The 144,179-nt window shown below is 31.2% G+C and overlaps 1 pseudogene; it reads right to left on the bottom strand.

The window, feature by feature from the left end:
- Positions 1 to 50,867: 50,867 nt before the first annotated feature.
- Positions 50,868 to 107,309, bottom strand: LOC124365493 (annotated as a pseudogene).
- Between the last annotated feature and the right edge of the window lie 36,870 nt (positions 107,310 to 144,179).

Genomic DNA, 144,179 nt, shown 5'->3' with positions numbered 1-144,179 from the left:
TAATACAGTACAATAAACTATACTGTATTGTTTTGATTTGTGACAAAGGACTGCATTCCATTATTAGAACCATTTTAGTACAAAATACAAATGCAATAAAATAGCACCTTATGTATAATAATTAACGAGTTTAATGCAAGGCTAAATATTTACTTATCGATTAGTTAAACATGCAGTAAAGAGTTTTAAATAATTGTTTTAACTTAAAAAAAAAACTAAATATAAATTATAATAACATCACTTTATGTTATTAAAAAAATATTGCTAAATGGAAATGGATATGCGCATTCTTGTTCTTTCGTGAAATTTTGAAAACTATTCAGTAAAAAATAATTTTATTAAAGTGAATATATAACTGTAAGACCCCTCTTTACAAATTGGCAGGAAAACGTTAACTATATATAAATGGTATAACATATTAAGTAACCTTACAAGAAATTCAAGTATAAATAACTTGGTGAGATATAATTGTACAATAGAAATAACACATAACATAAACTGACATATAATAAACGATAAAATTAGCAGCAGCAACAAATATATAATTCATTTCTTATCTTTTGATGTAAGGATGACATTCTTGATCTGTAAGTGAGAGATTCCAGTTCAAGTACGGTTGGAGTGACAAGTACTTGTATACATACTGTATAACTTATATGGTTTAACGTACTTTAAGGAAAACTGTAATAACTCATTTTCCTTACGATGATCACGTAATAATAAAACTAAGTTAATATAAAGCAAATATTTTCAATTTTCACAATATAATTTTATCCCTAAATTATAATTAATTTTAATCATTTACGAATTAGAAGTAACAGAGTTCTCCCACTCACACGATTGGTTTGGGCCGAGTTTATACAGGATCGCAATTCAATTACCGAGAGTGTCCACTGATTGAATCTTGAAAAGGATCATCCAGATGTGTGTATGTGGTTTTTAACCTCACCATTTTATCTTCACAATAAAGTTAATTTTATTTCCATGCAATAATGGGATTAAATAACGTTTGGTAGAAAAAATTAATGTTAAAACTGGTGCATTTGGACAAATAATGTAAAAAAAGGAATAAATGTATGGATATTCAACGTAAATAAGAAGTGAAAGTAACGTAATGAAAACCAAATATACATTATATTGAATGTAAAGTTACTACTTTATTTAATAATCTAAACAAATACAATGGTAACTAAACCATATTCTCTAATATTATACCAATTTTGTAAATGCATGCTTATATATTCAAGTAATAATGATAATAAGTAATTATGTATTATATAAATAAGTAAATATTAAGTAATATTTTGCAGATATATTTTAAATTCCATGTCAAGTTTAATTTATTTGTACCACTTACCTCATTGCAGGAATTACAAATCAATTGGTAATCACATCCTATAAATATTTATTTAAATTTATAAACGAATATGTAGGTTGCTACATTTTAAATAATACCTCACTTTTTGATTAAAAGGCTGATTGTACAATATATTTCTATCAATACTTATTATAATATTTATTTTTAGTAAAGGCAATGTTTGAGAGTGGCTACGGGGAGATAGATTTCTACCTGTGTCAGTTCCTGACGGGGCACGGTTACTTTAGGAAGTACCTCTACAGGATGGGAAAAGTCAGGTCGCCTCGGTGTGCTTACTTCCCTTAGGAAGATAATGATGTTCATCACACCTTCTTCGCTTGCGGGCGCTTCACCGAGGCCAGGCAAGCGCTCGCCACCACATTTGGCGATGTTTCGGCAGAGACCATTGTGGAGATGATGCTGCAGAGTGAGGACGCCTGGAATGCAGTCACCACTCATGGACATGCGATCCTTCATCAGAAGCGTGAAGACGGATGCCTGGCTGACCCCTAGCTTCCGAAACAAGTAGCTTTGTCCTGGTTGGGACATAAGACACACGGACCAGGCAAGATGTCATCCGAGAGGGTACCGGCCTGGGCCCTCCGTGGCCCGTAGGGGGTTTAGTGGGTAGTCCGCAAGGGAGTCCCACAATCCGTGCGCAAATGCATTCCCCATACGTTAAAAAAAAAAAAAAATTGAGAGTATAACAAAATCTGTCTACAGTCTACAGTATATTTACTTTTTCCAGTGACGTGAAGTAGGCTATCGGTTTAAATAACTTAGATTTCTTAATTTTGACATATGCAGTAGAGTTCTCGTAACGCTCTCAGCCCTCAAACGATTTGATATGGTATCAGATTTTTATTGAATGTATTATTCCAGCTTGACTACATAATTTTATTTACACATTTATTAAAATGTATAACACTTTTTGTATTAAAATATTTATTCAGTATTATAGACAATAATTTGTATATTAAAAAATGAGAGCGAAATCTTAAATATTTAAATTACCTTAAGATTTTATTTTGTACGTGGTTATTTAAAATTATAAAATTAATAATTTATATTCACATTGCAAGTGAAATTAAGTTGGATGATACATGTCCTTCACTTAATATTTCAAAGAGACACTTAAAATGAAAAAAGCTTCAAAGAGATGACGAGATATTAATGGTAAAATATTTTGTTGAAAGCAATGCTAAGTGGGACGGTTTAGCTTGTAAATAATTGCCGCTAACATACTTAAACAAACATAAGTACAAAAGCTGTATCTCAGAGAGGCTGTAGGAAGTTTACGAGGAGTAAGGCTCCACATTATACAAGACAAATGGTTCCCAACTCTTCTATATTAGCTTCACAGTTTGCTTCTGTAAGTACTCATTACTTTGTTTTAACATTTCAAAGCTATGGACTATGACTATTACATCTAAATATAGTAACTATCACTCCATAAGTAAGTTAGAAAACTTCGCACTGAATTTATTTATATGTTTATAAATAGTTCTTAATTAATTATTAAATGAGGGTTTAGTGCCATTAGAATGAATTTATAAAATACTTAGATTCCTAAAAATTTGGTATCACTACGTGTGTAATAACACGTAAATCACTCATTAATTCATTGTTTATTACGGACTGTCGATTTTATGCGTGTCAAGATTATAAAATTATAATATGACGCAAACACATATATTTTAAAGTCGTCAATCCTTTTCAAATTTAACCCCACCAAATTTAGCATAACTGACGACCTATTTCCTTTCTTAAGAGAAATTCCTATATCGATTTTAAGTAACACAAGGTTGCGAACTTGGCTCTCTTTTCCCAAATTATTTCAGCTATTGACTATTTCTCTATTTATAATTTTATCCTACATTTCAGCTACACATTTGGATGGTTTCCATGTGTACTAATAAAATTTATTTTATTTGTTTTTATGTATGCCACCACCCTTTATTGCTTAGTTCTTATAATATCTCCAAACAAACCTAAAGGGTACATTTACAGTGGAAGACAATTCATCTAAGAATCCATTAATACTCCCATAGTGAATTCTAAGTAGAAAGTTTTATTTACCGCATTAATGTTCTTCAGGGATACAGTTTTAATACCCTTTCCCACTCCATTTATCATCTGCTGTAAGCTAATTCAATGTAAAAAGTGGCCATTCCAATGCAATAAATAATATTATTAACAACAGAAGAATTAAAAATAATAATAGCATTATCATTATGTTGATAACAAGATGAGTTACAAATATAAATCATACAGAATAAGGAAATTGTTTTCAACATTCAGTTTCTGTTTTGGAGAAATAACTTTGCTTGATGAGAGCCAAGAGTTGAGGTTTCACCGAGGTAACCCATTGTCATTGTCAAAGCTGGATTACGACTGAATCGCTTTCCTCATTCCATTGTTAAAGAAATAATTATCTTCTTAATATATAATATAATTTATTCATTCATTGCCAATGGTAAAATGTTAAAAGTATGACATTTTTTATTTAAGTAATACAATTTAGAGTTTATAGGTTATTTTTCAAAATTATTTTAATAGTGCAAATATTCCTCGTGAACAAGAACTTTTCATATTATAACAAACAAGTGGATACAGTGAATAAAAATATGTCACCAACAGATTGAAGTAGCCTCGGAGTTAGCCTACTGTGAGTTGATGGGTATCCTGTCATGGCAGCCTTGCAACCTTCCGTTTCATTCCTTTATTCAGCTCTGGACATGCTTTGCTTTCTTATCTTTATCGTGTCAACTCCTTTAACATGGTGTAATCTTTTTTCTTGTTATTTATTAGTCTTTATGATAACTCATATGAATCGTACTAGTCCAATATTAGATAATAGACATACAATAAAAGCTTGTATAATATAACAACGTCTATTATACCAGTATTCAATAGTTTTATATCTCTCTTACGGTATTACCACACAATCTATGTATAAAGGACGGATCTAATTTTCATCACACAAACATTATATTAGTTAATTTTATCAAAACATAGAAGAATTATTGTAGAAGTTCCTTATAACAGAAGTTATTAATTTTCTTTTACTACAATGTTTAATATCAAGAAACGTTTATTACATATATTTATCTATATTAATATGCGGATCTACAAGTAAACTGTAGCACAAAAAGCGAATTGCAGGAGGAGGAGGGGTTTTTAAGCAATGATCGAATGAGGTGAAGGGGCAGTCAATTAATGATTTTGCTAGGGTATTGGCATGATATCTAGTTTCCGAGAGCCGGTGATAGCTGTGATATACGAGGGAGTGATATGATCTTTGTTTGTAAATGTTAATTTAGTCACAACTAAAAAAATATTATTGATGTGTGGCAAATCAGTGACATCAGTAATTCAAAATTCGTATAGTGCTTAACTTTGAGGAAATTTCTATTTAATTTAAATGAAAAGTTATAATCAAAGCATTTTTTTCCTATTATCGGTGCCATTTACTCAGCAATAATTTTAAAAACACCGTTAATCTGCTCAGAAATAATTTTTAATTTCTGTTCCTAAATTCAAGCCAGAGTAGACTCATAGAAGGTAGATTAAGGGTTAATATTCAGACACGTAAATTTCAAAATAAAAAATTTCAAAGGTATCAAATAAAATCTCAAACTCATTAAATATTCCAGTTATCAAATACCTTATACATGCTATAGAGTGGAATAAATTGAGTGTAATTCTGTTTGAAGTATTCACTTTTAAAATATAGGGACACTTTATATAGTTATAAATTTATTTGTTAAACGTATAGTATTGATTATATTGGAAATGCTTTATAGGAGTTTTCAGAAGAATGATACATTTCGAGCACTAAAAGGTACTAGAAAATTATAAATACCTTAAAATTTTAAATTTTTGGAGTCATCGTTAAACAAGGTATCAAGTTTAAAACTTAAATTTAATGCAAAAAACTAAATTTTAAAAGTCTTAAAACAGTGAGGTTTATAATAAAAAAACTTATTAATACATTTGATTATATACAATAAACACTATTATATATATATATATATATATATATATATATATATATATATATATATATATATATATACTGTATACCATATATTATTATATACAAATTTAATAAATAATTTATGTGTTTCATAAATGATTTGAGTGTGTAAAATGACTATTAAAACAAAAACTATTTAAATTATTCCGTATTGAATGTGGATATGGGGTAGTTAAATAAAATTACTAGACTGTTTATTCTTACATAAACATTCAAAAAAATGCAAATTTATTTATAAAGTAACTCTATGTGAAACTCAAATATTTCGTACTCAAGTCAATATATATTTTATTTAAGGTCTCAATAACTTAATTAGTAATAACAAGCTATATTTGCACTATTAAGAAGTATTGATAGACCCAATTATAAAGCTGTAACGTAATAAACTTGGAGTATACAGTATTGGTCGGTTGCCTGAGTTTACTGCTACCTCAACTGTATGCCTTACTGCTACAGGTTATCCCTGTGGTATTATACAGCTGAAACTGAGTATTTATGTTCAGTTTGGGAACTTTGTCTTACAATATTAAGTCAATAATTTAAGCTTCTATTATCATAATATACCGTAATATAGTTTCCGTCGAAGAAATGTCATAAAAAGTGCTTTGTTACTCAACCATTACGAAAAAGCTTTCTTTATGCTTAAACCTGACCACTAATATTTGCTACTATGTGTTCTACATTTTAAATGTTTTCATACATCTAGTATTAAATACAGGGTTTACATAAAGTCCTGCACAGGTATAATATTTTCTGAACAATAACAGATAAATCAACAAGATTTGGTAAATCAACACTACACCTAAAAATCTGCTTTTTGAAGGAACTATCAGTTTTCTGTAATATCATGGGGACGTCCCGAAAGGAGTCACAAGGAAATTTTAAATACGAGCATAGGTCAATATGCACATCATTTTAAAGGGCTTATCTAGCAGAGTTTAATGCCGCAAACCGCACTCAAAAAGATTGATCCAGTACAAAATGGCGGCTGTTCAAATGTTGTATTTAAAAAAGATGTTTACTTACTAAATGTTTTCAGAGTAAATGTTCGAATTGTTCACCTCCGGTTATTTGACAGTTGGAAAGACGCACATAAAAACTATTAACAGAATTTTGCAGGTCAACTTGAGGAATCGCCTGACATTCTTGAAGTATTCTTTCTTTCAGTTCATTTAAATTTTGAGGCTTTGTTTTTATAGACGTTGTCCCTAAGGTAACCCCAAACAAAATAGTCTAATGGAGACAGATCTGGTGAACGCGCTGGCCATTCTACAGTCCCCCGCCTTCCGATCCACCGTTGCCAAAAAACAGTGTTTAAATAGGCTCTTACGTCGATGCCGTAGTGTGGGGGTGCTCCTTCTTTTTGAAACCAGATATTCTGGAAATGTTCTCCAAACATGTTTCGAAGTGCTGGTGTAATTTCATTTTCCAGCAAACGTTGGTATGATATTGCATTTAAATTTCCTTCAATAAAGAAAGGACCTACCTACTGGGTACCTATCACACCAAGCCAGACATTCACCTTTAGTGGATACTGCTTATGTGCCTCCCGCATCCAGTGAGGATTTTCGCTACTCCAGTAAGGCAATTGTGCCTGTTTACGCTTCCAGTCAGCATAAATGAACACTCGTCTGAAAACACAATGTTGTTTACATCAATTTCGTTGCGATCTATTTTGGCCATCATAGTTTCACAAAATTCTATACGTCGATCGAAATCATCTTCGTTGAGTTCGTGCACCAAATGAACTTTATAAGGCTTAAAATTAGACCCTTTCAGAATTTTTTTAACAGACGTAACAGAGATGTCATGAGTTTGTGCTGCTGAGCGTAGGGACTCTTGCGGGTTCTCAATAAATGACTGCAATACATCTAAAGAGTTGTCTTCGGTTGTCGCAGTAGCGGGCCTTCCTGACCTATGACGATCGGAAACACTTCCTGTTTCCATAAAGCGTTGAACAGTTCTCCCTACAGTTGTTCTGGAAATTGGCTGCCTATCGTGAAAGTAGTCATTAAATAAATGGCATGCTTCCTCGTCTGTTGTTTCCCCAACCAACCATCATAAGAAGTGTTATACGTTCACGTTCGTCAAGCGACATAGTGTAGTTAAAGAACTACAAGCAATACGACAAACTCTTTTGTACTAAAGCGCACTGATAGAAAGGTTGGACAGCACTACTAAAACAAGAAAACTAGAATAGCCTACTATGAATAGACTGGCTAATAGGAAAGTCCAAACTGCGGCCCAAAGATAAGAGCTTTCTAATTATTGTTACTGTTGTCAGGTTTTCCCCGTTATCAATATATTAGGACCAAATTTGTAACCCTTGAGGATAACTAACGTCATAGTTCACTTCTGTACAACTTACAAGCATAAAGTAGTATTTAGGTTATTGCTACTAATAAAATGTAACCAAGTAAAAGCTTTTAACAGCCGCCATTTTGTACTGGATCAATCTTTTTGAGTGCGGTTTGCGGCATTAAACTCTGCTAGATAAGCCCTTTAAAATGATATGCATTTTGACCTATGCTCCTATTTAAGATTTCCTTGTGACTCCTTGCGGGACGTCGCCATTATATTACAGAAAACTGATAGTTCCTTCAAAAAGTAGATTTTTAGGTTTAGTGTTGATGTACCAAATCTTGTTGATTTATCTGTTACCGTTCAGAAAATATTATACCTGTGCAGGACTTTATGTACCCCCTGTATAATCTGTATATAACGTTTTAATTTTTAGGTTTCTATTCCTAAAAGAACTATCAGCAATGATATTGTCAACGAGAATCTGTAGGAAAATTATAGAAGCAGTAATGGAATTGAACTTTCAATCAAATAGTTTTAGTTTACTTTTTACTGTAACTATTGTTTATTAAAATTCATTGTTTTCTAAATTTCTATTTGTCAGTATTTTTATGTTACTTTCATTATTTTAGAAGTATGATGTGACCTTTTTAAATTTAGTGATTTTAATATCCTTACGGATCATATCACGATAGGTCCACACAGCATTAAGTCCATCCCATGACTGGCCAACACATGGAGTGGATTTATATGGTTTCAATTTACGTTATGATTTTGTACTATTCTAGGCTTTTCTCATTGTCATGGGCTACGTATTTTCCAAAGGAGGCTTGGTTCGATAATGTTTGACTGTAAGGATTTTGATAATATTATATTAGTGGATTTGATAGTCTTACTATATGATTGCTGGATATTTCTCGCCATTTATGTTTGCATCTCTTTTTGCGTTTATTTAAAATACTGATAGCAAAAAAACGTGAAATGTGATTTATGTGGTTAAAATACGCAGGTCTGTCTTTTGCATCTAAATCTTAAGATTTATTTAAATTTATCTATAGCAGTTAGGTATTAAAGGACTATGCGACCTCAAAAGAAAATCTTGTCTTTAAAACTTCTAAAAATTTAAATTTTTGACCACTTCAACTCACTTATGCCCTAAATTTTCACCTTCAAAAACCTCTTTTCTTGTAACCCCGTAAAAACTGTATATATAAAGAGAACATTTTAAAATTATAGTCCAAAGTATTACTTCACGGCCAACGTCATAGTATAGCGGGTGAAACGATCTCAAGGTTAAAGTATAATTTAAATATAAATTATGATAAAAAAATGACAATTCAACTGTATCGTTTCATACTTTTACTTTATATCTTGTAATAATATAGTGAAGTGTTGCTATGGAAACTCAGCTGAATACTTGATACTGTCCAATTACGATGGCTATAGAGAAATTCGGTAGATACTAACTTGTAAGACAGAATAAAAGTTCTCCCGGAAATACATATCAGAGTTGACGGGCTGCCTCCAGGAACGGAGGCCGAAAGAGGGTAAATGTTTGTCGTTGAACTCACTTGTACGCTCTCAGAGAAAATCTGTTTCTTCCTACAAATTCAGGTCATTTACAAAAATGTGACTGTCATTAATGTTAGTTTATTATTCAATAACTAGCAGAAATCAAAAGTAATAACAGCTGAATAAACTACTCCATAGCAATTCCTGTCTAATACTGCTGTAGACTGCGCACCTCCTCAATTCCGAGTTTAGTATTGCCTCATACAAGTTTCTAATGATAAGGATGGTTTAAATGAACTTAAAGTATAATTAAGAAAAGCAAGGTTTTTTTACTAAAAATATAAACAAACAAATATTATTTATTTTATTTTCAATAACGGTTCCTTCCATTATATTATGGTAACTGTATTTGCCAAATAAATGTATTCTGTTGAGGCAAACCAATGACGTATATTTGAATAAAGTTAATAAAGATACTTTATTTATCTACATTACTAAAACTAAAACTAATTTTATACTTGAATGACATGTAAATCATATGACACTAAAAGTATTGTATTCCAGACTCGGTATCAAAGCCATATATAAAACATATACTTTACCTCTTTGCGATTATTATGAATATTGCAATCTTTTGTATATACTCAAGCACTGTTAACAAGAGAGTTGATAAGAAAGGAATATAATAATAATAATAGCAGTTATCCGCGGCTTCGTACGCAATTTCATAGGTTTTGCATATGTATGAGCACTTATAGTTCAAATGATTTATATTTCTGACACTAATGTTGAGTTTTTATTCTTCCAAGAAAATAAGTTAGAAACTTTATATTTACGGTCAATACATTTACTAAACTACAGTTTACTTCAATTATAGTATTTTTTGTTCCATTGCTGTTTTTGCATCTTTTCTGTTCAGGACAATTTATATACAGACACAGCTCAGAGAACCCTAACTTTGTCAAAAAAACAACTAATTTAGGGTATAAGATAAAGGCAACTAACCATAACAGTCTGTAAATGTAAAGTAAAAGTTAGACTACATGGTCTCTTATATCTGCTCTGCTACCAGTTTCATTGCTACCAGTTTCGCGCTTCTTTTGCACGCAAGTTAGTAGGCGTTGCACGTGTATAACGACAAGAATTATAAATCTTGAGTTTGCTATTTGCCACAATCAATAAAATAAATAAAAAAGTTCATATTTAGGGCCATTCTAATTTACTTTGATAGATAGTAACATTGTCTTTAAGACCTAATACATAATTTTAATAACAGTGTACAGCTAAAAGTACATTAACAATGACACTACATGTTTGTTTCTTTATAAACCGAAAGGTATTGGTATCATTTTAGAACATTTAGACCTGGAATTAGTATACTTGTTCAAAAGCAATGTCCAATGAACTTTAATCTAGTCATCTGTTCATTCCGAACAGATTTTTGTGTAAAATTCTGACCATCTAATGTTTTGAGGCATTCTTTAAGATAAATGAGTACTTACTTACCTAAACGCTGAAATCTAATGTGTTGTTAAAATATATATACCAACTGTAAATATAAAAAATTTTAAGTAATAAATAATGTTTAAACAGTAAAGTTTATTAAATTAGAAGTAGTATTTTAATTAATATTTCACATCTTTAGAGACCATTTTGGGATTTTTTCGCTACTTTACAGACCAGTGGAACAGAGCCTGAAAAGATTTTATAAATGAGAATAGGCCTATACTCATCCCAAGGACCTTTGGAATGTCAAATTTCAGCGCAGCCAATTGAATAGTTCATGCGCTAAACGAACAATTAAAGCCATTTTCGTACTTATAATATTATTAGGATAAGTTCCATTGAAATAATAGGTATTAAATTATAAAGTTTCCCAATAACTTTCACTTTTTTCGTTTTTGTAAAGTACAATTATTCTTTGCACCTTTAATGAAGAAGAAATGTTATTAATTTAATTTAAACCGTTTAATTTATCACTAAATCAGGTAATAGAATATTGTGTCATAAAGGACTGTTCTTGCCCTACGAGAGAGTAATGAAATAAGAGGTGGTGACGGGGTGGCGACACCCTCTGGGGAACAAATAACGCTCCTCCTACACATGCTTAACCTAGATATATTTAGTTATAGTCACTAACTAATCTATCTAAATATGTTTAGCAATTATTTGAATCGTATATTTGAGAATTTATCTAAATATAGTTTGTGAATTTAAATTTTCCTTTTTTCACCACACACATTTGATCTACTAACGAAATAGTGAGGATGTCAGATTACAAAGTCCAGCCAGTACTGGTAGATTAATTATTAGTTTTTTTTTTTATATTTTGTAAATAAGCAAGCCTATTTTAATAACCCTTATGGTAGTATTTACCTAACTTTTCTGCATTACTTCGTCAAACTAGACTCCTAGAACCTAAACCCACTCCCCTCCTCCATGTTCAAACTGTTTTCATGGTATCCACCCCTTTAGATTTACATATCTCTGTAAAATAAAGGATATTATAAAAGTGATTCAGATTTTTATAAATTTTATTATTAAATAAAAAGTTTACAATTCAAGATGAAAATGTATTGAAAGGCCACATGAGTATAAATTGGTTTAGTAAACTGGTGTATTGGAGAAATAAAGAAATTATCGTAATATTTATCCACAAAAACACAGTACACTATTTAATTATTATTATTAATAAAGATCCATTACTTTAAATCTTAACAATATCTGTTAGATAACAGCATTTAATAAAAGTAATTTTCTTACGTTATTCCTACGTCATCTAATAATATAATAAAAATAAGCTTAAAATATATTTCCAACTAATACAAGATGAGATAGGTCTGAGGTTCCTGCAGAAAAGGAAATTGTAACGGCCTGGGACTGATTGTTTCCTGAAAGCTGTAAATTTTAGCTGTTAATAACTGTGTCGGGATTCATTTCGTTTGACATAATAAAGTTATCATTCCTTTGGTGATTGCCTTTGATAAATATCACAAACAATGCTACAATTATTTAAAATCTATCACAAATTACAGATCACCAATAGTAAGAATAATTGGTAAAAGTTATAACGTATAAATGAAAAACATATGACATATAATGAAATGCACAAAATTTCTTCATATATTTATTTAATAGATCATTTGAATGCAAATCTCAAAAAAGCAAAGATATATATATATATATATATATATATATATATATATATATATATATATATATATATACGAGTACATTAAAAAAATTTCAAGTATTTTAAGTCATTTAAAGAAATATTTTTACAAAACGTATAAAACGATTATTGTTTAAAATCTTGTAGGATGAGGTAAAAAGCGTACAACTATTAAACTGTTGTTCACGCGAGAGGTTACAAACTTACTGTAGATTTTATTTTAAATGAATCTCTAAATAAGGATATTCTAAAGTATGGATCGTACATGTAATGCTTATTTTAAACTAAATATACCAACATATCGCAAAGTATATTGTAATAAACACTGGCTTAACATATTTGCTGAATAAGTAATCACATGTTATATTGCCGGGTTATTGCATTCGTTTGCTAAAACAGCTTTGAGTTATTACCAGGAATATACTCATTTACCACAATACGTTGCTCGTATTAGATGTGGCCTACGCAGCATGTTTCCAATTTGGTGTCGCAGTACATTTTATATCGAAATATAAAAAACAAACAAAAAGGAAGGATGTTGTTAATTTTTTACTATAATAAACTATTAGATAAAATATTGTAATAAAATGATAATTTTTTTTACATTGGCTTAAAATTTGGCGTAATTCTTGTGTACAGTTCCATCACATTATAATAAAATGCTAACCGATATAGTTGAACAGTTTACGTACTGAAAGTAATGTATGTTTATTATTATGTCATATTTAACACAGGATGCTTCAAGATATTTTAATTTAATTGGATTTAGTAAAATGTTAAAAAAGTTTTGATTTCATATATTTGAAAATGACATTTTTTACAAATTACTATGAGACCTTTATGTAATACTTATATGTTCCAAAATACATTGTCTATAAAACAAAAAGCTATAAGCAGTTTGGGTTAAATCTATGTTAAAATGATATTTAATTGAAATTATGAACAAACGTTTATGCAATAACTAATTTGAAAATTGATTTTATAAATTTTTGGGAAGATTTTATGATAATAAAATGCCTAGTTCATATAAATATCATACTGTAATTAACAATTTAGGTATCTAAAGAAATATACAAAAGTTAAAGATCTAGATAATATCTAGAGATAAAGATTAATCATGTTAACAATTTCCATTGCTAGTCTCCTAAAATTAGGTAAAATCAAACTAAATAATATTATCTTTACATTTTATGTCAATTTATTTTAAAATTTACTATCAATATATAATTGGAAATAAAAAACAATCATTTCGTACTAGAGTTTAGGTAAAACATTAGTAATCGTAAATTTGTGGATGTCATATTCTATGCTTACATATTACTATCGATTATGGATGGTTTAAAAGGATAAGATTACGGGAATTTTCTGCCATCATCTAAAAAAATGAAATATAACGTTTCGAAAAAATAATTTGTAATTTTCTTTAGCTGTCAAATCCTAATACCATATTCAAAAGAATGGAAGGATTACGGAAGTTTGCTACCATTCAGTTTCCTAAAAGATATATAACGTTTAGAGTACTAGAATTATTGGACTTTTCTTCAACTGTGAAATACTAAGACAGGATATATTACATGACTTTACCTTTGAATAAACAGGTAGATATCAGTGCTTAAATGGTCTTTTTACCGTTCTAACACATACCAAGGACATATATCTATTATTCAGCTATAATTCTCTTTTAAATTCAATGAAAAAGAAATATTTCTAACAGTAAACACAAGAAGCGCAGAAACAGTTATTAAAAAAAAAATATTAAACTACGTACATTTAAACTAAGCAAGACAATTTAAGTTGCTGATATATGCGTACATTGACAAGACTGGGGTTATGAAATATTTATAGTTAACTTTATATAAATGTCGGTAATCATGTTGTTTAATGAAGTAACTTCCTATATCCAATCATTGCTCTGCGTAAAATACGTGGGGGTTCACAGCACCTAATCTAATAGCACCTAATCTCACAGCACCTAAAATTTAACCGTCTAATAGCACCGATTCTCATAGCACCTAATATTATAGTACCTAATCTCACAGCACCTAAGGAAATGCCCGAGAGTCGCACGGCACCTAAAGATCGTGCTGGAGTTTTATAGCACCTAATATCACACCACCTAAAAGGGAGTGGTGGGGATCGCCGGAGGGTAGGCCCGCCACCACTGTCCGTGGCCAGTGGGCGACCGTCGCGTGATTAGGGGAGAGCTCTGAGTTGGGTTATTGACACGTGCTGTGCGGGTTACATTAACGCGCTCGCCGGAAGAATTGAAGGCGGTGGACGTTTCGTTTAGGAATTTATATTATGACATATTATGTTATTTTTACCGGATCCCGGCGACCTCTCTCACACACACTAAACATCTCACTTAAAACGTCTACCACATTAAAATATACCCCTTTATTACATCTGAAAAAGTTTGACGGCTTAGGTAGTATTAATCTATATATTATAGCGAAAGTGAGATATTTTAGATATGTTTATTGATTGTGATAATCAAAAATATGAAGAAAAACACAGTTTTCTTTTAAATTTAAGCTTTCTCCAATTTAACTCCTCCTAATTCAAAAATAATTACAGTTAAAAATATAATGTATCAATTGGTTGTATGTCTCTTAAAGAACGACATACTGATAATGTCAGAGTTCTAAGTTAATAATTAAAGGCGTAACAAGTTTTTTGGGAAACTCTTAGACTTGTATTTATTTATAAATCACGCAATGCTTAATTACTAATAGTCTTTACTTATGAGTGAGGGTGCAGAACAAGCGAGGTACACAGTAACTGTGCCGGAAACCTTACTACATTATGGCTTAATGAAACACACATACCAACTTGCCCCGTGTGCCAAAATCACAAGATAAAATATCGACAGTTTTATTTTCACACAAACCACAACAGGAAAATGTTTTTAAAATTAGGCTTGTATGATTCTGGTAAATATATTAATTTAAGGAAAGGCAATTAAATTATCCATTTACCCAAAACAAACATTTAATTAAACTTATATTTGTAAATTCACTAACAGATAATTTGAGGGAAATTAATATTCCTCAAAGCGAAGCGGCCAAATACCTTCCATAATCCTATCACCATCGTCTTTGTTATCGGTGTTATATTTTCACTGTTTACCTCATGTTCACTGACACAGTCTTCCGACGAATTTCTGTCCCTCAGTCAAAAATATTAGTAGTCTCTCTACAGCCTCCCCCAGCAATCATTCATTGGTTCAAGCGTTATCAATAACTATTTTTTGTATTCTCTACAACTTTCATCCAACAATTCAGGCGTAGTCTTTTCCAAAGCTTCTTTACCAAATTTTGTGATAGAATTAATAGTGAACGACTTATTATTTTTGCGATATGTAAATTAATTTAAGCCCATATTAGTTCAATCGCGTGGAGCTTGACTGTCACTAGAAGTTCAACTTTGTCATGTCTAAACTAAAGTGACTCCTTTCTAGTAAACCATCCTGTAATTCTGCCTTATATCTTTTTGCTCATAGGTGCTTTTAAATATTTATTTTGAATCATACAGTGTATTATACATAGCAATAACTACATCTTTCATTAATATAATCCACCCATAGGAGTAGAAATGGACTTGGAATTCTTAGAAGACCTTCTCTATGTCCTATGTACATAAAATGTGGCACACACAAACCTCATAACTTTCACAGAAAATCAATAGCGTCTTTATGAAGATTAACTACCATAGCGACTGAAATATAAAATTGCAAACCCTAGAAAAAGTATATTATTATTTTTAATCTTCCCGCTATTCCGAAAAAAGTTTAAATTTCACACACACACACACACACACACACACACACACACACACACACACACACACACACACACACACACACACACACACACACACACTCACACTCAGTTCACGTCATATAAATTGATTATACAACGTATGTTAAAGAAGATAACCTAGATTACTCGTTGTCGTGGAAGTAGTACCCGCTATAAAAAACTACGTTTTGCTTTGTAAACGTCCCTTCCTTACTTCCTTGTAAACTTCCTTTGTAAACTCGGGGAGCCCATTGTCTTGATAATGTTTTTTAGTCTGCCTAGATCAGGTTATTTAATGCAACATCTTTATTTTTCTTTCTCGGATCGTAATGGGCTTATTTTAAATATTCAAAAGAATACTTTGTCTGAAACATCTAAAACCTTGCTAAATCCAAAAGTACAAGTGACACATTTTATTTTAATTTTTCCAGAATCCTCTATTGATGATCTGACAAACCCATTTGTTTTCACATGATTGGAATGTCGTACTTAGTAAATGGAAGAGTATTCTCTACCCAAAAACTCGTTCATGCATATTTCTCCATTTCAGTTCATAAATAAACATTTTACTCTTCAGTGAAAAAATAACGTTCCACAGTTAGTGAGATTAAAGGTCGAAGTCAAAATTATTGGTATAGTGGGGAATTGGACCAAATGAAAGTGATTTTTGTTTTTGGAGAAATCGACAAAAACTTTCTACTAGTGACAGGCTTCGTGTTAAACTATTTAAATCTCTAGAAATGTTATAAAAAGTCCGTAGAAGATGCGAACTCACAATGTCGCAAAAATAAAAAATAGGAGTAATCAATATAAGGCCTGGGGAGAGGGTTTTAACGCCAATATAAGGCGTTTTCGGTGCAGATAAACGAAAACACAAACATTTAGCATCTCAATCGACATTATCAATAAATATCACTCCAGGTAACTTAAACCATTTGTTTTATCAATTCGGTTAACACCAAATAAAGGGTAGTATCAAAAAGCCTCATGTTAATAGAATGAACTTAATAAGAAATTACCAATATTTTGAAAGAAAAACATTTATCTTTGTAGAAGTCCTCAATTGATGAGGTCATTATAGCTGTCAAAAGAGTTAAAACTCAGAAAGCAAAGACATTTATAACAAATCTAATAATATATTTTAACGAATTTACCATACGTTTTTGAACCCATTAACTATATGTATATCTGCCCGATTCTTAAGAAAGGGTCTAGGAGTTTCCCTGAGAGCTATTGCCCAGTATAAATTTTACCTGTCCTGTAATAATAGAAACTGTTTTACATGATGAACCTTTTGCGTATCTGGAAAATAACATCAATCTAAATTTATTACAATAGAAGAGGTAAATACACCATTTATGCAGTTTATTCACTAATTAAGGAGGTCCTAAACACTTTTGGAGATTAAAGCCTTTGCTCAGGTAACATATTTTGACTTGAGCAGGGCCTTAAAACTTAACTATTACGGTATTAATGGGAATCCGGCTTTAAAGAGTTCTTTAAAGACTATTTATCTAACTGCAGGCGAAAAAGTTTGTTTCTATTAATGGAAATCGGTCCAACAATTTGGTGATCGGGATTGTTGTACCTAAGGGTCAGTCCTGGCCCTATTATGTTTTTATTATATATAAATTAATTTTCATACCGTTGTTAGGTTAAAATCTCTTTTATATGCTAACGACACAAGTCTTTAGAATATCCATACAAACTTTGACAAACTACAAGTTCTTGTCATTGAATCAGTTTAGAAAGCCTTAGTGTGGTTTAGATCAAATGGATCTTTACTAAATGAAGTCAAAACTCAAAACATTTTGTTTTACTTTACGACAAACCCCTACAATTGACACACCAAATTATTTCTTTTCTTGTGCTAAATTTCTAGGAATATTTTGGGAGAGTAATTTTTTTACTTAGACGTATTATAAATTGTGTTACTGAAAAATATTTTTAAATCTGCATTACTATGCCTATTTTTAATCAATAACAAGGTATGGCCTAATATTATTGGGTAATAGCCCTAAAATTAATAAAATCATTATCCTGAAAAACAAAGCTATCACAATAATAACAAAATCACAACCACTAGAACACTGTGAACCACTTTTTGTTAAGCTTTGGTGGAAAACACTTTTATAAATTTATATATTTTTGACTCAGTATTGTATATTACAAAAAACATGTCATCATTAATTTTGACTAGCAACTTGCATAATTATAATAGCAGAAATAAATATAATATTGTTATTGAGCATTGCATATTAAACAAAAAACAAAATAGGCATGTTATAATTACTCAGAAGACAAATTGCAATATTTGTTGTATTTTTCACGAGGCACTCCTGCTGGGTGCCTCGTAACTGTGCAGTGTGCCTGATTCAAAGGTCTACACATGTGGTCTTTCCTTGTGCCTTGTGCCAGTGCACTGAGTGCTGAGACACACTGCATGGTTGCCAGGTTAATCTCCAATGCCCGTTATGTAGGCAAGTGAGCCAGGCAATAATTAGAGTTTATTTCTGATAATTATAATTTTTATATACAATAAAAAACCGAGATTGAAAGCCTATTTTTGTTCTATATTATAAAATTTTATTTCTTTCCCATGTAATACATCCTGTATAAATAGATTACAATGAAATGGATATGTTATATTAATAGTATCATATGGAACATTTTAAGAGGTATTGAGATTATGAGAGGACTGAGAGTAGTCGATCTCACTCAGTATATACCAGCAACAAAAGTGTTAATATACGTTTTGATGTTGTCGTCTTGCACTGTATGTCATGTTATATGGGTCTTCTGAAAGCCTTACTGTATACTTGTTCTCAGTTTTTTTCAAGTAATGTTCTAATAGTCCTCATCCTCTTTTAAGATTCACGACTTGTTTAACATGGTCTCATACATTCATTTTTAATCTATGAATGTTCAGCTTTGACAAATGTAATTTAAACATTAAATTTAAATTTGTTATGCAATCATTACTAAGAGAGATATTCGCGCCAATATACCAAAATTCAGAGATAGCAGGCTGATTAATAATTTTTATAAAGACTCATAACAAGTTGTTATTTTCTTTGAACAGCCAAAACAAGACACGCTCTTATAAGTGCGTTACTGGCGCAATCTGTAATAAGATATATATCCCACTAATATTATAAATGCGAAAGTTTGAATGTTTGGATATTTGGATGTTTGGATGTTTGTATGTTTAGATGTTAAGATGTTTTTGTTCTCGAATCACGCTGAAACTGCTATACGGATTGTGCTGAAATTTTTAACCGGTATAGCTTTTGGTCTGAATTAACACTTAGAGTAGCTGTTAACACTTTCAGCTGGAGTTTATCAAAGAGGCAGAAAACATGTGTTTACATTTAGATTTGAGTAAATATTGAATTATTGTAAAGTGCTTAATCAGTAGTGTAATGTAGATTGCAAATACGAAGTTATTTAATTTTAAATTTAGATTGCGCCAATGATCAATAATCCATCTAATACAATAGAAATGATATTTATACGCTGTTATAACAACTACCTTATTGTATAAAGCTGTGAATGTTTGCACATAACGTAATCTAATCTGGTTAGTTCCTTTAACATTGTGTATGGCCTTTTTACTGTAGTTATTGAAAAAAGCAAATGGAGATAATATTGCCCTAAATACTTGAAGCATATACCCCTAATACATATTTAGCGATCGGTAAAAGTATCAAAATCACTTAATCATCAAAATTTAACCTAAGTTAGATTCCGAAACCAACATATGAGACCATTGTTTTGGGTTAGCGCAACAGCATAAATCAATTGTGGAACTATAAATAGATTAGACCGGGGGTGAATTTAAACGACCAGAACAGACCCATATTGACCTCAGCAATTTTTGAGTTCTACGATACACTTTCGTCATTAGGATAAAAAGGCTAACTCTTATTGTTACTGAAGCCATCGAAGAACGTCAATAAATTAAAATGGAATGTGGGAGGGAAATAGTAATCTTATAAAAAACTGTTTCACTTTACGACTTCAGGATCCCAAATCTCTGTTCTTTAAACTTAAATCTAAATTGGATCAGGAGATTGGAATAGCTTTGAGTGACTATCGATTATCTCTAGACTGTTTTATTATGTTATAGAAAAAGAATACATAGATATATTGTCCAGTTTTTTCAACTGAAAATTGCGTGCGAAGCCGCGGGTAACTGCTAAGTATATATATATATATATATAATATATATATTTAATATATATATATAATATTTTTTCAATAAACATTGAATCACAAAAAGTACTTGCTCCGCCGGGACTCGAACCCGGATCTCTCACTTGCCGGGTGAATGTGCTAACCATTACATAAATTATATATATTTATTTATTGAAGTTAAGTATATATATATATATATAATTTGCTGTCTACGTATCTACTGATCAAGCACCGTTCTGAAATTTAAATTGTATTAAAATGTTTCTGCTGCCTGTTTTACGAACATGAACTGAGTGTCAACAACTTTTAAATACTCAGTTAAAATTCGATTATGAAACAATATTAGAATAGTTTTCAAATTGTAAAATATTCCAGGCAACTATTTTGATCCACCTGTTCTTATAAAATGTCTTAACATTTCAACGGATTACTAAAAAATTTGTCGAAATAAGAATATGTTGTGATTCATTTTTATGTGTAATATGTAGGTCTTATTTGTAATCGTACTATGGATATTATTTCATATAAGCCCATAAGCCAGATTGAAAGAATTTAGACATCTTCACCTTTTTAAAATGTATACTCATGCCATTGATAGACAACAATATGCACTTTTTAATAGAATATTAAAATAATATTCTTAAATCAATTTTTTTCAAGTTCAAGTTAAAGTTCAATCTTCTTTATTATCTAAAAATACATAATATAAATAAAATTTACCACCCAGTGCACCTCAAGCCGCGCGTGCGGGAGTTCAGTTGAATCATAATTACAATTATCTTAGTGTTTCATTGTCCAATTCATATTTTCCATAACATTGTCTTCACTTAAACTAAATTTCGTAAACTAGCCAAAAGCAGTGTAAATCTAATAAATGGTATACCACGGGATTATTATAATATTACTTAGAATTAAAGCAGCATCAACAATATGTACAAAAAATGTAATTATAAGCATTACAAATTTATAAGCAATAATAAATAGAAAAAAACATTGTATGGGCTCCTTAAATTCACCCATTTGTTTCTTAAAAGTAATATCATATTTTTCAAATTGAGCCTTAACGGTATCCTCCATTTTGACAAAACTTCTTGCAATTTGGCCAAAATGTCCTTAGTAATTGTTTATTTTTGTTATTTACTCTTACCTGAGCAGCAGTTCTTACACTTCCATGATTCACGACGTACTTGTCCCATGCGATTCCATGTGCTTTCTAAATATCAGCACACACGAAGTTTAGATTTGTTTTTACATTGAGAACAAACAGCATGTTCACTCACATGAGGTAGAGGATCGTCGCAATCGGCACAATCACTCATCTTGATAACACGGAGAACACCATTGAGTTAAATATTAAAAACTAATATAATCCACTTTTTGTACAGTTTGATTTTTTTACTATAAAAAAACTCAGGTTAGTTTCGTTATTTTATGGAAATGAATGATAGAAATTGCAGTTTGACTTATAAGTTTATATAGTATATTATAAAATAAATATATTTTTAATGCAATGTAAAGAACAGCCTATTTATTACGCTTTATGAAGAATCGAAAGGCTTTATTGAAATGGTTTGTTGTACCGATAACTCTTATTATAAAGACCCTAGTGACTTCAAACTTGGTACATATGCTCTTATTGGTCTATATAAGAACTCTATTGATTTTAAGATAAAGAAGAATCGTCTGTGCTAACCACATCGTTCGGGTTGTTTTAAGTAATCTCGTATTTGGTTCACAAAAACATCGTATATGTACAGTACTTGTATTCATTATAACACTTATCTAGCAGTTTTGGCATGAAATAGCTAGATTTTTCGGCTGAAAGTATAAAACTCGTGAGTCAAATTTCACTGTTATAGAAACATTGGGAGGTTAAAAAGCTAAACTATAGTTCTTCTAATGGTTGAAATTCCCTATGGATGTTACATTTTAATCCAAATAAATTTGCTTTTTATGTAAGTCATGATACTTACGTGTATAAAATATTTACTTTGTCTGACGTAGGGAAATTGCAGAATAAGTGATGAATAATTTAAGGCTTTGCCTATTTTTATATAGATTTGAATGCAAATTAATTACCGGTTTTCAGCGCACGGAATATACGATTTGAACACGTTTAATTCCAATGACGATAAAAACTTATATAAAAAATGTAAAAACACAATGAAATTAGATGAACAAATAATTTACATTATTGGATTATGTGCAAGATTTGCGGTTTGGCCTAAACATTCATTCAAATTCAAGGTAAATAATTTTTGGTGCCATTATTAGTTGTAATCAACAACCGCCGCACGCTATGGGCACGGACCCTTCTCTTGTGCGAGGAGACAATTGTCTATCTCGTGTCGCCTCGCCTTGTGCTGTCGACTGCTCGCCCTGCTGTAGAGGACAGTAATGGCGGGTCGTCGGGAGCGTGGTGAGGACGCAAGGTTGGATTCTCCTCCATCCCATCTGTCCCCCACCAAGGCCCCTTTGGAACAAAGCGAGAGGTGCTGTGACACTGAAACTTGAAACAGTCTCACGGCACCTAAACGAACCGTGGATCGTTGCACAGTACCTAACCTTATAGCGCCTAATATCACAGCACCTAAATGACGACTTTTTTCTGTAGGTGGTATGAGATTAGGTGCTAAAAGATTAGGTGCTATGAAGCCGCACCGTAAAATAGACATGCTGGGGTAAACTGATCAAGATGCAGTCCTCTGATATCTATTTTGAAATGGGTCACAATACATAAAAATACATATTGTTTCTGAGACCCAGTATACCTAGAAGAGCTACAGAAATCAGTGTAAACTGTGATTGATATGTAGAAATCTATCGTTTGGTTATTCTTGAGATAATGTTTTAAAAAGCAGGTCGAACGGTATTTCAGGTATGACGTCTGAAAATATCACTAACAAAAGAGGTTTTATTTTATTATTTCTGCAGACAATCTTTGTTCAAATCTGTTCCTATTAACCTTATACAATGTGTGGTGGTGTTGTTAGCTGGGCGTCAATAAAGCCTATCATTTAGAGATTTGGTAAACCTTGTCTTCTGTCAGTCCGCAGAATATCTCAAAAACGAACTGAGTTGCACACTTCAGATTCTGCTAAAATCCGTGACGCTACAAGTAGTCTGGTGTACTGTAAAATGTCCACTTTGAGTGTACGCGGATCATTAAACAATTAAATTAAATTAAATTAGAGAAAAACCTTTAGAACTGTATTATCATGGAAGACAATAATTTGCTATTAACTATTTACTTAGCAATATACAGTGAGTGCGTTAACGAATCGGAACTAAAGACGGTCGGGATGATGTATATATAGTAATTAGACAAATGATATGTAAAGGGTTGATAAAAATAAGATTTCGTTAATTTTATTGTTTTGACTAACGAAAACTACAATGTTCGAAAACATTAGGGTTTCGACGAAAAACAGTAGCGAAAACACTTTATAAAAGTACGATTTTTTTAATATAAAATCAAATACTATAAACTTATTTACATTACTTCAGTAGTTAGTAAAAGTTTTGTCCATTCGACTTTGATTTTAACATCAAATAAATGTTATTTTTAAAATTTTATTAAGAAGGAAATAACATACAGGACTTCTATCTCTATTATCATATTTCAAAGACTTATATATTATAAATGGAAATTAATACTTGGAATAAACAATTTTAATCACCTGTTAACACATTCTATGTTATTTACTCACTAGTACTTTCTATAAATCACCGTTATTCTGTGTAACAGTAAGTATTCATTCTATTCAATTTCAATAGATTCCACATTTTTTTAATTGTTATGAAGAAATTTTTATATACTAAAAATCTATTGCTTAAATTTAGTTTCAAATGTCTCACCAAGAGAAAATTTTTTTTATTATTAAGAAATTATTGGTGACCAATAAATTCTACTCGACGCCATATCGGATGTACAGCGCAATAAACTATACGGGCCAGTCGCCCTCTGCCGATATTGCCCGTTTTACGGACAACAACCAAGTTATTCCGCACGGTATTATAAGGCTCCAGTTGAATATTCATGATTGTGGAACACGGTATTACAACAGTTATTCACAGTAAGTCTTGTATTATCAAGTACAATACATGATGTTCCTAGTCCAGTTATATTTTAAATGACTTTGATTACCGAATTACAAAGTCGCGTAACAGGTAACTTACTGATCATAATAAGTTATTTACTCACTAATAATCTTTAAAAATAACCTTTATTTTGTTTGATGGTAAATATTCATTTATAATTCAGAGATTTGCTTATTTTATTTTACTTATATTATTCACTTAGTTATGGAACTATACTAGTTATGTTACGTATTGAGTAGTACAATCTTAGAGCGTTACCAACAACTCCGCTGTAATTTTAGTAACCATGCCACTACTTATAAAATGTAGAGAACTATAGATATTTACTTGTTTAATGGAAATTTTTCCTCACAAAATATAGGACATAGTTGCCTTACGGTTTCTAGACACGGGCGCCCTAAGATTGTAATTGTTTTTAACCGTCTAACATATTTGTGAACTATCTGAGCTCGAATTATTATTGAAATGTTTGGAATACAACTAAAATAATTATATAAATGTATAAATTCAATAATGCATTTCATTTCATAACAGTTTGTTTTTATTTATATTTAAACCATAGATGTGTCAGATATAATCGACTATAACTATAAAACAACCACTTTAAATCTTTAAATTTATATTATAATACAAGTGAAGTATTTTGCATATTAATTCAGAATAAGACTTTACATCACAGATACATCGTTAATAAATAGCACAATTCCTAAAAACAAGTGGTGATCACGGAAAGATATTCCAATTTCCTGATCCATTCAATACATTTGGACTTTAAGTTTGTCTGTCTGCATAATATCTCGAGAAGAAAATCTATAGACTTAAAATTGTAATATAGGCAAAATCGAGTAATGGTGGTGCATGTCGCTCCATGGATTTAGCTGACCGTTACTAAACAGTTCTACATCGGTATTTTGGGTGAAAATAATGGCAACTAGAAAAATCTTTGAATGAATAACTTGAAAACTAACCGAGTACAATCATTTGGAATAACATGATTAAGTGACATAGTAACATATGTAGTGTAACTATACAGTAGACAGAGCTTCATATTTATATAACAGAGCTATCCTGTTAGGCGACACTTAGCTAGGCGAATTTCCAATTTGTTATAGTAAGAAACCGTAACTAAGTAGTCTTTAAATGAATCACCACCACAATACTAGAGAAATCTATCTTTATTATACTTTACGTTAGTTGTCATTTTAATAACGAAATTAATTATTATTTTCTCTACTTATGCACAATGAAAAAAATATAACCTAAACAATGAATGAGAACAGTCCTTGAATCATTTACAAAGGTAAAAGTACTATTGAACTGTTGAAGGTAGGATGATTTGGGCGTATTGTCTGTATGCAAACTTCCCTCAGCTGTGCCGTAAATACCATATAAACTATATGAATAATCAAGCAGTTATGTATTTTTAACAATTGTAGGCCTCAACTATACAAGTATGACGCCACGGGTTATAATACATGCACTAATAAAAATAAACATCCCTTTTTATTGCAGGGTCTATATCTTACGCGTTATCAGACTTAATTCCTGGAATCTGGAGTCATGATAGTCTGAAGAGAATCAAAGCCGGTGATGAAGAAGCTCAAAATGAACATTTAAATCGTATCGACATCCGAGACACCAATAAATAGGTGAAGTAACAGTGTAGTTGAGTGATCGTAATTAAGTGCAGTACGATCTGTAATCACGGTGCAGCAATCGAGGTGACATAACGTGAGAAAAAGATCTGAAGAATCGTTTAAGCTGAAGACACCCGGTAAACACATGTTACACCATATTCATACTATGGTAATGCTAAAATGATTACAAATGATGACAAAACAATTGTTTTAAACTATTGTATTGGCGTATTATATTTATAATTCATAATGTAAGGATGAATCAAGATTTTATTTCATATTGAACTGAAGAGAATAATTTCAGGAACAAGCAAATTGAGAAGTTTTGAATTGTACAATCTTCTATTTAGCCTTACTACCATTTTTTATATTTACGGTTGTGCAAGTATGTTTCCATCTTATATACTTGTGTATGTTTAGACTTTTTAACTACTTTAATTCATACTGTTTATAAGGCATGGCCGATATGATACAATATTATGTAAAAAAGAACGGTTCTCCCACTACAATAGAACGTTGACATAAGAGGTGGTGATGGGGGTGGCAACACCTCGGGCCAATTGAGACGTTCCATATTTCAGATATTTCTCCTCAAAATGCTTTTTTCTTGTGTCACATATTGCCTAAGAATAATTTAGGTCAAATATATTCATTAAAAGGTGGTCGTTATCTTTTACATTATCTAACAAGTTAATTAGGGTAACCGATTTAACTGTCGTGATAAAAAAATCACCTTTGTTTTGGTATTTGGTATTGCATACTTAATATATATCGCGTCATATTAAGTTAAATGTTGATATAAGATCTTAAAACTTATATATTATCATTTTACTAAATCAAATAGATAATCTCCCATGAATAATTCCACTGATATTGACTGATAAAAAAAAATTCTAATATCAAAACAAGCAAAATATGTCAGCGATGAGAGGAAAAACTAACACATCTTCTTCTTCTTATGGGTGGACTATTATTATGCACTTAAGGATCTTTATCACACACTGAAAGTATGCTATTACGCCATCCAGTTTATATTTTACAGTTTCGTTCATTTTATAAACCACCAAAACCAACCAATCTGGTCCTCCTGAGGGGAAAGGAACCTCTCTTGTACAGTCTACTAAAGGTTACATAAAGCTCCTTTGAAAGTCCTGGAAAGTCTTTGAAGATGTTTCTCCATATACACATAACCCAAATAAAACCAATTAAATGAGAAGACACCGATCTACGTAAGGAGAAAGGAATAAACACTCTCATTCTTGATCCTTCCATGGGAAGAAACGACCTCATGACAATCTCAGACAATTTTGAACTTGAAAATACAAGAGATTACCGACATCAATGCTGCCTCGCTTTAAAATGCTAATCGTCTTAATCCTACACCACAGACGAATATTGTCATAGATATCCAGACAACACATTTCATATTGACTGTTACTTCTGTCTGAAAAATGTACGATAAGAGCCCATAGGGACCACCAGCACCCTGCATGGTCATACACTCCCATCCATAAACCATAGATTTATGGCCATCCTTAAACCGTATGGTTGCTGAGGTTTCTTTCCCTCCGACTAACCCTTTCAAGTAGATATCACCCCATGAAGAGTTTGCCGAAGGAAAGTCTTGGAGCCATTTGAATAGATATGCAAATCGTCCCTCTGAACCAGGATGCTAATTTTGTAATACCCTCTGTTAGAAACAAAAGCTGGCCAAAGCCTCATCTGCTGAAGACAATAAGCTATCCCCTGGGCCATATCCCGAATGACAATGTCTAAGAGGCAAGGTTGATACGGAAATTTAGAGATGCGTCCAGTGCACTTAGAAAGACCTCAGTGATAGCGAGGCAAGCCACTCCATGGGTATTACCCAGACCAGTTATCGCCATCCTGGTTTCCTTTTTGGCCACCAGACTGTAGTCCTGATGGTTAGTGCAGGTCTATCGATGGACACATATAGAGAGTACAGAAGCCATGGCTTAATCCTCCAAGAAACGCCTATCACACATCTGGATCCCATGAAGGACCATTTTCCTCTCATGACCACTCTTACAGATGAGATCACAGTTCTGATTTTAAATCGATGAAAGGGCCAATCAGGAAAGTTAACCCTATCCACTCAAATAATTGTAGTTTTAAATCTTTTATATTGTGATTAATCTTGAATTTTTATTGTTCTGGATTCTCCCTTAAACTCTAGATGTTGTACTAAAGTAAGCTTTGCCCCATAACTAAAGAATAACTATTAGGTACTGTTATTGTATTATGCTTCATTTATAGATAATTAATTGGGCTTGATATATTATCAACGTTCCATTTCTCTTCTTACACAGTTATGAGTTATTCCATCTATCTAGATTGAATACAGCACGTTTACCCTACAGCTATTTTGGTAACGGGTTGACATATTTCAAAATAAAAGCATGATGGAAATATATATAAAAATTTTCAAACTTTTCTATAGTATACTAATTTCTCTCTATTTACAACTACATTTCTTAAGATCTTCTAACTTCTAACTCTAAATGGTTATTCTAGAAACATATTTGTTTATTACTGATTTTAAATAGAGCGTATTTTTAACATCAACTTCAGTATGTAAATATTACCATACCTATTGTTATCCCAGATCAGGGTGTAACTATTTCAACTGTGTTTTTATTCAAGGTTTAACAAAATAACCTGCCAACACCTTAAGAGACGATGACTAGAATGTACGTTTTCAAATTAACTAGCCAAAGTCTCATACGTATGTGAGATATTTTTCTACAGTGCCAGGAATTTTCCAGTTGATGGCAGATCACACCGATGTAAGTTTCAATATCAAATTGATCTACATGAAAGAAAAACAAGAAATTTCGTGTAATATACATTATTTTTAACGCTGTATTAAATGAATGTTAACACAGTCAAGTGTTATTCTACTGAGCAGTATTGAATTTGTCATTATTAATAATGTGCCTATTTAATATTAGAATAATTAGGATTTGTAACAATTAGGGAGGTGATTTTCCTAAAAATTATGTCTTATCTACTAGGTTTAGGATATAAAATTTTACTGTGTGTGTGAAGTTATCTAAACAAAGGAGAATTATGTTTTTTGCGTAAACTTAAGATATTGAGAGTATTAAATCACCTTGATAATTCCTTTAGTTGCAGTTGTAAGATAGGTAGTTTATTTCTAAAAGTTAAACTATTATCATTAGTTTCGAATGTTTAATGTACAACGCTGAAAAGTTCTCATTTATTAAGTTTCTAGTCGTTGGCATGTGAATAAAGGCATTCGAAAAATCTATCATATTATAAATAAAGTAACTAAAAGTTCCCTGAGGGGTATTAGAAAAATAAGGTTCCCATGATTTTTAAAATAGACAGATCTATATTTCTACTTAGTGTTATACATCAATTTAAAACTTAAAAGTTAATCTATTTTTCCACATAATCACCGTTTCTGTCCAAACACTTTTGTAGACGATGCTCCAACTTTTCTACCCCCATTTTGTAGAATTCTGCCGCCAATCCTTTGAGGAATCGAGTAACCTCTTCCTTGACTTCATCATCGGTACTGAAGCGTTGGCAACCCAAGTGTTCCTTTAATTTTGGGAATAATTGATAATCACTTGGGGCTAGGTCTGGGCTGTAGGGGGATGGGGCACAATAGTCCAGCCAGTTCTTGAGTTTGACGTGAGACATGAGGTTGAGCGTTGTCATGGAGAAGCCTCACACCACTGGACAATCTTCCTCTCCGGCGGTTCTGGATCGCGCTGGAAATCTCAGAAATAAGTAAAGCAAGTTCGTGAATGGTGATTCTCCGATTTTCAAGCAATATTGTCTCAACTTTTTCAACAACTCTATCTGAAACTGAAGGCCGTCCACTTCGGTTTTCATCGTGAATTTCCATGTGGCCTTCACTGAATTATCTACACCATTTCCGAACGAGTTGAACAGATATGCAGTTTTACCCATAAAATTCGATTAACTGACGATGAATTTCAATAGGTGAAATCTGTTTTGCATTTAAAAAACGTATCACAGCACGAATTTCGTATCTGGCGGTAACAACGATAGGAAACTCCATCTTCGAAGGCAGCTAGGCCGACACTGTTGGACATAGAGAGGCGCGAGTGGTATGGATAGAGAGAGGGACATCTGATGAGTAAGACAGTGTTGCCAGATTTCTCCCAACATATCGCATTCTGTCTCGGCGGCATAGGGAACCTTATTTTTCTAATACCCCGTATAATTGCAAACGTATTTAAATTTCAACAATTACTTGCTTTTTAAATAGGTACACTATTGTACTTTTTGAATTTCAATGATTATTGAAATAAATATGTATTAATTTTTCGCACTAAACCTTAAAATAAGCAGCACTTTTATTTGTTGGTGTAAAACGAGTATTGATGGTTTTTCATTGATAGCAATTTATTGTAAACCAATAAATCTCGACTTTGTCAATTGAAGTCATTTGTAGCGCTTTTTTAACCTCAGAAAAATTAACAAAAAGTTTGTTCACGAGGAACAGTTCTCTCTCAGTGTAATGGTCTTGGAAGCGCTCCAGTACCATTTTTAACTCTCGTGGCGTTTAGAGAAGTCGATTTAGGACCAGGCGGATTTCTTTATTGTTTTGTTGTAAAACACAGAAACATTAATGCAACCGATAATAAATAAAATGAATCAGTTGAATGTTTGAAGTGTAACAGTGAAATTAACGGTTGGTTAATGTTATACACTCTTTTATAGGTATATAATAGACTTTTCTTTACATAAATTTAATTATTTTGTAAATAATACAGTATTAAAAAACTTTAGAGTTGATCTGAAATAAGCTATTTTAGAGTTCTTAATTTATATTATTTCTAGGAAATTGTCAAAGAAAATATTAGAAATGTTTTACAATACTACTCTCACTATCTTTACCAATAGCGCAGTGTAACATGTATCCTAAATCAAGCAACGTCCGTGGAGCGTGGCTGTTGCTTCGATGGTTGACCTGTCCTTGCAAGCAGCCTGCCTGTCAGGTGATTGGTAATGGTTTGGAAGTCACAGCTACACAAGTTAAAGAGATTGAATGAATGAATAAATGAATGAATAATTGAATGAATGTTGAATTCTTCCAATGGTGAAATAAGACATCCTTTAGTCTCAAGATTTTTTCCCTATAATAGCCAAAAAATTATTCTATGCCCTCGTGCGTTATTACACAATATCCTGGTGACTAATGTAGCCTACTATTCGCCATATACGAGTACATAGTTTATAATGAATTTTTTTGTGAAAAATGAGTTTCCCTACATGCCAACCGTGGTGGAATTTGCCAATATCCACGTATTGTTCTCTGCAAACAAAAGATAGAAAAATCCACGTACATAGGTACCCTATCCTATAGTAGTATCCTTATCCTATTATTAGTAATTTTGGTCACTCAGTATTTTTATTGGTTTTAACAACTTTCTCCACAACATTGCTAATTATCAGAATTCTTTAGTAATATCCATAAGTTATTCAGCTTCAGATAACTTCTTTCAATAAAAAATTTTTATAAAATTAATCTACACACTGCTCAATATAAAATTCTAATCCTAAAAGTTTCAACTCGAATCTACGCACAGGCCATTAAGGCCCATGTAGGCTCTTTTCCCATATTATTTTTAATTATACAGATATTATGTAGCAAATTAAATGCTGGTTTCACTAGGTATATATATATATATATATATATATATATATATATATATATATATAACAATTTTTATTTCTCTCTCTATTTTAATATATGGATTTATTTCTTTTTAATGTAAGACTTTTTAATATTATTTAGCGTTAAATTATTTAATTTTAATTCTTTTGAACTGTATTACTTGAATATTTTTGTATATTTTATTAACATTAGATATCCAAATGCTACATTTTTGTTCTTCTATTTTTCAATATAAAATATTTCATTTACTGTTTTTCATTATTTGGTGGAAATAAATGTAATTTGATTTGATTTGTAAGTTACCTGTCAGATAATGTAGGTGGAAAGATTGTAACAATGTAATTTATTGTCAAGTCTGTGGTAAGAGTTATCAAACAATAACATTATTCAAAATAGCGGCCTCACATAAAAAAATGTTATGTCAGATTTTGCACTGCATAAGCGAAACATCACACTTTTAACAACTCAAATTTATTGAAATTACTACAAATACATATATTATTTGAAATCTTCTAAGGTTTCATAATCGATCCCATACAAGGTTTTGAGAAATATATGATAACATGGAGTTAATTACAATTATAATTGGTCGAACTCAAGCATGTATCTAGAAACAACCTCTACGCTTATTACAAGTAAAATTTTGTGCGGTTTCAAGATTATGGAGATTTGAAATCTTTTTAAATATTATATTACATTAAGAAATACATTACATATATACTTAATTACGCTCTAGAACAAATAATCCATGTTGGATTTTATATTTCTACATAACATATTAAATTCATCTAGTAGCCATTATTAAGGTCGAAACTCCTTATGTAAAAAAGTAGTATTTGACACAGAACAAATAATTAACTAATTAATTAACAGCTAAACTATTAATTCGTGATATAATGCGAAAGTAACATAAAAAAGTGAGGAAAGACACCCAAAAACCTTGAAAATAAAACAAATTTAGTGAAATTCCAACAAGCAACATATTTATTTGTTACTTCTTTAAAACCTATAAACGAACATTTACTTTATGGCAGTTATGAATATTACTCAGTATCTAAAGAAAATTAGCGATCATCTTATACATTTATCAGTAATATATCATAAATGTACAAGTGTTAAAGAAATAGCACAAGTACATATTCTCAGTCTTTTACATCTGCAAGTAAATCCGAGCTCAAGGCACGAACATCATCACACCTTTATGCTCTTAACAAAGAAGTGTAGCTATGACATATCTTTATCTTAGTTTATGTAAAACAGCTTTGTAATCGTATACAAAACAAAACTGTTTTCTCATACCCCTGGTTATTACATTGCGGGAAAACTGTAACATTAATAATTTTTGAGGATATCAAAATTGTTTCAAACAATTCAGTTTAAAAAAATGTGAGAGTTTTTGGAATGTAGCAGTGTAAGACCTTATGGGGAAAAAGCTATTAAGTAAATAAACAAATTATAGCAACTAGTCACGTCGTATATCCATTTAAAAACCATAAGCGATTTGTGTAATCAGCGAAAAAGTTTGAGTTAGTTCAAGTTTCAATCGCCTTTTCCATTTTCATGTATTTGCTATATGTACTTTCAAAAAATGGTGAAAATATTTAATTATAGCTTTCAGATTAATATCTACATATAAATCCTTTCTGTACATATCTTTCTAGATAACACATTTACAGTTTTTCATTGACTAGGGTTTCACAGCCAATAAAGAGTTATAAGGTGTTTAATGAAAGTCAATAAAACCAAATTTGTCACCGTCTTATAATATCGACTTTCCACTCTATTATTTTGTCTTTATTCGGTATGATTATTCATGCCACATATTAATATTAAAAGAATAACACTCTGTTTATTGCTTAGAGCTTAAACATATGGGATCACATGTACCATCATCTAACACAATTATGCCTATATATATATATCTGTATATATATATCTGTATATATATATGTAAAGCTCCATTAAAAATTTTAAGTCTATAGGTCAGCCCGTTTTCAAGATATCGTTCAGATAAGAGCCGGTTTGTTTAGTTGCAATACAACATTAATGTAAGCACCAAAACACTGCACCGTACTGTAACAACACTGTGAATGCTACTGACCAACGCGATGGGCGAACTGTAATACAATTGAACGCTGTGGCGACGTGACGTCCCTATGGAAGGGTTGAGTAATACATCAAATGGACAGGACGAACAATAATGGTCCCTTGATGCTGATTTGCTTTGGTGCTTTTAGTAGCAAACATTCGAACACACAACATTCACCGCTCTTCTAATTAATTGCGCAAAGCCAGTTCTTGTTTTATTTAACTCAGTCATTCGATATTTCACTAGATTTTTATCCTTTAGTTTCTGTCAATAGGCTTTAACATAGATATATATTTAGTTTGAAATCATTTCTGCTAAGTCTATTAGTTTATTTGAATAAATCAAGTAACGTGGATTTTGATTGTGTGATCAATATGCTACAATATGCCATGTATGCTACATTTGTTTTTCTCGTTCCAGAAACTCCGAACTTTTGATTTTAATGTCCTATTGTGAAATGTACATTTAGTTTATTTCAAAAAAGTGATATAATCTTTTTTCTTAACCAATACTCTGTAAAATGTGCTTAGCTTATAAACATAGTTCTCCACCCTCTGACGTCTGAGTAATATTTTTTAAATATTTTTTGACCGAATCACGCCATAGTGAAACGTCTAAAACGTTCAATATTTTGATATGAGCTCAAATTACCTATTTGATCAGTATTCAGCAAGAAAGAACAAAAGGCTCACTTGAGCTGTTTAAAGCGCAATCCGACGGCGAGGCCCATTAGTACCACTGATGGGATAAAGCCTACAATACTAACGAAATCTATGGACTTGATTTAGTTATTACACTTAGTGGGATCCTAATAAAGCACTATTTTTTTCTAATGGCACTGAGGTAAAGCAGGAATTATCAAAGGGCTATTCAAGTATGAGCCTTGATTTTCTAAATGTTGCCAGTAAGTAGATGAAAAATTACAAAAAGAACTTCGGCAAGGTTTGTATAGCATTACTTAAATGCTAAATATTCCAAATATAACAGGTCAGTATACATTGATGAATATTTATTTATTCCCTCGTAGAATTGTGCTTGCTGGATAAAGAAGTAGCGAACAACAATATATTACTCCTTACGTGCAAATAAATGCCATCAACCCAAAGTTATTTCAGGTTGTTATATCTAGATAAGCGGACAGGTTCAGTTCTCAAAACCTAGTGCTTTATTATTGTAGTATGTACTTTAGTTTATGACTGAATATTGAAAATAAATATTATGAAAAACGAAAGAAGAATTAGGAATTAAGTGTATCAGGCATTTATAATAATAGGGTTTTGGTTATTTGCCATATTTCTGTGTTCAAAAACATCAAACACAACGTTACAATAATTTAAATCACCCCTCTTTCTCATGTGGGTAAAATACTAATAGAAAGGCTAAAAATACACCTAAAACGAAAAACCAATAAACTGGCTTTTCTGTGATAAGAAGGCGCGTCATCTGAAACAAAGAGAACAGGAAGGCAATGGTTAGGAAGAGGGTGGGTAAAGGAAAGTTGCCGCCGGCCTTATGTTTTGATCTGAGAAGTAACATGATTTCGATATTTTCCAAGTCTCCCACCCTAGTGCGTTTGTGGTTTGTACAGTCTGTATAACCTGTCTCCTGAACCTACGTCTACCGAGGACTGGCTAGGGCCATTAACAGAAAGTTTTCCTAATTAGTCACCTTTTAGATCTCTTAATAATTTAAGTATTTTCTTTACCAGAATCATAATTTCCAAAATGTTAGATAATATTTTAATATTACATAAACAATAAGATCATTGGTACTAAACGAGGTGCAAATTTGGTAAATAAAATATGCAATATCGAGGTAATAAGAAATGTAGAGGTAGCTGTTTAAAGCCTGTTACAATAAAGTTGGTTTTCTTTACAATATGTAAATGAAATTACATTTTACGATTATAATACATAAATAATATTCCAATATGGTTTATTAGTGACATGGTTTTCATGTACCGAGAGTCGCAAGGAACTCTGTTTTGCGTAATACCTGTGCCGCCATTTGGGACATTTGGTTACCGCAGCGGAATTCTGAATCAGGGAGACTGAAATTACTATAAAATGTTTCCAAGAAATGAGTAATCATCATTGAATCTTGAAATTTGATTTGACATATTAGGAATTAACCACATTGGTGTCCAAGTATCAGTCGTTACATTGAAACGTAATGATTCGGATGGTAATGATTTCGATTATGAACCTGCTATATTACTTAACCTACGCTTACATTAAATTTGATAGCTTGTATAAAACGTGGTATTTTATGGGAAGGGGCTAAATGAAATATAAATAAATAATTTTATATATATATAATATATATATATATATATATATATTTATTTATTTATAATATTAGATATATATGTTTTTGTTATAACGTTTCTTTATTGGGTCATATTTTAATGCCTACACTTGATGCCTATTATAATAGTGATAAGGTATTTTCTTTATTAATATAAAAACGGATTCAGTGATTTTTTATATAATGACGTATTTAGACTGAAAAAATTACAAGTGATTTAATAAGCTTACTTAAGTTAAATCTAATAAACATCGAATCAGAGTGTAAATGTACTTCACTATAAAAACCGTGTCTTACAGACAGGTAATAGTTTGATAAGATTGTGAATTGGTTTATGTATTCGGTTTTTATATTTTTAGTAACATTGGCTATAAAAAGTTTTAACATTTATAAAATACAACAATAACTTTTGTCAACTTGTGTTATTCGTTGTTCTCCAACATAAAACAATGTTTTTCAGCCGTGTCGGTGCTCATCATCTAATTGAGTTTCCAACAAATTTTACTTGCAAAACAATAGCTGGCTAGGAATTTGGAAATCTGATAACACATTAACAAGCTATTCAAAAATGCAATTTTATGCTTGATAGTATACACTTTTGTACTCCTACGTTAGGTAGATTACTGTATGAAAGGTGATATAAATATAAATTCATTAATGCGTTTTTACTGCGTAAATGAACGTTATGATACTTCCAACGTTGAAATAATCTGCTGCTCTAAACCAATGTGAAGTTCCCAGTTAGGAATAATTGATACGCGAGAGGGCGACCAACATTACTAACTGTTGTTAAACAAGGATAAACAGCCACAAATAAAAGGTATTATAAATAAAGAAAGTGTTGAAATGACGTGCTGCTCTAAACCAATGTAAAGTTCCCAGTTAGGAATACGTAATTGATACGCGAGAGGGCGACCAACATTACTAACTGTTGTCAAACAAGGATAAACAGCCACAAATAACAGGTATTATAAATAAAGAAAGTGTTGAAATACTGTGTTGTCACATCGCAATCCGCTCTAGGAAGCCGCAGGGTTATAAACTATATGTCACTACACCGTGTTATCTGCTTACACGTCACTGGCTGCCCGAAATATGAGTTGTGTCAGTTGTTTCAAAATGTTACAGTTGTCTTTTACAACATCGTGTACACTGTCGCTTTCACTTTACCATTGTGAACATTGGTGGTAAATCAAATTTAATTTTAAATGTATTTTTTCTATTTTCTTACAAGTTAGTAAGTACCCAGTTGGCTACTTGACAGCGAATAAAAAGCGAATGCTGCGGGATTAGATTCCGTTTGATACACTCAAGAGAATAGTATAAAAAAGAATAGCCCGCAACAGACTAATTGAAATACAGCGCTATTGACTTAACTACACTTAAACACATGAACCAATACTTAAAACTTTTATTTTTGTGAGGCCATCGAGAGTTTATGCAACAACTTAAACATCCCAAAAACGACAAATACGGGAAACTCAGAAAGTATTCTGACATAAGAATGCAAATATAAAAACACATATATTGAGAAATGTGCTTCCACCCACTTTTGTGTGGATGAAATTGTGATTGCCAAATATGGCCGCCATAAAATAACATATCCATGGTAAACCAAAAGTTATTGTCATTGGTAACAAGGAGCGGGTATCTACTATCATTCGAGCATTATCAAGATGCCAAATCTACTCGTAGACCATTACGCTAACAAGAAGACCTCAGATTAGGTGAAGCTGTTTTGTTATAAATGGAGTGTTGCTTACTAAAGGATTTGGGGCCATATAATTTGTACTGTGACTAGTTATTTTCCAATCTGTCTCTATTGAAGTTTTGTCAAAACGGATAACAGAAAGAACAGGAACCATAAGATAAAACAGGTGTGACGAATACCCTCTCTGAAACTGCGAAAGCTATGAGGAAAGAGAAACGTGGTTCGTTGTCAATGAAGACAACGGGTAATATAGTCGTAAGGAGGTACGACAATGCTATTGTAACCTTATTTTCCAACTACCACAGTGTTTCCGCCCTAACAAAACTCGACAGAGTTAGTACTGTGGAAGGTAAAGGCACAACAATTCAATTTGAATGTTCAGCCATGATTTGTAAATATAACACGTATATTTGTGGTGTAAAATGTTTTGACGAGAATGCTCAGTCACTAAGTGGGAAGAAATTATGCTTTCCCTTGTTTTAATTTGAACTTTTATTTAGCCTGGAAAAATACTTAAAAGCTTTTCAAAAAAATGACCGGGAAAAATTCTGCGTATTGTGAATCTAGGAGAGCGGTTTTACAGACGTACTGTTGGCTGTATAGGGCGCAACTAAGGAGACAGAAAATAAAATAATAAACTTCAATTTTGTGTGTGTGTGTGTGTGTGTGTAGTACTAGAATTATAACCGTTGTTACTTTTCCTATTTTTATGAATAAACAAAGTCTTATTTTATAAGTAGTTGTATTGTTATTCTTGAATACAAGCTAAAACATAAGTTACAAGGTGATAGGAAGCATATATTTCGCTAACACGATCGTAACTAACTCTCTCTCTGTATTTTATAGGTGACAGTCATGAAAAAATAATAAACAATATTTTATTTATTTTATAGAACTTTTTTGTGCTCAAATGGTACCAAACATAATTTTTATTATAAACAATACAAAATTAATGTTCAGAGAAATGGGAAATGAGTTAACTGAAGTTAAAAAGTTTATTACCTTTTATTTTGAAAGTATTAAAGATAATATCACATTTAAAAAAATTATTTGGCCTTGTTACCATAAACATTGGAATCAAATATGGTGGAATTTATTAGATTACTTTTAGGATATAAATAAAAATATACGGATAGGCAAATTTTAAAATAAGGCTATAGTTTACTGGCAATGTTTGTATAATAAATACCTTAAACTGAAATATCGTTTTCTCAGAAATTACTGAATATTAAAAGATTATATAAGTGTATTTTCATCATTAAGACCAAGGTAGCATAAGTATTAGCTAACTATTAACACTTAGACATAAATTGATCTGTTCAATTTTGAATACCTACACAAAAAAGATATTTTTGCCAACAGTTGAACAATGATAATCATTTATAAATTACATGTGATCAACTTGATTCAATCCGAGTTTATGATGGTCAACAAATTCCATCTGAACTTGTATGTAAAGTTCTTTAAGTCGTTTAAATATAAGCTCATATTATTTACCATAATCTGTATATTTTTATTTTTAACTTGCAGCTTGAAATTTTATTTCTCAGTAAGAGAAGTAGTGAATACTTCCTTTTAATTTACTCCTTAATAAAATAATATTTAGTAAATTTCTTTAAATAAACTATAGATAGATTTTATTGTTAAGTATATCACCAAAATACGGGAATATCACCTGTATTAGTACTTAGTGAATTGATAACTCTTTATTGGAATGTGTGTATACAAGTACCGATTAATAACACCTCATCTTCAAGAATTCATAGCTTTCTTGGAAAAGAGTACCGTAAACTAACTGGAAGCGTACTGAGGTTGTGGAGAAGAATCGCGCGCTGGTTTAAGGAAAGTGGAAACAAATAAATAATCTAAATTACATACATGCCCGGAATTCCCTTTTAGGCTACAGATTACGGCACGTCTAATAATCCTTAAACCTTAGAGTGAGCAGACCGCAACTGAAAAGAAATGAATAACGAAGATGAAATTTACTGGTAGGACCCAGAAAAAATATCATTTGAGTCCAGACCAATATCTTGTATTAAAATAAATTTGAGGTTAAGAGATATTGTTTCCGTAATATAAATAATTTGGATGAATCAGATTTTAAAATTCAAATTAAGTTATGGACCAATGAGAGACAGGCACTTTTCCCTAATATGAAATAATCATAAATCTGAAAAGAGAACAATTTCTCTTTGTTTCATAAGAATTAAAACAATATGAACTCTGTGAAAAACAACACTAGGTAATCTGAATTAATTTTCAGAATAGTTTCCCCTTCATATAAAACCACCCTTCTGTGGACTATACTTACAACACCAAACCTTTTTTGTGATATACTTCTTATTTTAAAGTTTCACATGGAAATATGAACTAATATTGCAATTTACAAATATTCATGGATGCCATGCTCTTCCTCTGTGCTGCCTTATACCTCTTAAAACGAAAGTACCAAAGTCCAACATTAACTTTCGCAAACTTTCAACTGGCTAAAGGACAGAAATGATAACTGGATCCTAAGTATAAATCGATATTTGTGACTTCTTTCAATTTATACGTTGTCAATTATTATTCATAAATTTGTCCGTATAAATTAGTTATAAACTGTAACAAACTACTCTTGTTTGGCAATATCTGACTAATTTATCCAATGGACATGCCCTATCAAGTGGGTTGACAATTGGTAAATAAAAACTGATTCGCTAAATAAATTAAAAACAAAATACATTGCTTTTAGTATAGGGAGTTTCAAAAATACTGTGACGTTACAGCACGATCTGCGCCCAGAGGCTCCAGGGTTATGAACTGTATGTTACTGGAGCGTTTTATCTCCTTACACGTCACTGGCTGTCTAAACAATGAGTTGTATCATTCGCTTGACACTGCTATCGTTGTCTTGTAAACAACTGTCACGTGATAAATTCATTTATCTTTTCTTTTCATACAATTTCATTCACAAACGGTTAGTTAAACTTGATATTTGCAACGTTTAAATATTAAATAAGACGTCTCATTTCGGTTCAAACTTTGTTGCCTCTTTATCCAAATCTTTATCAATCGATAAGTGCTAGTGGTATATTTAATAAGGCTCCATAGTCTAGATATTCCTGCGCCTTCTAATACTCTCCCATTCCGTTTATATGTGCACTGGCCGCAGGTAATAAGGGTTAGTCTTAAAATGTTGTTACATTATATTAAAATTGGTATAGCATACTGGTAAAGGGTGTAAATTCAGTACTGAATTTGTCGAACATTGATTACAATATACTATATTATTATAGGTACACCAAATTTACATTTTAATTTAACACCAAGAAAATGTAATTTATAATTTTGTTAATAGTATACTTTAATTTAAGTTAGAGTGACTGCAACATGTGGGTGGCAAATGTCAAACATACCCAATATAAAAATTAGTTGCAGTTAATAAATAGATATAAAACAACACATAGTCAACAACAACAAAGTTTAACCAAAAAATAAATGAACAATACAGGCTATAAAGATATTAATAATAATATCCTATGAATTTAATGTCATTAGAAAACAAGAATCATAATTGTAAAGAATAACCAAATATAAACTATTATACTGTACCAAAATGATTTTGTTTGTATTATTATAAACCTAATTGGGATTGGTATTTTGGGGAATAAGCCTAATTTAGATACCTATGCCTAAATAATATACATGCCAATTTGTTTATATATCTGTCCTCTAGGTGCGACTGAGTAACGAAAATTCTAACAAATTCAGAAACTTTCGAATTTACAATATATAGGACTTCAGAATCCAATCTCGAGGTATACGATGTTTATAAATATGATAATTGAATACCGTACGTACAGTAGTTCAGTCAATTGATTGGACATAAATAATAATTTACTGTCAACAGTGTTACTGATTTAATCGTATAGGTTTTATAAGGTTAATCTTTATATTTGAAGATACATATAGCCTAAATACATAATCACATTAATAAATTATTAGCATTATTTAATTATAGTACACATTTTAAAAACAGTATAACATATTAATATGCTAATTATTAGTATAATTGAGTTGGAAATAGTAGAAAATAAGTTTGAAGTATATTAGTACCTCATTGTATTTATACCGACGACGAGTACACATATAGATATAAATAAAGGGGCAAAAATTTCATTTATACTATTTTCAACATAGTATTAATATTAAAGTCTACAATAACATAATGGCTTCGATATCACAGGGCATTTTTTACGCACATTAAAAAATATGTAAAATCGGGTTTAAAACATAATTTTGAAACAGATTAATAATAGCTGAAAATATATTATATTTATTATATATTTTTTTGCCTGTTTAATGAATATTGCAATTTAGAGACTGTTATAACTAGAACGAGAATGTAGTACATTCAGTTTTAGTATTATTGAGTGAGATATTTTATTGAACTAAAATCACAAGTTTTCACTACTCTTTTAATATGTAAAAGACTGCAGTCTGAAATTTCAGAAAGAGCTTAAAATTAAGCAGTGACCTTTGTTAGGTAACGGACCATACAGAGTTCTACAATTTTGTGTTAAAATAATCGATTAAAACATTTAATTCTGGGGCGTGGTTAATTCATATACAGTATTCTTTAACTGCAACTATTACATCCGTCACGTGTATTTTCTAGAAAATCTGTATTTCTAGAAAAACTCTAAAACCTATATTTCCTTACAATAAAGTTTACTGTTTATGTAAAGCAGTGACATAAAGCATATTTTTGGCGCTCGTTTAATTGATTTCTAAATTGTTCACCATGTTGTAGCATAGTGATAAAGGGGTTGGATAGTGTACTTGGTCCAGTAAACTGTGTATGATGGTTACTACAGACGACCGCATCCTATCACATGCCTCGAGAGCTTGTTGTGGTTTGCTGGTCTGGTGATATTGGGAATACCATAATTATTACTACTTGTTACATATGTTACGCAACGTTCCAAGTGTAGGGATATGGTTATAAGTAATTCTCCGCTCAAAGAACGATAATATCCTATACTACGAGTTGGCTAAACAATTGTCTTCGCTCGCTGTCCTTTCTGAAAATAGACAAACATAGTAGCTCGTGGCCAATTACTTTAATAGATATGTGTAACTAAATATTGCAAGAGTGATGGCCTATTTATATTCAAATACCTTTCCTCTAGCCTATCTGCCGTATACGTCATTTCCCTTGCAAAACTTCTACTTAAAACAAAACAAACAATAACTATGTTTTTTTATTTAAAAGAACTATGTATCAATGTACTCTTGCTTAAGTAGCCTACGTATGGCAATTAAAGTCACCCCACTTCATAGAATACTCCGGAAAAAAATCTGCTGGCTATGCACAAAGCTGGACTTCCTTACACAAAGAAAAAACTATTGTCTTTCCGCATATTTTAGACTATCGCCTGTTAAGATGTTTATGGGAATTGAGTTACAAATGCCTTTATATGTATACGAAAAGACCAGAGTAAACTTTCGTTGAAACTCTCCAGAAGAAGAGGATATCATCGGAGCATTCTTTGACAAATTAAGAGCCAATTGTAGTGAATCAACCTTGAACTATAATCCAGGAGAACTATAATAAATGTTTAATACTTTCATGTCCTTACTTTCGATCGTAGGATAACGAAAGTTGTTTTATTTTAAATATATGTTTAACAAGCAAAATATAAATTTTAATTTTATCTTTTAAAGGTTATTATTTATATATTTAACAAATTTTAAACTGTCTTACGATTGTACTCAGCTCTGCTTACAAATCTGATTACAATTCGGTCATTCCCATTATGGCATGCCTTTTTCGCTAACTCTGAGCAAATCCCATAGAATAACAAGCACCCAGCAAAATTTGAAGTCTGTAAGTTAGTTCAACTTATTGACATCGTGTGTATAACACATGCAAGCTCTCAACATGATATTAACTAAGAATATGTCCACCCTCTCAAGCATAAGGAACCACCCTGATCAGCAAATAATGACAAAAACTCTTGTAATATTCAACCCGTAAACAATTATTTTCTATCCGTGAAAAAACGATATGCGTAATGTAGGTTTTAAACTATTGTCTCAAATTATAATTTACAGTACAACGCATTAAATAAAGGCAAAGTAGCCTAATGAATAATAGTTTTTAAGAAGCTACTAGAGCGCCGAGTGACACAAACCATTGAAAATACTAGTTTAAATATTTAGGGAATATGATAAACATATGGGATCATCCGTGACTTGTCATCTCTAGCTGTAGCCTGTGATAACAGCTTCAAAATCTTCACAAAAATTTATATGATTAATGGATTCCTCATTGCTGCTAATTCTACCACTTTGTTCTACAAAAATATTTTGTGTTACATATTTCTGTATGTATATTTGACAATATTTAAATTATACTATATAAAGTGACCTTAATCTTACAAATAAAAATGAATTTCTAAATCTGTTGCTAAGTGCTTATTTTGATATCAGCTGGACCGATTCAGAGTTTTTTTTTATATTTCCGAGTACAACCTGTAGAGAAATATAGAATATGTTTCACTCAACATTTTATAATTACCACACAACTGTTGACACTTTTGAACTGAAGTTCTTCAAAGAGGCTGAAACATTTACATTTGCATTTTACAACAGTGCTTAATCAGTAGTGTACTATAGACAGCAATTACAGAGTTAATATCTAAAATTTATTCCAGGTTATAAGCTAATGCATTAGAAAGCTATTTAAATACAGTTATAAAATTTTCCTTAATAGACAAACAAAATCATATTCGAATTTATAAGAAAATCTCGAATAAACTATACATGTAAATTAAAAACGTTAGGATAAGATGAGAATGTCGTATATATTTTTTACCCAAAAATTACCTATTTTACACTACTAAGTTACAATTATTAATGCCAAACTCATGTTTAGTTCTCTCTCCATTGGATTATATCTGAGGAACGTATGCCAACAGAGGAAAATACTACTCGGTTAAATCAAATGAAACCCCTTATTATTTCGAAATCATATGAAATAATATACCCTGTCTGGTTTCATTAAAATTCAGCTGATAGAAGTCTCACTATTAGAAACTTAGAGCCCTGTATTTCGTAAAATCGATAGAAAATTGATCAAGTAGTAAATCAATTGACAGCAAGTTAGTTTGTTGGAATTCGAAATTTTACGATATGAAAAAGGTTAAAAATATAAAACTATACATTTTTTCACACCCTGTGTATTTTCCAGATGTATACACTTATATAATATATGTAATGTAAGTGACATGTTATGAAAGTATGACTATTGATTCATTTTGACTATGTACTGCCCTTAATAATAGTATTTACATGGAAACTAATGATAAAAATATTAAAACGTGTGGTTGTATTCTATCTAACCCTGGTCTTGTTTTGTAAGGTTATTGATGTGGAATTATATTTATTCTGTTTATAATTCCGTTAAAACCACATAGACCTTTGTAAGGATAATGGTATAACACAGATTTGGGCTGTTTTTTCTGGATCGGCTTATGAGAAACGATGTCCGTCCCTCAATCAATGTGTGAAAAAGTATTTAATTTATTACAAGAAATTCCTCCTGTCCTGTGTCAGACTGAATAAAATAGGAACAGTTTGTAGGAAAAGGCTTTCCTACAAATAGGAGTAAAAAGGACCGTGACCAATTGAAGTTCCTATGTGTTGACGAGGCTTATAATTTGATCTTGAGTAACCGTTTTCCTTTTGAATGCAGGGATTGACTACCATCTTGGAAGATTTTAAGAGCTTTGGGCCTAAGAATTTTGTCCAAGTTATGAATCGGTTATTAAAACACTTCTAAGTAGTTTCTATGTCGAAAATTAAGTAACAAATGTGAAGAGTTAGAAAGAACTAAAGGCATTCATTGATTTTGCAAATTGTGTATATAATCAAGTATTTTTTAATCTGAAAGGGTGGGAGTTTAGTTATTCGAGCTTTTAAATAAAGTAAATACGAATTTCCTAGTCATGGCTTGACATGGGATCCTAGAAACGATACCTACAAAATATTTTTGAACAGTACGGCCAAATTCAACACAACCTCAGTAACTAGACGGGTTTGGACAGGTTTTACAGCACCTGTGTCTTTGTATCCTAAACTCTTACCAGAAAAAACCTGGATAACAAGGAGTGTGGGATGAAGTAAGCAAACACTTAAAGAAAAATGTGTATTGTGGTTTAAGTCAATCAATCTTTTGGAAGTTGTGGTTTCTCAACGGGTTATGACTTGGCAATCTTTTGTTTTGACACTGCACACTTTCTGTGATGTAAGTCGGATAGCCAGCGCGTCTAATGTATTTCTTCTTATTGAAACAGAAAGCAAAAAATTTTGTTTAATACTACAATAATTTTAAATACTTCAATCAAGAGTTTCGCCTATGAAAAAGGCTACTATTCCGCGTCTGGAACTGTTATAAACATTGGATGGTACATATTTTGTACCTTAAAGAAATTCAAGGAATTTAACAGATATTTTGTAGAATGATTCTACTACTGCTTTAACTTGAATAAACAAAAAGATAAACGGAGAGGCCAAGAAACTTATATCGTCCAAATTCTCTCTGAAGAAATGTGTCTTATATAGTCCAAAAGTTGTGAAAAACTGCCCCTTATATTCTCATATGAATCCAACCCTGAAATTTATTTCTATATATATTGACAGAGAAAGTTTTTGATTCTAATGCATGGCACTCTGTTCTTTATGCCACTTCTCAAGGTAAATTTCCTTTATCCATTTCAGCTGAGGAGTTTGAATAAATTATGTGCTAAATAACCCTTAAAACCTAAGGCTATGATGTTTTGTAACATTTATCGATTGAAATGTTTTAAATCCTATTATCCTTCAAGTATTTATGTATCCAATACAAACATTTACCAAAGAATGAATGACCGTTGGAATGAACATTTTAAAGAAACTTTACAATTGTGATGAAAAAGTAATCGAACTTAAATAAATAATTAAAATTACTTGGACAATTTTAGGTCTGATTCGTTGAAGAGCAATATGTAACATACAACAAGACTGTTTCAATAAATAGTTATAAATAAAACTAGTAGGTCAATATGAAGACAAAACTTACAATGTTGGTTTCGAAATCGTATAATAGGCAAGAGATCTCCATATTGGTCTCAACCTGAATTACTTTTGGCTCGGTTTGAGTCAGTTTAGAGCTCATCAAGTAAAACTCTTTTTTGCACTTCAAATGAAGACATTTGTAATTTTCTAATTGTATATACTTACGTTTAATAAGACACCAAATGATGATCTCTGTATTCCATAGTAATACGTAATAGAAATACAAAAATGTATGAATTAAGATAATGAAAAATTTTGCTTAGGTATTCTTAAGATAACATTAAGATATCAGACATCTGGTACTTGCAGAAAAAATACGTTTTGTGAATCAATATTTAAAACCTAGCTGAAATTCGTTTTAGAATAAAAATGTATTAAAAACATTTCTCTTATATAGAGTAATAATTGTCCATCCCAATATTTCCATTACTGTCCTCAAAGTACTCAACAATACGCCCGCAAATCCTAAATAATTACTCCCTGTGACTTGGATAATCTTCTACCTATGCTTTAACCTCCATACTGTGCGAAAGTAACCAGTCAACTTTAACTGGCATTTTCATATTAACTATCAGGCATTCATATATTATAGGCATGTAATTTTTAAATGGCTTAATACGTTTAAAGCCTGAAAATAAGTGATGATCTGTAGAAGATTTTATTATCTCCTGATGTACTTCAGAGTAATGAACTTTAAGTTTAAGTTACAACATTTTGGGGAATATTAACTGAAGATGATAGTTTTTTATAAATATTAATGACATATACATGTTTCTCTGCATCAACAATTTTAGAAACACATAGGCTAGTGTTGATGAATACTAAGTCCGCCATGATAACTGTAGTGAAAGCTCTTATGAAGTAATATGACGAAGCTCTATAATAATTTGTTGTCAAAAGTACACATTTTCATTATGTGTATTATTCAAGTGTCAGAATATTCCAGTACGTTGTTACTTATTTAAAAAGATAAACAACATTTCATTACATCTTATTTGGGGTTTAGTGTGTGAAGACACATTTCTTGTTCGAATCAGATATAATTAATACGCCATGGAAGTGTTTTCCTGGTTCTTATGGTTAAAATATGTGTAAATATTTCGTCTGCGAAGCCTAATTCAGTTAAAGATCGTCGAATTACAGTCCTCGTAATCTTACAGTTCTCTTAATCTTCTTCCGGTATAAATTATTACCGGTTTCCTAGTAGCGATTTCATTATTAACCGTCACAGAAACTTCATACAAGCGCTGGTTCGAAAAGCCTACTTGAGATAAAACCCGTTTACTTTCAACGCTTGCAATCTTCTTCCGGTTAGTTATTCCCGGTTTCTTAGTAGTGATTGCATTGTTGCTCCTGAAACAACATGCATGTGTTGGTTTGAAAAGTTTACTTCAGTCAAAAAGCGTACATCCATCAATTTTAATCCATCGGTGTAAGTTATTTTCGGTGCCCAAGGATTGTGACACTGATGTCCAATCGAGAAAATATTTATAAAGGTCCTTGTAGGTCTCAAAAATCTTATTTAGTCAAAAGGGACTACCTCTTGCCATTTTAGTTCATATACTTCAGGTTCCAGGTATTTCCAGTGCCGCAATATCTGTTGAATTATTGGTCCGATTAATAAAATATATAATACGTTGGTCTGAAAACTAGTACTGATCTGCATATAAAAAAGAATTGTCAAAAAGTCACTATTTTCGTTCATTGCAATTTAAAGATGTTAATACAAATGTAATTATGTATATCATTATTTTATTATAATTTTTCCCATTATGGTTGCTATTTACCACAATCATATTTTACACCAAACTGAACTATAAATTTATCATGCAATAAAATTAAGATTTCCGTTAATAAGGCAATGACAGGCTTGTGTTGATTTATATGTAAATACATTTTATTGACATTGTTTTATTAATAATGAACTCGTAGAGTTATACGATTTTACATTTCCACCGTACGAAAATACTTCTTAAAATATTTATTTACAAGTACTAAGGATCTGTTTAATTTTATTAGACATATTGTACAGAAAAGCTAAGCTTTAGAGAAGCTTCTCCCGCCAGTTTCAATTGACAAAATCTAACTTGTGTCTGTCTCTAAGTATGCCAAGTATCGAACGAGTGGATCTAGAATAAAAAAATAATCACTCTATTCTTGGAAAATGTGAATTAGCATGTATTATTAAAAGCTGTTATTTTTATATTAAGTCATTCCTATTTAACCATTATATATTGCGGTTGAAGGACCAGCCATGCTGGATTGGTGAATCACACACAGGAGCAAACACAAATCAAGTAGTACTGTTTTTTCACAATATGGTATTACACGTTATTGAGCATATTTTTCTTATAGTACGGTTAACACTCTATAAACATTAATCACTTAATTAAATATTCCAAATAAGGGTTTAATTAGGGAATTACGCTAGTTGAACAATAATGTGTAAATACAGCTTGTAATTATTGCAGTGTGGGTGGGTAATAAACCTGCGTGTGTGTGAGTTTGAAGCTACTTGGCTCCATATTTACTTCCTAACTGGTATTGGTATACCACACTAATTTTACAGATGATTTAAATTAGGAATCAAAAACATTTCTTTTAAAATTAATTATTATTATAATCCATCAAGTATATTACCTTAAGGAAATAAAGCGGTGCAAATATGTTAAAAAACAATAAAGGCAATGGCATTCCAAAAATATCTCAATCTCTAAAATATTAACGGTCACAGCTCTCTGTTCCATCTTGAATACTTACAAGAATATTTTTGGTATAAAACTGGTTTAAGAATCATTCCAAGATTCGGGCATCTCAACATATGACATTAAACATAATATTATTTATTATTTAATCAGTACTGCAGGCGTAGTAAAATTTTTGTACTACTCCCCCTCTTCCATGTAGTGACAGTTTTAATATAGTATGTAACTTTAATTTACTCTAGGGACAATATCACATAAAATGACAGTGTCTAATGACTTCAGTGACGAAGCTCTCTCGGTCGGTAATTCATCAGTTCGCGTTAATTGCCACAATAATTGGTTGGGAACTGGGAGAGTTATACACTCCTGTCACTTACTATATGTGGACTTTAAATGTATATTTCTAGCTGAATATAATCCGTTTGTATTTGATTGCATGAAATAATACTACTAATACAATTTAATTATTATTATTACTAAACAATAATTATATGAAAGTTTTAATAAGACATATTTTAAAGAATTGGTTTTCATCAGACACTTTATTAAATTGAAATAAAATCTGTTATTATATTTTATCCCAATATGCTATTTTTAAATTAATATGCCTTAAAACATATTTTTTGCTGAAGGTACATAGCAGCTCATGTATTTGTGAATGTGTACTTATAAAAGAACATTTTGTTTATATATACAATCTTTTACCAGGAATTCTTTTAATGCCTTATTTAATATTTAATATAAATAAAAATTACATTAAATTTAGTGTTTTAATATGTACGATGTAAAATAATGTGCTGGTCTTTTATAATTAAACATTATTACATTGCAGTATTGCTGTTGATGTACATTACACGTGTTAGAACTTTAAATTTGTAAAGATTTTAAAGGTTATATTTGTTTAAATGACATTTTATATATTGGTGAGTGTGAGGTGATTAAAAGTGACTTAGCGTTGGAAATTCGCAAATGAACCTAACTTGATGGCCGTTAAGAACTTAAAGGTTCCCTTATCGGTCTATTGACATCGTCCGATAGACATGTAGATTAACTTTCAATGACATATACGAGGGAAGAAATGTGTTTGGCCTTTATAAAGGCCGTTTGTAGTAGCCACCGGCAGCGGGGCAGGCAGTGCACGCTTGTGTGACTTAGGCTCGTTCTCCGCGGATGCGGCGCGCCAGCTGGATGTCCTTGGGCATGATGGTGACTCGCTTGGCGTGGATGGCGCACAATTTGGTGTCTTCGAAGAGTCCGACCAGGTAAGCCTCGCTGGCCTCCTGCAGTGCCATGACGGCGGAGCTCTGGAAACGCAGGTCGGTCTTAAAAGTCCTGGGCGATCTCGCGGACGAGACGCTGGAACGGCAGCTTGCGGATCAGCAGTTCGGTGCTCTTCTGGTAACGCCTGATCTCACGCAGGGCGACGGTGCCGGGCCTGTAACGGTGAGGCTTCTTGACGCCTCCTGTGGCCGGCGCGCGCTTATGGGCAGCCTTGAAAGCTAACTCATTAAACTGTATATATTAGAGTAGATTGATAAAAGGTTAAACATCCAGATTGATTAAGTGCAATTGTGGAAAGTGCTTACACCTAACTTTTATAACTTGTTTAAAGTCTTTGTAATTGGCATCCTTGCAATTAGGGTACATGGGTTAATATATCACTATATTATACGTGATATATGTAAAATATCAAATTCATGCACACGGTTTTTACATGTTTATTTATTTTTCTATTTTCTGGTTACCATCGATCGATCACGATGTTGCTTATATAGAAATTAGTCTTCATGAATAATTTCAATCGTACGTTTCGGTTCCTTCACGATAACACCCGATAGACAGATAGATACACACACGCACAGTCAGTTAGGCACAATTATGAACGAAATAAAATGTGTCAGCCCCTTTAGTAATAAGCTTTGCTATGGCTCAGACATATTTGTGAACATTGTTCAAATTATACCTTTATATTTTTCCAATTACGCCATTATAATATGAGGAACACTGTAAGAACACTTGAGAAGAAATTGCTTTAAAGTGAAGAAGACCCGGGTAAAAGGAAAAGTTGGATGAAGCACTAACTCAAATAAAGTTTTACACAAAGACGAGGTAAGTTTCATAGCAATAAGAAACAAACATTCTTTCACTTTATTGTTTGGCATGTTTTTATATGTGACAAAAGATTTTAGAAATTTACAGGTAAACTGGAAACTTGTGTCCTTGTAATATGTGATAAATTTCATCCTTTTTAATTAAAATTATTAATGATTGAATATCATGATCATAGATCTGTGGTTTCTATTTATTTACAACATTTAATTTATAGTGTTTTCGTAATGAGAGATAAAACTCCTTCGAAGTTTTGTAATTCTCACATCTTCGTTTAGCTCTCGAAACATACATCTTCTAATTAAAACGGTATCTGTATTATATATCATATCCATTTTAAAATCTAACATAAAGATAACTCAACGTTATTCTGAACGTGAGCAAATTGCAAAGTATATGGTTTTTAATTGATATGGAACTGCACAGAATGGAACTAAAATGTATTATTGCTAATTTTATTCAATTTTAGGTTTTAGTTGTAATTTTTTTAATGCAAACCGTTTTAGCTGAGATTTCAACCAACTTTATTGTAAATGGTAACGGCCGAGAATGGATTAGTCTACCAAATTTGTTTTCTTTTATAAAAATAATGAAATTTCATACAGTCAGACAGACAGATATGGGGGCTTCGGTGTTTTTGCCTTCAAAGTCAAGACGATGCACTCTTGGTTTACTAACAAATCTCAAACTATATCAAGAACTTATATTTACTAAATTTTTCAGGTATGCTTCTTACTTCTTCTCTTTTCATATTATACCACTCCTGACAAGGTTCCCGTGTGTGATGTTTTGTAAATTAAAATACTTTTAACTACAGTAAGTCTCCTTACTAAACGCTCATGTAAATAATAAATATCGAATTTATGGAAAATTTAAAAACAAAAAGTACATAAGACTGAAATAATTAGAAGGATAAATAAATCTACAAAATATTATAAATTTATTAATAAACACTTCATAAACAGACCCCAAGAGTGAAATCATGAATTTTGACGTGTTAGCAATATCTAAAATGTGTTGAGTACGAACAATCTGGTTTTTTATGAAAATAATTATACAGATAATTCGATCCAGTAACACCATATATTCGTAGTTTTTTATATTTTAAATCTAAAATATTTCCTCTACTAAGCTACCTACATAATATGTGCCTATACTGAAATGAATAAAAACTATTTATTATATAAAGAAATCGGTTTAGTAGTATATTCAAGGGTAGCTCATCGTATATATAGCCCTCAATAAACTAATAATCAATTTAGTAAAAAAAAATAATTTTAAACATTTTAAACTTACATAGAGATTGCATTTAGTAAAAATGTTAAACTTTGTTCAAAATAATATTAACCAAAACCGTCATAACTGGCGTAGATAAAATTCAAAAGGCAAGTAGCCTACTTTCATATAGATAACTAAACACGTGATTGTGGTTCATTAATTTAACCTTAAGTCAGAAATGTTTCTTTTGAATTAGCCAATTTTTTTCTGAAATACAAATCAAGTAAAATCACCGTCGTTTAGGTAAACATCCCAGATATGGTTCTGAGCCACGTGTCTGTATATTACAGGCCTCGGATCGCGAGAGGGTCGTGGAAATGGGAACGTACTGTCAAATCTAACAGGAGAGATTTTATGTAGGTTTCCTCGCATACATCATTTTAAATTTTCAGTCATAAATAAAATGCTCGGTAATAGTTTATTTATTGTTTGTCATAGAGTTTTATATGAGTGAGAAAACTATCTTCTCTAATAAATTAAGCTTTTTACAAGATGTTTTCAAATTAAATTTTAAATATGAGTTTTACGGAAAAAATATCATTTTAAAATTGATTTTATGTTAACCCTATTATTTATTTTTAAATTAGGGTTTAATTTTGATATAGATTGCACTGACTTTAGATCTAAGGATTAGTTAGTTATATTTACAAAATTCAGTTACAAAATATATTCTGTTTAATTAAATTTTATGGCAGTAAACTGAAATTCCAACTATGGCGTATTTAATAACTTTCGTAATTAATAAAAAAATTACGATAAATTAAATTGATTTTATGAAAAAGACCATGATTATATTTTAAGAGTACACAAAATATAATACAAAATACACATCGTTTTTTTGTTTTTGGTTCACTATTCAGTGTTACTTTTTTATGTAGTAGAACAACCCGCAGTTACAAATTTAATACGTATCGTTAGTTCGATAGTGGTGCCCGATGGTTAGTCAAAACAAAAATTTAAATAAAATTAGCAATAAATTGATGTCTGATAATCTGCTTTTTACTTACTCAGATTGCTGTCAGACATGTTCTTAGTAATAAATTAAGATTCCTCCTTTTTTACACGAAACTTTAGGGAAATTGTTTAACTGTTTATACTTAATTATAGAAGTCGACCGACAAGAAGCACCCGGAGTATTTACTTGTGATCTCTTGAATGGTGATTTGTTTTGTATCTTTCATATTTACCGTGTTTTTTATACAAGTAAGTTAGGTTTTATAAGAATCACTTTAGTTATAATAATTGGTAAAAAGTGGTCAATGAATAATTAAGTCACTATTGTTTATGTTTAATAGGCCACACCGTTAAGCATTATTCAGCGTTAAGTTAACGCCAATCTTCATGATGCTATATTATTAAGATAAATTTATGAGTCACTAAAAACACTTTCTAAACTGTACATGGTGAAAAAGTTTTAGGAGTAAGCACACGATAAATATTGTTTTTAGGAAAGGAATCAGATCCTTTTTAATTTTCGGGATAAGAATATATCATATTTCTTAAGATGTAGTATTCTGATTAGTTCAGATGATATTTTTAAGCGTGTGTTAAGAATATCAAATTCTATTAAGCATTTATTTATTAACCTAGAAACAAATAAAACAAATACATTAAAGATCAAGTATTCATATTTGAAAGTAGCTACGTAATACCTGCTCGTGTATTTGCAGAGTACTTTAGCTTTGCAGGGAAAGATAAATTTCAAAAATATAAAATAGTTAAACAGCAATATATTTCAAACAACACATGAGAGACCACGCCAACTGCAGTAAGTTACATTTTTCGCAATGTCGTAATGTTATGTTAATGTCAGTATTAGCAGCTTGGAAGATCGTTTTATCTCTTCTCAGATATTCTAGTTCACAAACATTATATATAACGGTCCAAACGCATTAATGGCTTTCACTGTTTAGTTGTCTTATTCTAATTCCTACCATCATATGAAAGCATATTACACAATTACATATCAATAATATTTACGGTCATAACTTAAAAATTTTTTACTTATTTAAGTAGTAATATTTTTAAAAAAAAAAATTTGAATTATGTAAATGTATACGGAGTATCGTACAATGCCTGTAGTGCAAAGTTTAGGCTAAACTTCATTATAAACTACCGCAGCAAATTTGACGTGTTATTTTCTTCTGACGGTAATCAATTACAATCTTACACAAATTTAATCGTACTATGCATCTTTTGAAACCTATAGAACGAACCCAACCAACTCCAAAAGTCATCTCCCGCATTAGATAAGACATATTGAATTACAATTGCACCCCAAATTTTGACATGTGTGATTAGTGATGTGCCGCTCCTGGACGCCCATAAGTTTGCCCAGATTTAAGAGATATATCGATTTTTGCTGTTCCCAGTGTGGGTTTAACTGGAGTATACAAACCAGCTAGAAGTGATCCCTCTTGGGAAGAAAGAATCCTTGCTTGAAAATGACTGTGTAGCATAATGATACTGTGTTTATTTTAGTAGACCAGGAACATTAAGTAGACGTGTGTAATTTATAACGTCATGTCACATAAGAATCAGATGTCTAAACATTTCCCTCTACTGGCCTAATCACGTTTGAACAGAAATATATTAGGTAATACCGATTAGGGAATTGTTATAAGATTAAAAATATTGTTTTTTGGATATGTGAGAACTTTAACCCAAAACCCTAATTTAAGACACATCCAGAAAACCGTGCTTTTTATTCACATAAAGATCACCTCATGAATGTTTGCTGATATTTCTATTAAATAGAAGGTTGGGGCTTTGGGACACCTGATATATGGACTTTAATCAATCATGTGAGAAACTAATTTACTATTTACATAATTGTATACTTTGGTATGAATAAATAAAAATGAAACGCTAAATGTACTTTTAAGCAATAGTTTGAAAAAGGAAATTTACATGCCTCACAAAGCTATTTTTTCTCGTAAGTAGAGGTTCAAAAAACAACAAGACTTCTATTTTGCAAAATCATATACAATTACATTGAAATTAACTTATTAAGGTTTCCTCCTTATATCGTGAGTAGAATACATCAGGTGCAGTGGTAGCGGTCTCATGCAATTCTGTATACATCGTGTCATCTGTTCATTATATTCTGTTTACTATACTGATCTCCAGACCTTTTTAGTAAGTTATAGATAGAATTACGTTGTAAGCTTGTTGCTAAAATGTTATAGAAGATAAATCTTGTTGGTCATTCAATTTGAGGTTAGGTACTCAAGTAAAATAGAAATACAAACCAGGCCAAATAAGTATTATTAAACTATTGGAACAAATTGTAAGCCACATCTAAGATATTTTTCACAAAAAGAGTTTTGAACTTACCATAATGTTTTGCTCAAAGTGTCCAATTGAGTTATCCAGAAACATATGGCTGCGTTTTATTTTAGATAATAAAATTAAATTCTAAGTCTATAAAAGTATGGGTATATTTTTAATACATTGTCATTGAAGATCAAGGGATGAGCTCACTAATACAACGACATGAAATCAGGTCTATGTTAACACAATCTTAGATATAAGTTTAAAATTAAATGATAATTTTACAGGTATTTTCAAATAAAATGTATTTTATATGCATAAATTTGTGTAAAAAAGAATACATAACTATCAAAACAATTATGAGAATTTTGTTTTTAAACTGTCACTTGTCTTGTAAAACGATGAATATTACAAGAAAACACAGAGGACCACACTTTGAAACCGAAACTGTCAAAATTAAATTCCTGCTTGTAGTCGCAGTCGTTGTCCCTTTGTGAGTGAGACACTGTCAGAAATTGAGCGGCAAAACCACTTCGTTTTCTCTTGGTTCTGCTTTTGTTCTTGTTTTCGTTATTACCATGTAGAACAGGAGATACAACATTTACTTTATTTTGATTTTAGATTGGTACCTTAATTTTTCTTTCATTTTTTTCGTTATTTGTTAACCACAGTGTATAACACAGTCTATTATTCTTATTATTACAAGGTAGGAGTACGTCTCATCACATATTGCTTAAAGGATTTTACTGAGGCTCCATGCAAAATTTCAAGTTTGTAGATCAGTCCGTCGTTCTACTGGTATCGTCATGGACAGAGAGAGACAGATAGACCGAAATAAATTAAAATTGCCAGTCCCTCGATTCATAGACTAAGGATAATATTCTAATATAAAGCATACATACTTATTAATACGATGAATACAACACAAATTAAAAATATTACATTAAGAGATAATTTCCAAATTATAATACATCAGAAATAAATGTAATTAATATTAAGGATCCCTGGTTATGAGTATTAGAAAAGTGAGACAAATTTGCTCCAAATGTTATGAATAATTTATATTATCGTGTAATAATATGTGCACAGGTACTCTGTACCAGGTAGGGTAATGTTTAATGAACAGTCCAAGATATTTTAAATCGGTGAGTTTTCGTTCTTGCCTTAGACTCCTTTATAGGAGTTATCTACAGTTCATAGATCTGATCAGTTTCAACAGATTCTCACATGGGAACATGATCTAAAGATAATACCTATATTTCTTCTGTTATATTTCAACTTACTAACCTTTATTTAAAAGTAAATATGCACTGCGATAATAGGAAAAGTGTTTTCTGCTGTATATTTCAGTAATTTCTTTAATTGCTGAATGGCACCGATAAAATAAAATGAGCCTATTTTTAAAAATTATTAGAAGTAGTTGGTAATGTTCACATTGATTCGAATTATACTCGCATGTATAAAGTTTATACATGACTAGCAGTTAACAATGGTTTTTCATGTGAATATCTATTAAATAATAGAAACGTCACAGATTATCCTTTGTCATGACATAATAAACACTCCGTAAAATGAGTGATTATCACTGGAAGATTATAATCTTCTGATTAATTTAAAAGTAATTGAACCCCACGCTTAAAGATGGGCCTGAAGTTAGAGTTTTTATGAGTAAAAATTAAAATCAAATATTTGTTGACAAGATTTCATAACATTTTATTAAATAATCATAGTTCCAATAGTGTAACATTTTAAGTATTTTAGGACTGTGTGAAGAAATAACCAGTCTGTAGTAATCTTAACTCACTCTTTACTAAGTTTACATCTATTTTGAATTGTTGATCTTCATGAAATGCTTCATTCTCATTCGTATTGCTTAGTTAGTTCATGAGGCACGTAGTAGTTTTAACGTAATAATTCTAGGAATTCGCTATTTGGAAAAAATAATTCTTACAAATTATTCAGTTTTTCCATTGAATTTATTAAACATCCGCTCGGTAAATTTCTGCTTTCTTTTATATCGAGAAGTTGGAAACATGGTGATAAGTGAGAGAGGGCACTCCTTTCGTTTATAATTATATATTTAGTAGTTAACTGGCAAATTAAAAACTGTAATATGCAAGTGATACTGAATAATAGATTAGTTATATGATACCATGGAGAGTACGTTAAATGGAGATAATAGCTAGAATAGTGTATTTTATAGCAATACATTTTTTTGTGAATATTTAGTAACGTGTAATTAATGTTTGACACCTGAGTTACAATTTAGTTCAATTTATACAACACAGCAACATGTAAAATAATATGTAAATAAAAACATTTAAGCAAATGAGTACAGAATAGTTGTGCAAATAATACCTACTCAAAAACTCAAGTTGATTTAATAATGGAAAACAACGTTAAACTTAAGAAGTTTGTCCTTATTAATTTGACATAATATTTGTAACTGCAAGCTGGACTTTCATTAATATGAACAAAATATGGGAAGTCAATCTTTAATGTAAATGAAAACCTCCCAGTATCATTTGTATTTCTGTAGAGGAAAGTAACCGTGTTGAAGCCATCTTAGCAAGATACCACCTGAATTAATAATTACCTGTTTCTGTATGTGTGGCCTAGGACAACCGCATGCATTACAAGTAAGTAACACCACCACATTACGTACATTTACATAGGGTTTATCAATTAATCAACAACATACCTCTGTCCATGCAAGGGTTTTCTTGTATACATTGCTTTTGTTTGGATTGTTTTGTATCTAAGCTGACATTTGAAGTTAACTTGATTTAATTTTTAAAATGTTTTGGGAGAACATAACTCGTTAGGACCCACTATTACAACCCTAGGCTATGTAAACTAGTGGTCTGATCTGCTCAATGTTCTGCGTATGTATGTATGGCTTAGTCAAATCTAAAGTTTTATAAATATCTAATCATGTCCCTACTTCCTTTGAAACAATAAATTTTCCCTCCTGTTCTTAAATGTTTGTAATAAATTTGAATTTTTATAACACATTTTCAAGTTTTATAAGTTCGACTTCTTTCTTGGATTGCTGGTATCAATTTATGTAATGTACTCCTGCATCCGCCTTTTTAACTCTTTGCCATCCTGCTTGAAAATTGTTGTGGACGATAGGGAATTTCAATATCGTCTGAAAAAATTTCTTATTTCGAGAGAATATTACAGTGTCCGGGAATACGTTGAGGATAATAAATTGTAGATCACTCATGTTATATTGATTTGGTCTTGTTTTGTTTGATCTGTCAGTAGTGTATACTTTAAGTTGAGATATTATAATTTTCTTGACGAATGCCTATGCATGTTATGTTTTTAGCAATAAATGAATTGATTGATTGATTGATCATAGCTGAAGCAATCCGTTATATTCTTAAGCGTGACGCTTTTCCTACGATTATGGCATTGCGAAGCTCACATTCGCAATAGAAATATATTAGGACTACACGCACAAAACACAAAATAAATTATTTAAAAGCTCGCTAAGGCGAGTCATCAAGATTGACACAGTTAAAAATATGGAGAGAAACATGAGAGTAAGGCCAAATTGAATTTCGTGCACGGACTGACAGTTATTTCAGTTCATTTCCAGCTAGCTGCACATGTAGTACATTTTTTATTAATACTGTAATTAATACTATTCTATAAATTGTTAGTGTACCATAAGAAAGTTTGTTTTCTAATATAGAGACTACTGTTAATTAAATATTACTTCATCATACTGATTACATTTAAACTCATTTACATATTATAACAACACCGACATAGTCAGTTTAACTAAAATATAATTTAAATTCAGTAAATGGAATAGGATATACAGTAGTTCTCTGTTTTACCCGCCACTTTAGAGCGACTGCAATTCTATTATCTTGAACTGTTTTGACCTACTCAGCATCTGCCACGTTCTGTACTCCTCGGCTTGTCAGTAACTCTTCCTAGTATTGAGATGATATTGGGAGCATATTATTACCAAATTGAGTTTGTAACTATCTCGTCAGCTTCATGACTGGATTGAGAATGACCTACTCAGCATCTGCCACGTTCTGTACTCCTCGGCTTGTCAGTAACTCTTCCTAGTATTGAGATGATATTGGGAGCATAGTATTACCAAATTGAGTTTGTAACTATCTAGTCAGCTTGTTGATTGGATTAAGAATTACCTACCCAGCAGCTGCCACGTTCTGTACTCCTCGGCTTGTCAGTAACTGTTCCTAGTATTGAGACAATATTGGGAGCATATTATTACCAAATTGAGTTGGTAACCATCTCGTCAGCTTCGTGACTGGATTGAGAATGACCTACTCAGCATCTGCCACGTTCTGTACTCCTCGGCTTGTCAGTAACTCTTCCTAGTATTGAGATGATATTGGGAGCATATTATTACCAAATTGAGTTTGTATATGTATTTTATGATGATATTGGGAGCATAATCCAGTAGAACGTCAATAATCCGGATTAATTGGGACCAGACCCAATCCGGATTTTAAAATTATCCGGATTATCAAAATTACCTTAAAAAGGCCATTATACATTATTTAAGTACCTAAAAATTTATATTTTGTCTTATACAGTAAAGGGTTTAGAGGTGAAATTAAACAAAAACATGTTTTATGTTCGAACACTGTATTGTAATTTGTTAGTAGCAACATGTGTACAGTAAAAACATCAAACACTACTTGAGCTTTAAAAAAATGTGTTATAGGTTTTTGAACTGCAACAGTGGTTCGTTTTTTAGCAGCTAAGTCCTTAATTCGTTTTAAAAGAATCAGCTGAGTGGGTGAGCTCTCGTTTTATTTCTCTAGCCATGAAATCAGTGTCTCCGCTGCTACAAACGCTTCAAAATGGTTTTGCCCTATTTCTTCTGTCTCATGTTCTGGGTCGTCATTGTCAGATTCCATTGTTTCTGTTTCCTCTGAAAGTTGCTTAAATAAACTACCAAAAATAAATGCTTTCTTTTCCTGCCTTTACACACTACTGTATGTATGTTACGTACAAAAGGTTAATAATCAGAATGTTATTGTACTGTACTGTAACATATTTATAACAGAACATTTTACAATTGCTGTATGTCAGTCAGTATGAAACCAGAATAAGCACAGGAGTTTGATTAAAATACTAAGGTAAAATACCTTGGATGTACTGAATGTTTAAGGAATGCTACGTACAGTACGTTCATTAAACATGTGAGCTAAATGAGCTTATTTCTTGGTGGGTCAAAATCTGGTATTTAGGATCGTTGCTATCAACAGCCTAAATCTCCATGGTGTCATCTTTGTCGCACTGTTCAAATCCCGGAAATACGCAGCATACTTCTCTTATTAAATTCACAGCACCATCAATATCTCCTTCTTCCTCTTTATCATTTTTTTCTTATTCATAAGGCCATAACTTTCTCCAAGCTCTTTGTAAATTCGTTTCTGTGAGGCTTTCCGATGCATCGGCAAGCATGTAAATGCATTCTCTAAGGTTCACCTTCTTTATAAACTCTATGACACTCTCCTCTTCCTTTTCGGCCAATAAAAGGTGACGGAGGAGTTGTTTTCTGTAACTTCTTTTGATCTTCTCGATCATTCCCTGGTCCATTGGCAGATGGTACGATGTTTTGATGTTTGCTAGATACAAATCTGAATTATTGACGGTCCAGATTTTTGACATCCGAATTATTGACGTTCTACTCTATTACTAAATTGAGTTTGCAACTATCTCGTCAGCTTGATGATTGGAATAAGACTGACCTACTCATTGTCTCCTTAGTTCCACATTCCTCGGTTTGTCACTAACTCCTGCTGGTATTGAGATGATATTGAGTTCTAACTATCTCTTCAGTTAAATGAATCGATTTAGAATAACATACATGAGGTAATCTTTATATCCGGTAACTAAAAGCATAGTATTTGTGGGATGTTTTGGGAACTCACAACCTAGGAAAATCAACTTAACCACACGAAAATTTAATTTAATTACATTTAAAACTACAATATGAACGTTAAAATTTCCCTCCAATCTCCAATTAGTGTTTTGGATAGTAGTTCTCACGTATCCCAAGAAACGAGAATTTTAATCTTAAAACTATTCCACAATGGATATTAGTTCCATAATTTAGTTGGTATTTAGTTCCCCAATGGATATTAGTTGGTATATTTCTTTTTAATGTTGAATACTGCAGGGAATGGAAAGTTTAAGATACCGGATATTTATGTGACATGACATTGTTATTTATATACATATACTTGCTGTTCCTGGTCTACTAAAAAAATACAGGAGGCTTATGGTACACAGTGTACTTCAAGCAAGGATTCAGTCTACCCAGCAGAGGTCACTTTGCGCTAGTTTATACCTTCTAGTTGAACCCACACTGGGTACAGAAAAAACCATTGTGCCACTTAAATCACATCACTTACCGAAAATTTCCAGATTCTGGGCTGCAAGGGCAATTAAATACGCCTAATCTACTGCGGGAGATAACGATCGGAATTGGTGGTGTCGTTCCCTAGGCGTCAAAGGTTCTTGCTAGCCTAGACATGGGGTGACACACTTTTATGTGTGCTTTGACTGAAGATGCTACGTTAGAGCAGGCTTCCCCTTCTTCCGATGAGACATGACTTGAGATTATTGTTCTAAATTATTCCTCATGTATCTCGGCTCCTATTATGAATTCCTAACCTTACTCATCCAGAATATCCTGTCACTCCAGAAGCAGCGCTAAGGTCCTTATAAGATTAAGTGCAGTTTTTAAGTTTCCTGTCCTAAGGGAATAAAAAACAAAGCATTCATACTGTTTCCAAAAACTTTTAAACGTCAATTTCGATAGAACGAAAAAAAACTTCTAACGTATTGGTAGTAGTTTTTGCAGTAAACACAGCAGTAGGCCATGTAATACAAAGTGACATACAAACAGAACACATATTTGACCCCTTCCAAAGCTGGGAGTTCCCATTATGTGCGGTACTGCAGAACGCTCGCGGCCCCGGACACTAACGGACTAACTGCGTAGAACATTCACTGGCCGTAACAAACATGGCTGTTACACAGCAGATTGATTCTCTTTTGGCCGATTTAAATTTAAAAAAAATATCTGCACGTCTTCCCTTCCTGTTATCCGATATATTCATAGATTGAAGTAAATGTGATGCCTGTAAATTAAGAGACTATGTCAGGTGAAATAAAATTGGAAATTATAAGTGATTTTATTATTAGGCAAAGAAGTGATTATATGGGTATCCTATCTGGGAATATAAACAGATACAAAGTTTGGATCCAAATTCATACGAATTTATCGTTCACTATTTAAATTATCCCATTTTTATTTCACACATATTTTTTTATCAACTGCTCATTTAAAATCTATTTGCACAAATAGATCCTATTATATTATTCTAATAGGATATCCTGTGTATATTTTGTACGATAAATATATAATTAAACAACGGTTTATCCAACATACCTCTCTAGTTTTTCATGAATCTTGAAATATTTTAATGCTATGATATTTAATGATACTTGAACTATTTTAGAATGTATAAAAATTGTGTAGAATATACATCTCCTGTAATATATATCACCACATTAAATATATAAGTTCTTTAATTTCGTTTAGTAATATTTCAATGAACAGTAGATGCATTCTTTAACGTGGCGTTCTCTAAACGTGACACTACGCTCCACGATGCGATTATCTCATTAGCAGTTCTTTGTTTTATTATCTCCTTGAATAGATCATATTTAATCATCATACGTTATGATAATTAAATAGTGTGTCCAAACTTTATTATGATTTAGGGTCTCCTGGGCTGGAACGCGTTCGATGAAAGCATGGGCCACTTATGACGCCTGTATCTTGACACTAATAAGTAACTTGCATCAGGATAGAGAGCAAGTTTTGAGGATATATACCTATCTATCCAAGACGAGACTGGTACTTCAAAGGCGAGGATTTGACCGAGCTGCAGGAGAATCTCATGCTCAGATCGACTCCGACGCGACGGTAAACCGAACAGACAGACAGACAGACGGGACCACTCGATGAGTCTATCGATTAGAAACGGCCATTATATCGTACAATAAGGTCAAAGTACTGATTTAACTCATCGATCCATGCCCTGCTTGGAATTACCTGAAATATTTGATATTATAATTAGTCTTATTCTAAATAATATAAACCATACTTTATCGAGAGTATTCGATTAAAGATATTATTCAGTTACTTGTGAGTATTTTTTTACGTTTGTATTTAAGAAGCCATACTTTATTAAATTTCATGGTAGAATTTGCATAACTTGTTTATTATATAAAACCAAATTTGGACTGATTATTTATTGAAGAATGATTAATTTATCTTTTAAATTTAAAAACTGAACTCTGAAATAGCGTACACAAATATTGCTATATTACATGTTTAACTTAAATCTGTTATTAGGTAATTTATTACGTAAGAGTTTCATTATTTTAGCTAATAGAATTTGTTTTACTGGTATTGATTAATTTGAAGGTTTTTATAAAATATAAATTGGGTTTATAATGTTATTACTTAGTAAAATACATGGTACATACATTTATAAGCAGAATATTCAGGTAGACAAAGATCGTTTCATAAATAATTATTTATGAAAATGAAAAAAATATGTTACTTGCTTACAGATTTGTTTACTTGAATTAAAAATAATTGAAATCTACAATGTAAATATACCGTACATCAAACGCATTTGCGTCGCATTATGGGACCAGAAAACTCCAACCATTTATCTTGCCTGAACAGGCGACTGCTGATTATTGGCAGTTTCTGTTAAAGATTTGTTGACAATATGGCTTTAAAAAACGAGGCCAGAAATTTCAAGATGATAATTGTGTACACAATATTTCGACAAGTTCACAACTGTAACTCTTGTGTTAATTAGGATCTACCCGCTACGTAAATTTCAGAAGTAAAGTAAAGATAGTGCACCTCACTGTAAATCAAGTATTTGTTGGTTTTGAAATACAAAATTAATATTTTATCAGGAATACATTAAGTAATTACTTGTATTTGAAGAATATATACAAATATCTTCTAATATTAGAGTTTTCAATTAAGTACATGTATAAGTGATATTACCCTTTTGGAATGTATTGCACACTAATTCTAGAGAACTCTTGGAACAACGCAGGGGTTGAATTCAATTAATACCTCTTCATTACGAGGGGCTTCGAGGAACCACTACATAACTATTCATGCCTCTGGGTTTAGTGGGTTCCCCTCTACATATCAGTGTCCAAAATAAAATTGTAAATGGTGGTTAAAATATTAATTCTTAAATATATAACATTGAGACTGCTACAGTAACAATCTTACAAATACATTTTGAAGTGTTAATAACACTGTACACAAAGAATAAATAAGTGGTATCTGAGACTAGGTTAAGAAGTATTTTATAAAAGAGCTGTATTTGTAACATAGATTTTTTTTAGTTACTGTGGAATAAAGTTGCGATGCATCATGTTAGATGTTTATTAAAACACAGATAACACAAAATACACTTGTATGTTCCGGTAAAAAACACTATACAAAAATATTATAATGTTATAGTCCAAAAAACAATAGTTAAAAGATAACCCACAGAATTTCACTACCAGACAAGAGTACGCCACACCACGTATCCCTTAACAGGTTTCACGTGTTAAAAATGTTACTTATACCTCTTTCATTAGATGGTATGAATAGAACAAAGTCAATGAAATAGATCATAAAGAAACCTCACGTTTGTTTATCACTTCCCCCCGTTTACAAATATAACTGCTTGATATAATTTTACTGAGAGGGGGAACTATCAATATTAAGCAAAATCATCATTTTTTAATACGGTTTTATACCTTGGAATGTGAAATAAAACAATAAATTCGAATTAAAATGAACATTATCGTTAATTTTTGGTTTTTAAGTAGCTAGCTGACTCTTAAAGCAATTCATATTGAAGCCATCTTTTTTAAACTTATTTGCTGCCTTTGTCTAAAACTAAAACTTATAATAGATAGTTACATATTATTCATAGATATAATAATTTTTTAATTTAAATTAGAATATTAAAGTTTTATTGTACTATGAACACCACTACTTCAGTACATGTAAATCTAAGCTGTTGGATATTACACGAGGAATAAAGCTTTGACAGTTAAAACATATAATTGTGTTCGTTTGGTTCTATCAAACACATACATTTAGTATGTGAACAGTATCAACTTTATAGCATTCATCGTTATCCAATATAGCATTATATATTTGATCATTTGAACATAACAATGACATTTTCGTTTTGTTTCCTAACTGAACCAAATGCTTGCTTTTATTTTCTGTTGTCTTCATCTCTTATCTTGTCAGCTAAACGTTTAACAAAGACCGTATAACTCTATGAGCGTGTTCTCTAAATTTAATTATATGGCATTTTCCAACAGCTTATAGAAATACATCAGGATATATTTCAACACAGATTCAACATTTAAGTTAACATGAATAGTCATTATCATAACAGCTACTTGAATGTATGGCAGTAAAAGATTTTCTATTAACGCACTTGCTAGTTTACCTGTTACTTTAAAAAGTCCAAGAGTCTTTAAATGTGGAAAATAACACGGAATTTTTATAAAATTCAATTTACTGATATTCATTAATAACATTCTAAAATTCGTATACAAGTGTTTTAAATATTCCCAGAATATGAATTCTTAAACAAAGGGAATACATTCTTGCATGATATGAATTTTTCTTTTTATACATCCGTCAATAAATATTACTTGTCTACATTTGTAATATTTTTGTATATATATTTGATTTTTTAATTTGAAAAATCCATAAAAAATAAAAATATGTGTGATCTAAAGTTTAATACGAGTGATATTATTTTTATTAATTTTGCAATCAGTACTTTTCTCAATAAATCATCAAGGGCTTACATTTGTTATATATGTATATGAACTGTTTTTTTTGCAATTTGAAAGAACCATAAAAATAGTAAAGAAATGTGTGTGATTTATTGTAGCATACGATTAGTATATATTACCTTTCTCTGTTTCTCTCAACAAATCTTTAAAATTCCAAATTTTGTATGTACTCATATGTTTTTGAACTTAACCAATGTTTTGAGAATACATATAAAATATAAAAATGGATGTGAACTAGAGGATGATATGAGTGATAAAACCTTTTTTTCCATTTGTTCTATTTGTACTTCTCTCAATAAATATTAAACAGTCTACGTTTGTAATATATGTATTTAAATCAACAACATTCAGAAACCCTTATAAAATAAAGAATGAATAAATGTGTGTGAACTAATGTAGCATACTAGTCGTATTTATTACAGAGCAGATATTTTTATAAGAAACAAATAATTGAGATTTTTCTACAAGACATTATGTAATTATTCACGTCATTATAATATTTTAAATTTATTTTACTCACTCAGATATTAAAACTTCTAAATGGAAGTTGCAATGTGTGCAGGCACATTTTCATTACATAAACTTTGTGTTGAAGTAACATAAATTGTGTTTAGTCGAGCATTAATGATAGAAAGCGGCTAAGGCGGAACTACGTCGAGTTACTATTTACTGCTGTAATAAATCATACAGAGTGTCACATAGTTCATAGAACTAGGCAGTTCTGTGTTCTTCGAGCTTACAATGTTATATTATGAGGCAAATGCTTTAGTAAATTCACATAAAGGTAACTGGGTTTGTTAGGCATTCACAATCGTAACGTAAAACGAAAACAAGAAAGATCGCGCTATTGTTGTAAATCTTTAAACTTAATTCGCTATAAGCCAGGTAACTAGCATAATATATATAAACTGCAAAATAGGTTAGAGTAGATACATTGTACCAACGCATTCTGAGACACAAAAATTATAAGCAACGTTAAACATATTATGTGTCAGTTCCAAGCATTCTATATCTAAAATACATTTAATAATACTAAATGTTATAAACTAAACAAAGTACATACTATCCAATGTTCCTGGCCTAAACAACGGATCACGCATTGGTATGATTTGTTTACTTTAATCCATTTTGCTGCAGTAAAGGAGCCGAAATTAAATTTGTATTGTAATCTATTTTTGTACGCAATCTGAGTTTTCTATAGATAAATTTCGTATAGTAAAAGAATGTATATTCGGCTACGACAGTTTCGGTGCAGGTTGAATAGGATGGTATCAAAAGCGCATCACCAATATACGAGTATACATCCACGAGTGTCTAACAAGGATGGGACAAAACGCTCAATGCTAATATAATCGCAACCTTTTCAAACATTCATTTAGAAAGTCCAATTTTCTTGTTAGTCTTGAAAGTCCAAAGACAAAAATTGTTAAAAAGGATTTGATCCTTAAAAATTATATTTGAAAACACATTTACTTATAACGGTTCAGTTCTATGCTTTTATAACATTAAATGGCACCATCGATAAACATTTAAAGTTATATACCAATAAGTGGGAAGGAATTCGGCTTAGAAATTCTTAGAAATACGGTTTTATGAAAAGTGCCAATTTTGTTTTGATGCAGCTTCGAATAACCAAGATAAATTTTACCCACATGTGAATATTGCTACCTTGAAACATGTTATTGATTACTACTCTCTTGCGAAATATAAAAATACTGCCTTTGTAAAAAATTCAGTCTGCATTCATTAGAAACTATGGCAGAGTTATCATGTACACAATTATTCCCGTAATAATTTATTCTAGTTAATACCTGTTTATATTATCTTTTGTAACTTGTTTGTATATAATGTAGATCATTTTAAATTTTTGCATGTTTGTTATATGTATCAATGATTTATGTGCCCCTGTTATGCTGTAATGTTACCATTTATTTTTAGATTTATTATTATTATGATTTACCATTCTCTAGTTTTGTAATTTTTGCAAATGTAATAACCACGCAATTTTAGTTATGTAAACCTTTCTATAATTTATTAACTACTAGTTGTCATTTAAAGAAATTCTAATCTTGTCTTGTTCTAGCACTTAAATTTGTTGTATGTATTCCACAATGTGTTTTTATTATGTATATTGGCATTGCCGTTGAGAGAATATATAAATAAATAAATAATACTTTATAAGACCGCTGTCTTGATTTAAACCAATATTTTGTACATGACATGAAAATTCCAAAGCACCGTTTTTGCGCTATATATCATAACAACGGATATATAAATGTATTCCTATCCCACATTGTGTTTGATCCCCGCGCCGTTTTAAAAATTAAAAGAATAAAAGTTCTTTATAGTTACGTACTGCACTAGTATGTACAAAATATATTGGTTTGAGTTTATTTTGAGAATTATTTAAATTAAAACCTTTGCTCAAATGTAAATGACCGCAATTTTGATAATTTTTTATTCTTTGAGACTGGCTGACGAACTGATCCAAATTATGTACAGAGAGTATTTAGGTACCAAGTTTGGTCTAAATATATATATATATATATATATATATATATATATATATATATATATATATATATATATATATATATATAAAACGACTGTAGCTATTAATGTTCAAATTATCCCTTAATAATGTATACTAATCAAAAATTATTTTGTACACACGTTATTTAGTAACCTTACTTTACATAAAAAACACGTGGATCAAACATTTTTTTTAATGATAAAAGAATTTTGTAACAGATTTCTTTTAATTATTGACAGCTATAATACATAATTATTGATATATTCCTTATCTCATTTCATTTTCTAAATTTTGAATGACGGCATTCTTGAAACCTTAAGAGAAAACTAAAACGTGAAATAGTAAAATACCGTGTAATTACATACTGTATTTAACAATTGATTAGTTTGGATGTGTGTTTAGAATAGTAAAAACATTTGATCGAATGTGAATGGCCACCATCTTTAAATTCGTTATTATTTAAGATTTGCCAATGAAAATACTAGCTAGATGCAAGTACTGCCTTTGTACCAAGTTAGATCTAGATATTTTTGAAATGTTATTGTGTTATTGTGTTTACAAGCTCGCGTTATATTTCACAACCCCTTACATACGTTTGTGGCATGCAATATGCATATACCCGTTTACCTACTGTTTAATGGTGGTTTTGAATTATTGGTGTCATAATCGGTAGAAACTCTAAGGACATGTCCTAAATTTCCGTCATTTGAACTAATGTATTAGAAGAGTTTCCATTAAAAACTAACCTAAAATACACTACCCTAGTTAAAATTGGGTTCAGGATGGAATACATATTCTAACCTTAAGGCAACGCATATGAAATAAAGTCGAGCAAGGAACAGCAGTAACATGTGTGTTATACTACAACATTAAATTAATAATATTTATATTTTGGTTAGAATAAACTTCTCACTGCTAATGGCGTACTTATTTATCCTTAGATTTAAAGTCTCCAAAGAAATCCTCTACGATAAAATAGAAGAGGCGAACTTTTTAAAATGATACAATTAATTATAAGGAAAAATTGGTTGTGTCATTATCTATGTCCGGCTTTATTAGTCTACTTTTCCATTTAAAACTAGCATCTAGAACATTGTATGGTAGAATGGAACTGAAATAAATAGAATATAGAGTTCTTAAACTAAAATATTGGCATTATCGGAAAACAGATTTCTTGTATTGCTGTCATCTTGAAGTATGACATTTAAAATATACTTTCAGCTTTTTAGTTTTTGATTTACAAAAAGATATATGGTTGTAATATATTGCATGATGTACATAACTAATATACTAATGCTTCTGAACTGCTACTATAATTTGTTTATTTAAATATTTGAAAAACTCAAAAACTATTATTGGTTTCAAAAACATATTATTTTATTTGATTTTAGGACGTAATTTAATTTAATATAGTTTATATTGTGAAATAAAGTAGAGACCTACTTCATATATAACTTTGTATAGTCATATCTTGTAACAAAAATAATTTTGGTGCATAAAATATATAATTAAGTTAAATAAATAAAAAATACGTTTTAATCGTACCATTTGTTAGTATGTTTTGTTTCATCGTTATCGTCTTTGTATGGACTTAGTTAAAATTTCCGAATAACTGTTGAGTAGTTTGAATAGTATATTTTGTGATACAAGTGTAGTAACATTGTAAAACCCCTCTATTTAAAATATACAGTGAGAGAATGAAAAACATTAAATTTGTTTAAACTGATTTTTTCCCCTTCAAGAATAGGCCTACCAACAGTTACAGTATGACCGTTTTGATAAAACAACTCTGAGGAATGTTACTTGACAACAATTAATTGGTCGGAAACCCTCTTTGAATTGATTGCGTGATCGGATTCGGCATTTATTGGACTTCATTTAATTCACAGGCATTAAATTTACAACGTATCGGTTTTACTAAATTATTTTTTTTAATGGTAACATATTTTATGTAGCTTGGTGTTTTGAACAACTTCTCTTGACGTCATGAAGTCTGATTAACTTCAAACAGCATCTGTGAGGACGTTCACGTTGGACCGAACTAGAAATGGTTAGGCTGAAAAATAAATATGGCTGACAAGAGATTGGTTGATAATCCGTTTTCTATTTTATCAGGTAAATTAAGAGGCTTATTACCCTATAGGTATGAATACCTTTATTCCTGAATTTGTAACGGGTATAGGCCTAGCCTGTAACCTAAATCAACTTTTACAATTAATAATAAATTCGAGAATAATATAATACAATAAATAATATTTTTCTATTAATAATAAATATAAATTAATAGGAATCCAAACCGACAATTTAATTGCTTAATTAATGTTATCATTCTCATATTTGAGAATAATCAAATTTTAATTTATTATGAAGGTTAGTTGTGCATGGTGACATAGCCCGTCACTGACAGTTTTGTAACCTCAAACGTAAATCTCGAATGGTAAAGCGGCCATATTTAATGAAACTCGATAGTTCTTCATCAACGTCGAAGAACAAAGCTAAACACGGCAAAACGCGTGCCACGATTGGCTAACGTAACGAATATTCTCATTGGAGGGTAGCGACCCCACGGGTACGCAAACTCGTTTTCTGCGCACCGATTTCGAGTGGGTTGTTAGCCAGAAGTAAAAGCGGACCATTTTTCGACCAGAAAAACGGAAAATTTCCGTTTTGAAGGTTAACACTTTTCCCTCTCTGCGCTACTGACGCAGAGTTTGGGAAGGAGAGATTCTTCTTCCTCGACCTCTTGATGATTTAGTACGTTGTGAAACAGTTTCAAAATTTTTCAGTTAGTAATCAGGCTTTTTTCCAATTTGATCCAAATTTAACCTTCTATGAAAATAACAGTGCCATTCATAATTAAATCCATTAATTACATTCAAATAGTGTCCAAAAAGTTTCATCTGTGTTCGTGATAATTCCAGTCTGTGAGGACCGCCGTGTCGCCATCATGGGATTTGGTGAATATGTTTAAGAGTATTTAAACCTTTTCGAACAACATTTTTAACTAATCAGACTCTAAATTTTAACTGCTAGGGAGTAGGGGTATTTTCTAAATAATTATTCCAACCTAATTGGATTTTGTGTTGTAGGATGTTAGTTTAAGCATAGCCTTAATTTCATTTCATCAAAATCATGTTTCATTAGTATTAGTTTTTATTCAATACATTTAAAATTTGTTTCTATTAAAATTTGATTTTCATTCACCACACATAGCTGCCCTACGCAGCACCCATTGCAAAACGACCCTGTAACAAAGGTCTCAAAAGCCTAGGTGTAGGCATAGTCCTAGCCTAGGGCTAAGTTTCATAATTTAAAAAAATACCTAACTAGGCAATGCCTAGTTTCAAAATTTAAAAGATATAAGTTAGCCTACTAAACAAAAAATCTAAAGCTAATACATTTTTATCATAGCCTATCTATTTTTACTATTTATTTTATGTAACGTATCCGTTACAAATTACATTAAAATGTGCAATAAAATATAGAATTAAAAAAATGGACCTGTGGGCGGTGCATAGTTATCAAGTTTTTGTACTGATTTTGGGAAATGTGGTGCAAATAGTTCTAACTTACTGATTCTGAACTGAAATCTCAACAGTAACTACGCTTCTCTAGTACTTTTGAACGATATTTTTTTCGAAAAAGCAATGCAATCAAACGATTAAAGTTGTCCTTTATGAATACTGAGGTGAGTTAAGTCGCAGCTAGGTTGGAAAATTCGGAGCATTTTCAGCTTCCTACTTCAGGTTACAATAAATTTCAAAAATTAGTGATGAGACTAAAGGAATCCAGGGTCTTAAATTCCCAAATACGAAATTTGATCATGGTAACATATTTAGGTTATGGTTGTAGAAATATTATTATAAAGTACATTATATAATTTATAGTTTAACAATGGTGAAAAACATAAACAGGGACTTTCAGGGAAATTCTAGAACCCTTTTCGTTCAAATAGCTTCATTGATTACTCCCTAGAGAACAGAGAAACGAACTACATATAACGTAAGAATCAATAAGTCAGCAAGGAACTAGTGGTATAGGAAACTAGAGATATCTCTATTAGAAAATAAAGGAGCTTAAGCAGATATAATGGGTAGTCTATGTATTTCCAGACAAATATGGATTAAAGAAGTCTGCTGTCTCTTAGAAGAAGACTACTCCTTAAACTCTCATACAATCTGAAATGAAGCAAATTTAGAGTAAGCTTGCTGATGAGTCAAGCATATTTATCTAATTAGTAAACAATTAAAAGAATTAAATTGTTGTCATAGTGAACCACCACTTTCTAATACAGTAATGAGACAGCGGGAGCTATTTAGCGATCGGAGCTATAATTATTTAATAACAGAATCCTAGCTTAAAATTCCTCAAAAATTCATCTAGTTTTTGCTCTATTTTCTTTTGAAATATGCATATGATATCTTCATTTTTATCACTACGAGTACTTTGACGAAGATTACTGGTTGCCTTACCGAGTAACGAGGACAGAGCAGGACAGGTGTTACTTACCCTGAGGAAAACCTAGATATTATTATACTGTCTGGCTTAAGTTTAAATACTATCTCGTGGTCAGTTATTGTATGGTGAGCTGCAAAAGTTCAGCTTTTATTTCATTTAATTTTATAAATTGCTGCTTCGCTAAGTTTGAAACTTGTCGGTGAGGTCCATATATAACATATTAGGTAAAACGACGCGACGTAAGTTTATTTCTTATATAATAAATTATATTTTGCTAATGCTTCATCATATATATTTATAAATTATTTGGGGTTGTTTAGGGCAGCACTAAAAATACATTACAGTTAAAACATTTATCAACACTACTAAATAAATATAATTAAGTAAATAACCTTAAAAACACTACTGTAATGCAGCCTAATATAATTAATTATATAATTATAAAACAATTACGGATTGTCAAACAAATCTATGCTTACTAAGAAAACTGAACAACCAGACAGGTACTACATACAAGTATACAAGATTGCCAACATCTTTATCAATCAGAATTGTTCTTATAGTAGAACTTCACTCTTCATACTGCGACAGTGATCGATTCCGTTAGTAAAAACAAATGGCAACCCTGTCTATCAAGAAAACCGACAACGCTGTCATCAAGAAAACCCAAAATTTCTTACCTTTGTTCAAGGCACAATCGACTTCACGATATGACCTCATCGCTATGCGTTGGGTCGCGTTGTTCCGTTATATACATGTATCAATAGGGATTGTGTTTGTGGGTGCTTCAACTTGCAAAGATGGTAAATTTTGTGTTATGTATAATAGATTATACAATACGTACCCGTGGATCAATCGTAACGCGAATCCTCTTCACGGCTTGACATAATACAGTTATATCCTTTAATATTGTTTAATACACAAAACCATAACAGTAACAAATTTATTATACATATTTAGAATTCATCATCAATACAGAATTGCAATATTTATACTTCCCATTATCCAGCAACCTGACGCACACACAACATGACAGTAAAACGAAATAACAAAGTGGTTGTGCGCTAATACAATATAGCATTATTAGTTTTAGCCGCTAACTACTAGGGCTTAGTCCAATGTATATTTTTGATAGACTGAAAAAGAATTAACAATACAATAATTCATTATACAATCTCAACAATTATCAGCACTATAAATCTCATACATGCTAATAAATTAGTAATAGTTACATACTTACGTATAACACCATATAGGAATATATTCATAAATACCCACACACACGCACACACACACACACACACACACACACACACACACATATATATATATATATATATATATATATATATATATATATATATATATACATACATACATTAAATTGTATAAATGGCAATAGCCTTATTTAATTTCAATACACATTATCAATTTATACAATTTAATGTAAATAAAAGGCGTTTGACAGGTATTTGGTTTTCCGATCATATGTTAGTTTGCTTATTTAAACACATATGTGACAGATACGGCCAAATACAAAATTATTGAATCAGAAAAAGTAAGCGCTCTATGGTGTAATGGTAGCACATTCACACGGCAAGTGAGAGATCCGGGTTCGACTCCCGGCGGAGCAAGTACTTTTTGGCGATTCAATGTGTATTGAAATTATATATATATATATATATATATATATATATATATATATATATATATATATTTATATATATACACACATACATACCTCCATACACTACTACACATACTATACAAAATAATTGATATAAAATAAAATAAATTCCTCGGCTATTCATTTTATATCATATATGCTTTAATAAATAAAAAATTTAAACATAACTGATAAGTACTAGCGAAATAACAGTGGTTTCGTTTAGAGATAGCCAAAAATATGAAGTCAACAATTAAATATAACTATTAACAACAATCAAAAATAAAAAATCTATAGAATATAAACTGTTTACAAGTACTTTACTTAAATTGAGGTACAGATACATTGTAGTTACATGGCCTGATTTATATTCAAAATAACATGATTTCTGTAATGTGCAATTCTTGTCCTTGTCAACTATGAAGCATATTGTTATATGGGTAGTTTTCATACTACAGTAGGGTTTCAGTATTAGTGAATATATATATATATATATATATATATATATATATATATATATATATATATGCGTTTTCGTGAAATCGTTTCATCGTTTTACCACTAGGAAAATACGTGAGCATAGATAGGAGGCTTCAGGGGTGATTCATACGGATACGGTGTTTGTTCACATCCCAATACCCAGTTCTACTGGGTTACCGTGCTCTTCTGCTTTGTTCAGATTATTCGTTTACTGTAGTTATAGATTTACTAGTCATATATAAATATTCTTTTAATATGTACTAAAATATCTTATATTCTCAATTACCTTCAGAAGTTAGGTAAAAAATTTGGCAATCTCTGTCCGTAAATTGTGTTTGGATAGGAGTAACATGTTTAGAAACGTTTCTCTAATAAAACATTCGTTTATACCTGTCTTTAAATTTCATAAAAATTTTTGAAAATGCTTAAAATGTACAACCGATTTGCTATCAACTGTCTTGCATAGCTATATAGATAATCCCGTTTACCTGTATTCTACTTTAAATCAATTCCGTCCAATACCCTCAAAAACATTTTGGAAACCAAGACACGATTACCAGATAACAAGTTAAGGAAGCTTAATATTTTCTCATTTAAAATGAATGCATCTGACTTGTTGTTGTATATTTAGCTACAAAATATACAATACCTCATGATTCATTGATATTTCATAAGGATATGTTATTAAGGACATGATTCATGAATAACATATCCTTAATGTGTGATCTAATCAATATTATTATTCTTCCATTTAGATAAATAAAAAACCATTATGCTAAAAATAATATACGATGAAAAGAACTCTGTTACTTCTTATATTTCTGAATAATTGGCAAATAAGTTAAATATAAATCATGAATAAAGTTATTTAGTACAAAGATAAATTGGCTCATCTGAAGAGCTCTTTGACATCTCACCGTTATTTAAGGGTGTATTATTACTGAACATTTCTTTCCAAGAATCTGCAATCAATAGTTTTCTCGCTTAATACAAATATTTTTGTATCGTCGAATATTCTTAAGTATTTTTTAAATAATAAAATAATGTTTATGATTGATATTTAGGCTACCTAACTTAGTAAATTCTACGCATGTATTTGTAAATACCAGGCTTTATGGTATCAACTATGGTACATTTAAACTAATGAACTACAAAAGTTCTATAACTAGCATTTTGGAAGTCTTTTTGTTACACTAACTTTTTGCTGTTAAGTAATTCTCATATAAAATTAACTGGCTTTTGTAGTAACAGGACTAAAATCTAAGATTCCGTATCACACTTGATAGATACGTCTATAAATGAGTGTGCGAACTTTTGTTATAAGAAAGAAAGAAAGAAACTTTATTTCACACAAATAAAAATGACTGATACAATTTTTATAATATTATACAGACTGACCTAAAAACATTACAGGTACTTACACAAAAACAATACACACATATGCAACTACAACTACTATTACACTAGACATCACTATAAGAAATAAAAAGAAAAAAAACTCCAAAGCTAAGCCTGTTTGGAGCGATGAATATTAATTAACAGAAAACTAGCAGCATTACAAACGATACAGTAATATTTTTAGCAAAGTTATTTCTACCATAACTATAATTTCTAATTTACTTTCATAAAATGTTGGTATAAAATCTTCATTTAAATACTGTTAACTAGTTAAATTCGAAAATTGACCGAATTACGGGTACCAGATTACATGATGAAAATTACAGTTTTAGGATGTTATCGAATTTCTCCAGTTACTTTAACGTAGACAGAAACACCGTTATTAATCAACGCGTTACAGATGTTCTGTTCTATTGTATAAGAACTTTGATAGGAACTGATAAAAGCTCTATTGTTTAACATTTCGGCAACATTAGAGAGCAAATATTCTTGTCTTCCAGGTTTTGAGACGATGATTGAGTTACGTCAGGTTATGAACTGCGTCTTAAATTTTTATGTTAAGATTTTTTAAATATATACATATTAAAAATCATTTATTTTCCTCATAGCTAAACTTTTAAAAAATTATATCTCAACTTGTGGCTTTTATTCCCATTTCAAAGAGTAAACTACCGCTAACAATATTACTATAGGAACGTCGTTAGTATTTATTTGTATATAGGGAGCCATTTTGACTTGGCTAAAACAGGCACGGGTAAATGTTTAAATTCTTCTAATGAACTATACCGTAGAATATATATGGCACTGTTGTTGTTCTTAGCAACAATAGTGCCATGAATAGAACGCTTTGTTGAAATCCGGCAACAAGTCGTATATTTGATCTGTCAGCAGACTGTTTTCTTGATCGTCCAAGCGAACGAAGCCTGCATGTTTCTTTTGCTACTCCATGTTCCTCAGTGGGGTCTGACAATCTAGCCTACTCCCCCTCCCCTACACACACAAACAACCACGACTCCCTCGCTCCTGGCTCAAACTGATAATCCTCCTCAGTGTACGATAGACTAGTGATAGCACCAGTAAATATTTTAAAAAGTGGGCTACTCCTTCAGCTCCAACTTCAAATGTAATAAATTGTGTCATGCCATCTAATGCTATTCACTTTTTTATGTACTATGGTTATGTAAAATTAACTTTTTGATTAATGTTTATATTATTATATAAAAAATAAGAAGTTTCCTGTTTAATGTTGATCAATGTCAAACGTAACTGCTTGGTTTCAGAAGAATTTTGGAGTAATTTTGACTTTTGTAACCTTTTTCCAGTTTTTTAAATTTTAAATTTTCTGAGATATATAAATATTTGGAAATTTTTAAATTTGTACATTCTGGTATTTATTGAAATTTTTACAAGCATTAAAAAATCAAGCAATTTTACTTTTAAAGCTTGATCTATAAAATAATTATACAAATTAATTACAGTTTTTGATCAAGATTCATAAAATGATCGAGCAGTATTTTTTGAAGAATGTTTAGTTGACATTTATAAAAAGTATGAACATACAGTAAATGGACGTGTTCTCAAGTTATTTAATTTTAATTTAATTAACCTGAAATTAAAGTCAAAATTAATTTATACTGCCGTGTAACATAATTAATTAAGAATACGGTATAGTACTATAAGCATAATGAATTAAATATATTGTAATAAATGTTTACATATCTTTATAATTTCAAAGTAATGATTTTTAACGGGAATAGTTATAGAAATATACATATATAGACACATACATATAATTGTTCCCAATTTAATTTGTTCTGTTCTAAACAAAAATTTATATAGGCTATTTTAACCTTAAAATCGTAAAAAAACAAACAGAAATTTGAAAATTTCATAGAATATCAATAGTGTTGACATGATTATATAAATCTTCCAATAAAAATGTACATGTAATGTATTAAACGTAGAAATGAATGTCAAAATTTTCGATATTTTCATACTTTTGTCATTACTAACTACTGCTTCAAAAGTAAAATTTAACAAACAATACATAAAACCATACGGCAAACTGAGAAACTAAATAACCCATGTTAACCCTCCAACTGGCGGTCATTTTTTCCTGTAGTGGCGGCATGTTTTCGAGCCTCGTGCAAGGGTTTTTTTAAAAAATGTATTAAAAATATAAATTAAAAGTAATATATATAGAAGTATATATTTTTGTGTTCAGAATTAAACATATAATAATATTAGTATTTGAATTTGGCCTTAAAAAAATGTTTACTAAAAATCTTTTTCCATGTAAATTCAAAATTTACATTTTTTTTTAATTTGGGGGGACCATACCTAGCAAACCAAGTTATAGTAAGAAAACTATAAAAGTAAGATAACCATTTTGTGTCAAATTTATTCTAGTTTCAGAAACACATAAGCATTATACAAATTTATGAAACTATAATAACTCTATATAACAAAAAGCAGCGATGCGCATAAATTGTGAAAATAGGGTGTATATGTAAGGAGTTTGCTAATAAAAGTTTTACTAATACATTTTTACTTCAATACATGTTATATTGCATATTTTATTACTCAGAATGAAATAAACTATACAGCAGTAGTAAAATAAATTCAATAACTTTTTTTTTTGAAGAGTCCAAAAAAGTTTCATTTTGTCATTACTCAAAACTTTTGCGAAAACATTTTCGAGAAATTTATTTATTCTAAAAATATATTTATTTGCACTACTGCAATATTTAACTAAACACAACACTAAAACACAAATAAACCTACTAAAACTTACTAATAAACACGACTCGTCACATCAACAACTCAGACGGCATCGACAACATGGCGGTCACAATGAATTGCATCATCTTCTTTTACGTTCCAAACTACAAACTTGGTACGTTGCAACTACAATACAAAGAGGAATAAAACTATAGTATTCGTTAGGCTTTTTTTCCCAAATCCAATGGTGCATAAATCGAATCGATACGTTGCCGGAATATACTGTAATGAGTGATTATGCAAAGGAATGTTTGTTCATCAAAGTTTTGACGAACAACAATCCACAATGGGTTGTGTTTATCAAAATTTTGATGAACAACAGTTGGAGGCTTAAAAAAGCATTTCTCGTTTTACAAATTTCTCACAATATTTACGTCGAGTTCGAAAACACTATGCATATTTTTTTACCTGTAACATTACAATTCATAACGTGCTTATTTGGCCAAAATAGTATAAAGTGTTATTCCCAGCTACTGCCGTTTGACTCAACTTTTGACTGAAAGAATTTTCAATGCATATAAAAATAGACAATATAAAGTAGTATATTAACACTATACATATGAGTTATATTAGGTCTTTCATTGAATACTACACGTACAGAAAGAAGATAAAACTATATATCAGATAGCTTAATTTTTGTAAACAGTTTAGTACATCATATACTACTTGAGGTCAATGCACTATTAAATTTAAGCTATTCTAAATACGTCCCTGTGAAGAAAACTATTTCAAAAGATTTCAACGAGAAAACCCCACAGAAAAAACATTTAACCACTATTGATTGGTTAATAATGTCTTGAACTTTAGGTGAATTATTTTTAAACAGGTTTAAATTATAAAAAATTGAAATCAACAAAAATATATTAAATGGTAACATTGTTTACTGAAATGGATTATTTGTTTACGAATAATTACAGCGACATAGATATTGTATATTTTATACATAGATAATAAAATGTAAACCTTAATATTGCATTTTTTCCTTTTTAGTTAGATGGTTCGTGTTTAAACTTTATATATATATATACATATATATATATATATATATATATATATATATATATATATATATATATATATGTATATATGACCATAAAGCATGTACCTTTCGTGTTAAAAAATAAAATTTTTGGTTTAAATACATTGCCCAGAAATATTTTAATCTTAAATTCTAAACTCTATAAGATTATTATTATACTTTCATACATATGAATGGCTTGGATAATTAAGTAAACTGTTTTGATTTGATATTATTCATTGTTGTTCAGATTTAAAAAAATAGTTTTAGAATATAACGTCTCCAATCAATACAATTTAAAAGTTTACCTTTTTTTACAGCACAAAACGATACAAATAATAAAAAAGTTCTACATCGTTTAGTACATATTCGCAAAGTTATGTACTACATGATTAGATGAGCGACTGTTGTTAGTAGTCTGATAAAGTCCTCACTGAAGGTTTAACAGTGATAAGGGAAGCAGCTTAAATGGCAAATGCTCACATTACAATAGCTACCCTATTCACCATCTCTTGTGGGTTTGAAACAGCGTTTAAAGGATCCATGTCGTAAAGGATATCCTAACACTAAGTTCAGATCCCCACACCATCAAGGATATGAGATTTTAAAACTATAGAGCAGTTCTTGTTTTGCTGATTAACTTGAAAGTGGATTGCCATGGAAGTATAATTACGAGTAGCATATTATAAAACTCGTTTTACAATGAGAAGTTTGCAAACTATCTTCAATAAACAACATTACAAAAACACAATTTCAATGGAATGGTTTGGAATATATCAAGGCGATGTTTTCTCTTATCTAAATATTTCTCGTTCATTGGTGAGCATAAATGTTCAAGGCCTATAACAAATGTTTATCCCAACGGAAGTATTTAAATACTTTCTAAAATCTGACAGGCTATAAGCAGCAAGAAGTCTATTAACCTAATAACCTATTAAGTTTATTAACCTCTAATCATGAGCGAATAAAACTTGTTTTTAAAATATGTTTGACAAGAAAATTATTCTTTTACTGTCCCAATTACAAATGCAATCTGGTTCCCTGTGACTAAAATAGGTAGTATTCAAGATAATTTTGAGTCTATCATATAGAAACAGGATACTTCCACATAAAGGCCTCAATCTCCATTTCAGTGGTGCAAAACCAGTATTAACAAAACATTCCCATTGCTAAATTTCCAGGTCTGCCAATATATGTATTACAATTTTATCGAACTGAAGAAATCCCATCATCTCTTTGTTAATGATCTGATCAAAATGTAATAGAACAATACAAGGTGTTTATTTAGTCAGGAGAAACATCTTTCCAACTAGCAAAACTCATGTCACTAATATTTTATAGATATGCTCTTTCAATCGTGTAATAGTCTGAGCGAAGGAAAGTAGTGTTTGGTGAAATAAAAACAAGGCGAATTCTGTATCTACTAAATTGTTATTTTTCTTATAATTAAATCTTAATATATTATCTTAAATTTAAAAACTATGTTGGCTTTAAATAAACTGTTTACAAAACTTTCACTAATTTCCGGCGCTTCCAGAACTTACTAGGCAAGTAGATAAGGGCCACAGCACCCACCCACCGCTCATGTATTGGTGGGGGGGGGGGCATGGCCGGACAATGGAAACTGATAAAATCAACTGAGTGCTCTGCAACGGTGCTATTTACCTATTAATCTTTTTGTTACTGTCAGCGATCTCAAATGTTCGGTCACATTCTCTTCGTACCCGAGGTTGGCCTGTTTATCTGGAACATTCTCGTAACAATAGGGTTGAATCAGCGCTTCAATATCCACCAACACGTACCCTATCGTTTTTTTCACCAACTGAGGAATGAGACATAATCAAAAGAATTGTATTTCTGTAAACCATCTATGTAAACTTGAGTAAAACCATCTTCATTAGTAATGCTTCCTGACCTAAAATTAAGGTTTTATTAATATCTTGCCTTAGAGGACAAAATATCACTGCTTACATTCAAGAGAATCACAAGATCTGGTTATTATTGATACCGATCCTTCCTTTCTCTAATGTTGAAAAAAAAAAAAAAAAAAAAAAAAAAAAAAACACTATGTCCATTATGTTGAAATCTATTCACGATTACATTTCTGAACAGTCAAGTGTTAAAGTACATTTTTACCTTCAGCACCGGGCTTATTTAAACGTATCTTGTATTACTTTGAGCAAACTGCATTACATAGTAGCTATGTAATAACTACCAAATTACTAAAAAGGAAATTAAAAACTGATTAGATTAATTCAGATGTTACTCTATAACTATTACACAAGTTTTAAGAATGCTTCAATTAACCTTATAATAATACTTTTGCTTAATATTGAGTTTGTTTAATTTTATTCAACAGCTGAACTTAATATCATAGAAACTATATTGCAGGTATTAGTTTTACACTGGCAACTGCACTTTCAAATATAACGAAATATAAACATACAACTTTGTAATTATTGATATACGAAAAGTCACAATTCTCCAATAATTTTATTTTTATACACGAGGCCTTTCAGCATCAAAGATGCCATCGTCAGGTGTGAAACAACAATTTGAATAATATACATATTTAAAATTTCAAATTAATTATCAGCTGAGTAAAGCTTAATGAAAGATTTGTTTAATTTAAAGTAAAATAAAATAAATATTAATATATGTATAGAAGTTTGGGTCAAAAAGAATTTTGTTCTATTTTAAAGGAAGAGTTAATTTTGAATCGGTCCTAAATCATTGTTCAATATTTTATCTTTATGTTTCGTTATGTATAATGTTTTATAAGCGTCAAGTTCTTCTTGCTTATGGACTTGTTTTAATAATGTGAAATTTTTAAAAGTGTGATTAATTGTTTCTAATGCATGTTTGGCAATAGCTGATTTTTGTCCGTATTTTTAATATCTTTCGTGTTCTTTAAATCTTTTTTTAATGGTTCTTTTTGTCTGGCCAATGTAAATCTTATGACAGTCTTCACAGGCATTCTTTTTGTCACACTTCAGTGACAAAAAGAACCATTAAAAAAATTATAAATATCTGATATAAGGTTTATCCTGAGTAATAGGTCTTTTATAGTTCTAATAATTGATTCACGGCCTCTATCTAAGAAAATAAAAAATAAGACAGGGTCGTTTAGTCTACAGATTGTTGAACAGCCTTCCTTTATTTATGTTTAAAATTTTCTACGAAGATTCGTTGTTACAATGACCATCTAAATTGAACGAAAATGTTTGATTACTAAACTACGTTTGAGCGACAACATTAATTTTGCTTATTTAGTTCAATATTGAGTTAAAAATATTGGTCGTAGCCTAAAAGGCCCTAAATTATAATAAAAGTATATATTGAGAGAACTATGTCTTTTATTCAACTATACATTGTGTGAAAGGTTTTTTCATCTATGTATTAACAATATGGTCGTAAAGTAAAAACCTTACTATATATTGAATGGATAAAATATATTAAGCGGGTCTTTGTAATAACGAGGCAGTTTTAGTTAAGACTCTCGCATTAGCTATAATAACTACAGTGCAATTTAATCCTTTTTGGTTTATTGTATGATTTGTCAGTTTTTGGTACATGATTCATATAAAACAATTAGACCTACACGGCTTAAATTAGTATGAATAAAATCTAGTAAAAATATGAAAATGATAAATATGAATTAGCCTTGATATGAAATATGCCTTAATGCATGTTCCTTACATTATCATAATAAAGAAAGAAACCAGAATAAAAATATAGTTTTTCTTTAAAGCAACTAAACGTTCCCATAAAGAGTACCAATATTAGTTAAAATGAATAGTCATGAGTTACAGCAACAAAGTTTGACACAGATAAACTATTAATACAGCAAGTTGGTGTTTTGCTGTACAGGTCTAGCTAGACTCTGCAATCCGTTAAGCATATTCCTTAGTAGCGTAAAGTTACATCTTTAATATCAGATTATCAAGTTTTATCTACCATGAACATTTACAAGTTTTCTCACTTCATTGACGTCTGTGATCAAAATATAGTTGTCCACAATGATATAAAAATTTTAGTAACTTTTACATATCCTTATTCCAAAACTATTTTGTTACATTATTATAGGAGGACGGCGCACTACGCACAGTACAATATCTTTACTTCAGTCCACTGTCGAGGAGTTCCGTGAACAGATAGATATATTATGTCTATATAGACATACAATAGTGTACTGTGTCAACACACTGAGTGATAGGCTTCACTGATTTTCAACTAAATTCCATGGATATTCATGACTGCAATACAACATATTCTTGTTCATTTAGCAATAACGTGTCTTTCTTTAGTTATCTTATATATTAACAGATATTTTTACCACCACAGCAGTGTTGAAAGAATATATATTTACAAACAAAACTCCCAAAAGATTATGCTTTATACATAATGGTATCATATACATTGAGTTAGTTTGGTTTTTACATGTTTTAATATGTCACGTGGTACAATCCCATCTGAATGTACTCAGTTTGTTACTCTGCTTTCTCTCGTTGCCATCGAAGTTTCTCATAAAACAATAATTGTAAAAATATTCGATAACATTCAGCCAAATCCTTTGGAGTGACATTGTGATTGAACTTAGTTTTTGCTTTAAAAAAATAAAGCATTATGCATAATGTAGAGTTTAATAGGTCATACATGCTTATATGAAATTTTTAAACCCCCTCAATTAATAAGCTTATAAATTATAAATGCTCTTCCTCATTAATACATAATTGAAACTTGCCACTTGCGTAAAGAGTAACACTTTACTCTCACTCAGCAGGGATCACTTCTGGCTGGTGTATACCTTCCAGTTGAACCTACCAATGAGCACAGCAAAAACCAATGTGTCACTTAAATCTGGAAAACTTGTGGATGTCCAGGAGCGGCACATCACGTTCTGGGGTGCGAGGGTAATTCCATAGGTCTAGTATACTGCGGAAGATAACTGTTGGAGTTTGGTGGGATTCGTTCCCTAAGTGTTAGAGGTTCTTGCTATCCTCAACAAGGGTGTGCCACCCCCTGCCTACTATGACTGGACAGGCTGGTTCAGATCTGGCATCCCCTTCTTCAGGGGTCATGACTTTGAGATTGGTGCCCTAATTCTTCCTCATGGATCTCAATAGGAGGCGGCCCCTATCCCCTAACCTATATCGATCCTGAATATCCTGTATTTCCGGAAGCAGCGCTAAGGCTGTTATAAGACTAAGTGAAATTTATAAGCTTCTTCTACTAATAGAACAACAAAAACAACAACACAAAAAAACACTTTACTCATAACAGAAAATGTTTATTATAAATACAATCTTTTACCAGGAATTCTTGTAATGCCTTATTTATTATTTGATATAAATCAATATTACATTAAATTTAGTGTTTCAATATGTACAATGTAAAATAACGTGCTGGTGTTTTGTAATTAAAGATTATTACTATTATTAGTAACAGTATTGCTGTTGATTGCTGAAATGTGTTTAGAACTTTAAATTTATAAACATTTTAAAGGTTATATTTTGATTAAAGTACATTTTATATATTGGTGTGTGTGAGGTGATTAAAAGTGGTTTACCAGCGGCAATTCGCAAATGAACCTAATAATTTGATGGCCGTTAAGAACTTAAAGGTTCCCTTATCCTACTCCTACATATTTAAATTAATAAATTAAGGAAGGGTTCACTATCGCAGGCTATTGAGAGAAATCGGTCTATTGACATCGTCCGATAGACATAGAGAATACTTTTCCATGACATATACGAGAAATGAAATGTGTTTGGCCTTTATAAAGGCCGTTTTTCGTAGCTACCGGCAGTGCATGCGTGTGACTTAGGCTCTTTCCCCGCGGACGCGGCGCGCCAGCTGGATGTCCCTGGGCACGATGGTGACTCGCTTGGCGTGGATGGCGCACAAGTTGGTGTCTTCGAAGAGTCCGACCAGGTAAGCCTCGCTGGCCTCCTGAAGTGCCATGACGGCGGAGCTTTGGAAACGCAAGTCGGTCTTAAAGTCCTCGCGGACGAGGCGCTGGAACAGCAACTTGCGGATCTGCAGTTCGGTGCTCTTCTGGTAACGCCTGATCTCACGCAGGGTGACAGCCTGTAACGGTGAGGCTCCTTGACGCCTCCTGTGGCCGGCGCGCAAGAGCCCGTAAGAACGGGCAGCCTTGAAAACTAACTCATTAAACTATATATATTAGAGTAGATTGATAAAAGGTTAACTACCAAGGTTAAACACAAAGATTGTTTAAGTATAATTGTGGAAAGTGCTTATACCTAACTTTTATAACTTGTTTAAAGGCTTTGTAATTGGCCTCCTTGCAGAAGAGTATGAAGACTGTATCAGGAACGTTTCCCAAATCGTGTGTTACCTTGTAATAAAACTTTTTCAACAATTCATCGACGACTTGCAAAGAAAGGAAGCTTTTCACACCATAAAACCAGGTAACTCAGGCCGACAGGTTTCAGTAAGAACTCCTGAATTTGAAGAATCTATATTGGATGTCATATCAGACCACCCCAACAAAAGTACTAGAGAATTTGGTTTGCAGTTCAATTGTAGCAATAAAACGTTGATGCCTGCATTTTTAACGGAGTAAGCCACTTTGAGCAATTCTTAAAAGTTGTTATGTCAAAGTGAGAACTACCCGATTTGTTTAGTGTTTTACTTCTACTGTACATCTAATACTTAATTTTTATTTATTATTATTTTATTATTTTTTTAATTTTTTTTAATTTGACTGCATATTCTATAAGTATGAAATGTTGTATAACATGTTCTACTGGACATCTAATACTGTCTCTGCAAGTCGTTGATTAATTGTTGAAAAAGTTTTATTACAAGATAATACACGATTTGGGAAACGTTCCTGATACAGTCTTCTCGCTGCAGTACCACTACTATTAGTAAGGCCATACATTAGATGTACGTCTGCCAATTCTGAGTTGGTAAAATTGGTAATATTATTATTTGCTATTCCTGTTGCTAATGAAGAGAAACTAAATCATAAACACTTACTAATTAAAACAAACAATACTTTATACTAAAGTAATTAGAATTGACACAAAACTAATTTTATATTACAGAAGAAATAAATTAAGTTAGTTATGAGTAAAATGCAAACAATGCCAGAAACATAAACAACTTTTAATAGCTTAAATAAACAGCTGTTCACATTAATCAGCTCATTGACTTTAAATCAACTGTTCAGAATAAAACAATTTAGAAAATTATACATGTTATTATGTTTAGTAGTACTAATCAGTTGTTTTTATTCGATTTTAATGAAAGAAAACACTGTTAGATTTAGAATAAAGTTTACAACATTTTATTATTGTTGTAAAATTTTCATACAGGTTATCGATTTTGCGGAATTTAACATCAAAATTTATGATTGGCTGCCATTTTTAAACGGGTAAAGATAATTTGTTCATATTTTGTTCTTAAATGGTTATACAAAAGGTCAACACAACTGCAAAGTTTTATAACTTTATCTTTACTGGTAAAAAAGATATAAATTATTTGGTAAAAATCACATACAGACAGATAGACGGAAAACTAAACGTTTTAGGACAAACCTCCATACGAAGTTTTTTGATCATTTTCATGTCTAAGGCAAAATACCACAATATTGGAACACCTTTATTAAACACCCTGTAGAAATTAGTCTGCATGAATAATATCAATCGTACGTTTCGGTTCCTCCTCGGTAGCACCCGATAGACATCTGGATATACAGACGTACTCTCAGTTAGGCAGAATGATGACTAGAAATAAAATATGTCAGCCCCTCCAGTAATAAGCTTAGCTAACGCTCAGACATACGTGTGGATTTTTCAAATTATACCTTTATTTATTTCCAATTACGTCAGTATATGAGGAACATTGTAAGAACGCTTGAGGAGAAATTGCTTTAAAGAGAAGAAGACCCGGGTAAAAGGAAAAGTTGGATGAAGCACTAACTTAAATAAAGTTTTACACAAAGACGAGGTAAGTTTCATAGCAATAAGAAACAAACATTCTTTCACTTTATTGTTTGGCATGTTTTTATATTTGACAAAAGATTTTGGAAATTTACACATAAACTAGAAACTTGTGTCCTTGTAATATGAGATAAATTTTATCCTTTTTAATTAAAATTATTAATGATTGAATATCTTGATCATAGATCTGTGGTTTCTATTTATTTACAACATTTAATTTATAGTGTTTTCGTAATGAGAGAGAAAACTCCTTTGTAAGGAAGTTTTGTAATTCTCACATCTTCGTTTAGCTCTCGAAACATACATCTTCTAATATAAACCGGTATCTGTATTATATATCATATCCATTTTAAAATCTAACATAAAACTAACTCAACGTTATATTCTGAACGTGACCAAATTGCAAAGTATGTGGTTTTTTATTCATATGGAACTGCACAGAATGGAACTAAAATGCATTATTGCTGATTTTATTCAATTTTATCTTTTAGTGTTTTTTTTTTTTTTTTTTTTTTTTTTTTTTTTTTTTTAATGCAAACCGTTTTAGCTGAGATGTTGACCGACTTTTTTGTAAATGGTGACGGCAGAGAATAGTCTAACAAATTTGTTTTCTTTTATAAAAATAATGAAATTTCATACATTCAGACAGACAGCTATACAGGGGCTTTGGTGTTTTCCCCTTTAAAGTCAAGACGATAAACTCTTAGTTTGCTAACTGAAAAATCTACTTAATTTTTCAGGTTAAATTTTTACTTCTTCTGTTTTTATATTACACCACTCGTGATATTGTTCCCGTGTATGATGTTTTATAAATTAAAATAGTTTTAACTACATAAAATCTCCTTACTAAACGCTCATGTAAATAATAAATATTGAATTTATGAGAAAACAAAAAGTACATAAGACTGAAATAATTAGAAGGATAAACAAATCTACAAAATGTTATAAATTTATTATTAAACAGTTCTGAAGAAACAGTTCAAAAACAGACCCACAAGTGAAATCCTGAATTTTCAAATGTTAGCAATATCTAAAATGTGTTGAGTACGGACAACCTGTTTTTTTATGAAAATAATTATATAGATAATTTGATACAGTAAAACATATTCTCATAGTTCTTTATATTTTAAATCAAAAATATTTTCTCTACTAAGCAATCAACATAATATGTGCCTATAATGAAATGAATAAAATCTATTTGTTATATAAAGATATCGGTTTATCGTTATATCCAAGGGTAGATCAGCGTGTATATATCCATTATTAAACTAATAATAAATTTAATCAAAAAATTAATTTTAAACATTTTAAACTTACATAGAGATTGCATTTAATAAAAATGTTAAACTTTGTTCAAAATAATATTAACCAAAACCGTCATAACTGGCATAGCTAAAAATCAAAGCAAAGATTGTATTTTGTTATTGACTGTACATGTTTGCTGTTGGAAATAAATTCAATTCATTCTTCTTCTTCTTCTTCAAAAATCAAGTAGCCTACTTTCATATAGATAACTAAACAAGTGCTTGTGGTTCATTAATTTAACCTTAAGTAGGAAATATTTCTTTTACATTAGACACTTTTGTTTCTGAAATACGATTCAAGTAAAAGCACCGCCGTTTAGGTAAACATCTCAGATATTGTTCTGAGCCACTTGCCTGTAGCCTGGAATAACAAGAGCGTCGTGGAAAAGGAGACGTACTGTCAACTGTAACGGGAGATATATTACGTATCTAGGTTTCCTTGCATAAAGCATTTTAAAACTTCACTCATAAATTAAGTGCTCGGTTAGAGCTTATTTATTGGTTGTCATAAAGAGTTTTATATGAGTGGGAAACTATCTTCTCTATACAATTAAACTTTTTAGAAGATATTTTCAAATTAAATTTTAAAGATGAGTTTTACGAAAAACATTGTTATTTTAAAACTTATGTTATGTTAACCCTATTATTTATTTTTAAAATTAAGATTTATTTTGATATAGATTGCACCGACTTTAGATCTGAGGATTAGTTTAGTTATGTATTACAAAAATTTAGTTGGTTTTTATATGTTCTGTTTCGTTGCATTTTATGGCAGTAAATTGAAATTCAAACTATGGCGTATTTAAAAATTTAATATCTTTCGTAATTAATTTAAAAAAATTATAATAAAATAAATTTATTTTATGAAAAAGTCCATGATTATATTTTAGTAGTACACAAAATATAATAAAAAATACACATATTTTTTGTTTTTGATTCCCTATTCAGTGTTACGTTTTTGCTGATGTAGTAAAACAACCCGCAGTGAACCAGTTACAAATTTAATACGACTCGTTAGTTCGATAGTGGCGCCCGATGGGTAGTCAAAAAAACTTTTTTATAAAATTTACAATTAACTGATGTCTGATAATCTGTTTTTACTTACTCAGTGTGTTATTACATGTTCTTAGTAATAAATTAAGATTCCTCCGTTTATCCGCGAAACTTGAGGGAAATTATTGAACTGTTTATACTTAATTATAGAAGTCGACCGACAAGAAGCAGCCGGAGTATTTATTTGTGATCTCATGAATGGTGATTTGTTTTGTATCTTTCATATTTTACTACGTTTTATACGAGTAAGTTAGGTTTTATAAGAATCACTTTAGTTGTAATAATTAGTAATAAGTAGTCTATGAATAATTTTTTATACTCAATAGGCCCCACTGTTCAGCATTATTCAGTGTTAGGTTAACGTCAATCATTGTAATGGTACATGGATTAAGATAAATTTATGAGTTACTAAAAACACTTACTAAACTGTGCACGGAAAATGGCTAAGAGTAAGCAAACGACGAATATTGTTTTTAGGGAATGAATCAGATCCTTTTTAATGTTCGGGATAAAAATATATAATATTTCTTAAGATGCAGTATTTTCATTAGTTCAGGTGATATTTTTTTAACATTGTGTTAAGAATTTCAAATTCTATTAAGCATTTATTTACTAACCTAGAAACAAATAAAACAAATATTCTAAGGCCAAGTATTTACATTTATTTGAAAGGTAGCTACGTATTACCCACTTGTGTATATGCAGGGTACTTTAGCTTTGCAGGGAAAGATAAATTTATGAGAGACCACGCCAACTGCAGTAAGTTAAATTTTTCGCAATGTCGTAATGTTATGTAAATGTCAGTATTCGCAGCTTGGAAGATCATTTGATCTCCTCTCAGATATTTTAGTTCACAAACATTATATATAACGGTCCACACGCTTTAATGACTTTCACTATTTAGTTGTCTTATTCTAATTCCTACCATGTGTAAAAGCATATTACACAAATACATATCAATAATTTACGTTAATAACGTTAAAGATTACTTTACCTATTTTAGTAGTAATATTTTAAAAGAGGTTGCATTATGTAAATGTATACGTAATATCGTACAATGCCTGTAGTGCAAACTTTAGAATACACTTCATTATACTCTACGGCAGCATCTTTGACGTGTTATTTTCTTCTGACGGTAATCAATTAAAATCATACAAAAATGTAATCATACTATCCAGCTATTACAGAGCTCACCGCAATGTCAATATATTTTATCCCACTTGTCATTATAGTTTCCCGTGCAGTATTTACTGAAAAAATTTCTCAAAATAAATTTTTCGTAAAATATCAAACTGAAAGAACATAATTAGCGTTTCACGACAATTGTTATTCTGAATTATTAGCTCAAAATTATGTAAAGTTTACAGTGGCTGGCGTTCCATTCTATTATTTATCGTACTTACGAATTATATAAACGCGTTGTAATAATCAAGTAGCTTTACACCATATGTAAGGGAATTTATACAGTAAATTTATGTTTTTCACAGTACGTCATGGGGATAAAATGACTAAACCTAATTAACTAAACGGATTTAAGAATTTCTTTTACATTACTTAAGGGGGGTCGGCACCAAATTGGGTTAAAAAATTCAATTTTTTTTTATTTTGACGTGACAACGTCTTAAATAAGGTTGCGGCTCGGAGTCACTCATGAAAAAAGTGTAACGCCCGGTAACGTTACGATGCCCGTCCAGTGGGTCCGCCGCACGGGATCCGCACGGGATAAAGCAGATAACTGTGGGTCCGCCGCACGGGATAAAGCAGATAACTATGTTTATTCGTGAAAATGTGGAGTGCTTAGATTCGTCATTTACAACAACTACAACAATAAAGGTAAATAATTGTACACTGATATTTCATTATCGTAAACTATGATTGATTGATTAATTGTTAGATTGACACAAAAGTTGAGAAACTGAGTTTTATAGGTTATGTCATACTATTGACAAATGTTAATAGTGTTAAGTAAATTATTAGTTTTAAATCACTCTGCAATCAATCGTAATTCAGTCGATTGAGAAGAAAACAGCGCGTATTGCTAGTCAAACATTTAAAATAACAAATTATAACCTCTAACCTGTCATAACAGTGCGACCAAACAAACGAACTAAAACGACCAATCACCACGCGCGGAGTTAGAATTTAACTGTGTTTAGCAAGAATTTTCAAATTCCAATTTCAGTAAATTTTTTATTCAACTTTACCATTTACAATAACAAATTTTAATTAATTTTCAAATTATGTACAATGTTTTAGTAAACAAAATATATTTCTATAGTTAAAATTTGTGCAATTCTTATTTTCATTCAATTCCTTGTTCCTATTGTGCAATTTAATAATATTCATATCAATAATAAATATTCTACCGAGAAAAAGACGTTGTCACGTAAAATCTTCGCCCGTAAAACCGACTTTACAGGCAACCATAATTTTTTTGTTTAATTCCAAATTTTTGTTAGCTTTAAGAACACACTTCACTTTTTAATTTTCTGTCAATTATTAAACGCGTTATGAATATTTTCCAAAACGCATGTCATCGCATTTTTTCGTCCCAGGAGAGCATGAGGCGTTTATTTATTTGTTATAGTACTGTTATGCTGATAATCTATGACCATAAGGCCCATACTCACCTAGCAGTGTCCTGTTATGGATGAAATAAAACCCATTTTCAGAGACTTGTCTAATGAAGAATGAAGACTCCTTAGGAAATGCCTTCATGGTGGGGTCACAGAATTCTAGCGAATCGCTAAATAGTGTGATATGGTCGAGAGTACCAAAAACAAACTTTTGTAATGAAAAGCACCTTGGAACTAGGTGTGCATGAGGCTGTGGCAACTTTTAACAGGGGCAACATAGTGAAGTGACAAGTGTTGGAAAAGTTTGGTATTAATCCTGGCTCTAGATGTGTGCAAGAGATTTAAACAGCAAGATCTACGGCCGAATTCAAAAAGCTGAAAAAGCGCAACAAGAAATAGAGAAAAAAAGGTGCAGAAAACAACTTTCTATTGCAAAGAAAAGGGCTAGAGGATAGATATGAAGAGTTAGAGGACCCAGAAAACCCCACTTATGGGGCAGGAATGCACTAGATGTAGGCCTAATTTTAATTATCATATATTTTTTGCTTTAAACAACACGGTTTTTCCGAAAATCTAGTTTTTTAATACAAAGGTACATTTATCTAAAAAAACTATTGAAGATATCTGAACAATTTTTTTATATATTTGGTTTATTAGGTCTTCCTTTACATTTTGTATGAAGCAAATTCCTTATTTTTAAATCCTATATTAAAAAAAAATATATTTTATACAAAACATTCCTGGAAAAAAAGTAGTTTGAAAAAAAAATTTTAATATCCAAAATATATATATTTTTTGAAGTTATCCATACAAACTATGCAAAAATGTCCAAAGTTTTCTAGTAAAACAAAAATTATGTACCTATCTTTTTATACTTTTTGAGAAAAATGTACCTTAAGTAGAGGAATTTAACATGGGCTAGATAGGCCTGGCCGACCCCCTTAAAGTGTGTACTATTTATAATGTGTTCAAAAACAAATTCCATGAATTAATATTATCAGTGTTATTAAATTAAAAACCTCTTTATGCATAAGAAATATACCTCTTACATGATGGAAAAATTTCATTTATGGCTGTCTGTCGGCTCGATATCCTTAAAAAAGGTTTATTTGACATTTACTGTACAGGTGGACTATATTACAATGAAATATGTTCTTTATTTGCATTCATTCACATAAATAACTATTATAAATATCAGTCCGTCTCTGAATCCATAGCAACAATGGTGTATGAACGTATTGCTCCTATCGGCCAAATATGGACGATCCCGAGAAATAAAACCATTAAACATAAAGATAAGTTTTATATGATTGTTGAAATGATTTTTATTATCCGACTGATTCATATATAAATAAAGCATCCATTGATTAACCAGCCGACAACTTCAGATAGGAGGTTGTCAATATTCCAAATGTACTGTGTTACTCAAGATTAAATGTAACTTAATAGTACGTATCAGCATCAAATTGTGACATGGAGTATAAGGCAGGGTGACGTCAGTAATTTTATATTTATAAAGTCATACATAGAACTCTACAATTAATATTTTAATTTATTCTTACTATTCATTTTTAAGTTCTTAAGGAATTTAACCAATCTTAACCAATCTTCTGTAGCTTCCCCATGTTCTTGCAAAGATATTTCAGAACACTACCATAATAGGCCATGATTACAAACTTTAAGAAGCAACAAAGTTTACAGAAAGATCTACAACACGTAAATATATATCTTGTAACTTTTGAACAAATCTCGCGAAAGTAAATGTCTATAAATTACCTTTGGCAAGTTACTTTCTAAGAATTCAGGAATTTTAGATGCAAATCCTTCCAATAAGATATAATATTCATCTTGGCAGGAAGCTTGAATTGTTTTTCTGATTTTTAAAACACATTATTTCATACATTTTTACATATATTTAGGGTAAAATGGTTTTAACAACTGAGATGTATACAGGCCTCCAAAAATATCCAAATTTTTAACATGTTCTTATACATTGAGCTGTGCTGTCCTATTTATTTACTTAAATATTTCTTGTTATTAGTTTAATTTATTGACGTAAATAACAATTCAGCTTGATTTGAATAGTCCATTAGGGTACATCAACCATTGAAGTACAATTTGTAACGGCTTAATGAAGATAAGAGTTTTAAGCTATGAAACTAATAAAAATGAGCTTCTTGTGAATCTATGCTGAAATAAGCAAATAAGCAAAATCTAAATTGAGAAGTTATTGTGTACCGAAGAGTAGTTTACTTTTACAGACCACTGTAACGTGCGACAGACTTAAGATCTGTTGGAAAACACTATTTTGTTAATAATTATTTAATTACTTTGGGTAATTCTTTTTAAAATTATTCTGTTTGCATTGTTTGGTAAACAATACTAAAAGTTTTTTGATATAATATCGTTTTTTAAGTTCAAAATGGTGCATTTAAACTAGTCCTCAGAAACCCAAAACAGAACTGTAAATGTTGCTGATACACAGTGACGCGACATAAGTAGGGCCTTAAAAGCTGAAAATATTTCTGGTAAAACAAGTATAAGGTACAGCAAGACATTTCACCGTTTTGTGAAATACGAGGTATAATGACTGCTTTTAGAACCACTGGAGACAGCTTCTGGCAAACATGCATCACTCGCTCGCTGGAAATGTTTCGTTTATGTTACAAATGTGTATAAATTAATTTAAAGATGAAATACACGCGTTTATTTAGTCGTATACACTGTTTAGTCAAAAATACCTGCGTTTTATTTTAGTTAATAACATAAAATGCTAAGTCTATAAAAGGATGGGTATATTTTTTATACATTGTCATTGAATATCACGGTACATGAGCTCACTAATACAACGACATGAAATTAGGTCTATGTTAACACAATCACAGATATAAGTTTAAAATTAAATTATTATTTTACAGCCGCTTAATGTACACTAATAAAATGTATTTTATATGCATAAATATGTGTAAAAATTAATACACAACTATGAAAATAATTAAGATAATTTTGTTTTTAAACTGTCACTTGTCTAGTAAAACGAAGAATATTACAAGAAAACACAGAGGACCACACTTTGAAACCGAAACTGTCAGAATTAAATTCCTGCTTGTAGTCGCGGTCGCTGTCCCTTTGTGAGTGAGACACTTTCTGAAATATAACGGCAAAACCACTTTTTTCTTGGTTCTGCTTTTGTTCTTGTTTTCGTTATTACCATGTAGAACAGGAGATACAACATTTAATTTATTTTGATTTTAGTTTGGTATCTTATTTTTCTTTGATGGAATTTTTTTCGTTATTTGTTAACCACAGTGTATGCGTATACGCAGTCTATTATTCTTATTATTACAAGGTAGGAGTACGTCTCATCACATATTGCTTAAAGGATTTTACTGAGCCTCCATGCAAAATTTCAAGTTTGTAGATCAGGCCGTCGTTCTACTGGTATCGCCGTGGACAGAGAGAGACAGATAGACCGAAATAAATTAAAATTGCCAGTCCATCGATTTATAGACTAAGGATAATATTCTAATATAAAGCATACATACTTATTAATACGATGAATACAATACAAAGTTAAAATATTACATTAAGAGATATTTCCAAATTATAATACATCAGAAATAAATGTAATTAATATTAAGGATCCCTGATTATGGGTATTAGAAAAGTGAGACATATTTGCTCCAAATGTTATGAATAATTTATATTACCGTGTAATAATATGTACACAGGTATGTAGCGTTTTTAAAGCTACATTTATTTATTTTTTTAATTAAAACTTAAATTAAATAAAGATTTTGGGATCGAAATATTGGGACTTAATTTTAGATTAGATTGTGAAATGTCAGGGTAAAATCGAACATGTAATCCTTTGGCAAGTTAGCACTGGTAGTTTTAAATTGTTAGGAAGGCAGGTTGACTGCCTTGAATTGATTAGAACTTGTCTTATTGTGAGTATTGTTCTCCTGGTTTGATACAGCTGGACCAATGAGAGAGCTCCACGGATGTCTTGGAAAGGGAAGTATTTAAGCGCCCGCTCATAATTTTCGCCCTTTTTTGGTTATTTTCGTGAGTAAAGTTAATTGCAGTGCGCCGTATTTCTTAAATTTTTTTCCGCGAGTGAATTTGAGGTAAGCACCAAATTTATTGTACGTTTTATTGAAAAAGTCTTCTTGATCTGATATTAAATTAATTTTGTTGTCTTTTTTTTTATAGGAAAAAATTAAATTCATAGAAACTACAGAGCAATCTGAATAACTTATTCTCGAAGAACAATAGAGAATAATAGAATCATACAAGTTACATTTGGTTCATGCTTGCAAGAGAAGTGAATTAAAATTGAACTTTGTTAATAACTTTAATTGAGATTTGAAAAAGTAGTAATTTATTAATATTTAACTGGAACTGTTTATTGTGAATTATTAATTGAAAATTAATTGAACTTTATAATTGTTAGAGAGAGAGTTGTAATCTGAATTGCAGAGACTTAAAAGTTAAGGTTCAAATAGTGTAAAGAGAAGTTGAAATTTTATTTTGTATTTTGAGTGAACTTAGAAGTGAACATTTTTATTTTAATTATTTCCAAGTGGTATTTCATTTTATTTTAAAACTTTATTATTTTATTTTAGAAGAGAGCTCTGATTTTTAGTTTGATAATTTGATTAATATTTTTATTTCTTGCCAAAGGAATTTTTAAATTTACTAAAAGGTTTGTCAATTCTTTGTGGAAAATAGAGTGATAAAAATTCTGAAACGTTGAACTTATTAATTTGCCAGTTAAAAATAAATCCATTGTTTTCATTTAAAACTGTGATTTTTATTTTAGACAAACCAGATAATATTTAATAGTTAACAATTTTAGTAATACATTGTACTTAATATTCACTAGGATCTTTACTAATCAAAAAATATTTTATATCGTCTTGGATGTATTATTGATGATTTATATATTAATACTCTGGAATATTAAGATCAACAATCCAAGTCGTTATAAGGTACTATGTACCAGGTAGGGTAATGTTTAATGAACAGTCCAAGATATTTTAAATCGGTGAGTTTTCGTTCTTGCCTTAGACTCCTTTATAGGAGTTACCTACAGTTCATAGATCTGATCAGTTTCAACAGATACTCACATGGGAACATGATCTAAAGATAATACCTATATTTCTTCTGTTATATTTCAACTTAATAACCTTTATTTAAAAGTAAATATGCACTGCGATAATAGGAAAAGTGTTTTCTGCTGTATATTTCAGTAATTTCTTTAATTGCTGAATGGCACCGATGAAATAAAATGAGCCTTGTATTAATTATTAGAAGTAGTTGGTAATGTTCACGTTGGCTCGATTTATACTCGCATGGTATAAAGTTTATACATGACTAACAGTTAACAATGGTTTTTCATGTGAATATCTATTAAATAATAGTCACGTCACAGATTATCCTTTGTCATGACATAATAAACACTCCGTAAAATGAGGGATTACCACTGGAAGATTCTAATCTTTTGAGTAATTTAAAAGTAATTGAACCCCACGCTTAAAGATGGGCCTGAAGTTACAGTTTTTATGAGTAAAAATAAAAAAAATATATTCGTTGACAAGATTTCATAACATTTTATTAAATAATCATAGTTCCAATAGTGTAACATTTAAAGTATTTTAGGACTGTGTGAAGAAATAACCAGTCTGTAGTAATCTTAACTCACTCTTTTCTAAGTTTAAATCTAATTTGAATTGTTGATCTTCATGAAATGCTTCATTCTCATTCGTATTGCTTAGTTAGTTCATGAGGCACGTGTAGTTTTAGCGTAATAATTCTAGGAATTCGCTATTTGGAAAAAATAATTCTTACAAATTATTCAGTTTTTCCATTGAATTTATTAAACATCCGCTCGGTAAATTTCTGCTTTCTTTTATATCGAGAAGTTGGAAACATGGTGATGAGTGAGAGAGAGCACTTCTTTCGTTTATTATTATATGTTTAGTAGTTAACTGGCAAATTAAAAACTGTAATATGCAAGTGATACTGAATAATAGATTAGTTATATGATACCATGGAGAGTACGTTAATTGGAGATAATAGCTAGAATAGGTTATTTTATAGCAATACATTTCTTTGGAATATTTAGTAACGTGTAATTAATGTTTGACACCTGAGTTACAATTTAGTTCAATTTATACAACACAGCAACATGTAAAATAATATGTAAATAACAAAATTTAAGCAAATGAGTACAGAATAGTTGTACAAATAATACCTACTCAAAAACTCAAGTTGATTTAATAATGGAAAACAACGTAAAACTTAAGAAGTTTGTCCTTATTAATTTGACATAATATTTGTAACTGCAAGCTTGACTTTCATTAATACGAACAAATTATGGGAAGTCAATCTTTATTGTAAATGAAAACCTCCCAGTATCATTTGTATTTCTGTAGAGGAAAGTAACCGTGTTGAAGCCATCTTAGCAAGATACTACCTGAATTAATAATTACCTGTTTCTGTATGTGTGGCCTAGGACAACCGCATGCATTACAAGTAAGTAACACCACCACATTACGTACATTTACATAGGGTTTATCAATTAATCAACAACATACCTCTGTCCATGCAAGGGTTTTCTTGTATACATTGCTTTTGTTTGGATTGTTTTGTATCTAATCTGACATTGAAGTTAACTTGATTTAATTTTTAAAATGTTTTGGGAGAACATAACTCGTTAGGACCCACTATTACAACCCTAGGCTATGTAAACTAGTCGTCTGATCTGCTCAATGTTCTGCGTATGTATGTATGGCTTAGTCAAATCTAAAGTTTTATAAATATCTAATCATGTCCCTACTTCCTTTGAAACAATAAATTTTCCCTCCTGTTCTTAAATGTTTGTAATAAATTTGAATTTTTTGTGGTACATATTCAAGTTCGACTTCTTTCTTGGATTGCTGGTATCAGTTTATGTAATGTACTCATAACTGAAGCAATCCGTTGTATTCTTAAGCGTGACGCTTTTCCTACGATTATGGCATTGCGAAGCTCACATTCACAATAGAAAGATATTAGGACTACACGCACAAAACACAAAATAAATTATTTAAAAGCTCGCTAAGGCGAGTCATCAAGATTGACACAATTAAAAATATGGAGAGAAACATGAGAGTAAGGCCAAATTGAATTTCGTGCACGGACTGACAGTTATTTCAGCTCATTTCCAGCTAGCTGCACATGTAGAACAATTTTTACTAATACTGTAATTAATACTATTCTATAAATTGTTAGTATACCATAAGAAAGTTTGTTTTCTAATATAGAGACTACTGTTAATTAAATATTACTTCATCATACTGAATACATTTAAACTCATTTACATATTATAACAACACCTACATAGTCAGATTAACTAAAATATAATTTAAATTCAGTAAATGGAATAGGATATACAATACTTCTCTGTTTTACCCGCCACTTTAGAGCGACTGCAATTCTATTATCTTGAACTGTTTTGATCTACTCAGCATCTGCCATGTTCTGTACTCCTCGGCTTGTCAGTAACTCTTCCTAGTATTGAGATGATATTGGGAGCATAATATTACCAAATTGAGTTTGTAACTATACTCGTCAGCTTCATGACTGGATTGAGAATGACCTACTCATCATCTGCCACGTACTGCACCTCTCGGATTGTCAGTAACTGTTCCTAGTATTGAGATGATATTAGGAGCATAGTATTACCAAATTGAGTTTGTAACTATCTCGGCAGCTTGATGATTGGATTGAGAATGACCTACTCATCATCTGCCACGTTCTGCACCTCTCGGATTGTCAGTAACTGTTCCTAGTATTGAGATGATATTGGGAGCATAGTATTACCAAATTGAGTTTGTAACTATCTCGTCAGCTTGATGATTGGATTAAGAATAACCTATCCAGCAGCTGCCACGTTCTGTACTCCTCGGCTTGTCAGTAACAGTTCCTAGTATCAAGATGATATAGGGAGCATAATCCAGTAGAATGTCAATAATCCGGATTAATTGGGACCAGACCCAATCCGGATTTTAAAATTATCCGGATAATTGAAATTACCTTAAAAAGGCCATTATACATTATTTAAGTACCTAAAAATATTTATTTTGTCTTATACAGTAAAGGGTTTAGAAGTGAAATTAAACAAAAACATGTTTTATGTTCAAACACTGTATTGTAATTTGTTAGTAGCAACATGTGTACAGTAAAATCATCAAACACTACTTGAGCTTTAAACAAATGTGTTATAGGTTTTTGAACTGCAACAGTGGTTCGTTTTTTAGCAGCTAAGTCCTTAATTTATTTTAAAAGAATCAGCTGAGTGGGTGAGCTCTCGTTTTATTTCTCTAGCCATGAAATCAGTGTCTCCGCTGCTACAAACGCTTCAAAATGAGTTTGCCCTATTTCTTCTGTCTCATGTTCTGGGTCGTCACTGTCAGATTCCATTGTTTCTGTTTCCTCTGAAAGTTGTTTAAATAAATTACCAAAAATAAATGCTTTCTTTTCCTGCCTTTACACACTACTGTATGTATGTTACGTACAAAAGGTTAATAATCAGAATGTTATTGTACTGTACTGTAACATATTTATAACAGAACATTTTAAAATTGCTGTATGTCAGTATGAAACCAGAATAAGCACAGGAGTTTGACTAAAATACTAAGGTAAAATACCTTGGATGTACTGAATGTTTAAGAAATGCTACGTACAGTACGTTTGTTTAACATGTGAGCTATTTCTTGGTGGGTCAAAATCTGCTATCCAGGATCGTTGCTATCAACAGCCTAAATCTCCATGGTGTCATCTTTGTCGCACTGTTCAAATCCCGGAAATACGCAGCATATTTCTCTTATTAAATTCACAGCACCATCAATATCTCCTTCTTCCTCTTTATCATTTTTTTCTTATTCATAAGGTCATAACCTTCTCCAAGCTCTTTGTAAATTCGTTTCTGTGAGGCTTTCCGATGCATCGGCAAGCAATTAAATGCATTCTCTAAGGTTCACCTTCTTTATAAACTCTATGACACTCTCCTCTTCCTTTTCGGCCAATAAAAGGTGACGGAGGAGTTGTTTTCTGTAACTTCTTTTGATCTTCTCGATCATTCCCTGATCCATTGGCAAATGGTACTATGTTTTGATGTTTGCTAGATAGAAATCCGAATTATTGACGGTCCGGATTTTTGACATCCGAATTATTCACGTTCTACTCTATTACCAAATTGAGTTTGCAACTATCTCGTCAGCTTGATGATTGGAATAAGACTGACCTACTCAGTGTCTCCCTAGTTCCACATTCCTCGGTTTGTCACTAACTCCTGCTGGCATTGAGATGATATTGAGTTCTAACTATCTCTTCAGCTAAATGACTCGATTGAGAATAACATCCATGAGGTAATCTTTATATCCTTTAACTAAAAGAATGGTATTTGTGGGATGTTTTGGGAACTCACAACCTAGGAAAATCAACTTAACCACACGAAAATTTAATTTAATTACTATTAAAACTACAATATGAACGTTAAAATTTCCCTCCAATCCCCAATTAGTGTTTTGGATTGAAGTTCTCACGTATCCCAAGAAACGAGAATTTTAATCTTAAAACTATTCCCCAATGGATATTAGTTGGTATATTTTTTTAATGTTGAATACTGCAGGGAAGGGAAAGTTTAAGATACCTGATATTTATGTGACATGACATTATTATTTATATACATATACTTGCTGTTCCTGGTCTACTAAAAAAAATACAGGAGGCTTATGGTACACAGTGTACTTCAAGCAAGGATTCAGTCTACCCAGAAGAGGTCACTTCGCGCTAGTTTATACCTTCTAGTTGAACCCACACTGGGTACAGAAAAAACCATTGTGCCACTTAAATCACATCACTGACCGCAAATTTCCAGATTCTGGGCTGCAAGGGTAATTAAATACGCCTAATCTACTGCATGAGATAACGGTCGGAATTGGTGGCGTCGTTCCCTCGGCGTCAAAGGTTCTTGCTAGCCTAGACATGGGGTGACACACTTTTATGTGTGCTTTGACTGAAGATGCTACGTTAGAGCAGGCTTCACCTTCTTCCGATGAGACATGACTTGAGATTATTGTTCTAAATTATTCCTCATGTATCTCGGCTCCTATTATGAATTCCTAACCTTACTCATCCAGAATATCCTGTCACTCCAGAAGCAGCGCTAAGGTCCTTATAAGATTAAGTGCAGTTTTTAAGTTTCCTGTCCTAAGGGAATAAATAAACAAGGCATTCATACTGTTTCTAAAAACTGTTAAACGTCAATTTCCATAGAACGAAAAAAACTCCTAACGTATTAGTAGTAGTTTGTGCAGTAAACACAGCAGTAGGCCATGTAATACAAAGTGACATACAAACAGAACACATATTTAACCCTTTCCAAAGCTGGGAGTTCCCATTATGTGCGGTACTGCAGAACGCTCGCGGCCCCCGGACACTAACGGACTCACTGCGTAAAACATTCACTGGCCGTAACAAACATGGCTGTTACACAGCAGATTGATTCTCTTTTGGCTGATTTAAATTAAAACAAATATCTGCACGTCTTCCCTTCCCCTTACCCGATATATTCATAGATTGAAGTAAATGTGATGCCTGTAAATTAAGAGACTCTATGTCAGGTGAAATAAAATTGGAAATTATAAGTGATTTATTATTAGGCAAAGAAGTGATTATATGGGTATCCTATCTGGGAATATAAACACATACAAAGTTTGGATCCAAATTCATACGAATTTATCGTTCACTATTTAAATTATCCCATTTTTATTTCACAAATATTTTTTTTTCAACTGCTTATTTAAAATCTATTTGCACAAATAGATCCTATTATACTATTCTAATAGGATACCCTATGTATATTTTGTACGATAAATATATTTAAACAACGGTTTATCCAACATACCTCTAGCGACTGCTGATTATTGGCAGTGTCTGTTAAAGATTTGTTGACAACATGGCTTTAAAAAAACGAGGCCAGAAATTTCAAGATGATAATTGTGTACACAATATTTCGACAAGTTCACAACTGTAACTCTTGTGTTAGTTAGGATCTCCCCGCTACGTAAATTTCAGAAGTAAAGTAAAGATAGTGTACCTCACTGTAAATCAAGTATTTCTTGGTTTTGAAATACAAAATTAATATTTTATCAGGAATACATTAAGTAATTACTTGTATTTGATGAATATATACAAATATCTTCTAATATTAGAGTTTTCAATTTAGTACATGTATAAGTGATATTACCCTTTTGGAATGTATTGCACACTAATTCTAGAGAACTCCTGGAACAACGCAGGGGTTGAATTAAATTAATACCTCTTCATTACGAGGGGCTTCGAGGAACCACTACATAACTATTCATGCCTCTGGGTTTAGTGGGTTCCCCTCTACATATCAGTGTGCAAAATAAAATTGTAAATGGTGGTTAAAATATTAATTCTTAAATATATAACATTGAGACTGCTACAGTAACAATCTTACAAATACATTTTGAAGTATTAATAACACCGTACACAAAGAATAAATAAGTGGTATCTGAGACTAGGTTAAGAAGTATTTTATAAAAGAGCTGTATTTGTAACATAGATTTTTTTAGGTACTGTGGAATAAAGTTGCGATGCATCATGTTAGATGTTTATTAAAACACAGATAACACAAAATACACTTGTATGTTCCGGTAAAAAACACTATACAAAAATATTATAATGTTGTAGTCCAAAAAACAACAGTTAAAAGATAACCCACAGAATTTCACTACCAGACAAGAGTACGCCACACCACGTATCCCTTAACAGGTTTCACGTGTTAAAAATGTTACTCATACCTTTTTCATTAGATGGTATGAATAGAACAAAGTCAATGAAATAGATCATAAAGAAACCTCACGTTTGTTTATCACTTCCCGCCGTTTACAAATATAACTGCTTGATATAATTTTACTGAGAGGGGGAACTATCAATATTAAGCAAAATCATCATTTTTTAATACGGTTTTATACCTTGGAATGTGAAATAAAACAATAAATTCGAATTGAAATGAACATTATCGTTAATTTTTGGTTTTTAAGTAGCTAGCTGACTCATAAAGCAATTCATATTGAAGCCATCTGCTTTAAACTTATTTGCTGCCTTTGTCTAAAACTAAAACTTATAATAGATAGTTACATATTATTCATAGATATAATAATTTTTTAATTTAAATTAGAATATTAAAGTTTTATTGTACTATGAACACCACTACTTCAGTACATGTAAATCTAAGCTGTTGGATATTACACGAGGAATAAAGCTTTGACAGTTAAAACATATAATTGTGTTCGTTTGGTTCTATCAAACACATACATTTAGTATGTGAACAGTGTCAACTTTATAGCATTCATCGTTATCCAATATAGCATTATATATTTGATCATTTGAACATAACAATGACATTTTCGTTTTGTTTCCTAACTGAACCAAATGCTTGCTTTTATTTTCTGTTGTCTTCATCTCTTATCTTGTCAGCTAAACGTTGAACAAAGACCGTATAAGTCTATGAGCGTGTTCTCTAAATTTAATTATATGGCATTTTCCAATAGCTTATAGAAATACATCAGGATATATTTCAACACAGATTCAACTTTTAAGTTAACATGACTTACTTACTTTGTACTTGATGTCAAGTCCAGTTGGCCTGGTAACGGCGTTGGACGAGTCATTAGTGCCCTAGGAAAGGGTCATGGGGGAGGGGTGTTAACTTTCTGTTAAAAACTCTGACAATGAGTAATAACTTTTTTTATTAAAAAAATCTTTGAGTTCACTCTTTAATTTGTTTACAGGAATTATGTTTCTAATGGAAGGTCGTAGTTTTTGATAAATTTTTAAGACCTGAGTAGAGTGGTTTTGTTTCAAACATTTTTAGGTTATGCTGCTCAGAATACAAATGTTTGTTTCTAGTATTGTACCTATGGGTGTTATTAAAAAATTCAAGATGGTTGAACTTAATGTAGTTTGCCATTTCATAAATGTAAAGACTAGGTATAGTACAGATTTCCAGCTTTGAAAGTGTTGCTTGCAATGGGCTTGAGGGGGGCAATCTCAGTATTGCTCTGATTGCCTTTTTTTTGAAGAATGAAAATTTTGCTCAAGGCTGACTCCTTTGCTCCCCACAAGGCAATTGAGTAGGAGATGTGCGATTCGACCAAGCAGTCGTAGACATTTTTCAGTAGTTTCAGATTTTTGAAAGCACTGAGGCTTCGAATGACAAAGATTCCTTTTGAGAGCTTGCTTTCTAATGCCACCATATGCTCAGTCCAACACAAACCCTCGTCCAACATCACCCCCACACCAATACAGATGACAGGGGGCTCCTGAAAGCTCAGTTTTGGATTTTCTTTGCTGGGTCTGAATGACCATGCATTTTGTTTTTTCTGGGTTGAGTTTGAGGAAATTTTGTTGAAAGAATTGGGCAAGAATTGTTGATTTTGGTGAAAGAGTCAATTTCGAGAGCCCTCCTACTTCTTTGTTTGGTGATAAGAGTGGTATCGTCTGCAAAAATGAAAAGATTTTTTTCGGGAACGACATCTGTGATGTCATTTATATAAATCAAAAAAAGCAATGGTCCTAGAATTGATCCCTGAGGTACTCCACACTGGTTCAGTTCAGGGTTTGAGCGATAATTTTGAATTTTGTTGAATTTTGACTCGTGTTGGATCTCTACCATCTGGAATCGGTTTCTCAGGTATGAGGAGAACCAACCCAACTCTGGATTTTGGATGCCCAAGGAATTCAATTTTTGGATTGAGTGTGTCTGCATCGACACAGTCGAAAGCCTTCGAGAGATCGGCATAGCAACCATGAACGATCTCCCCTGCATCAACTGCATCGATACATTCGTTTATGAAATCATTGAGTGCCAATTTTTGTCGATTTGTTTTTTCTAAAACCATACTGCCTGCCAACCAAGAGAGTATTATCTTCTAGGTAGGCAGTCAGTTGGTCACAAACTGCTCTTATCGATAAATTTGAAAGAAATGGGTAGGAGGGATATCGAACGATAGTTGCGCACCTCCAACCCATCCCCACCCTTAAAAAGTGGTCTGACCTTGGCCACCTTGCAACCGTCCGGAAAAACGCCCCCCCGAGAGTAAGGCATTTATCAGGCCGACGAGAGGTACCTTTAACTCGTCTTTGCAGAATTTTACTGCTTTCATCATACACACACCATCAAGTACTGTTGATGTTTTAGGAGAAAAAGTTTTAAATATTTTTGTTTATTTTTTCTTCATTTACCAATTCAAATCTATTAAAAATCTTGTCGGTTTTTATGTTTGGATTATTAATGTTGTTTGTTGCAGTCTAGTTCCTGCCTGATGGTACTTGGCAAAATCTACAAAATAACTGCTAATTATATCACCGTTGTCTTTAGGATTTTTTTTAAACATTATTCCCTTGACGTAAAATTAAATTTTTAGCATGAGTGGATGTAGAGGCTCTGTGCTGGTTTACAATTTTCCAAGATTCTTTTGGTTTGTTTGAGGCATTTTCAATTCTCTGGTTAAACCAGGCTGCTTTGGTATCAAGTATACATTGTCTATATTTATTCAGTGAGCCTTTGTATATTTCTTTATTTTCAGTATTTCTAAATTGTAACCAGTGATTGTAATGTTCGACCATTTCACTTTGAGTGTCATCACCTCATCGTTTTTCCACTTAATTTTAATATTTTCTTTTAAAATAGTTTCTTTTTCCGGACATGAGATGTTAAAGTAATATAAAAAAGTGTCAACAAATTTTTTGATATTTTTTGTGTCATTTTCATGTAATACTTCCATCCAGTTTTCAGTTTTTTAGTCTAAGTTTCAGTTCCTGCAAATTTTCATGTTTGAGGGATCTAAAAATCTTTGATTTTTTTTCAGTTTGTCTTTATGGTTTATGTTTACCGTAATTTCTATTGCTTTGTGGTCAGATATTAGTGGTTCAATAATATTGCTGGTAGTGTGATCTAAATTAGTAAAAAAGTTATCTATTCAAGTCGCAGTATTTTTCAGTGATCCTTGTAGCTGAGTTTATTTTTGGCTTTCTATAATCCATAACTTTTAAAAGCATTTTCTAAAAGTACGGCATTGTTGTCATTTTGAAGAATATTTATATTATAGTCTCCTCCAATTACTATTTTGTTTAAAGTCTTTGTCGATTTAATTTTTGAGAGGTACTGGTTTAGTTTTCCAATAAAAGTATTTATGCAACTGTCTGGACTTCTGTAGATACCAGCTACAGGAATTTTTCTATTCCGGTCAATTTTTATTTACAACATTCAAAACACTATATTTTCCGATAAATTCTGTCTCCTGTTCGAACAGATTTGTTTTTAGAATTGTTTGTTTATTTCTGTAAATAGCTACTCCACCCATTTTCATGTTATTTCTCTCATAGCTACTTTCCAAAACAAAATTTTGAAAATTTACCATATTGATTTGTTTCAGTGTCTAGCCCATGTTCACTAACAATAAAAAAGTCAAGATTTTATTCTTCTAGGAAGATTTCAATTTGACCCATTTTCATAAGAAGACTTCTTAACATTTAGATGGATGATCTTTAAATTTGTAATTTGATTGATTTTGATATTTTTTGTTTTAGGGTGCCAATTTTTTAATCGTTTTCTATTTCTGTTGTGTTTAGTTTGTTTTTTGATTTTGACAATTTTGATTTCCCATTAAACTTATGTAATTATTTATTAGGCTACACATGACATCTTTACCTGCCCCGTTCAAATGTAGGCCATGAGTGGTGTAACAGCTTCTATCAAGCATTGAGTTTAAGCTTAGATATGCCCAATTTCTTTTGGTACATTCATGTTTTATCTTTTCGTTTTGTTCTTGAATTAAAGGGTTCTTGGATACGTCATCAAACCTGAAAGTCGTCTCGACCCACAGGACGTGTCCCTTTCGGATGCCGGCCAACGAGTCAAATTTTTGCGTCAGACCCGAGATACTATCCTCTGAAACTTGGTTTGTACCCCCCACTACTACCAGTAAATCCGCAGGACTCACCCCCCTCGGCCTCGCTTGCATGATCGATCAAAAAAGAAAGAGGCTTTCCCGGAAAAACACTGGCTCTCACTTCGGCGTCCATTTCACTCTTTATTCTGCCATAACAACGTCTGCCATGGCTGTCCCCCACAAGGTGAATTTTTTTCTTTCTACCCCCGACCCCTCCTTTTTGTGTTGACTTCCTCTGAGCTCCGTTCCTCTTATCTCCAAGAGGAGGGAATTCCACCATTGGTAAGTTATCTATCTCGGTAGCACTCAAAGTCTCAAAGTAGTTTGGAGGTTCTGAGTGCCTGGTCCCCCCCGTCTCCGAAGTAAGCACACCCTCCCCCCCATTGACAACTCTCCGCCACCCCTGTTCATCCCTTTGATTTTTTGTTTTGTAAAAGAAAACCCTAAGTTTATCGATCTCTCTTTCTTTTAAGATCAGCGCAGACTTGAGCAACTTGTTTTCTTCTATTAAAAAAAACTAGTTTGATTGCTTAAAACTAATAGTTCCTTCTTATGGTTTTCAATGAGAAGGTCTGTGTCAATATTTTTGAAATTTAGGCTATGGTAATAGTTAATACACAGTGGGCAAGGCCATTGGTCACCTTTCCTAATATTATTAAACAGAGTCTTTTTTAATTTACTACACTCTCTTTGCGAGTGAAACCACTTATCACAGATATCACAGGCTATTGAGATGCATTCGCTGTCGTCAATCTGTAGTGAGCAGGCAGCGCATGTCATAACAGTCATCCTTGGTCCTAGCCTAAGTAAACTTACTACTATTTGTTTTCTAGCATAAGATGTTTAAAGCAGCAACTAATTTACTACTAATGAGCAGTCAGTACAAAACCAAGAGTGAAATAGCTCTGGGAAAAAAGAAAAACCCTGTTTTTGGTTGCTTTTTATAGGCCACAGGCTAGGCCAAAATGACAGTTTGCTAAGTTTGAGAATTTGATTTGATTTTGAGACTTTATTGTTAATAGTTTTTTTAATTTTTAACTGTTTGAGCCAATTAAATAATTTAGAAGGGATTTTTAGGTTCCTTTCGGTTGGGGTAAAGTCGTGGGCATCGGAAGGGTCTAGGCTAAGGGTTCGAAGGGTGGGTATTGCGGTGTTACCTGGGTTACATGTGTAGGATGGCACTTTTTCTTCAGAGGTGACTTCTTGTAAGATGAATGTTGATGAGTTTAAGATGAAAATTGATTATATAAATGCACTGTTATTTCACTGTAGACATAAAGACTGAAACACGTTGACTTCTAACCTCAAAAGTCGACAACCGCCCTCTACGTGATTTTGGTGGAATAAAGTCCGAAAAAAAGTCAAGATTTTTTAGTTCAGAGTTCTTATTACTTTGTATATTATTGATTTAAAACACAGAAAATAAAAACTTTTGAATAATTTAAAAGATTAGAGCTGATAAAAAGACGAGCTGAAAATAGAGCTGCGACACTCCTCATGGTAATGTAAACTCTCCTAACTGTTATGAAAAGTCATTATCATAACAAGCTACTTGAATGTATGGCAGTAAAAGATTTTCTATTAACGCACTTGCTAGTTTACCTGTTACTCGTACTTTAAAAAGTCCAAGAGCCTTTAAATGAGGAAAATAACACGGAATTGTTATAAAAATTCAATTAACTGATATTCATTAAAAACATTTTAAAATACGTATACAAGTGTTGTAAATATTCGTAGAATAATAATTCTTAAACAAAGCGAATAAATTCTTGCATGATATGTATAAAAAATACATATACATCTTTTTATACATCCGTCAATAAATATTATTTGTCTACATTTGTAATAGGTACTTTTGTATATATAGTTGATTTTTTTACTTTGAAAAATCCATAAAAAATAAAAATATGTGCGATCTAAAGTTTAATACGAGTGATATTATTTTTATTAATTTTGCAATCAGTACTTTTCTCAATAAATCATCAAAGGCTTACATTTGTTATATATGTATATGAACTGTTTTGTTTTCCAATTTGAAAGAACCATAAAAATAGTAATGAAATGTGTGTGATTTAAATGTAGCATACGATTAGTATATATATTACCTTTCTCTGTTTCTCTCAACAAATCTTTAAAATTCCAAATTTTTTATGTACTCATATGTTTTTGAACTTAACCAATGTTTTGAGAATTCGTAGAAAATATAAAAATGGATGTGAACTAGAGGATGATATGAGTGATAAAACCTTTTTTTCCATTTTTTTCCATTTGTACTTCGCTCAATAAATATTCAACAGTCTACGTTTGTAATATATGTATTTAAATCAACAACATTCAGAAACCCTTATAAAATAAAGAATGAATAAATGTGTGTGAACTAATGTAAAATAGTAGTCGTATGTATTATAGAGCAGATATTTGTATAAGAAACAAATAATTGAGATTTTTCTACAAGACATTATGTAACTATTCACGTCATTATAATATTTTAAATTTATTTTACTCACTCAGATATTAAAACTTCTAAATGGAAGTTGCAATGTGTGCAGGCACATTTTCATTACATAAACGTCGTGTTGAAGTAACATAAATTATGTTTAGTCGAGCATTAATGATAGAAAGCGGCTAAGGCGGAACTACGTCGAGTTACTATTTACTGCTGTAATAAATCAGTACAGAGTGTCACATAGTTCATAGAACTAGGCAGTTCTGTGTTCTTCGAGCTTACAATGTTATATTATGTGTAAAATGCTTTAGTAAATTCACATAAAGGTAACTGGGTTTGTTAGGCATTCACAATCGTAACGTAAAACGAAAACAAGAAAGATCGCGCTATTGTTGTAAATCTTTAAACTTAATTCGCTATAAGCCAGGTAACTAGCATAATATATATAAAACTGCAAAATAGTTTAGAGTAAATACATTGTACCAACGCATTCTGATACACAAAAATTATAAGCAACGTTAAACATATTATGTGTCAGTTCCAAGCATTCTATATCTAAAATACATTTAATAATACTAAATGTTATAAACTAAACAAAGTACATACTATCCAATGTTCCTGGCCTAAACAACGGATCACGCATTGGTATGATTTTTTTACTTTAATCCATTTTGCTGCAGTAAAGGATCCGAAATTAAATTTTTATTGTAATCTATTTTTGTACACAATCTGAGTTTTATATAGATAAATTTCGTATAGTAAAAGAATGTATATTCGGCTACGACAGTTTCGGTGCAGGTTGAAAGAGGATGGTATCAAAAGCGCATCACCAATATACGAGTATACATCCACGAGTGTCTAACAAGGATGGGACAAAACGCTCAATGCTAATATAATCGCAACCTTTTCAAACATTCATTTAGAAAGTCCAATTTTCTTTCGGCAAAAGAAAAGACAAAATTATTTTTAAAGATTTGATCCATAAAAATTAATTATATTTGAAAACATATTTACTTATAACGGTTCAGTTGTATGCTTTTGTAACATTAAATGGCACCATCTATAAACATTTAAAGTTATATACCAATAAGTGGAAAGGAATTTGGCTTAGAAATTCTTAGAAATACGGTTTTATGAAAAGTGTTAATTTTGTTTTGATGAAGCTTTAATATACACAAGATAAATTTTACACATATATGAATATCGCTACCTTGAAACATGTTATTGATTACTATTCTCTTGCGAAATATAAAAATACTGCCTCTGTATTAAATGTAGTCTGCATTCATTAGAAACTATGGCAGTTGTCATGTACCCAACTAGTTCCGTAATAATTTATACTAGTTATTACTTTATAAGACCTCTGTCTTGATTTAAACCAATATTTTGTACATGGCATGACAATTCCATAGCACCGTTTTTGCGCTATATATCATAACAACGGATATATAAATGTATTCCTATCCCACATTGTGTTTGATCTCCGCGCCATTTAAAAAATTAAAAGAATAAAAGTTGTTTATAGTTACGTACTGTACTAGTATGTACAAAATATATTGGTTTGAGTTTATATTGGGAATTATTGAAGTTAAAACCTTTGCTCAAATGTAAATGACCGCAATCTTGATAAATTTTATTCTTCGACACTGGCTAACGAACTGATCCAAATTATGTACAGAGAGTATTTAAGTACCAAGTTTGGTCTAAATATATATATATATATATATATATATATATATATAAAACGACTGTAGCTATTATGTTCAAATTATCCCTTAATAATGTATACTAATCAAAAATTATTTTGTACACACGTTATTTAATAACCTTACTTTACATAAAGAACACGTGGATCAAACATTTTTTTTAAATGATAAAAGAACTTTGTAACAGATTTATTTTAATTATTGACAGCTATAATACATAATTATTGATATATTCCTTATCTCATTTCATTTTCTAAATTTTGAATGACGGCATTCTTGAAACCTTAAGAGAAAAGTAAAACATGAAATAGTAAAATACCGTGTAATTACATACTGTATTTAACAATTGATTAGTTTGGATGTGTGTTTAAAATAGTAAAAACATTTGATCAAATGTGAATGGCCGCTATCTTAAAAATTCGTTATTATTTAAGATTTGCCAATGAAAATACTAGCTACATGCAAGTACTGCCTTTGTACCAAGTTAGATCTAGATATTTTTAAAATGTTATTGTGTTATTGTGTTTACAAGCTCGCGTTATATTTCACAACCCCTTACATACGTTTGTGGCATGCAATATGCATATACCCGTTTATATACTGTTAATGGTGGTTTTGAATTATTGGTGTCATAATCGGTATAAAATCTAACCATAGTTCCTAAATTTCCGTCATTTGAACTAATATAAAAGAATAGCTTCCATTACAAATTACCTAAAATACACTACCGTAGTTACAATTGGAGTCAGGATGGAATACATATTCTAACCTTAAGACAATGCATATGGAATAAAGTCCAGCAAGGAACAGCAGTAACAAGTATATTATACTAGAACATTAAATTAGTAATATTTATATTTTGGTTAGCAGAAACATTAGTATTTATATTTTGGTTAGCAGAAACTTCTCACTGCTATACCGTTTTTATAGCACATATTTTATATTTATATGGAGCTAATACTTTATAAATTAAACAACTTTTTCGGAAATACTTGGTTTATTCCGAAATTCAAGTTTACCAAAAAAAATTTACAAAGTTTACAAACTTTTGATTCGATTTTCTTCAAAACTTCACACAATCGAACGAACAAATCTAATTAAGATTCTGATTAAAAATGAATTAAAATTAAAATGAAACTAAAAATTTATACTTCTCAAAAAATGGTTTAAATTAACAAAATAAAATAAAAGTTCTCTTCTCAAAATACTCAAAATCAATATAACACAAAACTTGATATTAACTTTATGACCAAAATTTAATTCACAATACTTCAAAAAATGTAATTAATTCTCAGACTCTGAAAGATGGGAAACTTTAGAAATTTTAATTACAACAGTATAAAAAATCAAAGATATTAACTAAACGCTGGTACGGGACTTACTACTTTGAAGATTACGGAGGCTGATAAGGGATTTAATACGCACTGAAGAAAAATTAAAAAACTTGAATTAAATTTACACGCGATAAAAAATGGAATTACTCTAAATCCCACACTATAGGGTTAGAGGAAGAGCTGCGATTCTCAACAGGACCTTGTCGTCGTGGCTTCAAGACTCGAACTGACCAGCGAGCCGGGAGGAACGCATCACCCGATACGTCACTGACCGATCAGCTGATTGCCGGTCCAACTGAACAAAAAAATGTCCACGCACCGCGTCTAGTTAATAAGAGCCTACTTCCTACCGCGATTCAGCATAAATGAATTTGAACTATGGTACACTGCTAATGGCGTACTACTTATTTATCCTTAGATTTAAAGTCTCCAAAGAAATCCTCTACGACAAAATAGAAGAGGCGAACTTTTTAAAATGGGACAGTTAATTATAACGAAAAATTGGTTATGTCATTATCTATGTCCAGCTTTATTAGTCTACTTTTCCATTTCAAACTAGCATCTATAACATTGTATGGTGAATGGAACTGAAATAAATAGAATATAGAGTTCTTGGAATAAAATGTTGGCATTATCGGGAAAACAGATTTCTTGTTTCACTGTCATCTTGAAGTATGACGTTTCAAATATACTTTCAGCATTTTAGTTTTTGATTAACAAAAAGATATATTTTTGTAATATATTGCATGATATAACTACTATACTAATGCTTCTGAACTGCTACTATAGTTTTGTTTATTTAAATATTTCCAAAACTCAAAAACTATTATTGGTGTCAAAAACATATTATTTTATTTGATTTTAGGACGTAATTTAATTTAATATAGTTTATATTGTGAAATAAAGTAGAGACCTACTTCATATATAACTTTGTATAGTCATATCTTGTAACAAAAATAATTTTGTGCATAAAATATATAATTAAGTTAAATAAATAAAAAATACGTTTTAATAGTACCATTTGTTAGTATGTTTTGTTTCATCGTTATCGTCTTTGTATGGACTTAGTTAAAATTTACGTATAACTGTTGAGTAGTTTGAATAGTATATTTTGTGATACAAGTGTAGTAAAAGTGTAAAACCCCTCTATTTAAAATATACAGTGAGAGAATGAAAAAAATTAAATTTGTTTAAACTGATTTTTTCCCCTTTAAGAATAGGCCTACCAACAGTTACAGTATGACCGTTTTGATTAAACAACTATGAGGAATGTTACTTGACAACAATTTATTGGTCGGAAACCCTCTTTGAATTGATTGCGTGATCGGATTCGGCATTTATTGGACTTCATTTAATTCACAGACATTCAATTTACAACGTATCGGTTTTACTAAATTAGTGTTTTTAATGGTAAAATATTTTATGTAGCTTGGTGTTTTGAACAACTTATCTTGACGTCATGAATTCTGATTAACTTCAAACAGCATCGTGAGGACGTTCACGTTGGGCCGAACTAGAAATGGTTAGGCTGAAAAATAAATAGGGCTGACAAGAGATTGTTTTCTGCTTTTTTATCCATGGTGGAAGTAAGTAGGTTTTAATGGAAAAGATATTTTTTATATACTTCCACATTAAATTTATTAAAATAGCGCTTTCGCCGGTTAAAAACTGATGATGCCTTAACCGGCGAAAGCGCTATTTTAATAAATTTAATGTGGAAGTATATCAAAAATGACAAGAGATTGGTTGATAATCCGTTTTCTATTTTATCAGGTAAATTAAGAGGCTTATTAACTTATAGGTATGAATACCTTTATTCCTGAATTACATTAAAATGTGCAATAAAATATAGAATTTAAAAAATGGACCTGTGGGGGTGGTGCATAGTTATCAAGTTTGTGTACTGATTTTAGGAAATGTGGTGCAAATAGTTCTAACTTACTCATTCTGAACTGAAATCTCCATAGTTACTACGCGTCTATAGTACTTTTGAACGACATTTTTTCGAAAAAGCAATGCAATCGTGGCCCGTCAAACGATTTAAGTTATCCTTAATGAATACTGAGATGAGTTGAGTCGCAGCTAGGTTGGAAAAGTCGGAGCATTTTCAGCTTCCTACTTCAGGTCAGAATAGTTATATCAGAATAGTTAGAATTATTGATGGAACTAAAGGTCATAAATTCACAAATACGAAATTTGATCTTAGTAACATATTTAGGTTGTGGTTGTGGAAATATTATTATAAAGGACATTTTATAATTTGTAGTTTAACGATGATTAAAAAAGCAAACAGGTACGTTCAGGGAAATTCTAGAACCCTTTTCGTTGATATAGCTTCATTGATTATTCCCTAGAAAAAAGAAACCTACTACATATAACGTAAGAATCAATGTCAGCAAAGAACTAGTGTTATAGGAAAACAGAGATATCTCTATTAGAAAATAAAGGAGCTTAAGCAGATATAATGGGTAGTCTATGTATTTCCAGACAAATATGGATGACAGAAGTGTGGATTGTGGGTTACCAAATATTTCTATTATGCTGTATCAGACTATTTCTTAAATCTCATAAAATCTGAACTGAAGCAAATTTAGAGTACGCTTGCTGATGAGGCAAGCATATTTATCTAATTAATAACAATTATAAGAATTAAACAGTTGTCATAGTGAACCACCATTTTCTATAATACAGTTATGAGAAAGCGGGAGCTATTTAGAAATAGGAGCTATGATTTTTTAATAAAAGAACCCTAGCTTAAAATTCCTCAAAAAACCTTCTAGTTACTTCTCTATTTCCTTTTGAAATATGCTTATGATATCTCAATTTTATAACTACGAGTACATTGACGAAGATTACTGGTTGACTTACCAAGTAACGAGGACAGTGTAGGACAGATGTTACTTACCCTGAGGTAAACCTAGATATTATTATACCGACTGACTTAAGTTTAAATACTATCAAGGGGTCATTTATTGTTTATTTATTGGAGAGCTGCAAAAGTTAAGCTTTTATTTAATTTCATTTTATTTCAACAATAATTTTATAAATTGCTGTTTCACCAAGTTTGTAAAAATCTGGTCGGTGAGGTCTATATATAACATATTAAGTAAAATTACGTAAGCTTATTTCTTATATAATAAATTATATGCTAATGCTTTATCATACGTAGTTGTAAATTATTCGTGGTAAAACATTTATCGACACTACTAAATAAATATAATTGAGTAAATAACCTTAAAAACACTACTGTATTACAGCCTAAATTAATTAATTATATAATTATAAAACAGTTACGGATAGTCTAACAAATCTATGCTTACTAAGAAAACTTAACGACCAGACAGGTACTACATACAAGTATACAAGATTGCCAACATCTTTATCAATCAGAATTGTTCTTATAGTAGAACTTCACTCTTCATACTGCGACATTGATCGATTCCGTTAGTAAAAACAAATGGCAACCCTGTCTCTCAAGAAAACCGACAACGCTGTCACTAAGAAAACCCAAAATTTCTTACCTTTGTTCAAGGCACAATCGCCTTCACGATATGACCTCATCGCTATGCGTTGGGTCGCGTTGTTCCGTTATATACATGTATCAATAGGGATTGTGTTTGTGGGTGCTTCAACTTGCAAAGATGGTAAATTTTGTGTTATGTATAATAGATTATACAATACGTACCCGTGCATCAATCGTAACGCGAATCCTCTTCACGGCTTGACATAATACAGTTATATCCTTTAATATTGTGTAATACACAAAACCATAACAGTAACAAATTTATTATACATATTTAGAATGCATCATCAATACAGAATTTCAATATTTATACTTCCCATTATCCAGCAACCTGACGCACACACAACATGACAGTAAAACGAAATAACAAAGTGGTTGTGCGCTAATACAATATAGCATTATTAGTTTTAGCCGCTAACTACTAGGGCTTAGTAAAATGTATATTTTTTATAGACTGAAAAAGAATTAACAATACAATAATTCATTATACAATCTCAACAATTATCAACACTATACATCTCATACATGCTAATAAATTAGTAATAATTACATATATACGTACATACATACTTATAACACCATATAGGCATATATTCATAAATAAATATACCACACACACACACACACACACACACACACACACACACACACACACACACACACACACACACACACACACACACACACACACACACACACATACACATACATATCTCCATACCCTACTACACATACTATACAAAATAATTGATACAAAATAAATTTCTCGGCTAAACGTTTCATATCATACATGATGAAACAATGAAACAAATAAATAAATTTTAACAAGACTGATAAGTAATAGGTAGCGAAATAACTATGGTTTCGTTTATAGATGTGAAGTGAACAATTAAATGCAACTGTTTACAACAATCAAAATAAAACATCCATAGAATATGAAATGTTTTACAAATACTTTACTTAAATTGAGGTGCAGATACATTGGAGTAAAATGGCCTGATTTATATTCAAAATAACATGATTTCTGTAATGTGCTATTCTTGTTCTTGTCAACTACGAAGCAAATTATTATGTGGGTAGTTTTCATACTACAGTAGGGTTTCAGTATTAGTGAATATATATTTGCGTTTTCGTGAAATCGTTTCATCGTTTTACCACTTGTAAATTAAGCGTGCAGAGATAGGAGGCTTCATGGGCGATTCATACGGATACAGTGTTTGTTCACATCCCAATTCCCAGTTCTACTTTGTTACCGTGCTCTTCTGCTTTGTTCAGATCATTCGTTTACTGTAGTTATAGATTTACTAGTCATATATAAATATTCTTTTAATATGTACTAAAATATCTTATATTCTCAATTATATTCTCAGTAAATCGGTTGTACATTTTCAGAAGATAGGTAAACAATTTGGCAATCTCAGTCCGTAAATTGTGTTTGGATAGGAGTAACATAATTAGAAACTGTAGTAACTGTAGTAGTAACATAATTCGTTTACTGTAGTTATAGATTTACTAGTCATATATAAATATTCTTTTAATATGTACTAAAATATCTTATATTCTCAATTATATTCTCAGTAAATCGGTTGTACATTTTCAGAAGATAGGTAAACAATTTGGCAATCTCAGTCCGTAAATTGTGTTTGGATAGGAGTAACATAATTAGAAACGAAGCAAACTACGAAGCAAATTATTATGTGGGTAGTTTTCATACTACAGTAGGGTTTAAGTATTAGTGAATATATATTTGCGTTTTCGTGAAATCGTTTCATCGTTTTACCACTTGTAAATTAAGCTTGCAGAGATAGGAGGCTTCATGTGTGATTTTACGGATACAGTGTTTGTTCACATCCCAATTCCCAGTTCTACTTTGTTACCGTGCTCTTCTGCTTTGTTCAGATTATTCGTTTACTGTAGTTATAGATTTACTAGTCATATATAAATATTCTTTTAATATGTACTAAAATATCTTATATTCTCAATTATATTCTCAGTAAATCGGTTGTACATTTTCAGAAGATAGGTAAACAATTTGGCAATCTCAGTCCGTAAATTGTGTTTGGATAGGAGTAACATATTTAGAAACGTTTCTCTAATAAAACATTCGTTTATACTTTTCTTTAAATTTCCTCTTGTGTAAAAATTTTTGAAAATTCTTAAAATGTACAACCGATTTACTGTCAACTGTCTTGCATAGTGTAATGTGTCTATAGGAATGTTAATTTCAATAAACCAATTACAACTATTTTGTTTCAGTATAAGAGCGATCAAGTGACTTGTAAACCAACAACCCTTTATTTTAATAATGCACAACTCCCAATGGAATCCAATAATTAAACTCAGTATAAATTAATAGAAATTTTAATTATAATGAACACCAATAATAGACCATCGCCAAGCTATCTTTTTTACTTTTAATTTATTGTCACTATTTCTTATTTATAAACCTTCAGATGTTGACATGTCCAAACTTATAATTAACAATCAATCAAATCATTCAATAATTGTGTCCTTCAAGTTCTCAGTGCTAGTATTTTCAACACAAACTCAAAATAAAAATCTTTATTTAATTTCAAAATAAAATAATCTTCTTCAAATACAAAATGAAACAACTAATAAAATAAGACTTGTTCTCAAAATAAAAATCAAACAAATTAAGGTAATATTAATAATTAAGTAGGAACAAAGACAATGTCCAACCAGTAAAACTCAAAGTTTTATCAATCACTAAATCCTTATTTGCTGTAAATTTCCAATTTTCAAGATTATCGAATTACCCAAAATAATCTGGTTGCCTTTGAATATTAAATTTAGGAGCTTATAATATATATATATATATATATATATATATATATATATATATATATATATATATATATAATCTCAGAAAATAAAAAAAAATTTCTTTATCAGTAGGCTATTCCTGAATTAACCAACTTGAACAGGAAAATACCATTAAGCAATTTTCTATTAAAATGTTAAATTCTAACTTTTCACAGTACCTCACACATTTCCAGAAGACTTCAAAAACCAAAATAACTGTTATTGATAAATTACTTGAAAATTTTAACTTTAAATTTTGAAAAGACTTTAACTTCAAACTCAACCTTCCTACCGAAATATCTACACGGCAAGAGTAGGCTAATCACTTCTCCCACGAAATTCTCTCTCTGAGCACACAGCAAAGACTCCTCCAAAAACCCATTTGAATCAACCGAAAGGCTCTCGAAGTACCTCCCACCATCCAATCAACCTAACGTTGGCGAATTAAAATTGACCAAACACAATGTCTGAACTGGACGGCACCTATCCAACCCAGACCTATATCTAATGGTCAATACCTCGAGACAAAAGGAAACTTCTAGGCATTCCTCGAACCCGAATCAACAAGATATTCAGCACTGCTGAAAGGATCACAATTCTTACAATTCACGTATATTATAAATTTACAATTCTCTTAACATGAGACTCTCTACTGTAACTTGGTGCGCCAACATCTAGAGTACTGCTGTGTGATTTTGTTATGAATTGTGAATATGTGAATTGTTATCGTTAATATTCTATTATTTGTATTTGTAATTTGCAATATTTATCTGTTATTGTATGTACTGTTTACTGTTATTATAATATTTATTACTGTTATCGCCAAGTTATCTTTAAGTACTATTGTTATTTTTGTTATTACACTCTCTCATTGTTAACTTGTTGTTAGAATTAATACTGTTATGTTACTGTTATATTTCACTCTTCTCTATGTAATTTGGTTTTGAAAATAAATAAAATAAAATAAACATAAATACAAATATTCTTATAAATTACTAAACAAATATAGGAAGCAACCTATACATAGCTATATGAATAATCCCGTTCACCTGTATTCTACTTTAAATCAATTCCGTGCAATTCCCTCAAAACGTTTTGGAAACCAAGACACAATTACCAGGTCGCAAATTAAGGAAGCTTAATATTTTCTCATTTAAAATGAATAAATCTGACTTGTTGTTGTATATTTAGCTACAAAATATACAATACCTCATCATTTATTTATAAGGAATAACATATCCTTATGTGTGATCTAATCAGTATTATTATTCTTCCGTTTAGATGAATAAAAAACCATTATGCTAAAAATAATATATGATTAAAAGAACTCTATTACTTCTCATATTTCTCAATAATTGGCGAATAAGTTAAATATAAATCATGAATAAAGTTATTTGGTACAAAGATAAATTGGCTCATCAGAGGAGCTCTTTGACATCTCACTGTTTTTAAGGGTGTATTATTACTGAACATTTCTTACCAAGAATCTGAAGTTATTTAATTTTAATTTAATTAACCTGAAATTTGAATGAAAATAAATTCAAACTGCCGTGTAATATAATTAATTAAGAATACGGTAAAGTACTATAAGCATAATAAATTAAATATATTGTAATAAAATGTTTACATATTTTTATAATTACAAAGTACTGATTTTTAACGGGAATAGTTATAGAAATATACATATATAGACACATACATATAATTGTTCCCAATTTACTGTGTTCTACTCTAATCAAAAATTTAGATAGGTTGAACTATTTTAACCTTAAAATCGTAAAAAACTAACAGAAATTAGAAAATTTCATAGAATATCAATAATGTTGACATGATTATAAAAATATTCCAATAAATAATGTACATGTAAACTATTAACTGTAGAAATGCATGTAAAAATTTACGATATTTTCATACTTTTGTCATCGCTAACTACCGCTTCCAAAATTAAATCTAACAAACAATACATAAAACCATACATCAAACTAAGAAACTAAATAACTCATGTTAAAAAAGCATTTCTCGTTTTAAAAATTTCTCACAATATTTACGTAGAGTTCAAAAACACTATGTATATTTTTTACCTGCAACGTTACAGATCATAGTGTGCTTATTAGGCCAAAAATAGGATAAAGTGTTATTCCCAGCTACTGCCGTTTGATTTAAATTTTGACTCAAAGCATTTTCAATGTATATAAAAATAGACAATATAAAGTATATTAACACTATACATAAGAGTCATACTGGCTCTTTCATTGGATAATACACGTACAGAAAGAAGATAAAACTATAAATTAAATAGCTTAATTTTTTTAAACAGTTTAGCACATCATACACTACTTGAGGTCAAGGCACTATTAAATTTAAGCTTAACGTATTTAAGCCATTCTAAAGCCGTGCCTGTGAAGAAAACTATTGAGATTTCAAAGAGAAAACACTAAAGAAAAAACATTTCACCACTATTGCGTGGTTAATAATGTCTTGAACTTTAGGTGAATTATTTTTAAGACTGGTGGAATTATAACAAATTGGAATCAACCAAAATATATTAAATGGTAACATTGTTTACTGAAATGGATTATTCGTTTACGAATAATCACAGCGCCATAGATATTGTATATTTTATACATGGATAATAAAATATAAACGTTAATATTGCATTTTTATTTTATCTATTTTAGTTTTATGGTTCATTTTTAAATTTTATAGAGATATATATCCAATCATAAGGCATGAACCTATTGTGTTAAAAAATAATAACGTTTAATCCTTTAATGTTTTACTAATATGCAAGAAAACCCAATATCTGAAAAGTACAAACACTAACATTTTTTGGTTTAAATATATTTCCCAGAAATATCTTAATCTAGAATTCAGCATCTAAACTCTATAAAATTATTATTATACTTTCATGCATTTGAATGGCTTTGATAATTAAGTAAACTGTTTTGGTTTGATATTTCATTGTTGTTCGGATTAAAAAAAAAATAGTTTTAGAATATAACGTCTCTAATCAATACAATTTAAAAGTTTACCTTTTTTTACAGCACAAAACGATACAAGTAATAAAAAATTCTAAATCATTTAGTACATATTCGCAAAGTTATGTACTACATGATTAGATGAGCGACTGTTGTTAGTAGTCTGATAAAGTCCTCACTGAAGGTTTAACAGTGATAAGGGAAGCAGCTTAAATGGCAAAAGCTCACATTACAATAGCCACCCTATTCATCATCCCTTGTGGGTTTGAAACAGCGTTTAAAGGATCCATGTTGTAAAGGATATCCTGACACTAAGTTCAGATCCCCACACCAACAAGGATATGCGATTTGAAATCTATAGAGCAGTTCTTGTTTCGCTGATTAACTTGAAAGTGGATTACCATGGTAGTTTAATTACGAGTAGCATATTTGTAGCGTTTTTAAAGCTACATTGATTTATTTTTTTAATTAAAACTTAAATTAAATGAACATTTTGGGATCGAAATAATGGGATTTAATTTTAGGTTAGATTGTGAAAAGTCAGGGTAAAAACGAACATGTAATCCTTTGGCAAGTTAGTACTAGTAGTTTTAAATTGTTAGGAAGGCAGGTTGACTCCCTTGAATTGATTAGAACTTGTCTTATTGCGAGTATTTTTCTCCTGGTTTGATACAGCTGGACCAATGAGAGAACACCACGGATGTCCTGCGAAGTTGATTGGAAAGGGAAGTATTTAAGCGCCCGCTCATAATTTTCGCCCTTCTTTTGGTTATTTTCGTGTATTAAATTAATTACAGTGCACCGTGTTTCTTAAAATTTTTTCCGCGAGGGATTTTGAGGAAAAAATTAAATTCATAGAAACTACAGAGCAATCTGAATAACTTATTCTCGAGGAACAATAGAGCATAATAGAATCATACAAGTTACATTTGGTTTATGCTTGCAAGAAAAGTGAATTAAAATTGAACTTCGTTAATAAGTTTAATTGAGATTTGGAAAAGTAGTAATTTATTAATATTTAACTGGAACCGTTTTATTGTGAATTATTAATTGGAAATTACTTGAACATTAATAATTGTTTGAGAGAGTTGTAATCTGAATTGCAGAGACTTGAAAGTTAAGGTTCAACAAGTGTAAAGAGAAGTTTAAATTTTTATTTTTTAAATTGTGAATGTACTTAGAAGTGAACATTTTATTTTAGTTATTTCCAAGAGGTATTAGATTTTTATTTTAAAACTTTATTATTTTATTTTAGAAGAGAGCTCTGATTTTTAGTTTGATATATTTAAATAATCTTTTATTACTTGCCAAAGGAACTTTTAAATTTACTAAACGGTTTTTCAATTCTTTGTGGAAAATAGAGTGATGAAAATTCTGAAACGTTGAACTTATTAATTTTGCCACCTTAAAATAAATCTATTGTTTTTTATTTAGAACTGTGATTTTATTTTTAGACAAACCAGATAATATTTAATAGTTAAACAATTTAGTAATAAATTGTATTGAATATTCCCTAGGAGCTTACTGATCAAAAAATATTTTATATCGTCTTGGATGTCTCATTGATAATTTAAATATTAATACTCTGGAATATTAATATCAACAATCCAAGTCGTTATAATATTATAAAACAGGATTTTTCCGGACATTTGCCATCGTTCAGTGAAACAAGAAATCAGTAACACTACGTTTCAAAATCCCCACGTAGTTTTTGCAGATAATAACCTAAACAAAGAATATTATAAAACTCGTTTTAAAATGAGAGGTTTGCAAACTATCTTCAATAAACAACATTACAAAATCACCATTTCAATGGAATGGTTTGGAATATATCAAGGCGATGTTTTCTCTTATCTAAATATTTCTCGTTCATTAGTGAGCATAAATGTTCTAGTCCTAAAACAAATTTTTATCCCAATGGAAGAATATACTACTTAATAATAACTACTTTCTAAATTATTACAGGCTATAAGCAGCAATAAGACATTTAACCACTAATTATGAGAGAAAAACTCCTGTTTGAAATGTTTGTGACAAGAAAATTGCTCTTTTAGTATCCCAATTAGAAATGCACTCTGGTTTCGTGTTACTAAAATGGGTAGTATTTAACATTATTTAGAGTATATAATATAGGAACAGGATACTTCCACAAAGAGGCCTCAATATCCATTTCACAAGTGGTGCAAACCAGTATGAACAAAACACTCCCATTGCTAAATTTCCAGGTCTGCCAATATATGTATTACAGTTTTGTCGAACTGAAGAAATCCTATCATCTCTCTGTTAATATGCTGATTAAATGTAATATGACAATACCAGGTGTTTTGTTAGTCAGGGGAAACATCTTTCCAACTAGCAAAACTCATGTCAGTATTTTATTGATATGCTCTTTCAATCGAAGGAGTAATACTCTGAGCGAAGGAAAGTAGTGTTTGGTGAAATAAACACAAGGCGAATACTGTGTGAACTAAATTGTTATTTTTCTTATAATTAAATCTTAATATAATAACTTAAATTTTAAAACTAGGTTGGATTTAAATAAACAGTTTACAAAACTTTCACTAATTTCTGGCGCTTCCAGAACTTACTAGGCATAAGAGTCACAGCACCACCCACCGCTCATGTAAGAAGAGGTGCCCTGGCCGGAAAATGGAAACTGATAAAATCAACTGAGTGCTCTGCAACGGTGCTATTTACCTATTAATATTTTTGTTACTGTCAGCGATCTCAAGTGTTCGGTCACATTCTCTTCGTACACTAGGTTGGCCTGTTTATCTGGAACATTCTCCCAAATTCTCGTAACAATAGGGTTGAATCAGCGCTTCAATATCCACCAACACGTACTTTATCGTTTTTTTCACCAACTGTGAATTGAGACATAATCAAAAGTGTGGTATTTCTTTAAACCATCTATGTAAACTTGAGTAAAACCCTCTTCAATATTAATGCTTCTTAGACCTACAATTAAGGTTTTATTAATATCTTGCCTTAGAGGACAAAACACCACTGCCTACATTCAAGAGAATCAAAAGATCTGGTTATGATTCATACCGATACTTCTACCGATTTTTCTAAATTAAATACATAGAATACATACATTTTCTAACTCAATGTATATGATACCTTTATGTATAAAGCATAATCTTTTGGTAGTTTTGTTTGTAAATATATATTCTTCCAACACTGCTATGATGGTAAAAATATCTGTTAATATATAAGATAACTAAAGAAAGACACGTTATTACTAAATGAACAAGAATATGTTGTATCGCAGCCATGAATATCCATGGAATTTTTTTGAAAATCAGTGAAGCCTATCCCTAAGTGGGTTGACACAATAAATAAATAAGGTCTTTATTTAGCAAGCGTCCATCAGTACAAAAACTGTTTTTCATGAAAACTCTTGTCAGACATACAGAACACATGGAGAACATTAACGTAAACCATAAAATAAACGTAAAACACTAAATATAAAACTAAAATAACCTGATGCATATGCATGGGTCAGGCAAACACCACCTTCACACTCCCTTAAATTTCTTACAGCTATAACTTTTTAAAGTGGGTGGCAAAGCATTGTATTTTCTTTGGTCCAAAGTAACTAAAACCCTTTTTCCCCCGTTTCCAGCTTTGTCTTTGGTAGGTGCAATAGGCTGTTCTGACGGGTACTACGCACATTAATTTCTTGCCTGAATACCAGTTTATTCCTGAGGTATTCAGGTTTTCCCGGATGAAGAATTTTTTGGACCAGATTGACGGTTTGAAAGTCGGAGACACCCATGATAGACAACACCTTAGCATTTAATCTGTACTCCGCTGATGTGGTCGAATTTTGTCAGATTGTAAACGAATCTCAGTGCTCTGTTCTGCAAAAACGAGTAAGTATCATCAAATTTTCCTGAGTCAGACAATAAGCAAAAACTGGAAGAGCATAATGTATAGCAGGAAATATTGTTGACCGAACAATTTCCAGCTTGGAAGATTCTGGCAAAAATTGTGCTTAATCTGTAAAGGGCCTTTAATCTCATTGTCACTGTTTTACATATAGCTTTGACATGATTGGAAAAATCGAGTTGGGGGTCAATAGTAACACCAAGAATCTTTAGACTATTACTTGCCATCAAAGGCTTACCGTCCACAAATATACACCGTTCAGCGCAGCTATTCACTGACTGACTACTCGAAGATATCCGGTCTACAAGCATCACAGAACATTTATTAGAATTCAATAGCAAACCATGATCGTCTGACCATTTCTTTACACTCACTAAAATCCAGTATTGACATGACGGACAGGCTCAGCCGTTTCTGAGGGTTTAAAAAGAAATCAATAGCTGTGAATCATCCGCGTAGGAATGCAAAGAACAGTGACTTAAGTGATCTTTCAAATCTGCTGTGTATATAAGAAAGAGAATCGGTCCTAAGCAACTGCCTTGAGGAACACCGACGAACCTAGGAAGTGCTGTCGATAACTTCCCGTTTACCTTTGTACGTTGCGTACGCCCATACAAAATAAGATAAAAACCATCTAACTGAGATATCATCAAACTGGTAAAATCTTAGCTTTGCTAGCAACAAATCAAAATTCACCGAGTCACAGGCTTGGGAGAAGTCAAGGGAAGTAATCATACTCTCTAGGCCCTTATCTTTAGCTGAAATAATTTCATCAATGACATTGAGAAGTGCTGAGCAAGTGCTAAAACCCTGCCTAAATCCTGACTGTGTTTCAGGAAGTAATCCTTCATATTCCAAATATAAGACTAGTTGTTCTGCCACAACTTTTTTCCAGTATTTTGGAGATGACAGGAAGGATTGAGATAGGTCGAAAGTCTGAAACTAAGATAGGATTGAGATTCTTTGGCAGAGGAACCACCACGCTCTGCTTCCAACTAGAAGGGGGAAATTGCCAGTTATCAATGATACATTGACCAGTGGTGAGAAACTGCTCCAATGCAAAAGGGACTCAGGCCTCTAACCATTTTTATGGATATTCCATCCACACCAAATGCAGTACTCAGTACTTGTGATACTGTTCATCAACTCCTTTACCTTACTTTCGGATACAGGAGAAAAAGTGAAAGTAGAATCTATCCCTGCACATTTGTTACTGTTAAAGAATTTCAGTTTTTCTGTGCTCACTGTCCCGTTACAACCCATAGTTGAGAAGTAATGATTTAAATCTTCTAGTTCAACAGAATGGTCCTTTTCTTCAACTGACCTCATCAAACCACCATCTCTTAAAGTAGCCCAGAAAGTTTTAGAGTTTTTTGTATTCAAAGTATCAGTAAAATACTTCCTTTTCGCTGATCGTATGGCCACATTGAGTGCATTACGAGCCCTGCAGTATGCATTTCCTAGAAATCTTTGTTTACAGAGACAAATAAGTATGTTTACAGTTATTCTTCTTTTTTGTAAGGTATGCTATGTTTGAATCTCTCCAAGGGAGCTTTCTTTCTTGTTATTCTTTTTCTCACCAAGAGTGCACATTCATCAAACACTTGGACTATTTTTGATGTTAACACATTAGCGATATCATCCACGTTTCGATGAGTCATTATGTTATCCCAGTGTATATTGGAAGCAACATCAATAAACGTATCACCGTCAAAAATCTCTAAAATTCCTATATGTAATAAAACTTTTTCTTTGGATTTGGATTTTTTGCAAGGCACGTCACAGTAAGTCAACCTGTGGTCGGTGATCCGTTCTACCATTGTGAGTAAAAATGTTGGAGGTATCAACCATTCCTACGTCAAGGTAATGGGTCTTGTCTACAATTATCAAATCAATAAGAGAAAATGAACTTTCTGTGACACGTGTAGGCTCCTTAATAATCTGAGAAAGGCCCATTGATTGAAAAATTCTTTCGAGATATTTTACATCTGCCCTCTTTTGGTTTAGAAGATTCACATTCAAATCACCCAGCAAAAATCACTGAATCAACACCTGGTGACTCGTCGATGTACAGTGCGTGGATTAAGGGAGCTCAAGGTCGAATAAGGAACGTCTGGGGACCTGTATGCAATGCAGATAATTAGCTTCAAACCTTTAAGATTAACCACACCGCTGATGTATTCAATACGGTTGTCAACATTTTGAAGATAAAGACGAACAAACTTAATTTCTTGTTTTACATAGAGAACTATACCTCCACCACCATCTCCCAAACCAGTGGGTCTATCACAACGATGGAGTGAATAGCAAGGGACATCAAAAACATGAGAGGGGGTCTCCGAAGATAACCATGACTCTGTGATTCCCAAGAGGTCAAACTGGAAGTCGTCAATCACCGAACACAGCTCCTCAAAGCCTGTATTCAGTGATCTAATATTAACTTGCGCTACTCTACAACTGTTGGTAAAGTCTCGGTGCCGTTTCCCGACATGTTACTAATTAAAGAAGGAGAAACTGAATCATTAGTATGGGATATCTGAGGGCTGGGACACACACCTTTTGGTCAGCAGACACAGCCTCATAAATTATTTTTCAATGAGTGAAAAATAAGATCACCAAAACAGTCATTTCCCTTCCGATTTCAAGTGTGTCCCATCACGCGCTAGATGATTATATTTAACCACAGTCTAGTGTCAAGGAACCCGAAGTTGAAATTATTGCACATCAGCATTAGCTGCTCATTAAAATAAAAAAAGGGCTTTCTGATTGATATCCTTCTTTGTCAGAACACTATTTACAATTATGATAGAGTTTGGGAATTCTTGTTTCGCTGTACTCAACAGGTCAGCCATAGAGTGAAGCACCGTGCGCTACCCCAACCACCATTATACCCAGGCCCCCCATTATAACCATGAACAAGGTTGTTTGTACCAACAAGTAGATATATTATTTTAGGTTGTGCAGATTTATATTTCCCAAGCTTATCTTTAATATGAGAAATTTTAGCTCCCGGATTAATATCCACGATAGCCCCACCATCTGCACACCTCTTCCCTGAGTAACGCAGAAGTGAGTCCCCAATCAACAAAACATTAGACATAGGAGTTTCCTGAATCTTCTCTAATGTATGTCTATGTAGACATATATCTGTTCGCAGAACACCTCTAGCGTGGACTGAAGTAAAGATTTCGTAATTTTCCGTGTAACACTAGTGAATCCTTATGCACGTCACGTAGTGCGCCGTCCCCCTATATTATAACAAAATAGTTTTGGAATAAGGATATGTAAAAGTTACCAACATTTTGATATCATTGTGGACAACTATTATCTTTATCACATAGGTAAATGAAATGAGAAATGTCTTAAATGTTCGTGGTAGCTGATATTAAAGATGTAAATTTACGCTACTAACTAAGGAACGTACTTAACTAGGGCTTGAATTACAGAGTCTAGAACTGTACAGCAAACACCAACTTGCTGTATAGTTTGTCTGTGTCAAACTTTGGTGTTGTTACTCATGACTAAAGATTTTAACGAATATTGGTACTCTTTATAGGAACGTTTAGTTTTTTTAATGAAAACTATATTTTCATTCAGGTTTCATAGTTTATTATGATAATGTATGGAATAGGCATTAAGGCCTATAATGTTCACTTAAATATTTGTAATTTAGGAAGTCCATTCACAAAATATTGGAATCTGACTAAAATACTGGAAACATCGGTTTTACAAATTTTTTATTTCCGGAGGTGGGGATAATAAAATTAAAATAATTCATGGTTTTCGTTTCTATATCTTTTAATACATTTTAATCATACTAATTTAAGCCGTGACATACAATAAACCAAACAGGATTATATTGCACTGTAGTTAATAGAGCTAATGCGAGAGTCTTAAACTAAAACTAAAACTGCCTCGTTATTACAAAGACTCGCTTAATATATTTATCCATTCAATATATATATATATATATATATATATATATATATATATATATATATATATATATATATACGTTAAATTGTATAAATAGCAATAGCCTTATTTAATTTCAATAAACATTGAATCGCAAAAAGTACTTGCTCCGCCGGGAGTCGAACCCGGATCTCTCACTTGCCGGGTGAATGTGCTACCATTACACCACAGAGCGCTTACTTTTTCCGATTCAATTATTTTGTATTTGGCCGTATCTGTCACATATGTGTTTAAATAAGCAAACTAACATATGATCAGAAGACCAAATACCTGTCAAATGACTTTTATTTACGTTAAATTGTATAAATTTTTTTATATTATAATTAAAAATTATATTAATTGTATAAATTATAAATAAATTTAACGGGAGGTTCGACTCCCGGCGGAGCAAGTACTTTTTGCGATTCAATGTTTATTGAAATTATATATATATATATAAAATAAGGTTTTTACACTATGACCTTTCATATTGTTAATATATAGATGAAAAAAAACCTTTCACACAATGTATAATTCAATAAAAGACATAGTTCACTCAATATATACATTTATTATAATTTGTGGCCTTTTAAGCTATGACCTATATTTTTAACTCAATATTCAACTAAATAAGCAAAAGTAACGTTGTCGCTCAAACCTAGTTTAGTAATCAAACATTTTCGTTCAATGTAGATGGTAATTGTAACAACGAATCTTCGTTGAAAATTTTAAACATAAATAAAGGGTGGGTGTTCCAACGACCTGTAGACTAAACGACCCTGTCTTATTTGAAATTTTTTCAGAAAGAGGCCGTGAATCAACTATTAGAACTATAAAAGAGCTATTACTCCGGATAAACCTTATATCAAAACGAATAGATTGATTTATGCAATTTCAGAGATCTTTCTTCTAGTGCACGAAATAAAATATTCACTATTTTACAAAAATACTCTACAATTATCGAAAGAGGATACGTTAAATGTATACATCGTCTTTTCAATAATGGTGTAATATTGACTTCTTATTACCCAGGTAATTATTTTAATTCTAAAACAATGAAACTACTTAACATTCTCTTAGCATTGTGATGGCAGAAAAATCTGTTTCTCAACTATTTTTCATATTTTATTTCCTGATTAAAAATTGCTTTCGTCTTTATAAGAATGTAAGAGGTGATATTCACATTTTCAACAATGGTTGAAGTGCTCTGGGAATTTTGTATTATTGTTCTTTTGAAAGTAAATAAAATATTTTACTAAGCCTTTGGATCACTATTCATCCAAAGTCCCTCAGGGATATATTCTCCAGGATACAGCCCTCTTTTGATATAAATGTCATGACATAGGATCATCACTACAGTTTGGGCCAATCGTACAGTATGCAGATGACATGACTATTATAACCATTTTAGCAAAAAACTAAGCCAAATTTGGAACTTCAAACCCTTATGAAATTTAACAATTGTGTCAAAAATTTATTAAATACAATCTCACAACAATTTTTTAAAATTCAACTATTATGTATTTTTCTTCTCGCTCTTCAGACTGACTGAAGGACCCCACCGTAAAGTTAATAGACACATTATTTTAAGAAATCTACACCACAAAATTCCTTAAAGGACTCCTAATTTACTAACATCTATGTTACGAAATAATGCTTTTAAGTGCAAACGAAGATTTTATGAGAGCTTTCAGACAGTAGAAAAAGCTGTTATAACCAATGCAAAATTGAAAACCAGAGAGTCGTGGAAAGAGGCTTTCTAAACTCTACAACTGTTGGCACTGCCTATTCTATACAGTTGGGAAACAACGTTCTGTATATATAAATGTGCCTTAACGAGGGGTCAAGCCATACACAAGTATGGTACTAAAGGCAGCGTAAACTACCGTACTGAGAGAGTCAGAACTTTACTTTATAAACACTTACCCTCACAGATGGGTGTTTACTGTATTAACTGATGTCCAGGCTCAATCAAGAATGCCCTAACGCGCAAGGCGGTAAATACTCTTTATTTTGACACGCATTTTATAATGTTGGCGAATTTCTAACGTTTGACTGGGAGACATATGTCGTACTGACATCGAAGCTCAGTCTGAGGGTATATAAACAATCCAATAAGTATTGGTGACTGAATGTAACACTTGTTTGTTTGCAAGGAGAAAACTGTAATGAGCTTATTGAAATGAATAGTATCAATGAGTTTTGCAATGAAATATATATTATTGTCAACTGCTATAAAGATATTTAAATTTGATTTATACTCGGTGAATAGGTGCTGTATTCTATGACAATATAGCTATTCAACCAACAAATTTTCCTTAGTTAGCTACATTAAGTATAAAATGTATCAATATATTGCATTTCCTAAATGTAATTTTCTTTTAATTTTTATATTTATATTTCGTTATATTTGAAAGTGCAGTTGCTAGTGTAATACTAAACCATATAATAAATAAATAAATAATCAATATATAATATAATAAATCAATACTTATACTTATAATCAATAATGAATACCTCTCAAATGTTTTTATCGTAATATATGTGATTTTGGGACGGTAGAGACCACTGTGAGTTCTTATATTGTTCTTGTCTGTGATATTGTTCTTAAATATTGAAATTATCTTTATTCAATTGCATAATTACGTAGCTGTCTTGCCAAATACTCCTTGATACTGCCATTTCTACAGAGTCAGTTCGGGTTTTTTTCTAATACATTATTACACAAGTTAATGTATTCAAGTTAAACAGTAATTTTATATTTTTAGTTGTATATTTGTTACATTTGTATTTCAATCTTGTAATTTAATCGTTTTGTTTTTTTTTTTGATACTTTGATTGAATTTTACAATACTCATTATGATGCTTTTTTAAGGTATATATCTTTCAAGTGAGCTATAGCTGTTTAGTAGAAACGTGTGTTTTGAAAAAGTTAAATAAGTATGCTAAAAAATTTTTACAGTAGATCGTTGGGAAAAACATGTTAGAAAAATTAAAATTGTATGACTATTTGTAATCTAAAATAATATCATGTTTACTTACGTTAATATGAAACTGTAAAATTGCAATATGTTGTTATAAATAAATGTTTATTCTTAGAATTCTACAAACAAAGTTTTTAATATTTATAGTTTTAAGTAGATCTTTCTCAGAATTTAATATTTATATGACAATTTGTAATGATGTAAACTTAAAGTCTATTTCATATTCTTTATAATTATGCACGTTGATTCTGTTATAAAACCACTTCAGTTAGGTCTAAGATTATTACATCTATTTCTATCTTTTTATTTTCATATATAAATGTAAATTTTGATTTATTAATATTTCGATTTTACATATATATTCTCACATTATTTACATTGTTCAAATTTTTTTATACAATTTTTATTGTTTAGATTCATTGTAAATTACAACTTACATCATTTTTGTCCAGTGTCCGTGGCATAGAGTAACAATTTATACAACATATATGTGTCATTTAAAGAAAGATTTATTCATATAAAAGCACAATTTTTTTATTGTAAAAAAACTAAAAATATTAGATTTTTATTCAGTCGAGTATTTTTAGTAAATTTTAAATTCTCCAGGACAGTAATCAACGGTTAATCCTCCTTCAGATTGAAGCCTTGATTTTATCCCGTACTCCTTTGTAGACCTACTTATTTGTAGTTATTAAATAATAAAATATTATCTTAAGGATTTTTATTTTATCTTGGCCTACAAATATTTGCTTCCATTTAATTATAATAATAAAACTATATTTGACCAATAGTTTGATAATTTGATTCATCTATTATCTAAAACTAACTAATAAATTTGGAATTTGTAACAAGACATCATATCAACCCAACTGTCAGATGATATCATAACTAAGCACTAACAGTGCTTAGTTCATACGTGCTCTGCGCTGTGTTATAAAGTGCAGAAACAATTTATTATTTTAAGCTTTTGAAGATAATGTCTATAAACTTTTAACAGTTTTGATCTATTTTTATGCAATAACTATCACATGCCTACAATGGGGGAACAGTCCTCGGAGGGAGTCATTGGTATCTTAAATTTAAGCATCGCTTAGAATGGCGCAATCCAAGTTTACATTTAATATTTCTATGATATCATCCATAGGCTGTTCTTCCGGTGTAGGCATGTGATTTTTATTATATAAAAAGTAGTCAAGACTGTGGAAGGCTTGTAGATTTTATCTGCAACAGCTTTCAAAATATTTAATCGATTCCAAACTTTTCAAAAACGCTGAAAAGGAAACAAAATAAACATATAAACTGTGAATACACTAATTATGGATTATTATGAGGTTATTATTCGTAGTCTAATGATAGTAAAGGCACCTTCACCACCTGCAAAATAATAATAAAAATAAATAATACAGATTGTGATGCTACTTTAATGTAATTGGTATCAAACTCTTAAAGCCATCGCAACCTTTCAAATCCTCTGAAAAACCACGCGCAGAGTTGTAAAAAATCTGAAGTTCGTTTCATATATTTTAACGAATCGATTAAAAATTATCCTCTCCAAAACACGCTAAAGTGCTATTCTTGTTTCATTGTTGACTCGGCTTTTCCCAGATGCCATTCCGGTAGGATGTTATCATTTACAAACATAGATAGTACAGAAAACTGAAACTGTTGTCTTTGCCCTGCATGAGATAATCAGATCCTGTAATTATCTCGCTTGAAGAAAGAGAAAATGTTTGTTAGAAATTGCAATTCTGGGACAAGCCTTGTCACGTTCGATGGTTTTCCTTACCCTCTTACAAAATTAAGATCTCATAATGGACAAACTCCATTAAAACTTTATACAGGTCGTCATTTCTCACATCAAGACATCTCGTAGAACTCCCCTTCTTGAGGTAATTTTCTAATGCTCAATAATTGGTTTGCATCTTAAAATTATATGTAATTTACTTTTATAGGTGCATATTTTAATATTTGTATTTAATAATCAGCAGTAGAATAGCAATAGAATAAGCATTTCACACATGGATTTTGCTGGTAAAGGACATACCCGGTTAAGTTAATCATCCGGTAAACACAACCTATGATAACCCAATACGTCTGGTCTAGTTATTGTAAAAATTGACTTTACTCCCTCAAGGACAGCTCCTTATGGCTTTAATACCCTGTTCTTTAATACCCTTTAATACCTTGTTCTCGTTGAGAATGTCTTTTTGGTGAAATAAAACCCTGATGGATTCATTCGGTTGATAAAGTTTTCTTTATGTGGCAAAGTATTTCTCAGGTATTCCAAACATCATTATGACACCAAACACCAGCTCCGTTGTTGTACTGACTACTTGGAAGATACAAATTCAACCCCTGGTGTAACACAATCTTGAAAGTTGTAAAATAATTGTAGCTTAGTCCTACTTTAAGCACTAGAAAATGTTTGAAAGATATCAAATTCTTATTTTAAATAAAAAAATATTTGGGAAAAAGAGGATTTATGTGATAAGTTGGATTCTGAGATGGATTTTTCCCAGTACAAAACTTGGAAAAAAGACTGAACCGATTGGCATTTGTGAAATTTTTTGATTAATAAAAAAAAAAACAATCTTGAAAGTGTCATTGTTTCACTCGCTAAAGAACGCATCTATAAAATATTGCAATAGACATATTTATTTTAATCTACTATTATTCCTTTCCTATCTCTCTTGAATATATCAATTATATATTTCATGTTTTCATATTTATAGAATATGGTTTAGTTTAGGATTTATGTAAAATTCAAACCAAAGGGTTTGAATTTAAAGAAATATTTTAACTTTTAAGTACTTTACATTGTTAAGAATTTCTTATTGTTTTGGAAATATATAAAAGAGTTTGCTCAAAATCTTGAGGAATATTAATAAATATTTTCATAATATTAATTAGGTTACGATTAGGTTAATTTTCATATACAGTAAGTTCTTGCACATTACACACCCTCTATAAATAATGTTCAATATTCGAATACGTATGTCAATTTTAGACGAGTTTAAAAGGTGTATCATGTATGTTTTTAAAATATTAGAATATTTTCTTCAATACAAATTATTTGAAAATCATAATATATATATATATATATATATATATATATATATATATATATATATATATATATATATATATATATATGTATATATGAGATCTCCTTATACTGTACATCAAGGACAGCTACATAATTTATAGTATATAGCCCAAAAGTAGGTGTGTGAAAGAGCCTTGTGGCTCTCTTAATACCTGTATGAATGTAAATAATTTTCATTCAAAAGATTTAACCAATACATGTACCACTGAGTAAATTAGACAGCAAGTAACTGAATATATCTTTATTAAAGCAAAAATGAAAATAAGTACTAAAATCGTTTAAACTTTTGCGACGATAACTATAATGGTGGTAAATATCCAATTTAAGTCGGATCAACATTGCTAATTACATATGAAACTGGCATTAGTTATTCGTTTCAATTAATCCACTTAGTTCGGTAATCCTCTATAATTTACGTCGAATATGGCATCACATACTGACATATTAGTTTTCATGGTAACACTAATAAGTTATTATACCCATTTCTATCAATTCACTTTTAACAACAGTCTGGTTTTTCTACACTCAAAATAATTTATTTTATCTTTCACTAAACACGATTGAGACAACAATTTAAATCTAAACTATTAGAATCGCACATCAAGGACTTCTCTAAGGATAGGACGAGCCAGTGAACTCTAGGAGTCTTGAGTTATTTCCCTTGAAGTCTATACATCTGTCCTTAATGTTTATGAAAATGCATGATAGATTTCTGGGTGGTTTAACCTAGTTGAGTGGTTATTTTTAAATTCTGAAATTAGGTGTTTAGTTCCATGATCATTTGGAACTACTCATAATGAAGATATTTAATATCTAGAGTAGTGAGAGACATGAATTATTTATAGAACTTAAGTAGTATATATCAATTAGAAGTATATCCCAAAAATACAGTGTTGCACTGAACAAGGCTTTAAATCACATGGGGTGAACCTATTTCTAAACACAACAAACCACACAAGGAAAATTTTGAGGTGCGCTGCAATTTGTTGTGTACTTAAACTTAAAACGCTCAAACCAGCTTTTGTAAACTAAATTGTTTCGGTTTGCTTAGTATTTTTACATCGAACAGACAAGCAAGACGTTTAGACAAAGCCTGTTATTTTTTTAATATTTTTCTTTTTTAGTGAGACGGCTGTGGGTCACAGTTAGAGACCATTTGGTACAACAACGAGATAATAGATTTTGGGAACAGATACCCGATGTGAATCGATATTATGGCATGTTCTCATTTTATGTCCGTCTTGAACGACTTTTACTATTGTTCACTGGAGATTTATTTTATTTTCATACTCAAATTAATTTTATTTTTAAAATTTTTACAGGAAATACACTCAAATACATTAAAGGAGTACAAAATAACCAAAATTTTAAATAAGTGATTTAAGTTTAAATCCTTTGTGCTGCATTATATTCATTCAATAAATATAAGCGAAATATTTTGAATAAATATTACTGTAAACGTTACATAGCCACAATTATAAATAAATAAACAATAAATAACACACTTCCAGTTAAATGAGAAATTTATGATAACGGAAAGATTAGATGTCACTTAGTATTTTATATTTGGTTAATATTAAATGTATAACGGTTGATATTTTCTCATTACTAATCCTTAAAAAATGATCGGACATTTTACTTTTTATACGTAGAGAAGTAAGACTATCACGACTATAGACAGTTCATACATTGTATAAATGTATCCTATGTATCGAAGAATAATGTAGATAAATCATACACATTGTATTTTATTTGTGCTCTGCAGCATAAATCTTTTTTAACCCTAGAATGTTAAGGTGAACTTCTGTTTCCAATACGGTAAGGTGGGGTGTGGTTTTTTTACAAACAGAAGTTGTTTATTGCCTATAAAATACAAATCTACTTAATCTACAACTACTCTACTTTAATTTTATCTATTTTTTGTTAGTCTTAGCACAAAAACTTTAGGCACAATTTTTTTTTATTTGTAAATACTTTTGTTAGTTTTTTTTACTTTTTTATATTTAATTCACATATTTTAAATAAATTTTGATTATGACGTACAAGTTAATAGTACAATGTTGTTAAAACATCTCACAACAGTTTTCATTAATTTCTCAGTCACTTCAATATTTACATAAGTCCACAGAATGATCTTTGCATACAGGCTTCTTGCAGCCATTGCACCTAGATTTAGATTTCCTGTCCTTTTTACGATCACACATGTAGCACCGCTTTGGCTTGTTGTCTGGCTGCTCTTCTTCATCCTCCTCAGCTTCTTGACCTTCTCTTTCTTCATTGTAACTAAGGATGGCTTTAATTTGTAATTTCAATTGTCTGGGAATGTTTCCCTGCTGACTCCTTGCAATCATGTTGTTCGCGATTCAATGCTGCGCTGAGATCTTTCAAAAAGAAACGCCTGTTGTGTTGTTTCTTTTCTTTCCATTGTGGATTTGCAAGAACGAATAAAACATACGCGGTCACACCACCTTGGTCCCAGCATACCATAGAAAAACTTGCATTGGCCATCGAAGATTCTTTCTTGAGGTGGAGAATGTTTGCACATTAGTTTATCAAAAGAGTCAGTCCCTCCTTTGTTCTTATTGTACACAATAATTATTTCAGGTTTGCCTGTTTCTTCATCAATAGTATCATCGTGGTGCATACATGACACCAAAACAACATTTTTCTTCCTTTTTGGGCTGAATGATACGAGTGTCTTGTTTTGCGTCAAAAACAAAAATAACAGAGCTGTTAACTGCCCTTTCTTGAAACAGACATGGTGGGATTTGAGGCTTGTTCTTCCTCAAAGTTCCAATCATCGTCAGCTCTCTTTCTAACATGCGGTCCACCAATGGAACTGTTGTGAACCAATTGTCACAAGTGATGTTGCGCTTTGTTCCTTAGATGGATTCACTTAATTTTCGTACATAATACTCAGGAACCAGCTCATTTGGAAGTTTGTCAGTAACTTCACCAATATAAGGAATGGCATCACACATATAGCCTAGTAAGTTTTTGCATCGTTCATCATGACAAATTTAATGCCATACTTCCCTGGCTTGTTGGGCATGTACAAAAGAAATGGGCATCTTACTCTACATGAAACAAGTTGCTCGTCTATGGTTACATGAGCTGATGGTGAATATAATCTCTTAGAATTTTTAATAAAAGAGTTCCAAAGAGTTCTTATATGTGTAAAATTGTCGTTTCTTACTCTCTACTGCCTGTTCATTTTGTCGTTAAAACGCAAACAGTCAGTTAGAAACAAAAACATTTTCATAGACATAGTTGCTCTAAATAGGTTGTTGCCATAGATTGGTGACCATAAATCTTCGACATTTAAACTTGACCCACGTAGCACGCCAGCCAGATAATACAAACCAATCAAAGCTTTGATTTCTGGACAAGTTGTTGGATTTACAGAATAGTTTACCGATAGAGTAGTGGGCAGACTTTCTTTCAATTTCTTGGTTAGTCTGTAAAACAATCAAGTTCAAAATTTCCTGAGTAAAAAGTAAATTCCATGCTTCAAGTGGAGATTCTGCTCATTCTGCTCCATTCTTCGGACCAGGCTTTATAAATAAAATGTTTCTAGCTAAGAGATTCCTACCTCTTTTAGTAGGAGCTAACTACACTTCAAGCAGCTGTATTGTCCTTGCCAAGAACAAGAGGGCCTAGTTCAATTTCCTCATCCATCATCCTGGATAGCAACTGCGTTCAGCTGGCTGCACGTCACTTTCTTCGAATTCTTCTTCCATGACCTGCGGTATGATGTTAGCATCATGTCTTTCTCCGTGTTCGTCTTCGTTATCCACCCAGAGTAGCCGAGTAATCTCATCTTCATTTAGACTTAAGGAATGGCATCACACATATAGCCTAGTAAGTTTTTGCATCGTTCATCATGACAAATTTAATGCCATACTTCCCCTGGCTTGTTGGGCATGTACAAAAGAAATGGGCATCTTACTCTACATGAAACAAGTTTTCTCGTCGCCCAACTGAATTTACAAGGACACGAAATTCTCCCCACTCATTCCTACTCTGAGTGCTGAAAACAAACACTGCTGGGGTGCAATACACCTCACCTTACAATTCTAAGGTTAATACTCGGATATACAAAAGTATTGGTTTAAAAATGTAATGGAGAAGTACTCTCAAGAAAACGTGACAGGAATATCACAGTCGGCATAGATTGACTCGATAGGCCCATGTTTGGCTCTGGTACCCCCTCCGTTGTCGATTGATAAAAGGTGTTGGCTGAAAAGGCAATGGTGACTTACTCTCGAGAAAACGTGAGAGGAATATCACAGTCTGCCTAGATCAGTTCAATATGTCCTATTCTGGCTAAATCTCTTCTACCTCTTCGTAATCCAATGCAAACAAAGACCTTATCGCTTGCAACTTACGTAGACGTAAAGTGAGAAAGATTTATCTTGTTATTGTTTTTGTTATTATCTGAAATGGTATAAATTAACCCAGTCTGTGTGTTTCTGTTTTCATTTTTATGGAACTCTTTAGCTTGGTAAAACCGAGATCTTTGACACAAAGAGTTTTGTTACCCGTCTCGAATCCGTTGCTAAATTGATTTTGACCAAACCGCGTTTCGACAACATAACTATGAGTGCAAGCTCCATTGATTTAGATGTAGATTATTGCGTTGTAATCTGTTTCAACAAAAAATCTAATCTCCAGCTAAGAAATTTTTATGTTTCTGCCAAAGCACATGTGTTTATATATAAATGTATGAATGAACTTAAACCTTAAAGGTATTATTATAAAGCCTTTTTTAGGAAGAATTAATATATTACATATATTTGAACTTACCTATACAATTAGTATTATATTTAATTCAGTAAAA

This window comes from Homalodisca vitripennis, chromosome 6 (genome assembly GCF_021130785.1).
Source record: "Homalodisca vitripennis isolate AUS2020 chromosome 6, UT_GWSS_2.1, whole genome shotgun sequence".
NCBI classification, from domain to species: Eukaryota; Metazoa; Arthropoda; class Insecta; order Hemiptera; family Cicadellidae; genus Homalodisca; species Homalodisca vitripennis.
The sequence above is the reverse complement of the archived record's forward strand: the minus strand, read 5'-3'. Positions and strand labels throughout refer to the sequence as shown.